This window comes from Vidua macroura, chromosome 17, assembly GCF_024509145.1.
Source record: "Vidua macroura isolate BioBank_ID:100142 chromosome 17, ASM2450914v1, whole genome shotgun sequence".
NCBI lineage: Eukaryota > Metazoa > Chordata > Aves > Passeriformes > Viduidae > Vidua > Vidua macroura.
The window spans coordinates 13,225,713-13,367,927 of NC_071587.1; the positions used below are offsets into that span (position 1 = coordinate 13,225,713).

The 142,215-nt window shown below is 46.0% G+C and overlaps 2 protein-coding genes across 3 annotated transcripts; both read left to right on the top strand.

Moving 5' to 3' along the window:
- The first annotated feature begins 10,968 nt into the window (after positions 1–10,968).
- Positions 10,969–22,472, top strand: LOC128815864 (1,25-dihydroxyvitamin D(3) 24-hydroxylase, mitochondrial). The gene is made up of 12 exons (XM_053992936.1): positions 10,969–11,203; positions 11,317–11,507; positions 11,791–11,884; positions 12,526–12,622; positions 13,736–13,827; positions 14,890–15,001; positions 16,340–16,485; positions 18,015–18,181; positions 18,364–18,442; positions 20,128–20,322; positions 20,411–20,522; positions 21,304–22,472. The coding sequence occupies exons 1-12, from the start codon at positions 11,012–11,014 to the stop codon at positions 21,315–21,317; spliced, it is 1,491 nt and encodes a 496-aa protein (XP_053848911.1). The 5' UTR covers positions 10,969–11,011; the 3' UTR covers positions 21,318–22,472.
- A 25,641-nt stretch (positions 22,473–48,113) lies between these two features.
- Positions 48,114–84,353, top strand: BCAS1 (brain enriched myelin associated protein 1). Of its 2 annotated transcripts, XM_053993297.1 has the most exons (11): positions 48,114–48,197; positions 48,286–48,367; positions 55,859–56,376; positions 61,295–61,447; positions 61,943–61,987; positions 64,683–64,823; positions 67,772–67,807; positions 68,145–68,345; positions 72,693–72,860; positions 79,622–79,870; positions 83,251–84,353. In XM_053993297.1, the coding sequence occupies exons 1-11, from the start codon at positions 48,129–48,131 to the stop codon at positions 83,323–83,325; spliced, it is 1,737 nt and encodes a 578-aa protein (XP_053849272.1). In that variant the 5' UTR covers positions 48,114–48,128; the 3' UTR covers positions 83,326–84,353. The 2 variants fall into 2 exon arrangements, with proteins under 2 accessions (XP_053849272.1, XP_053849273.1); XM_053993298.1 differs by lacking the exon at positions 64,683–64,823.
- Positions 84,354–142,215: the final 57,862 nt, after the last annotated feature.

Below are 142,215 nucleotides of genomic sequence, written 5' to 3' on the forward strand. Positions count from 1 at the left end.
ATGGGAAATTGGGAAATTAATGGAAAATTGGGATAATGGGAAAATGGGAAATTGGGATAGATACTGGGATATTGGAGTATTGGGAAATTGGGAAATTGGGATAGATACTGGGATATTGGAGTATTGGGATATTGGGAAATTGGGATAGATACTGGGATATTGGGGTATCGGGATAATGGGATAGATACTGGGATAGATATTGGGATATTGGGATAGATATTGGGATATTGGGGTATCAGGATATTGGGATAGATACTGGGATATTGGGATAGATATTGGGATATTGGGATATTGGGATATTCGGATAGATACTGGGATATTGGGATATTGGGATATAGGGATAACGGGATAGATACTGGGATACTGGGATATTGGGATATTGGGATATTGGAATCCATGGGATAATGGGATATTGGGATAATGGGATCCATGGGATATTGGGATAGATACTGGGATATTGGGATAGATACTGGGATATTGGGATAGATATTGGGATAATGGGATATTGGGATATTGGGATGGGATATTAGAATAATGGGATAATGGGATGGGATGATGGGATGGGCTAATGGGATGTGGATGGGATCCATGGGATGGGATCCATGGGATGAGAGAATGGGATGGGATGGAGTAGGATGGGATACTTAATTCTATAATATTGCCTGAAATAAAATGATTTTTGTTTTGTTTTGTTTTTTTTTTTTCCCGTTCCGAATGGCTGCTCATCTCAAAACTCCTGTTCCAAACCAGCAGGAAAGACAGAATAACAGAAGATATTTTGGGTGGCCCTCAGGCTGATGTTGCGTTTTATTTTGGTGCATCATCATCATCACCAAGCCTTGCTTCCCACCGGGGAAAGAAGTGCATCACCAAATTTCTCCGCAGAGAACCACATTATTATTAGTTTCTATAAAAACACAATCCCAGCTCTAAACCTCTCTTTTCCTCAGAAAACAAACTCTCATCCCCCGGCCATCCTCCTGCTAGGAAAGGACACAGCCTGAGCCGTGGTTATTTCCCTGCCTGCATTAACTGCACAACACACGGAGCCAGTGCAATTTCCCTCAAGAGAAAAGGAGTGGATTTCACAAGAATTCGATGACTCCAAGGCTTTGAAAAGAAATCTTTTTTTTTCTCCCACATGCTCGGGCAAGCTCTGTGGTGTGAGCCTTGCCAAGAGTAACTCACTGCAGACCTTTCTTATGTAAATAAAAGTGAAAACAGCTCACGAGTGCAACCAGCCAGCGTGGAGTGAAGTGAGAGAAACCCGCTGAACCCAGTGCCCTCGTTCCTCTCCAGTTGCATAAAGGACTTGCTCCTTCTTGCTCTGCTCCCTGCTGCTGTTGTTTGGCTTCCCCTTGCTGGGATCCCTTCCACGCCCTGCCCTCATCTCACGGCTCCTCTGGGGCTCTTTGCACATTTTCCCCTTCCTTGCTCGAGCCTTCTGCAGCTCAGTGGGGAAGACCTCCAAAGGTCTCCTTTTGCTGCCTCAGGGAGAACTTTGGAGTTCCCCAGCTCTTCTCGCCTCCCCCTGAAGCTCCACAGACCTTTCTCAGGCCTTGGGGATCTTGAAACCCCCCAGACACCAACAGGGTTTGTGAATTCAGGGTGCACTGGAAGTGGGGTGAAGTGGTTGTTTCTCCAGGTTTAGCCTGGATGGAGGGGATCACTTTGAGCAAAAGCCACACGGACTTGTCCCATTTCAGTTGTGCTGCTGTGGTAAAGTCTTGGGGTCTGATGATTGAGGTGACCCCAAAGTGTAAAAGTCCTTTTGTTTCCCAGCCCGTGCAGCCAGAGAAGGAGTCTGGATGTGCAGGGTCGGCTTCTCAAGGGTGTTTATTTTCCCTTCTCTAGAACATTCTCTCTCTGCCCTGCTGAGCTCTGTCCAGCAGCTCGGCCATGGCATTCTGTCTGCCCTCAGGGCGGTGTTCACATTTTATACCCAAAATTATGTGTATTATATTTACAATAACGTGCCAATATCTGTCATTGATGTTGGGCAGTGTGTCTGTACCTGAAACCAACAGAAAAGTGTCACCAGCACAGCAAGACATGGAGGGCAAGGAGAAGGAGAAGAAGGTCAGGACAGGCCCAAATCCCTCCATCTTGTGCCCCTGAACCCCATTCTAAAAACCCCAAAATTCTACTTTTTCACCCTGTGTTAATTCAACTACCACACTACTCAAACCCTTGTGGTTTGTAATTCCTCACACAGAGTTGGCAGCTTTTCCCACGGGCTAAAGTCAAACCCACAGGTGTTTTTGACTTTGTGCCAGGGTCTCTGAGCCCCCTGCCAGGGTCTGGAGCCAGCCAGGGCAGCCAGAGGGGTGTCCTGGGTTCCCACAGTAAAGGAGGTGGCAGTGCTATGACATTCCCAATATTTGGGATTTACTGTGGAGTGCAGGTCCTTGTGTCTGCCCTCCTTGTACCAGCATTGCAGGGGGAATGGAGGTTGAAGGAAAAAAAAAAAAAAAATCCTTTTCTAAGGGTGTTCATCTTTTCCAAAAAAGATCTTAATGAGACAGCTCCTAATTATTTCTGTAGCAAATCCCCCAGTGAGGATTTTTCCATTCTTTTGTGATCTGAGGGAAAGAAGGCAGGCTTTCTCACCTTTCTACCCTCATTCTTACAAAATACCTCGTGTTAGTCAAAAAGCAACCTCACCATTTCACCACTCCAGCCTCCTCTACATTCACACCTACCCAACATCAGTTACTAAATTTCACTCGGTTCTTTCTGTGAGGCACCCCAATAAACTTTATCCCTGCTGAGGGAAGGTTCTCCCTGCCCTGCCCAGGGTGCCTGGCCGGGGTTCTGCAGTGTCAGCTGGCCCCGAGGAGCTCCTGCTGCTGTTTGTGCCTCAGATGGCAGCTGGAGATTCCCCTCTGCTGGGAAACCCCTGGGGCTGAGCACATCCAGAGACCTTTACTCCACCTTGGAGAACAGCAGAGCAAACAGAGAGTTTTATAATCCTGCCATTCCCTTCTGGTGCCTTGTGCTTTCCAAATAAAAGGGATTTTTTTTTTAATTTTTTTTTTTTTTTCAAATAAAATGGAAAAATCTGCCTCTGCCACCCTGCCCTTCCTCACTGGCACTTGGCTTCTCAATTTCAACAGGGAATATTCCACACTCCAAAATATTAAACCCTCCCTGTACTTCCCTTACTCCACAATCCACCTTGTTCAATAAATATTTCTAGAGGTGGAACAGCTCTTCTGGAGGTTTTCCAGGAACTTTTTGTGGCCTGTGCTGGAAATCTCTCAATGGGGCCTGAGGCTGCAGCATCGTTCTTGCCTTTTTTTTTAACTTTTCTGCTTCATCTTCAATGAAAGCTGCTCCCAAAGTGCCTGAAATGAGGCCTGCAGTCACAGCCATGCAGGTAGAAATAATTTCCTTTCTAACAGCAGCACTGGCAGGGCCAGTTGCAAAAATCAGTTTGTATTCCTTGAAAAATACCAGCAGTGTTCCCTGCACAACCATCACCCTGCTGGATCCTCTCACCTCAAAGCACAACAGATTTTTTTGCTATTAATGCGAAGGTTCTGAACTCTCAGAGGTCTCTCGGGGATATGTCCTGCCTGTGGTGTTACTCAGCATTTTTTAATGTGTACAAATCTGCTTTTTTCCTGTTTTATCTCTTTTTTTTGTTGTTGTTGTTCTTTGGATGGGGAAGGTGTTGGCAGACCCACCAAGGGCCTGGAGAAGACTTTTCCTCGGGGACACATCAGAGGAGCTCATGTGCTGCTTCCCCAACCAAAAACCATTTTCCCAAGGGCAGCTCATTCAGCACTCAGAGACCTGGAACCAAAGGCAGGAGAGGGCTGGGCTGGAATCCAGGCAGGATTTCAGGTGTTTTATCTGATGAACCAGCTCTAATCCCTGCAGGAGCAGCAACAGGAGGAGCCAGGCCGTGGCCCAGAGGGGACTGAGTTCAGCCCAGCAGTGCCTCGTGCCTGACTAATGGCAAAGGCAGGCAGAGCCTGGGTATTTTCTGCTGGCTCTGAGGGACACAAGTAATTTAAATAAACAACAGAAACTACTCGACTAAAAAAGTCAATCAAATCAACTTTCTAAACTCAAAAACATTCAGCTAACCCTATGTTACTAAACCCAAGTAACCCCTGAAGATTGCTAAAAAAAAAAAAAACAACCAAAACTCCACCTCTACACTAATTCATAAATAATTCATATAATGACCAATACTCTATAAACTCAATAACCAATACTCTGTAAAGATAATTTTAAAAGTAAAAAAAAAAAAAAAGCTAATTAACAACATCTGGGAGCCAAATGCACTCAGCTCACAGCAATCCAGTGCTTAAAAATCCAAACTCATCCCTTTGGGGTTTGCCAGAATGGATTCATGGGGTATTTTGCACATCTAATAGAGCTTTCAGCAGAAAATACTCCAGAGCCACAGAGTTGTTCCACTCTCCCTCTTCCCTGGCACAAAACAGCAGTGCTCCTTAATAGTAAAAAACATTAAAAATCTCCAGCTTATTTGCTATTTTTTGGTATTTTATTTGCTATTTTTTGGTATTTTATTTGCTATTTTTCACTATTTTATTTGCTATTTATTTGCTATTTTATTTGCTATTTATTTGCTATTTTATTTGCTATTTTTTGCTATTTTATTTGCTTTCTTTTCTATTTTATTTGCTATTTTTTTCTATTTTATTTGCTTTTTTTCTATTTTATTTGCTATTTTTTTCTATTTTATTTGCTTTTTTTTTTCTATTTTATTTGCTATTTTTTCTATTTTATTTGCTATTTTTTGCTATTTTATTTGCTTTTTTTTTTTTTTTTTTTGCAATTTAGAGACCAGGTATTAATAGCAAATAGTACCTGTGGGCGAGGTGATGCTAATCAATAACCAGAGCCCTCCTCAGCAGCTGGGGCTCAGGTTTTGTCACCAGCTTCACCTCCTAAACCACCTTCCTCACTTCCTGGCAGGAAATCCAGGTGCTGACCTCAGCAGAGCATCAGCTTGGAATTCCAGGGGAATTCAGAGACCAGATCTGAACATCTGTGAAACTCCAGAAAGGCAACACAGTGTAATGCAAAAAAAAAAAAAAAAAAAAAAGAAGAAATTCTATATTCACACAGTGGAGACTTTGCAACATGTCAGCACAGGAACAAGAAATGTGTATTTTTTTGTGAGAAAAATGTCAGCAAATATCCCAAACCCACCATTATTGCTTTGACAAACTGAACAGCAGCACCTTGTTGGAACAGAACCCTCAAACCCTGAGCACGTGAGAGGAATTTGCTTTCCAAGCCCTGCTCTGGGGTCGGTTTTACCTCAGCACAAAGACATCCATCAGAGGGACAGTGAGGGGATCTCTGCAAGCCCAAATCCAGTACCGGGCATCAGCTCCTGAGCGACTCAGGGCTGGCAGAAGCAGCCAGAGTAAATTCCTTCAGGGAGGCAGGCAGCTGCTCCTTTCACAGGCAATTAGACACTCAGCAATTAAAACCTTCCGTTTCTAAGCTCGATTTCAGACAGAGAATTTTATTTCAAATTTCGAGTGCCGATGCTCAGCGTCCGCTGCATTTCAGAGCTTGCCTTGCTTTTGGCAAACAGGTTTTGGTCACCTGCTCACGTTGTCCAGTCATGAATCCCACTACAACTGGGAATACTCAGAATTTTTCAGTGCCATCACACAAAAGTGCTGCTTTGGCTGTCAACTACGTGTGGGCAAGGCATGGGAATGTCATGGCAGAGGGTTAAATGTGTAATTGCACATAAAGAATGATGTAAATGATTGTTCTTCAGCAGAGTTTTTTCTGTGAGAAGTGTTAAATTAGGATTAATTACCCCATGGGTAAAAAAATCACCAAGATTTTATATATTCATAGAATTACAGAGTGGTTTGAGTTGAAAGGGACTCCAAAAATCAACATATTTCACCCCCACCATGGGCAGGGACACCTTCCACTATCCCAGGCTGCTCCAAACCCTTCCAACCTGGCCTGGGACACTTCCAGGGATTCCTAAATGCTGCTGCTTTTAAAAAGAAATAAATGTGCCTTCCACAGCTCTGAGTGGAAGGTGACAAAAGCTTCCAGATTTCTGTTCAAAGAGAAATATTCAGCCTGGGACACAAACCCTTCGCCTCCCTTCCCTGCTCAGGCAGGGCAATATTGCTAAAAGAGACAAGAAACTGTAACATCCCAGTGAGTGATTCTAATTTCCAGAAAAAAAAAAAAAAAATGCAAAACCTGCCAAGTCCTGGGTAATTCCAAGCTGACTGTCAGAGCATCCTGTCCTGGCCCTCGTTTTCCTGGTCTGCTCTCACCATTTTCTCCCTGATTATCCCCTGCAAGCTCCTCTCTGGAGGATGCAGTGCGTGAAGCATTGCTTGCTCATCTAAAGCAGATAATAAATGTTTCTTCACAAAAAAAAAAAAAAAAAGGTCCAATTTTTATTTTTAAAGCAACCTTTGCTGGATTTAAGTCAAGAAACCTCTTCATTTTCTTGATTTAGAGGCTCCTTCAGGAGTGGAGTGTGGCAATGCTTATGGCTGAGGTTGATACCTCCACACGGGTCATGGCCAGCTGGAGGATTCCTGGGCTGGTGGAATTTGGGTTTTCATCCACTGCTACTGTCATCCTGGAGAGGAGTAATCATCCAGAATGGGAGATAAGAAGAGGGGTTTGGTGTTAAAAAGCAGTGTTTGAGTGAAAATAGAATAAAGGTTTCTTTTGCTTTCATTTCACGGCAAACGTGGATAACTTGGGGATCTCAGTTTTCAAAACCATTTCAGTTTCTCTTCTGGAGAATGGGAATTGCTGTACTTTCCCATCAGTATTTACAAAGCTCGAAGATCCTCAGCTGGAAGGAGAATTAAAAGAATTAACACAGAATTAAAAGTGTATAAACAAACACGAGCAAACCCTGCAATAACAACCAGAGTTTGAAAGTTGCAATCAATTTGCCTTCCCCACATTGTGAAATACCTTTCTGTGACACTCTCCCTGTTAAACTTCTCCTGTGGCACTTCAGCATTTTGTATTAATTTAGAAAGATCAGAGATTTCACAAAAATTTTAAGGCCAAATTAGCAAAAAGCTTTTCCCAAGCAGGAGAAAGATCCGAGGCCAGGAGACAGGAATTGTGTAATAGGTCACAGAGCAAACCTCCTGGAGTTACAGGCACTAAGAGTGCAAATCCACTCCCAACATGAAGCTGTTTTCCCACTGAGGAGTTATTTTGGTGATATTTAATGCATTTGAAGTGACCTACATGAAAATCACTCAGGTCACTTTCCATGAGCTCCAAGGTTTTGATCTGGAAGTTCAGATGTTGTTTTTAATGAGCTTCCCAAGCACGTCTCAGTCCCTTAAATCCATGGCAGGAGCTCTGAGTTTGATGGGATTTCCAACCTTTATTCAAATATGTTACAATTATTTCCCAAAAAGTATGACTAGAAATTGAATCAGCTCAGAAAGCACCTCTAAAGCTTGGACTAATTAAATATTTAGTGGTGAAAAAATCTGTGTGTACCTGCACAGCAGACCTTCCACAGAAGCATCCCACTGGCACATGGTTTTTCAAGCAATATTCTCTCCTGACATCCAAGAGAACAGAAACCAAACCAAGAGCAAAAGAGAAGCACAGGAAAGTCAGCCCTTTAGTTTTGATCTTCAGCTATTTCCTGGTCTTTGACCCAAAAATCCTCCTTGCCACAGTGGAGAAGTGAAGAGGGATTTTCATTTTCCACTCCCAGCTGTCATTTGCTGTCATATTGGAAAATATTGGGAAGTCTTGTGGATGGATATCTGTGGGATGGTGGTGACACCTTCACAGTTCAGCTGCCTCAGTGGAGGGATGCACCCAAAATTCAGCTCAAGGACACTGAACTGGTCCAGCTTTTCTCTTGGAACTGCTGCCTTGTGCAGGCTGAGCTGGAGCAGAGGCTGGGCAGAGCTACAGAATAAAGCAGGGATTCATTCCAAGCATCTCCTCCATGGATCCACCTTGGGCAGCACCAGAGCCCAGCCAGGGCTGCAGCCAAGAGGAACCAAAATGGTCCCAAAATGCACGAGCGCTCCCGGGGGCTCTCACTGGGATCAGCTCTGCTCCATTTGCACCTTGCAGTTCATTGTCCCATTCCAGCTTTAGCCCAGGCACTCCCATCCTGCTTGTTTTTCTCTCTCCAGCCCACGCTGTTTGTGCTCCTGGGCCTGAGCTTTGGATCATTTGTCCTTGGTGCCCAGCTGGAGCAGGAATTGTTTTGTCTCCCTGCTCTGTGCAGAGAGCTCAGCATCCCATAATATGGAGCCCAGACCCACCCACTAAAGCAGCACAGAACCTGAAAAATAGAAAAGCCAAAACCTGAGGCTGCAAACACCCTTGGACTTGCACTTGAGCAGGAACTGAGGAATCATTTTCTGTCCCAGCTCCCAGCACTCCAACTTCCCTGCCAGGGACTTACAACTCGGCCACGGGAGTTAAACACAATCTTTTCCATTCTGTCATTTAAAAACAGCTTCAGAGAGAGAGAGGATTTCACATTAACAGGGTGGTTTCCTCCCCGTAGCTGTGAAGAACATGGAAAAATTGACCTCTGTGCCCAGTTTAGTCTTGACTTGCCTGTTCCAAACTCTTCAGAGACATCGTTTCACAGGCACGAAGCTGTGACCCTTCAAATGAGTTCATTCTCATTCCTTAAATAGGCAGAACACACAAATTGTCTCTTCTGGTCTGGTTTCTCCAAACTCATCAGTGAATGGAGCCCTGAGCTGCCTACAAGGACAGGGAGATGTGTTTCAGTAGCACTGCTTCAAAGCAAACCAAATCACAGAATGTCAACTTGTGGTGTTCCACCCCCCCCCCCCCCCAAAAAAAAAATATACAAACCTTTGAACCAACTTTAACTTTGACTTAAAGCCTGCCTGGGAAGTGCTCTGACCTTGTGGCCCACAGAGGATGATCCCATTGCAGAAAATCACTTGGGAAGGATGAACAAAAACTCCCAGTAAAATTCTGCATTTTCTTTTCTTTTGTACGTTTTCTCTCTGCTGATCACTGCTGCCTTGGTATTTTTGTCATTATTAATTTGACTTTGAGACATGTGCCTCTATGTGCCAAATCCATCTTCTGGTCATGCTCTGTCCAACACACCCAGAGTGTCTGCACACTCTGCTTCTGTCAAACCCTCACATGAAGGGATTAGAGCTGAGTCACAAAAGGTACTTGGGAAAAAAGGGAAAAGGTGGCGTGGGGGTGCAAGAAAATCAAATCCCTATTGCAGCCAAGCTGTCTTTCCTGGAAATCCTCCTGGATTACAGGTAGCTCTGACTTGCAGCAGGATCCAACTCTCTCTTCTCTTCTCTTCTCTTCTTCTCTTCTCTTCTCTTCTCTTCTCTCTCTCCTCTCTCTCTCTTCTCTTCTCTCTCTCTCTTCTCTTCTCTTCTCTTTCTCTTCTCTTCTCTTCTCTTCTCTTCTCTTCTCTTCTCTTCTCTTCTCTTCTCTTCTCTTCTCTTCTCTTCTCTTCTCTTCTCTTCTCTTCTCTTCTCTTCTCTTCTTTCTCTTCTCTTCTCTTCCCTTTCCCTTCCCTTCCCTTCCCTTCCCTTCCCTTCCCTTCCCTTCCCTTCCCTTCCCTTCCCTTCCCTTCCCTTCCCTTCCCTTCCCTTCCCTTCCTTCCCTTCCCCTTCCCTTCCCTTCCTCCCTTCCCTTCCCTTCCCTTCCCTTCCCTTCCCTTCCCTTCCCTCCTCTCCTCTCCTCTCCTCTCCTCTCCTCTCCTCTCTCCTCTCCTCTCCTCTCTCTCCTCTCCTCTCCTCTCCTCTCCTCTCCTCTCCTCTCCTCTCCTCTCCTCTCCTCTCCTCTCCTCTCCTCTCCTCTCCTCTCCTCTCCTCTCCTCTCCTCTCCTCTCCTCTCCTCTCCTCTCCTCTCCTTCCCCCTCCTTTCCCTGTTCTTGCTTCTCTCAGCCTCAAACTTTTCAAGCATTTCTGTGCAGTTTCTGATTTAAAAACTGAGATTCACTCATTTTTGTCAGGATTTAATGGCTAACAACACTCACAGTGAAGGGAATTTTGCCTTCTCCGATGATGCCCACGCGATCTTTTCTGGTTACTCAACCAGAGAGGATAAGGGCACTTCACACCCCCACAACTTCTTGTTCCTCAGCTCCCTGCGCTTTCTTATTCCGTCTTTTTAAAGGGCAAATGCTGCGGGAAAACGGAACTACTCTGCCACCTGCGCTCTGCAGGATGAACACCACCACCACAGCCCTCCGCGCTCATGCGGGTGCTCGGACAAAAACAGAAATTAAGGAAAAAAAAAAAAAAAATAAAAAAAAAAGGAAGAGAGAGAGCTACGAGTCCGCTCGCACGAACACCAGGCAAGGAGCGGAGCCGCTGCCTGCGGCGTGGCCGGCGTGGCGTCCTCTCCTCCCGGGTCCCACCCGCGCATCCCCGGATCCCGGGGGCTCCAACCCCCGCATCCCCGGATCCCGGGGGTTCCGACCCCCGCATCCCCGGATCCCAGCGGGTCCGACCCCCGCATCCCCGGATCCCGGGGGTTCCGACCCCCCGCATCCCCGGATCCCAGCGGGTCCGACCCCCCGCATCCCCGGATCCCAGGGGTTCCGACCCCCGCGTCCCCAGATCCCGGGGGTTCCCACCCGCGCATCCCTGGATCCCGGGGGTTCCGACCCCCCGCATCCCCGGATCCCAGGGGTTCCGACCCCCCGCGTCCCCGGATCCCGGGGGTTCCGACCCCCGCATCGCCGGATCCCAGCGGGTCCGACCCGCGCATCCCCCGCGTTCCCAGCGGGTCCCACCCGCGCATCCCCCGCGTTCACAGAGGGCGGAGGCGCTGGCGCGGTGCCTTTCCCTGCCTCGCCTGAACCCTTTCATGACCCGCCTGCCCCGCGGGCTCCGCGGGCAGGGCCGGGGCAGCCGCCCCACCTCACCCCACCCAGGGCTCCCATTGGCGCGGATGAAAGTCCAGCACCTCGGGCTGCTATAAATGCACCTATGCGCGGCCGGGGGCCGGCACCGCGGCCATGGGCGGCTGCAGCATCCTCCTCCTCCTCCTCCTCCGCCGGCTCCCCGGCCGCACCTGCGGCCGCGGCGCGTCCTCGCTGAGCGCTCTGCGGCCGGCGGAGACGCTGCCCGGGCCGCCCAGCTGGCCGCTGATGGGCAGCCTGCCCGACGTGCTCTGGAAAGGGGGGCTCAAGAGGCAGCACGAGACCCTGGTGAGGCGGCGGGGATGGGATGGGGATGGGGATGAGGATGGGGATAGGATGGGATGCGGATGCCGCGCCGGGGAGCGCCCCGCACTCACGGCGGGTGTTTCGCTGCTCCCCAGGCTCAGTACCACCGCAGGTTCGGGAAGATTTTCCGCATGAAGCTGGGCGCCTTCGACTCGGTGCACATCGCGGCGCCCTGCCTGCTGGAGGCTCTGTACCGCCGCGAGAGCGCCTGCCCCCAGCGCCTCGAGATCAAGCCCTGGAAAGCCTATCGCGACTATCGCGACGAGGCCTACGGGCTGCTCATCCTGTGAGTGGTACCCGCAGCATCCCGGGGAGGCGCCCGGAGCGGGTTCCGGTGCCCGGGGGATGCTGCGGACCGCGGCCGCCCCCAGCCCGGCTCCACGGGGAGCGGGGGTCCCGGGCTGCCCCCCGAGGGGGGCTGGGGCTCGTCCCCGCCCCGAGGAGCCCCCGGCTGTGCCGTCGGTGCGATGGAGCATCAGTGGCGCACACGCTGCGGGTTTGGGGTTTGTCTGCTTTCCTTCTTCTTGGGGCTTTTCGCTCTCCAACCTCGCTGTCGCTGTTTCATCCAGGGAGGGAAAGGACTGGCAGAGGGTAAGAAGTGCCTTTCAGAAGAAATTAATGAAGCCCCGCGAAGTTGTGAAATTGGACGCGACGATCAATGAGGTACCGTGCTCTGAGAAATCCTTTCTCTCTCTCCCGCTGCCCTGGAAGCCCGGGGAGTTACAGCAGATCCGGTTTATCTGGACAGCTTTATTTACTCCACAGTGATAAACCACGAGTTCAGACTCGGAACACTCAGAATAACGAGTACAAACTGATTGCCAGGGTCTGAGACAGCACAGAAACCTGGAGCTGAGACGGTCTCCACAGAAAAATAGGATTATTCCACAAGGATACAAGCTCCTGCAAAGAGCTTTTCCCTGTTTTTTCCCTGCATTCAGTAGTTTTTGCCTTTACCCCTTCATTCTTCTGCTCCTCCCCTCAGGGAACACCTCTGTCCTTAACCTCTGTGCTCCTGAGGGAGGCTGAGGAGCATCTGTGATAAACACCTTAATCCTCAGTTGTGAAAGCCCGGCTGTCCCGGGGTGAAGGATTGCATCCCTGTGAGGGAAGCACAGAGCTGCGGCAAATCCAAACACTTGTTCACACACGGGGAAGCTGAATCGTGCTCAAAGAACAGGGAACAAAAGGATTCCTCTCATGCAAGATTGTTATCTGCTTAAAAGGCAGCTGAAATGCTGAATGACGCCGGATTTTTATTAGTTGATGTCATTTCATCCCCTTCTTTTCTCTCCACCATTTAGGTCCTGGAGGACTTTATGTACAGAATAGATGAAGTTTGTGACCACAATGGACAGATGGAAGATGTCTATTCAGAATTCAACAAATGGTCTTTTGAGAGTGAGTGGGGTTTTGGCTGAGCGTGGTGCACCTGCCAGGGCATTGCAGTTAAAATGTGATCAGGGATGAATGTGTTGGCAGATTATTTCCAAACTCTCAGCTATAATATCACGGAAAGAGAGTTGCAGAACAGCCAGGGGCTGTCAGTGCAAAATTCATCAGCACAAATATAAATTTCTGCCTAGCTACCTGCGTGGCTTATTAAAATTGAAATATTCCAATGGTTTATTAAGCAAAAAAAATCGGTGGGGGGGTTATGGTTCATTTATCTAGAGTGGGATCAGATAACACACAGCCTTTTTTGTCCATCTGATATTTGTTAATTATCAGCAGGATCAATGAAATATTCCAATAACCGAGTGCTGGCTGTAGGCAAAGATTGGAAAATCCCATTTCCAATGTTTACACTGGGATTGAGAAGGGCTGGAATGAGTTACCAAGACAGAGCCTCATCCTTAGAAACCTCTCAGAGCACTCTGAGGAATGTGCCAGGGATGACACAGGGCAGAAAGTGGCTCAGTGATTCCCAAAAAAAAGGGGTGGTTGGGTGCAGTGACTGAACCAGCCCTGCCAGACCCAACTGCCCTTGGCTGGCTCCTCTGGGCTGAGCTCCTCAAAGTGTTGGGTTTTTTTGTTTTTTTTCCCAGTGTCAGTGGTGATGGCTGCTTTTGGAAAGGGAGAAATAGGAAGTGACAGTTTGAAAAGGAAGAGGGGCAAAAAAGACAAGTGGAAAAGGTGGGGAGGGGGATGCTGCCAGTGGTTTGTGGCTGTGGGGATTGCTGTGGGAGATGGCTCCTCAAGCCCTGCTCTCCTGCCACTCAATTTTCCTCTGTAAAGTCACCAAATATGAGCCAAATGTGCAGTTGTGCTGCTCCTGAGGGGATCAGTGGCACTCCTAATTGGTGCAGAAATGTTGCTGCAAGGGCCCCAAAGCTGGAAACCCTCGCTGGGGCCGAGGCAAACAAGCAGGAGGTGTTTTACAAGCCCTGCTCTGACAGGTCTGTATCAAGGAACGCTTTCAGAAGGCTCACCCAAGCCATTCCTTGCTGATAAATGATGCATCCCACACGCCCTTTTGTTTATAAATTTAATTATAATATTGCCTCACAACAGGTATCTGTCTGGTGCTGTATGGAAAGAGGTTTGGCCTCCTGCAGCAGGACGTAGAAGAAGAAAGTCTGAACTTCATCAAGGCTGTAAAAACGGTAGGGAAGGGTCTCTCCTGGGGCTGTGGTGATTTTTTTACCCCTGCTATTAATGAGAGGCAGCAGTTTAAAGGAGTCAGCTGGAAAAAGCAGCTCGGGCTTCTGTGCTCAAAAGGTGCCCAGCCAATCCTGAACTTCTGCCTCTTTTATGCAATGCCTCAGTCTGTTGTAATAAAGCAGACAGGACTCAGCTTCTCCATGCAGGAAAAGCCCCTTTTTATTCACATTTTTATACAGTTTTCACAGACCTCATGTGCAACTTTAATTGGCTAATAGCTTCTTGCCAATTACTCTATTGCTTAGTAAAAGGTATTTTACTTGTCCATCAAATCTCTCCATTCTTGAATTGTTTACATATTTTCTTCACTGATTCTCATGAGGCAGATCCCTGGTTATTACAGGTGCACTTGTTTTCCTCCCCAAGAACAGTTAATTGTTGTGTTAATGAACTCTCCTTTCTCAAGCTGTTCCCACATGGGAACATTGCTTAGCTGAAGCAGCTAATCCGTGTTTTCCAAGATTTTTGTTTCTGACACCTTTTAGCTGTCTGCAGCATCGGTGTGGCAGGGAGAATGCAGAGTGGCCATCAGGGCAAGCCTGGCAGGAGAATTGTCAGCCTGGCTGGAGGCTCTGCTCCTCTCTGTGCTGCACCCTGCGGGGTGGGGCTGTGCCTTGCTCGGGGGTCACGCAGACCCGCGGGGTTTGGGGCTCATCCAGAGCCCAAACCTGCCTCATTTCAGTCACCAAGCACGGGCAGCCAGCCCTGCCTCGGTTTTCAGCCCATCTGTTGTCAAGGGATAGAGAGAGGCACTGCCAAAAAATACCTTGTCCCGCTCTCAACAGGTGCCCAAAATCAATAGGATGCATCCCTACTGAGGAAGCTCCTGGCTGCCCCTAATTTTATGCCCTAACTAGACTGAGACCCATCCTCTCTGTCCAGGATGGAAAATCCACCGGAATTTTGCCTTCCTGAGAGTTTCCCTCTACTCCCCAGCCTGGTATTGTTCAGGGATGGCAAGGAGATGGATCCCAAGAGATTAAAGAGAGCTTTTCCCCCCACAGATGATGGCCACTTTCGGGATGATGATGGTGACCCCTGTGGAGCTGCACAAGGGGCTCAACACCAAAGTCTGGCAAGCTCACACCAAAGCATGGGATGATATATTTAAAACAGGTCATTATTTAACCCCAATTTATCTCCTTTCCCTTTATCTCTGTCTCCTCCTTGCTGGAATTGATTTTTTCACTCTTGCTGCTGTTAATCCCCACCTTCAGCACGGATTAAAATGCATTTGCTGTACCTAAACATGGATTTATTCCCATGTGGGAGCAGTTTTTAGTGACTAACAGCCAGGCTGTGGGGCAATATCCAATTCCCAGGGAAATCCCAGGATTCTGGGAGCCAGCAGTGTCATGGCACCACTTTAATCTGTCCTAAAAGGAAATTAAAAATGTACAATCTCTTTAAAGGTAAGGGTATAAATGAAAAGGGACATCCCTCAAAGAAGTTTTGAGAAACAAGAATTGTGCATGCAGCAAAAACCTGTTTGCTAAAAAGAAAAAAAAAAAAAAAAGAAATTATAGCTTTATTGAACAACCTGTAACATAGTTGTAAATCTTAAACCCAGAAGTAACTTAAATAATAAGGTGCAGTTTGGCTTTTTGCAACATTTTCTGACTATTTAAAATGAGTTGGCCTTCCAAGTTTAAAAATTACTCAAACTCCAGACGTGAAGTTAAATTTGCACGTTTAATATTTTGAAATTTCATTTATTGAAACAGTGAGAGGCATAACTAAAGGTTGAGAAAGCTTTTGGAAGGTTGTAACACTGAGATATTTCCCTTGGGTATTTGAATCCCAAGGCTTTTTATCCTGCCAGCCACACACTCACTTATTTTATTGCTTCTTAGTTTATGGGCTTTAGGAAAGACACTTTAAACCAGTTTTGCTCAGAAAAACCATTTTGACACCTTCACTCAAAATGAATAATTCTGTACAGGAACTGCTTTTAACAGCTGGGATACTCACGAGCAAAACCTGTTTCTTTTTACTTAAAAAAAAAAAAAACCCAGCATGTCAAAATTTGGCATCTCTGTGTGCCTTCCCCTGGCAAATCCAAGGTTTGCATTTCCCCTCGGGGGTTCTGGGTGCTAAATCCCTTTGATTTTTTAACACCTTGCTCCCCTTTGAAAACCCCAGGTATTAAATTTTACACACTCCTGTTTCTGTTTGCTGAATATTTCCCTCAACGTGTCACCGACTTCCTCCCCTAATTTAAGAGAGTAGAATTCCTAAGAGCTCCTCTGTTGAAAAGCGGTTTTTGGGGCTGAGTTTATTGTTTGAAAAGTGAAAGCACCATTCTTTATTCACCATAAATACACTCATTATTTACCCACTGCTTGAAAACAGAGCACAGCTTGGCACTTCTTTAAAACCCTGCGTGAGAAACGTGGGCTCGCTGGTATTTCTGTGGGATTTTGAGCCATTTTCCATCAATCCTGCCCTCCTCAGCCAAGCACTCCATCGACAGCCGGCTGCAGAAGCACTCGGCCAACCCCCAGGGGGATTTTCTGTGTGACATCTACTCGGGGGGACACCTGTCCAGGAAGGAGCTCTACGCTGCCATCGCTGAGCTGCAGATCGCCGGCGTGGAGACGGTAAAGATGAATTCCCAAGGGCTTAAATCCCCCCAGTTCCCTCCTTTGCTGCAGGTCACCAGGGTGGTGACAGTAAAGATGATTTTCCAAGGGTTTAAACCCCCCAGTTCCCTCCTTAGCTGCAGATTGCTGGGGTGGAGATGGTAAAGATGATTTTCCAAGAGTTTAAATCCCCCCAGTTCCCTCCTTTGCTGCAGGTCACCAGGGTGGTGACAGTAAAGATGATTTTCCAAGGGTTCAAATTCCCCCCAGTTCCCTCCTTAGCTGCAGATTGCTGGGGTGGAGACGGTAAAGATGATTTTCCAAGAGTTTAAATTCCCCCAGTTCTCTCCTTAGCTGCAGATCATGGATTGGACATGGCAAAGCTGATTTTCCAAGGGTTCAAATTCCCCCAATCCCCAATTCCCTCCTTTGCTGCAGATCACCAGGGTGGTGACAGTAAAGCTGATTTTCCAAGGGTTCAAATTCCCCCCAGTTCCCTCCTTAGCTGCAGATTGCTGGGGTGGAGATGGTAAATATGATTTTTCAAGACTTTAAATTCCCCCAGTTCCCTCCTTAGCGTTTGAATTCCCCCAATTCTCTCCTTAACTGCAGATCACCAGGGTGGACATGGCAAAGCTGATTTTCCAAGGGTTCAAATTCCCCCAGTTCCCTCCTTAGGGTTTAAATTCCCCCAATTCTCTCCTTAGCTGCAGATCATGGGTTGGACATGGCAAAGCTGATTTTCCAAGGGTTCAAATTCCCCCAGTTCCCTCCTTTGCTGCAGATCACCAGGGTGGTGACAGTAAAGATGATTTTCCAAGGGTTCAAATTCCCCCAGTTCCCTCCTTAACTGCAGATCACCAGGGTGGACATGGCAAAGCTGATTTTCCAAGGGTTCAAATTCCCCCAGTTCCCTCCTTAGCTGCAGATTACCAGCATGGCAATGGTAAAGCTGATTTTCCTAGGATTCAAATTCCCCCAGTTCTCTCCTTAGCTGCAAATTGCTGGGGTGAGGATGGCAAAGATGATTTTCCAAGGGTTCAAATTCCCCCAGTTCCCACCTTAGCTGCAGATCATGGGTTGGAGATGGTAAAGATGATTTTCCAAGGGTTCAAATTCCCCCAATTTCCTCCTTAGCTGCAGATCACCAGCATGGCAATGGTAAAGCTGATTTTCCAAGGGTTTAAATTCCCCCTAGTTCCCTCCTGAGCTGCAGATCATCAAGGAGGAGATGGTAAAGCTGATTTTCCAAGGGTTTAAATTCTCCCCATTCCTCCCCTTCCTTCCACAACCTGACCACCAGCTCACCTGGAAGTGAGCCTCAGTGGCCCAAGTGTAAATGGATTTTTACCTGAAATCCCTGGATTTTTACCTGAAATCCCTGGATTTTTAATTCTGCAGGACAACTGGGACTGTTCATAATCCCTCAGGCTGTCAAAATTCCATAAAGCTGTGCCCAGGCAGAAACGTGGCTTTGAACTTTGGGCAAATTCTTCCTTCTGTACCTCCAAAAGGAGAGCTTCACCTTTCTTTTTGCTTTGTTGCAGACAGCCAACAGTTTGCTGTGGGCTCTCTACAACCTTTCCCGCAACCCACACGTCCAGCAGAAGCTTTTCCAGGAAATCCAGCGAGTTTTGGCTGCTCAGGAGAGCCCGAGTGCTGAGAGCCTGAGGAATATGCCCTACCTAAAAGCCTGTCTGAAAGAATCCATGAGGTAAAAATCCCCAAATCCCCCCAGCAAAGCTATCACCAAGTGTTTTACCAGCTTCTTCCTCCAAGGGACAAAGAATTTTCCAGCACATGGAATTTTGCTCATCTTGCTGTTTGGGGGAAAATAGGAGAGACAAAAGAAGGGAAATTGCTGGGAATTTAACCCATTGTTCTCTTTCCCTGCAGATTAACCCCATCAGTGCCTTTCACCACCCGCACCATCGACACAGAAATGGTTCTGGGAAATTACATGCTGCCCAAAGGGGTAAGGCAATTAATTCTGTTTATTGGGATGTTTTTTCCCATTTATTAATTGTGCCCTTTAAACCACAGAAGTTGTTCATATTTCAGTTTCAAACTGGCTTTGCCAAAGTACCAGCCCCAGGACAAGGAATGAGGGATTCACCCCAAGGATTCCCACAAACTCAAACCCACACCTGCCTGCCCTGCAGTAGGACTTAGACAGAAATATTTGCCTGAAATAATTCTCATGTGCTATTCCAACTTTTTTTTTTTTTTTTTCCAATTTTCCCATGATTTTCTGAGGAAACCACAACCTTTTCTACGATCCAATTGATTTTTTGGGAATTCCGTGACCTCTCCTGAGGAAGCTGCTGTGCTGTGCAAAACACATTCGCTTTCTTGTGAAAATGTAAAAAGTTTAATGAAGGACAATAGGGGACAAGGACTATAGAACAAAGGTTATTATGGTCGGGTGTATTTTGGTACTTAGCTAAGAGTACACTTGTTACTTTGGAAACACTTTTTATATACTATTTCTATTACATTCGTTTGTTACATATTCATAAACAATCCTGCATAGTAAACCTTTTCTTTAAACTAGTTTACATATTTTAAGAACTGTTTACTATGGCTCTTGTTTGGTTTTGCTTTTTTAGAGCGTGCATATTATTTGGTTGTGGTTTTTAGCCCATTTTTATCACTTATTTTATTACATTTAGGGTTTTTTTTTACACTATTTTCAGATGTGAGATTGATAGTTGGTATATCTGTGTGTCTTCTTCATGTGTTCATTGGCTGTTATCTCAGTAGGTGTTTAACACAAGCACACTTATATCAGCTATTTCTCTACTATGCCTAAGCTTAATTAACAACAGAGATAAAAACGCTATCTTTATAACAAACTCACATTAACATCACACCTATAGAATCCCTTTCAACACTTGCCAAAAGCCAATATTATGCTAAGTCTCTGTGACGTGTGCCGCGGTTTTCCATCGATGTCTCTGTGACGTGTGCCATGATTTTCCATCAGTATCTCCGAGACATGTGCCATGATTTTCCATCGGTGTCTGTGACGTGTGCCATGATTTTCCATCCATGTCTCTGAGATGTGTGCCATGATTTTCCATCCATGTCTCTGAGACGTGTGCCATGATTTTCCATCCATGTCTCTGAGACGTGTGCCATGATTTTCCATCAATGTCTCTGAGATGTGTGCCATGATTTTCCATCGGTGTCTGTGACGTGTGCCATGATTTTCCATCCATGTCTCTGAGACGTGTGCCGTGATTTTCCATCGGTGTCTCTGAGATGTGTGCCATGATTTTCCATCGGTGTCTCTGAGACGTGTGCCATGATTTTCCATCCATGTCTCTGAGACGTGTGCCATGATTTTCCATCGGTGTCTCTGAGATGTGTGCCATGATTTTCCATCCATGTCTCTGAGACATGTGCCATGATTTTCCATCCATGTCTCTGAGACGTGTGCCATGATTTTCCATCGGTGTCTCTGAGATGTGTGCCATGATTTTCCATCCATGTCTCTGAGACGTGTGCCATGATTTTCCATCGGTGTCTCTGAGACGTGTGCCATGATTTTCCATCGGTGTCTCTGAGACGCGTGCCGCGATTTTCCATCGCGGAGCCGATTCCCTGGTGAGCTCGGGGTGGGTTTGTGACCCGGTTCTCTGTCCTGCTTTGCTGCAGACGGTGCTGATGATCAACAGCCACGCCCTGGGCTGCAGCGAGGACTATTTCAGGGGCTGGGCTGAGTTCAGGCCCGAGCGCTGGCTGCACAAGGGCTCCATCCATCCCTTCTCCCACGTCCCCTTCGGCATCGGCAGGAGGATGTGCGTGGGGCGCCGCGTGGCCGAGCTGCAGCTGCACCTGGCCCTCTGCTGGGTAAACACCCCAAAAAAGGGAATCTGCGGGGGGGGTTTGTCCTCCAGCTGAGCAGAGCCCGGCACGCTGATGGGATGTCTCGTTGCAGCTGATCCGCAAGTATCGGCTCGTGGCCACGGACCGGGCGCCGGTGGAGACGCTGCACTCGGGAATCCTCGTCCCCAGCCGCGCGCTGCCCGTCGCCTTCCAGCCGCGAGGAGGTTTGTGCACGCGGCTCCCTGCACCCTGCAGCCTCTCCTGGGACCTGGGTGGGCATTTCCGTGCCAGTGGGAGCCTGAACAGCCGATGTGCGTCTGCTCTTTGTTCTCACGGGGCCGTCCCCAGTCTTCATTTTAACAAATGAACGCTGTCCCAGCTCGTGTTTTCGCAGGGAATATCCCGTGTTTCGCGCGGCTCCTGGCTCTGGAGTTGATTTTGTGGCCACACTTTCTGTGCGTGATGCAGCTCAGAAAGGGGGAAATCAGCACACACCCTCTGCTGCAGAAAACAACAGCCAGGGTTTTGTTAGAACTTCTCCACTGCGTTCCCAGAAAGTATTTCCTGGAAAAAGCCATTTGATCTGGGGCATCAGTTTGCAGATTTAAAGGAACTGCTCACTGCAGAGTTTAGATAACAAAACTTCATTTGAGGCAGAAGAACAGAGAAGAATCTGCTTGTAAATCGTTATGCAGTGTTGCAACTTAAATATTTTGAATGTAAAATTTTCTCTCTCACAAGTTTATGCAAATGAGCTAACAAAATAACTTATTTGTGCAACAACCTAAACGGAGAAAACAAGTCTCTGATCTATATTTAAATCCTCCAATTAGAAATCCAGGACATTTCAATACTGGGGAAGCTATTTTTTTGCCAGCCAACACCACAGAAAAAAAAATATCTCCCAGTATAATCTGAATATTCACTCCTTTAACTGAAGTTTGTTCAGTGCTGTTTGCTTTGACATAATCATGATAAAAATTCTTTTTTTTTTGCTCAATACAGGCTGCAAAAAATAAAGGACAGCCCTGCTGCTGCCTCCTCTTGAGAGAGAGACATCAGCTGTGGGAGCTCTGGAGCACCCAGGGAAGAATGCACCACATCCCTTGAACAACTGCTGAGCCAGGAATAGCACCAGGAAAAGCTCCCAGACTGTTTCATTGGGGAAAATGTGCTTAAAAGGAGAGAAAAACACCAACTGCTTTCACATAGCTGTGGAAATCCAGGGATTTAGTGCAGCTGAGGGACTGTGCAGGATGATGAGCCCTGGGGGTTGTTGAACAGCCCAGTTTGGGGAGAGCTGCCTCCAGTTTGGGACCAGTCAGGGCTGGACTGGCCCTGGGAGCTCGGAGTGGGAGAGGAAACTGCCTCAGTGCTTCTCCAATTACCAGAGAAGGGAGTTGGGAGTCTGAAAAAAGGCTGAAACAGGGCTGGCAAATTGAGATAACAAAAGAAATACATTTCCTTGGCATTCTTCACTGCCTGGGTAGGAGGGAAATAGGGACAGAGGCACCTGGCAGGATTTATTGCTTTGCTTTGAGCAGTTGCAAGCTTGTGCCTGACACACCCTCTGCTCTTCCCCGTGGATTTCCATCCCTCCAGCTCCTGCACAACCCATTTTATCCCACTTTCATTGTAAAAGCTTCTGTGGTCTTTCATTGCAAAAACTTTTGTGGTCTTTCATTGCATGAAAAGAAATGGAACCACTGGAATCCTATGGGTTCTGCCTCTGCAGAATGACGATGATCCTCTCAGGATAGTTACATGAGATTAAGAACATAAAATTATGCTTCCAAGAACAATTCCACAGGAAATGAGGACCCTAAACATTTCCAGGGGGTCTATTTCTCGTGGAGACTGCAATATCTAAAGGTTCAAATTGTCACTGCCCTCCATGCAATACTGGATTTTGGTCGCTGGTTTTACACTTTTGCAGTTTCAAGTACAGCTTTATTTCTATACATAACCCTGAATTTATTTTTTTTACATGCTGAAATGCTGCAAGTTCTTAGTACTTGTTGGTCTGTCCCTTGTTTTTCATTTGTTTGGTCTCCTCTGTTATGCTCAGACATGTAAATGTACCCCCATAACAATGTATAAAACAATTTGTGCATTATCTGGATATTTCTAGGCAGTTTTCTAAGAAAATAAAGAGTTCTATTTTTTCTCTAGAATTAGTCTTCCATTATTTATTTTAAAGCCTTTGCAGCTTTGCAAAAGAGGCTTCTGCATCGTTGGCACAGCCTGAACACATTTCTGCCTGGCATGGAGGTTCCAGGGAGGGGATTTGGACATTTCCCTGCCATGAGGACAAGATAAAATCCGAGAAAGTTCTGAGGAAAGATGAAAATAGCTGGAATTTTTGCAGAATCAGAGGAAATGATGCATATTTTAAAAAATACCATTCCTGTCAGGGTGAGGGTGACACTGGGAGCAAAGAGGATGGGAAATCAATCTGCAGGGAGCTCGTGCTGAGGTGCAGGTCCCTGGGGGGGATCTACCCAAAACCCCGGGACAAAAACCCACACAAAGCCTCTTCTTACAGCATCATAAATGAATATTGCTGCACTAGAGCCAACGGAGCTGTGCCAGAATGGAACAAGTGCTAAGAGAAAGAGTTCGTTCAACTCCAGGCATCTCTCACTGCTCACAAATGTCCTGATGATTTAACTTTCGGAGAGAGGTGCTGTTATCTCGTTGAACTGACCTTGACAGCCTCGTTAGCGGCTGTTTCGAAACCCTCGATTGCTCCTGGGCAGTAAATCCCAGGTGGATATTTACTGAACCGCTGGGGATTTTTTGCTATTTTAAATGTGGTGGACTCAAAGATCCACACAGGTGGATATTTACTGAACCGCTGGGGATTTTTTGCTATTTTAAATGTAGTGGACTCAAAGATCCACACAGGTGGATATTTACTGAACCGCTGGGGATTTTTTGCTATTTTAAATGTAGTGGACTCAAAGATGCACACGGGTGTTGCTGTGAGGGAGGTTTGGATCCATTCTGTGCGAGCTCAGGTACAAATCTGTGCTCTCTGCTGGGTGACCAACAGCCACTGACCTGGAAAATGGAGTTCCGGAATCTTTGGAGTTTTTTCAGGTTCCTGAAGTTTGCAGAGAACTTCATTAATCTCCTACCCCCCGAGTAAATGTCCAAAGCAATTTACTTAGGAAACAGGTAATTATCAAACTGCACAGATAATGAATGACCAAGCCAGGCTTCCACATTCAGACACCAGCAGAGCTTTCCTCTCCCTCCTGTTTCCGGAGCAGGACCCCAGCAGGATGCCCTGGGATTAATAAATATCTGAGAACCCTTTTGCCCAGCAGGATAAATCCAGTGCAGCCCTTTGCTGCTTTGGAGCGAGTCCCTCATTCAGAATTTCCATTTCAACACCACTTCCCTGTGATCATTTCCTGCAGTCTCTCCTCGCAGCAAGGCAGCGGGATCACAACTTTAATGGAATTAATTCTCCTCCACATTCCCTGTCCCAACAGGGAAGGGAGTGAGGTTTACCTGTCCAAAAGGAAGTGAATTCTGTTCAGGCTCTGGGCGTGTTGGAATTGGAAAGGCAAAGCTGGAGCCAATAATCCATGCTTTTTTATGGATAAGAATGCCAGTCTTCAGGCCTGGCAGTCTGGAATTTTTGATCTGTGCTCTGTTCCTGACAAGCTGATGTGCCACAGCTCTGAGTCAGTCCCTGCAGGGGGATTTAGAGACCTTTCCCTGCTCTCATCAGTGACAGACAATGCTCAGGTTCGTCCCCTCCAGCCTGACAAGGACCTTTGTGCTCAACAGCCAGAGGCAGAACTCACATCTCTGTCAATACTTCAATCAGTGGTGCGAAATAACTCAACATCTAAAAAATTAATCCTGCTAATTGTTCCCAGCTGAAGTTCGTTTCAGGACAAATGTTCAGGGAATTCATCCCATGCCTCATTTTAAAGATGTGAAACTTCATTTTTAATTCACTGGCACTGCCCGTGGGTGGGTGGGTTTTTAATGCATGATCACTTAGAAAAGGAGAAAGTTGGACGGTTTTCAGTCCTTAGTGGCACATTTCTCGAAAATTCAGGGAAGAGTTGTAGCTTTAGCAGAAAAAGGTGGGTTTGGCTTCAGATAATTGAAACGAGGTTTATTGAGATTGAAGCTACCAGCAGCTCATTGATCCCTTCTGTGAATGTGTGAACTCCCTGAGAACCTGAGCATTGATAGCTCAAGGTGTGGGTGGCTGCATTCAAATTTATTTTAATGTCTCCTTTCAGGCAAGGCTTGGAGAAAAGTGTGAATATTATATAATGCAATTGAGCATTGTGCTTATTCACTTATATTTATTATTGGCTATTTTTGAGTATCAGAGTTGAAGAGAGTGAAAACCAGAGTTTTTCTTTCCTGTCTGTCTGTTCACCCAGAACTTCATTAATGCCTCATTCAATCCCTGCATGGATTTTATCTCCTATATTCCCATACTCCTTGCTAGCAGAGGACAGACTACATCAAATTTCAACTCTTGTCCACAGATTTTATCTCAGTTCTGTGATCTTTGAGGCTTTGGAACAGCCTAACAAGTTAAACTTCAGCTGTAGGACTTGGATCCAGAAGGAATTTTAAAGAACTTTGCATTGTAGGGTTTGGATGGAGCTGATGATTTTTGCTTCTGGAGCAAAAATTTCTGACAGGAAAAGCAACAACGAGGCCTCTCCATAAAACAAAATATTTTTTCTCCGAGGGACAGTGTCAAAACAAGTGTGGAATGGAATGCATTTAATAATCAGGGAAAATGATCCTGTGCTTTCCTGGGCATGTTCCTCTCAACAAGTTCAAACTCTTTGCCTCTAATTTTCCAAGTGTTGGGTGAACTCCAGGCAGTGGGAAGGGAAGGCAGAAGGGAAGGGAAGGCACTGCAGTCAGCTGCTGGCAGGGACAACAGCAGGGCAATAAAGGGGAGCCAGGAGTGCAAAAATTACCCCAAATTGGAATCTGCACGTCCATGGCACTTTACCCTCCACTATCAACTCAGGTGTCCCGAAAGTGGAGTGGAAATCAGAGTCTCATCTGATTCATGCTGTGGTGAACTGTGCTCCACAGAAAAACAGGAGATAGGAGAGGAGCAGGGAATGCTCCAGGTCCTGTTTGCCTCACTGCAGGTGGAATTCCAGCAGCACGGGGCTGGCTCAAGGTGAAGGAAGGAAAAAAGTTCTCCAGATTTAATGGAAATAATGGAAGGAAATGTTTGAGGAGCCTCAGGCAGAATGGGTTGCACTTGTCCAGGCTTCCAAGCTCCCTCAAAAATCCCTTCCTGTTATCTCAGTTCCACCAAGGGGAGCCACGGGCAATTCTGCAGGTGAGGTCAACGCCTGAACCAGGCTCTGTCCCATTTTTCTCCAGGGCAAAGGTACCCAGATATCTGCTCAGGGGTCAGCCAGGAGCCAGCTCAGCCACGGGCAAAGGCCACCCCTGCCCAGAGCTGCTCTGGTGGCTGGGCAGGGACAGCCAGCCTCAGCCTGCAGACACCAAACACACCCCTCAGACTGCTGGGCTGAATGTCTGTGCCACCACCGAGCACGGGAGAAAACCCCAGCTGGGGCCCAAACTTTGGTCATCTTGAATGGGAGCAGAAGGAGAACAAGGAGGAGTTTGGGAGCAAGATTCTGGGCAGAGTAACAGGATGACAGGTGGGATCATCCCCACCTTCTGCTCTGTTCAGTTTTTGGTGCTCTGCAAGAGTCCTGTCTTCCCTCTGGCTGTGGTTGAAAGAGCAATGGGAAGGAAAAGCTTTAATGCACGTCGCTCCTTGTGACATTCAGTACTTCAACACAAGTGGAAAGCTTCAAAGCACACTCCACTAAAATAAAATAAGCACAGAGGAAAGCCAGGAGATATTTTATATGCAGTCAATGATATAAAGTTCTCAAGTAGTTGGACACCCTGGACATTCTCATTCTCATTCTCATTCTCATTCTCATTCTCATTCTCATTCTCATTCTCATTCTCATTCTCATTCTCATTCATTCCACTGCCACTGGGGTGGCACTCAGTGCTCTGGTTTAGGTGACAAGGAGGAGATTGGGCAGAGGTTGGACCCGTGGAGACCTTTTCTGATCTAAATTATTCTGTGATTCAAGACATACGAAGGGAAGCTGGCTCCATAAGAGATCAGGCATTTGGTTTTCCTGCAAAAATTTAATATTTCAAAGTTCACCTCTAAGTGTTCCTGGAAGGGCTGATAAGAAGTGCAAGCTGAGGGAAATATTTGCAGGGTAGTGAAATATCATTTTATCAGATTTATTAGTTCCAGAATGAATGGTGCATCCTACCTGTCTGTTAAATACCTATTTGTGTGCAGATCAAAAAGGATTTTTGGGGACAGAAGGAGCCATAGAGTTGCAAGAAGAATTCAAGCCCATAATTGTAAGGATGATTTACTTATTGATCTGTTTATAGATGATGCTTTCATTTAGACACCACGGGCAGCAGTTAATGGGAGTCACTGGGAGTGAAATTCTCCTGAAATGGAGGGAACTGGTCCCTGGGAGCTGCTCACACCAATCCCAAAGGACAGGGTAGCTGGGGGAATTTTTCAGGTGTGGTTTCCTCGCCTGCAATAAAAGCCCTGTGGAGATTGCACCTCCACAGGGAAGGTGCACCTCCACAAAAGGAACTTTGTGGTTCACAGACTGATTATGAGCCCTTGTCCTTCACCCCCTTTCGTGAGCAGGGATCCTGGGACTTTGATCCAGACAAAAAACCTTTTTGTGCAGCCTTGGTTTTAGCAGGGTCACAGGGCTGCTCTGACTCACCTCCTGGCTGCAGGATTGCTGGAGTCAACAGCAGGAATGTGGCACCAATTTGTGTCTGGGGATGAGACCTTGGGGCTGGAAAGGGCAAAACTGCTCCCATGTGTAGCCAAAGGAACCAAGAAGATCCCCAAGGTCTCTCTTAAGAGAACTGCAGGTGCTGAATCATTTCCTTTAGGATGCAGTCCCTCGGGTTCTTAAAGATCAAAGTGAAGTGAAGCCACCTAAAACCAGCAGGACTTCAGGTTTTTGTTCTAAACACTAAAATTTCACTTTGGATACGTGAGAACCTCTCGGGGACTTCCCTTCTGGCTGGAAGGAGAAAAGAACCAATTGCAAAAGGTATTTTTGTTGCTGAACAGTGGCAAAACAACTTCCCAGCACAGGGCCAGGCTCTGAGGGAAGCCTGGCAAGGAAGACAAGGGAAGGTGTGCCCCAAGACATGTTCCAGACAGGACAGAAGCTCCAAATGCAGTTGATTCATAACTCCTCAAAGCTCTTCTTGCCCAAAGGCAGAATTGAAAGGGAAACTCATTGCTTAAAGAATCGGAGTCAGCTGTGAGGCAACAGATAACCACTGCAGTGGGGGAAGTTTTATTTGTGTGTGGATACAGATGAATGGAATAAAGGTTTAAAAATAGCACATTATGCTGCCTGCAGGAGGAGTTGCTCAGGGAGGGACGTGGCTGGTGCCAAATGTTTGATCTGTGCTTTGATCCAGCAGCTCTGGCAGGTGCCCTCACAAACACAGAGCACTGAGGGATTTTTTTTTTTTTTTTTTGCATATTCAACATCCCCTGGGGGAGCTGCTGTTTCCTCTGAGCCTCTCTGGGGTTGTGCTTGGCACCCAGAGCGGTGCCAGACTGGAAAACATTTATTTTTTGTCAAAACATTTGTCAAAAAGGATTTGTGACATGGAGGGAGAGGAGTGTGCTATTTATAGAAGTCAATGGCATCCAGGGGAAAAAAAAAAAACCAATAGCAGGAGCAACTGGAATTTCTGGGGGAATCAGAGCCCCTGGGCAAACAGAGCTGTGGAAATAACATTTTGGGGGTCACACAGTGTCAGTGTGAGCCACGTGCCCCACACTGGCAGTGCTGAAGGACAATGGGAACCAGGTTTGCTATTTTTCTAGACAATCCTGAAATTTAAAGTTCTTCTGTGCTTGAAAATCTGATTGAAGGTGTTTTTTTAGCAAAAGTTCGGGAGAGAGAAAACACATCAGCTGGATGCAGATCTTATGGGAAGGAAACTTCTGGAGAACTTGGAATTGTTTTAAAGATTAGCAGGGCTGTTACAAGAGCTTCCTCCAGGACAAAGATTTTTCTTCCAAACCCGTAGTTTCCAACATCATTCTGACAACAACTCTTCATTTTCATTTTGAAAGGGCATTTCATGCAAACCACCTCAGTCTCTTGGCGTGTTTTGATTTTTAGAAAGCAGCTCCTCCCAAACACCTTCAGGCACAGCACCTGCAGGCCCAAGTCAGCACCACTGAATCGAAATTGGACAGTCTTGGTCTGAGCAGGAGAACTTTGCTTCTGCCAAAAGTTGAACCTTTTTGGTGCATGGATAACACTTAAATTTTCAGAAATATGCAGCCATTTCTACCTTGCTGCTCTTGTGTTGCAGGCAGAGGCAGCTGGTTTATTTTCAGTGGTTAATCCAGAGGTAGAGCTTGGCTTACCTGGCAGGAGAGCCAGACTGTAATTTAGGCAGTGTTGGTCCTGGGGAAAAGCTGCTCCTGAGCCACTTCCAGCAGCCTGTGCAGGACTTCTTCATCTCCTCAGTTCGCACAGAAATCATAAATTTGACATTAGTAGTGAAAGTTTTAAAAGCTCAGGTAGCAGCATGTAACTCAAAGTTAATTCTGTCATTATCAAAAGGAGGTGGACTCCTCCTCCTCTCCTTCCTCTCAGAGTTCTCTCCTCTCATTTTGTGCTGCACTTTCCAGATTTACCTGGTACCACTGGTGAGGAGTTGAGGATCCATCGATTCTCACCCTCAGGGCTCGTCTCAGCCTGTCAGAATCGTCCCCCTTCCCTCCTGGAATCCCCCACCCACCCAAATTCTCTCCTTCCCGGGGCTGTTTTCTCAGCCTGCCCCAAGCCGTGGTTTGGGCAGGGCAGGCACTGCAGATATCACCTGCAGCTCATGTCCATCACCAGCCCATCACCCATCACAGTCAATAAAACACATCGAAACATCCCGGAGCTTCATTTCACCTCATCAGCTGGGAAGCAGGAAAAGAAATGTATTCATTTGGAAATACAGCCAAAAGATGCACTGTAAATATAAACAAATATGTTGTAAATACAGTGCAAATATAAACAATAAGTATAAACAGATGATGGGTTTTTTATCACATTTCTTGCACAGCTTCTGAGGAATTCGGACGTGAGTGTCAGGGATCAGTTAGTTAGTATAGTATGTGGGTTTTTTAACTAAGAACAGTTAAAGTTTCATCAGGGTTGGACTTTTGTGTCTATTTTTGGCATGCCTCAGTAGGAGAACGCACTGGCTGAACCCACACTCCCACCCTGTGCTCTGCTATTAATAGCAGGGGGTTTAATGAGTAACCAGTGCCAGGCCATGGGGTGAGGGGGAAACCTTCAGCCAGAGACCTTTTCAAGCAGCCCCACACAAAAACCAGCCCAGGGCCCGCCGGGATGAGGGCAAGAGGGACACGGCCCGGGCTGGGAAATGTCCCCAGCTGGGGACAGAGCAGCCCCAGCCCGAGGGTCAGAGCTGTGACAATTGTACCCCCCAGCTGTGAGGGAAAGTTGGGAAAATTGGGATTGTTCACCTTTGGGGTGACCTCATTGTGGCCTGAAGGAGCTGCAGGAAAGATGGAGAGAATTTATAGGGATGGAGGGACAGGACACAGGGAATGGCTTCAAAATGCCAGAGAGGAGGGTTAGATGGGATATTGGGATGGAATTCCTCCCTGGGAGGGTGAGGAGGGGCTGGGATGGAATTCCCAGAGCAGCCGTGGCTGTTCTGATCCCTGGCAGTGCCCAAGGCCAGGCTGGACAGGGCTGGGAGCACCTGGGACAGTGGGAGGTGTCCCTGCCATGGCAGGGGTGGGATGGGATCAGCTTAAAGTTTCCTTCAACCCAAACCATTCCGGGATGAAGTGTGGCCAAAGTGCCCCAGATTCCTCCCTCCAGCCTCCAGGGGATGGAGGGAAGGGCAGCACAGGGCTGTGCTCAGGGCAGCCCCCGGGAGCAGGGATGCAGGCTCAGCTGGGATGCAGCTCGCAGCTCTCAGCTGCACTTTTGCCCAGATTTCCCAAATATTGCCACGTTAGGAGCTGCTCTGAGTCTGAAAAGCAGGGCAGAATGATGGTGTCAGAAGAAATAAAAGAGCCAGGTAATTTTAAGATACTTTGTAAAGATAATGAGGGTCAGGATGAGACCCAAAACTGCAGCAAGTGGGAGTCAGTGCCAGAGTGTGGGCACACATTGCAGCCGTGTGACCTCGGGATAGAGCAGGAAAAACAGCAGGAAAAGCAGAGCTGCAGAGCAGTGTGAGACACTCTCATGAGTAACGGGACCTTTCCTTGAAAGGTTAAGTGAGAAACAGAACGGAGTGGCCGTGGCTCTGTTCCAAGGATAATATTTGAATAATGCAGCAGCTTTGATCATCCCACTACACATCATGTTTATTGGTGAAAAACGCCAGCATTTCTCTAAGCTCGTGTGGATTTCCCCTCTTTTTGATCCCGCAGCACCCTCAGCTTTCCTGTAAGGTTTGAAGGATTAATCCATATTTATGATAACTTGAGAAATAAAGTGTTCTTTTTTTTTACATTTTCCAGAGTGGACGGGATTGAGACAAATCATAAAATCGAGCAGAATGACTGGTTGCTCTTCCCTGCCCTCCCAAGTTAAATGTTCTTTGTCACAGGCACACTCAGAGCAGGATTTCCAGCAGCTCTGTCAGTTCAGAGCACAACAACATTTCCTGGTTTGGCAGTGATGGTTAAAATGGCAGAGTAATGGCTGGCTGTGCTGGAAGTGACCATTTCCATTTTCTAAAGCAATCATTAAAGCTCCATTGGCCTTTACCTCGAGGAGTTTGTTCTAGCAGGGAAGCTGGCATTAATTTTGTGTGTTAGTTGCTGGTTTTTTCAGCCAGAACTGTCAATAAGGAAAACTGTGGACATTTTATCCAGCAGGGCTTGAGTCAAGACCACTTTGTTTGTACAGAGGATACCGAAAATATTCAGAGATGTGAAAATCTTTGTAGCCACTGTTTTTCTTTTGCTGTGAAAATGTTTCGAGAAATTCTCTCCCAAACCCATTTCTTCTCTACAATTCCAGCTAGAATTTTCAGCTAGAACTGCTTCTGTGATGAATTTCTTTTTCTTTTACTCTCCCTCTCTATCTCACCCAAAGCAGAAGGATCCTAAATCCCACACCCTAAACCCTGAGTTTGCTTTTGCATTTTCAGTTATTCCCCCACCCACCCATCCCATCTCCACATTGCACAAACTTTCAAGCCCGGGTTTGTTGCTACCAACAAAAACATTGGGTAGTCAGTGGTGTGAAAAAGTCTGACTGAACTTTCTTTATTATTCTTGGGCAACCTGGTAGGAAGAAGCCAGCAGCAAAGGAGGGTTGGCTGGGAGGAACATATTGCAAAAGGTTGTTCCTCCTTCTTACCAGCAATGAACTGCGTGATCTGGGCTGGAATAAATTCCTCTTGGAGGATGGATGAGTGAGTTTGCTGGGATTATCAGGCTTGCTCATGAGTAAGAGCACTGCCCTGGCTTTCAGCAATTGCTGATCTGAAGGAAAACAGTTCCCAACTTTTATCTTTTATTGGACACTATTAAGGGTGGAAAAAAAAACCCCACTGGAATCTGAGGTCTCTGAGTCTCTGAGCTACTTCCTTGGTAGAGTTACAGCTCATTTCAGCAGCTGGGGGATCCACCAGAGCTGCAGAAAGTTCACAAGGAAGTATAAATTTATATATTTTATCATGGTGTGGCTTCTCTAAACACTGTTTTCAGCAGAATTCACTTTGGTCATGCCTTGTGCAGGCTGAGCTGGAGCAGAGGCTGGGCAGAGCTACAGAATAAAGCAGGGATTTATTCCAAGGATCTCCTCCATGGATCCACCTTGGGCAGCACCAGAGCCCAGCCAGGGCTGCACCCAAGAGGAACCAAAATGGTCCCAAAATGCACGAGCGCTCCCGGGGGCTCTCACTGGGATCAGCTCTGCTCCATTTGCACCTTGCAGTTCATTGTCCCATTCCAGCTTTAGCCCATGCACTCCCATCCTGCTTGTTTTTCTCTCTCCAGCCCACGCTGTTTGTGCTCCTGGGCCTGAGCTTTGGATCATTTGTCCTTGGTGCCCAGCTGGAGCAGGAATTGTTTTGTCTCCCTGCTCTGTGCACAGAGCTCACCATCCCATAATGTGAAGCTCAGAAGTGCACACCAAAGCAGCTCAGAATGTGAAAAATAGAAAAGCCAAAACCTGAGGCATCTTTGGGACCAGCTCAGCCCCCAGGAATGCAACCAGGCAGTTCCTGGAGCATCAGGGCAGCCTTGGCAATGGGAGCAGGCTGGGAATGCACAGGGAGCCATGCAGACAGGCCAGACCCAGGCCTGGCTGTGCCTCCTCCAGCCTTTCCCCACTCCTCAAGGATTTGCTGAGCGAATGAACTGTGCTTCCAAAAAAAAACCCCAGCTTTGGGGGAAACACGGAATGCAGCCAGGCTGCGTGTGCACAGCAAACCCAGCTCACCCCGAGCACGCCCAGCAAACCTCCAGCAGGAATCCCTCCTGTGATAAGGGAGAGGCCAACGAGGGCAGCCCATCCCAGCCCTGGCAGTACGTGACCCACTCTGCCCCACCAGAAAATCCCTGGCCTTCAAACGCCCCTGCTCTCCCCCCGTGAGCTCCAACACCAGCCAGCAGCCACAGGAAAACTCCATCTCCCACGGTTTTCCTTTAATTGGAAATTTGGAGAAGAATATATATAATAGAGGGTTGTTTTTTTTTTTTTTTTCTCCTCTGAGAGTGGCCTCGAACTGTGTAAACTTTCAGGTTAAGTGCTCAATTAAAAGGTCAAATTATCCAAATAGAAAACTGAAGTGTCAGGCAATAATTGTCCACTGGACTCCGTTACCTGAGGAGTTCATTGCACACTGACCCCCATTAAACATTTCCCAAACTGGTGGGACGTGTAGTGCTTCCTGGCAGTTCTTTATAACTCCTCAAATCCGGAGTCAGGGAAGTGCCAGGCTCGCCCTTCGGAAGTGGTTGCATGTGAAATTTCCAGGACACACAAATACAATAAAGATGCTTTCAGAATTCCCAGCCAATTTTTTTTTTTCCTGGGGGAAAAAAAGTAGTCCCTATCTCTCACCAGCCTTACAAAAAGTGACATTTATGTAGCAGAATACTTAAGCTGTTACTAATACTCGCTGAAGAAGTCTCATTTTATGGAATGCGCCCACAATTTTCCTATGGGATTTCTGCTCTGAGTCAACACTTCAAGCTCATTTTTGACCTTAAAACCCTCAGCTTCTGTTGGTGCTGCGTCTGCCTCTACAGAGGGGACAGTGACACGTGGAAATCGTTCCCTCTGTGATCCCTGCTCAGCACACTGGGATGGAATTCCTCTCTGTGAGAGTGGAATTGGGGCTGGCATGGAATTCCCAGAGCAGCTGTGGCTGCCCCACCCCTGGAAGTGTCCAGGGCCAGGCTGGAGCAGCCTGGACAGTGGAAGGTGTCCCTGCCCGTGGATGGATGAGCTTTAATGTCCCTCCCAGCCCTGGTTCTGTGCCTGTGCACAAGGTGCCCGTTGTTCATCTCTGTGCACATTAAAGGTGGTTTCCAGAGCTGACTAAAATGGGTGGGAGCCCTTCCCTGGGGTTGGACGTGTTCAGATGAGACCTGGAATGCTTCTGCCTCTTGCACTCAGCAACCCCGAGGGTGCCACATGATGCAGAGCTCCCCTGTCCCTCGGGTGTCCCCTCTGGAAGTCACATGCCAGATGCAAAAACATTAACCACGGTGTCCTCTGTAAACCCAGCCCTGCAGCAGCTGCAGGAGCCCAGGACCTGCTGTTTTCTGGGACATGTGGGCCAGATAAGCTATCTAAGGGCTATCTAATCCCCTCACAGAGCTACAAACAGTTAGTAGGAACACAAAAAAAAAAAAAAAAAACCTGCTAAAATATCTGTTATTCCTCTTTCTTTTAGAATTCCATGAGCACACATCATCTCAACACAATGATAAAAAACCTTCCTGAGTCACTGCTGGGTTTGTTGTGAAGCCTGAGTGAGTGAGCCCTGACATATGAGTCACCTTAAATCATTAACCACACCTGAAAACACCAGCACGGACTCCCTGACCCCAGGGAACAAATTTAACAACACAAAAACTTGATCTGAGAGAAAAAAACCACCAAAGCTAACTTTAGAATGAGCCTGGCTCAGAGCAAACAGGGGCAGTTGTGTGGCTGGAGACACAGCCCGAGTCCTGGGGTGGCATTTATCTCCCCCTCCACCTCTGCCTGCACAAGAGGCATCTTCAGAAGGTTTCTCATGCCTAAATTGGGTTTTTTGTTCAAAATGGGAACAAAAGGGTGAAGCTGGAGTAGGAGTAAATCATAACAGCTGGTTCATTAATGCTAGAGAGAGAAATTTGATAGTTAAAGAAATGCTTAAGTTACTCCTAATTACCCAAACATCAATGTTCAAATCAACTTCTCTTGGTTGTATTTATTTAAAAGACAATCACCATGATAACCTAATTTTTTTAAGGATGCATGAGTATGTCCTTGACCTGTTGACACCCACATGTTATTTTCACAGCTGGGACCTAGGATTTTGCTCAAGATGCTAAAAGCAAACTTGCCCATGAGTCTGTCATGACAAGAACAGCTCTTGTGCAGCCAAACTCTCCCCTCAGTCACCACAGTCTGTCTATTTTAACAACACAAGGACAACAGTTGGTGTTGTAGCAGCATGGAGGAAACACAGAGGGCTTGAAAAGATGATTTTTTTTTTTTCCAGAGCAGTCAATTAAAGAGTAGAAATCTCACTTCCAGTTTGAGCTGCACAAACGTGCACAGACAGGCGCAGCTCATCAGCCAGGTTTGTCCTTGGCTGAAGGCAGAAGAGAACAGACAGAAAATTCCTTTGCAGGAGGGGGAAATGGATGGAAGTACCTGGAAAGGGTTGGAAGGCACAAGGCTGCTTGAGAGCACCTCACATTGAGTCCCAAATGCTCAGAAACTTAAAACTGAGGTTGGTTCTCTTGTGGCACCTTCTCCCAGGGAGGAAAAGGGTTTGGAAACCCAAAACTGAGGTTGGTTCTCTTGTGGCACCTTCTCCCAGGGAGGAAAATCCAAGGCAGGGAGTGTTTTCCAGCCCTGGAAGTTGCAGGACACAGATGCCAGAAGGAGTTGTGTAAATAATTTCCAGAACCTCAGCCCCTGCTGAGCCTTGGATTTGAGGACAGGTGAGGCAAAATCAGCTCCAAACTCCCCTGCAGCAGTTGCCAAGGGGGTCGGGATCCTATGGCAAGGTGTGAAGTCCCAGAGGGATTTTGGCCAGCCCAAACCCGTGTTTCCAATAATCCTAAATCTGATACTGCAGTTGGCCTTTGGTGTGGGGACAGCACATGGGCTGAGAGGAGTTTCTGCTGGGAAATGATGCAAATCCCACGGTTCAGAGAAATCTGCTGGGCTTAACCAGACTTCCCTGGAGCTCTCTCTTAATCCCGAATTCATAAACAGAACGCAGAGCAATTGCACAAAGATAAACACAGGGACAGCTCTGAGCCAGAGCAAACCCATTTGGAAAGACAAACTCCCAAAGCCATGCCCCCAGGATGAGCTGGAAGGCTGGAATCCCTCGTGCTCAGACTGGGATCACTGTCACATCCTCCAGGAACCTCAGCGTGCGTTAGAAGGAAAGACCAAACCATGGACACAATTGCTGCTTGCTGCAATAATGGAAATTTTGGTGGATACAATAATCTCATTTGGTAGAAATAACGTGGAGGAATGTAGCTGGTTGCTAGGAATCTTCTTTCCTACAGTTACCTGGATGCCATCTAAATGATTGAACAGGCAGGGGAATTGCTGTTCCAGGTGAGACCTGGGTGAGCCAAGGATCCTGCTGGCTCCAGGAGTGATCCAAGACTTTCAAAGCAAGGCAGGAGAAGGGTGGTTTCAGCAGATACCAAACCCATTTCTCCTTATTAGGGGTCTCTGAATCTCTACTAAAAGATTTTCTTAAGTGCCAAAATGTTTTATTTAATGTTATTTCAAAAGCATATCAGCAGTAACTGTTGTTATGCCAGTTTTATGTTTTTTTCCAGGTGAAGGCGTCTGAAATATTTGATTTGTTAATGTTCTGTGGCTCAGGCTTTGTCACTGTGTTCACCAACATTTGAAAGAAGAATTTGAAAAGCAGCATTTGAGAAAAGGAAATGTCAAGCCTGAAAGTACGAGGTGTAAAGTCGTAAAGGAGACAGGTGTGGCAGGAGGAGCAGCAGTGAGCAAAGTGACAAACCTCCAGTTCATCAGGGAGATAAAGCGGGGGGAATGAGGTCACAGCTGGATCTGGAGAGAGTTCCAACGATTAAATCCCAAAACCCCGAGTCCACGAGCAGTGCTGGAGGTGATTCCTGGCCCCGTGACCTGTGAGGGTGACTTTGCTAACCAGGGAAAGTGAAATGCCAGGCAGGCAGTGAGTCACTGCAGCAGCAGTGGGAAATGCTGATCAGCCCTTCTCCACCCTTTCCCTTCCTTTGCATCACCCAGCACAAAGCCCTGAGCTCTGAGCAGCCTCTCTCCCTGAGGGGGCTGACAGCAGTGCCAGCCTGGCCCCCAAATCCTCATTTTATTGCAGAGAGCCCCAGCTCCCTCCAGCTCTCCCCTGTAGTGAGCCAGACACGTCTCCTCCCAAATCCATGTGCAGAATTCCCAGACAGAATTCCCTCTGACCGGGGGCATTCCTTCTGTCAGGACAAGTGCAGGAGCTCTGTGCTGTCACCATGGCAGTGGTGACACTGAGCGGCCTCAAATGCTCCAGTCTTGGGATGGAAACCGTGGGCTCAAAAAATCGTAAATAGACCAGTGCAAAGTGAGAATTGTAAATAGATAATGGGAAGGGAGAAGGGAAAAAAAAAGGGAAAAGGGAAAAAAAAAAGGAAAGGGGAAAGGGAAAAAAAAGGGGGAAAGGGAAAAAAGGAGAAAAAGGGGAAAGGGGAAAAAGGGGAAAAAAGGGGAAAAAGGGGGAAAGGAAAGGAAGGGAAAGGAAGGGAAAGGAAAGGAAAGGAAAGGAAAGGAAAGGAAAGGAAAGGAAAGGAAAGGAAAGGAAAGGAAAGGAAAGGAAAGGAAAGGAAAGGAAAGGAAAGGAAAGGAAAGGAAAGGAAAGGAAAGGAAAGGAAAGGAAAGGAAAGGAAAGGAAAGGAAAGGAAAGGAAAGGAAAGGAAAGGAAAGGAAAGGAAAGGAAAGGAAAGGAAAGGAAAGGAAAGGAAAGGAAAGGAAAGGAAAGGAAAGGAAAGGAAAGGAAAGGAAAGGAAAGGAAAGGAAAAGAAAGGAAAGGAAAAGAAAGGAAAAGAAAGGAAAAGAAAGGAAAAGAAAGGAAAAGAAAGGAAAGGAATTCATTGCCCGTTTTGGGCAAAACGCTGGCCTCCGCTGAGCGCACTGAGCATCTCCTCGCTGAGCGCGGCTTAACGCCGCCACCTGCTGACAGGCTGCCCGGCATTCCGGAACTTCCATGGGTATCCCTGAGCTCCCCTGAGCATCCCTGAGCTCCCCTGAGCATCCCGGATCTTCCCCGAGCATCCCGGAACTTCCATGGGTATCCCTGAGCTCCCCTGAGCATCCCTGAGCTCCCCTGAGCATCCCGGAACTTCCCCGAGCATCCCGGAACGTCCCTGAATTTCCCTGAGCACCCCTCGGCATCCCTGGCCATCTCTGCCAGCTGATGCTGAGAATGTGGTCAGATTTAAAGCTCTAATTGCTTTTTACAAGTGGGTAAAATAAAGGGAAAAGTTAAATGTTATATGGGAAGTGTCATTCCTGAGCCTTGGCCATGGAGGACAGGGCAGGTCCTGCTCAGGAGTGTCACTGCTGGAGAGCTGCACTCAAATGAGGTGAAACTTCTGCATTTAAAGTTCAAAAAGTGATATTTGGGGTTGAATCCAGGAGCAACTGCTCCAAGCTGCACCAGCACTAAAAATCTTCTAATAGTTTAAAATTTTTTAACCAATTTTGAGGTCAGATGTGACAAGATGAGTTTTTTTAGCTCCTCACCTTCGAATGCACAGCTCCCACCTCTGCTTTTGAGGATTTACACGTTTATTGAGCCACGAGGTTCCTACCTGGCAATATTATCCCCTCCAAAACTGTAGAATATTGCTGGATTTGGGATTATTGATTTGACTGCCAGTGAGTTAAGTCAGGCTGGAGATCCTCAAATTGCACTATGAATTCTGAATATCTGATATCTCCTCTTTGCCTCTTTTTGCAACATTGACAATTTTCCCACCCTGCTAATTACTTTTTTTAACCCAAACCTATCAAAACAATTCTAAATGCATTCAAAGCCAGGCACCACTGAATCAATAAAACAACAAAATCCCAGGTGCATAATTTTTTTTTTACATGAAACGAGTGGTTTCACGAACCAGGAGGATTCCCAAGTCTCCCTGTGCTGCCTGAAATTCCTGTTTTGTTTCTCCCATGCTGGTGTCACCTTGATGCCTCAGGTTTTGGCTTTTATGTTTTTCACATTCTGTGCTGCTTTAGTGGGTGGGTCTGGGCTTCATATTATGGGATGGTGAGCTCTGTGCACAGAGCAGGGAGACAAAACAATTCCTGCTCCAGCTGGGCACCAAGGACAAATGATCCAAAGCTCAGGCCCAGGAGCACAAACAGCGTGGGCTGGAGAGAGAAAAACAAGCAGGATGGGAGTGCCTGGGCTAAAGCTGGAATGGGACAATGAACTGCAAGGTGCAAATGGAGCAGAGCTGATCCCAGTGAGAGCCCCCGGGAGCGCTCGTGCATTTTGGGACCATTTTGGTTCCTCTTGGGTGCAGCCCTGGCTGGGCTCTGGTGCTGCCCAAGGTGGATCCATGGAGGAGATCCTTGGAATAAATCCCTGCTTTATTCTGTAGCTCTGCCCAGCCTCTGCTCCAGCTCAGCCTGCACAAGGCAGCAGTGAGGATGTGCTGCTGCAGTGTCCCTGCCTGCCAGGGAGCTGTGCTGGAGGACAGGGCTGCTCAGGGAGCCCTGGAATGCTCCTGGAATAAAGCTTTGGCTCTCAGCAGTGCTGAGTAATCCGGCGGGGTCACGGAGCTCACACGAGTTCAGAAAGGGAAAGGGACAGCCCAGGGCTGGCACAGCTCCTGTCTGATATCCCAGTGGCAGCAATAAAATTCTATCAAATTCTTATCCCTCACTAAGATTAATGTTTCCTCGCGTAGCTTTAAAGCTTTTATCCCTTCAGTGGACTGCATCAGGGATATCCATCCTTGCGCTTCCGCTCAGCAAATGTTTAACAAATCATATTTTTCCAGGGAAAAAAAATTGTCTCCAGCTGCCCTAATCCTGCAGTGACCTGAGAGGGCTCTCCTGTGCTGAAGAGGAGCTTTAACCCCGTGCTGCAGGGCAGCTGCAGGAATTCACAGCTGGAATTGCGGGGAGAGCTCTCCCAGGTGATCCCGGTGAGCAGGAAGCACCAGGACAAGGTACCCGAGGCCATCAATGTTTTTTTTTTTTTTGGGAGAAGCCCAAAGAAAATGGAAGAAAATTTGGACTTTCCCCTCAGCTCAAAGCCACATGGTTGGGGAAACAAATGTTTCACAGCAGCACCTGACAGAAGGGCAGGAGTGTGGCCATCACCTCACCCGTGTCCAGCTGGCAGCAGGAATTTGCCAGGACAGACCTGGCTCTGGGCACTCTGCTATTCCCAGCTCTGCACATCCCATCAGAGCAGGCTCAGCTCGTGCCTGGCCCCTCCTCAGGACAGGAGAACATCCTAGACCTGACCCACGTGGGTCAAACACCCCCCAAAACCCATCACTTCTCTGCCCCTGCTGCGGGTCCATGCTCATGTGCCTGCTGCTTCCTCACTAAAGGCAAGAATTAAATACAGGGTTTACAAGAGGAATTTTTACACTTATTTTTCTTTTTAGTAGCTGCAGCTCCTCAAATTTTCCATATTTCAGGCTTGGGAAGGGGAAGCACTGACAGGGGAAAGCAGAGCCTGCTGGGGAAAGTGGTGACCCAGGCTGTGCAGAAGCTGCATGAAGGAAGTGAATATTTGACATAGTATTGTTATCATCACTGCATATTTGATAGAGACTTGAAGTGCTCCTACAGGAGAGTAATTGTGGTTCAAATGCCTGTTCCACCCACTGAGGCACCACGTCTACAATAACTCTCTGTCTCAATCCTGACACAGGAACCTTTTATCTGTTCTAGAAGCTCCCACGTGGAGAAATAGCTGGTGTAGAGTCTGTAATCCTCCCTCTTTAAAAACAGAATAGTGGCAGCAGGAACCTGGGGGATTTTTATGATGGGGGAAGAAGAGACAATCAGATCAGCAGCTCCCTTCCTACATCAACACTGACTCACAGTCTGCAGAAACTCCAGGCTGAAATATCATCCAAAAACGCTGCTCAGGCATCTCTGGGAAGCAGAATGAGGGAATGTTTCCCATTGAGCTCCAGCTGGAGTGTGTGAGCCAGAGGCTGCTCCCAGCCCAGTGTGGCTCTGCAGGGATTCCTCCGGGTTTGGTGGAGCTGCTGCAGAGCCAGACCACAGAACGGGCTGCAGCCTCACCCGGGGCGCGCTGAGAGGCACGGGGAGCGTGGTAATAATTAGGGATGGTGCTGCTTCCCAGAGCTCCTGCACTGCAGCAATCATCCTCTCCTTTTCATTACCCAGGCAGGCCACAGTGGTGAAACACAAGACAGAGCCGACCACTGATGGGAACTCCGTAGGAGACAGCGGGGAAACCCGACTTGAAAACACAACTGGGGGCAACCACCAGCTGTAAAGGAGCCAGATCCAGTCAAGCTTGGAACTTCAGCAGAACTTAAGCAGGAGCAGCTTTCCCTGGAGCTCCGAGCCAGGAGCACGAGGAGGTTTGCAGGAGCACGAGTTCAGATGTGCTTTCCTTTTTCAGTTCAAAGCAGCACCTGCTCCCCCAGGGAGGAGGCTGTTTGTGCTGATGGGGATGGCTTCACCTCTGCACCAGCTTCCAGCTCACGTCTGTCCCAAGCATTATGGACTTTGTAATGGACAGCAGGAATTTCGGAGTGCCAGCACCTTATTGTGGGGTCTGTCAGATATGGAAGCCCCAGCATCAGTCACTGCACTGCCTCGGGGTTTTTGGAAACCTTCTCTAAGCAGGTTGAACTGACACTGTGTCCCTCAGAGGTGTCACTCATGGCATGCAGGCTCCAGGTGAAGAACCACAGCCTGTGGATCTCAGAGGCCCAGGGGCTGGGCTGGATCTGGGATTCAGGGGGTTCCCACAGCTCTCTCTGCCCGGGATCCAGGATCCATCAATCCACGCAAATGTTGTGCTCTCTCATCTGAAGGAATCCCTGATTCCCTCCATCCATCCTCTTCTGAGTGAAACATCAAAGCTGAGTCAAAACCTCATTTATATTTTGTTCCAAACTGTCAGAATTCCACTGGAGTTATGCCTAACTTTGCTTTTTGCTCAGCTGTTCTCCTGCAGGTTCCTTCTGCCCTCCCTTTCTCGCGCTGCCAGGGGGGGTCTTGCTGCTCATCCCTCGTGCTCCGCTGAATAAACCTTGACAGCAGCAGCCAGATGGAAACCCTCACCTTAAACCCACACATCAGCCCCTCTCCAGACCACGTGTGGCAAAAGCAGATGCAAACACAGACCAGGAGTCATCTGCTCCTCGACTGTCAATATTTGAATGCTCTTGGCTCTCGTTCTGGACAGTAATAAAAGAAGCTGGTTAATCATTGATAATTGTTGGGAGCTCTGTGCCATTAACAAACAGGAAGTTTTATGCAGCTGTCAGAGGCACGAGCTGAGCATTTCCTGCAGCGGAGGAAGATTTATTTGGTGACAGCTTCGCTGGAGATTTTTAGAAAGAAAAAATAGCATTTTGAGCGCTGAAAAATCATGAAAGCAGCACAGTTTGCTGTGCTTTGCAGAAGGTTTTCTGTGGCTGCCACCCACCTAAATAATTCCCAGTTTGGCAAAACAAAACTCACCGTGTGCCCCTCTGGTCTGTCCTTGATGAAAACATGGGATGGCTCTGAAATTACTGGGAAAGAACATTAAAGAGTTGAAAGACACCTCAAAGAATGGATGGTTCATTGTCCACACAACTGGGAAAAATTAATCAGGATAAAGCTCACCGTGATGGCTCAGTTCAAGGAAAAGCCTTTTTTTGAGGAAAAGGAGCACTGCAATTCTTATATTCACAGGTGAAGGACATGATAACCCAAATTACTTCCTTCATGATGAATATTAAGGTTTTAAAGCTGAATTTGAAGACGTTTTAGGAGCAAAGAGATCCATGGAAGGCAAAATATGGTGCAAACTTATAGTGAATGTAATGACCTTCTCTTACAGAAATGAAGCATTTCCAGAATTAAATTTTTACATCTTGCATTTCAAAATCACTTCACGATAATATTTTAACCAGGGGAGAAAGACCAAAAAATAAAAAAGACAATTAGTGCAGCATTATTGCATGGGTGAGTGGTTTCACAGCCAGGCTGGGATTTTGTGCCTCAGCTTACCCCCAGGGATAATTTCTGTTCCCAGCACCACATGAACAACCCAGAGACCATTCCTAAATCATATCCTGTCTGGGGATGGAATTTCGAGAGCTTGTAGCAGGCAGGGATTTACACCAAGCAGAAAATGAGAAAGATGCTTGACTCAGTGCTGGAAGAAAAGAGGAACCAGGATGTCTCCTCCCTTCCCACGCCCTGCTGAGGTGCTGGATGCAGGTTCCTGCTCTGTTTCCACCCTTGCAGGTTCCTCATCACCCCTGAAACACCTGACACCCTCCACAGCCAGCACAACCCTCCTGACAAATCCGTTTTCCTCTCTTTGTCGTGATTAGCAACAGAATTATACCCAAACCCATAAAGCAACTCTGAAATAAAAGTGCCAGCTGGATGATGCAAGCAAGTCAATCGGGAAACAGATCCCAGGGATTGTGATGGTGTTCCTTTCAAACCATTCAATTGGCACTTTTTTCTTGCTATTTTGCCTGCCTGTGGAAACCTCACTTTGCAAAGCCCGGCTTTTTTTGGCTGAGGTGCTGCGAAAACGGAGAACAAAAAGCTCTCCCTGCTGCAGACACCCCCAGTGTGAGTGTGGGCTCCGTGTGACTCACCTGAGGGAGCAGCAAATCCTGACGAGGGCTTGAAAATAGCAGCACTTAGTCAGCCTGCACACTGTGCAGGGGGATTTGGGACCCCTCAGCCTGCACACTCTGCAGGGGGATTCGGGACCCCTCAGCCTGCACACTGTGCAGGGGGATTTGGGACCCCTCAGCCTGCACACTCTGCAGGGGGATTTGGGACCCCTCAGCCTGCACACTCTGCAGGGGGATTTGGGTCACTCAGCCTGCACACTCTGCAGGGGGATTAGGATCACATTGACAGCAGCAAACAGTCGTGCCAGTAAAAGAACTTTGGGGTTTTTCTGCATTTTGGGAAAAGTCCACGTTGGGAAGGGGTTTGTGGGTGTCCAGCACAAGGCCACCATTCCCAAAGCAGGGTGGTGAGGGCTGCCCCAGGGCCAGGGATGCACAAGTGCCTCGGAGCAGGTTTGGGTGGCCAGAGAGAACAGAAAACACCTGGGGAGGGCTGGGGAGGGGCACGGGGCTGCTCCACCCTGGCTGTGTTTGCACCCAGTGTTTGTGAGCACTCCCTGGGCTGACTGTGGGGCAGAGCAAGGACAGGGGCAGAGCAGTTGGGGCTGGGTGAGCAGCACCTCACCTGGACCAGCTCCAGCTCCCAGAGGCTGTCCTGACCCCTCTCCCCCAGGTAACTCCTCCAGATCCTTCATCTCCTTCCCATCCTTCCTTCCCTAATGTGCAGCTCTGCTGTGCTGGTTTGGCTTTTCCTGGGTTTTGCTCTCACAGAAGCATTTTTTGCATTTGCTTTTTGCTGCTCTGCTCCAGCTGTCCTGCCTGTGCTCTCCTGCTCAGGGATCTTGGGAGCTCCTGCAAGTCTCGTTTTCTGTATTTGGGCTTTAAAGCACCTGCTCTGCCTTTTCCCCCCGCAGCGCCCTGGCCTTCCCTGCGGAATGGGAGCACAGCTTTGTGCAGAGCCTTTCCCCAGCCAGACTGGGACTGGTTGTTCACCTGGTGGCATTGTGGAGCTGTCCCTTCCCCGAGAGCCCAGGGCGTGAATATTTGAACTATTTTGCTTTTCCCACTTGGCTCCAGCCTGGAGTGGCTGAAAGAATTGTATAAAACTGTCCCAAGAGCTTTAAGGAGTGTAAGTCCTGCATGCCCACCCCTGCCAGGCTGGATCTGAGGTGTTCCTGGGTGTTCCTTGTTTGCTGTAGGTGACTCATCCCAGCCCTTCCTCCTCCTGTCCCTTTGCTGTCCCTTGTGTGCCCACTGCTCTGCCAGGGCTCGGAGCCACCTGGCCCTGCTGCCACCACGGCTCCGAGGCGCCTCTCCCTGCAGGACAAGGCAGAGCTGCTCTCAAGGTAAGCAGAATTCCTGAACTCTGTCCTTTTATCAGCCCTTTCTTCCCTCCACATCAGTCAGAGCTGAAAATTCTGCTTTTCCACCTGGACATGGCCGTGTCCTCAAGCTCACCTGGGTTCCAAGGGCAGGGATTCTTTTCTATGATGCTTAAATACAACATATGGTAAGTTTTAGTGAGGAATTCATTGTGGACTTCTGGCACTGATAGATATGGGGGATTGCAGTATTTCAGGCTGGTCAATACGTCAGGAAGGTGAGGCTTGGCTGCCTTCAGGAGTACACAGCAGATCATAGATTTTGCTCTAATTTTCTCTCATATTTTCAAAGCTTTTACCATTCTGCCAGGACTAAACCAACAATTTCTGAGAGAGAGAGAGAGTGAAAAAGGAGGATTTTCCCAAGCCTTGAACCTGGCACACTATGGTTCACATAACATTAAAACCAATTAAAAATACATTTATTTTCCTTTTGAATTATTTTCTGCATTACAATGGAAGCAGTGAAGCATAATTTGGGAAAGGGATTGTTTCAGAGCTGTAGAAGCTGGTAGTTCATGTTCCTTTTGGAACCAGTCAGGCTGGATTCCAGCTGGCCTGAGAGAAACCCCCACAAGGACAATATCCTTGGAACTTGGTGAAAAACCTGTACCTAGAAAGGAAGCCTCAGGACAGGAATTACTGCAGCTCCTCCTGACTTTTAAGGGCTTTCCTCTCATTTTGAAGAATGTTCTTGTAGTAGAATCATCACTTTTCCCCTCCCAGTCCTCCAAATTCATCTTCTCCTGTAAAAGCTGTCAAATTTTCTCTCACAAAGTGGGGAAGTTCTTCCCGCAGAGCCCTGGCACAGCTCCAGGGAGGGTGTGGATCTCCCTCTCTGGAGACACCCCAAACCCACCTGGCTGAGTTGCTGTGTCACCTGCTCCAGGTGGCCCTGCCCGGGCAGGGTGAGCTCCAAAGGGCCCTTCCAAGCAGATCCTGCTGCAATCCTGTGATTATCAAATCCACAAACACATCGTGGGAGCTCCTTTATTTTCCAGAAAACCTCTTTGCCTTCACACTGAGTAACTCCAGCTTCAAGCCACGGTGTATCAAGTGAGAGAAAAATGGATCTGACCACATAAACAGAGGCCTGAGCACTCTGGGAAAAGCAAAACCATTGCATGGGAACGCCAGGGCTGGAGCTGCTGGTGTGCTCAGCTCTGGAGCCACACACGGGGACAATCAGCTGCAAGAGCTGTGCTGGCACAAGGGCAGAGCTGTGACATCAGCTGGCAAGTTTGGTTCCATTTCCTGAGTTTGGATCATCACTGCTGCTGCTCACATTTGTCTATAGGTGGCAGTGACCTGTTATTTTTCTTTAAAATAGGGCAGAAGTAGCACACCGGGATATTTTCTATATCATCGAGTGGTTTGGGGCAGAAGGGACCTTAAAGCTCATCCTGTGCCACCCCTGCCACGGCAGGGACACCTTCCTCTGTCCCAGGCTGTCCCTTGGGCACTTCCAGGGATGGAGCAGCTGCTCCGTGTGCACAGCAGAGAACAGAGTTTGGTGTTTTGGGATCCCATTTGGGATTGTGTAGCAAGTTTTCCCATTTTTAGTAAAAAGCACCTCCTATTCATCTTCATCTTTCCTTGAGAGAGTTCCCGTGAGTGAAAATGTTTTGAAATTCCACATGGCTGCTGTGTGTGTTTTATTTCAGTGAGAATTATAAACTGGATTTTAGGAAATGGCTGAGCTCCCCTGGAGCAAAGTCTGCCAGAGATCAGAGCCTGTGGTCCCTGCTCTGCATCAGCTCCAGACAACTCACCTGGTGTGAGGAAATCTGCATCAACAGGAAGCTGCAGGGGCTGAGAATCAACTACAAATCGTTGAAATTAAAAAAAAAAAAAAAAAAAAAAAAAAAAAAAAAAGAAAGAAAAAAAAGAGGAATTTGCTTCTCTCTCACACCCAGATTTTACAGCACGTGTGAGAAAGGAAGCAAACCTGCAAATATTCCATCCTGTGCCCGAGATGTGTCCTGGCACAAACCAGGCCTTGGGAGAGCAGGACAAAAGCAAATCCTCCAGATTGAAGCAGACACTGAATTTACCATCGAGCCCTGGTTCAGATCTCGTTTTCTTCTCCTGCCATGGGTTAACCCTGGAAGCTGCCAGGAAACAGCCACAGAGCAGGACAAGAGCTCTTTGTGCATCCACAGGGAGGCACTGGCTGTTTCCCGCCCCAAATCAGGACTTCTGATTTATCCTGGGAATATCAGCTGAGGAATAAAACCCCTGTGGAACCCTCAGCAATCAGAGCAGACCCTGGGGTTGGGGCTGAGAGCTGACCCTGCTCTCCCATTCCAATCCTAGGCAATGTCATCTCCTAAAACCACTGCTTTCCTTCTTTCCTCTGGTTTAATTAACACTCCATCTGATTTATTTTAAGGCGGTCTTCTCCTCCATTCATTGTTTTTTCTCCAGCTTCACTGATTCCCACAGGCAGGAAGCAGAGCAATAATAACTTTGGTAGCCTGGTGGCTGTGAGGACATCCCAAAGGGTGAGCACAGCTCCAGCCTCCTCTCCTCGGGCACCTCCCTCTCTCCAGGTGTGGCTCGGGAGATTTTCTCCTCATTGTTTATTTGGGTACTTGAACAGCAAACACACATTTATATCCTAAGTCAACAGGAACTCCCCTCTTGACTTGGGTCTGCTTTGCTCTTCCTCCACTTTTCAGGGAGGGTTTGGCCCCAAAGAATTTACAGAGCAAGATCAGAGGGTACATAAATGTATTTTAAATTAAAGGGACAAGAAAAGAAGGGACAAGAAAAGAAAATCCCCCAAATGTATTTGAAATTAAGAGGAAAAGAAAAACAAAACAATCGCCCAGAAGATTTATGTGAATTCGTACACAGGCTGCAGTTCAGAGTTTCCAAGTGTGATGCCTTTCCATGCTGCCTCTTTTCCTTCCCTCTGCTTGTTATGAAATAAAAACCGAACCAAAATACACAAGCTGCTGTAATTTCTGCACAGGTTTTAGCCTTGCTCTGCTGCTAACTGCACGCTGCTCTCTCCTGAGCCCCGAGGAGCGCTGCAGGCGGGACTGCAGCCAGTTTGCCTCCACAAACAAGAAAAGTTTGTTGCCTTGTGCCATTTCTGGGGAGCAGCTGCGAGCCCTGAGCACGATGGGGTTGAGGCAGGTGCCCTGGGCAGGCAGGTGGGATTTTAGGGATTTTAACAGCCTGTCCCCATTGGCTGTCTCTTAGCGAGAATTAGGTGGTGCATTCATGTTAATGACAGAGAAAGGGTTATTTGGGGTTTTTCTCTCCTCCACCTCACAGGAGCTATGGGGAACAACCTGAGTGTGCCAGAGGAAGCTGAGGATGACAACACCTGCACAGTGAAGAGCTACCAGGTGAGCAACCCCACTCCCACCTCCCCTGGCTGCTGCCAGTGCAATTTTCACCCCTTTGATGTCCTAAACCCCCTGTTTGTTATCTCAGCCTCTCTCGGAGTCTCCTGACAGTATTACAAATGGATCTGTGGTGTTTGTTCAGACCCCTCCCCTGGCAGTGAACGGTGAAGGTATGGACTGGGAAGGGGGGTTGGAAGTGCCCTGGGGGAGGTTTGGACTGAAGGAACAATAAATATTCATGCATGGCTTTGCATGAGGGGATGAACCCATGTTCCAGGCTCTGACTTGGAAATGTGGCTCTACAGAAGCCGCAAAGTTTAAATACAGCAAAAAGAAAAATAAGGAATTATTTCCAACGTTCTCTGGGTGCTGGTTAATAGTTCTGGGGATTTGGTTCTGCCCTGGGCCCCAAAAAGTGGATTTACAGGGGGAGGGGGTTTGTGTGGAGCATCACCAGCCAGGGGTGCTTTGGTGCTGGTCCCTGCCAGGTTTGTGGCAAACTCTGCCCAGGCTCTGGGGGAATTCCTGGTGCAGTTTGTGTCTCCAACAAGCCCTGGGGGAATTGTTGCTGTAAGGAACCCAGATTTAGGCTCTTGGAAAGGACAAAATGAAGCAGTGGCACCAGGGCAGGGGGAACACGGACTCTTGGAGAGGTTTGGGGTTTCTGGGGGACACCAGGAAATGTTTTACAAGTAGAGAACAGTTCATGTGTTGGGAGGGGATAAAAAAATTCCATGTCCTGGCTATGTGTTCCTATCCACAGGATGATAAAGTCTTAGAAACCACCTCTGCATTTTTAAATATGCACCCATATTTCTGATCTTTTCAGCAGCCATTTCCAACAACTGGAACTGTAGAAAAGCCTTATTCTTGATAGAATCCTTATCCATTTGAACATTTCCATCTTGTTCTCTCTTTTCTGGTCCTGTGTTCTCAAGCAGGGGCATTGCTTTGACTTGACATACACTGAGCAGTTATTTATTAACAATTAAATATATAGAGAGAATTTTTTTTTCTGTCTTGCTTTTAATTTTAAAATAGTGATTGGCTGGGATAAGCACCAGAAAGGGACAGGCATTAAAGCTGCAGTGAAGTTGTTAAATCAGAATTACATTTGGCCTCTTCTGCTCCTGAGCTGGGCCTTAGTGAGTATTTAAGGTACAGAAACCATCCTTGCTCTCATTTTGGAGGTTGCAGCCCTTCCTGAAGAGAGCACAGTCCATCTAAAATCTCCAGTGAGAACTTCATAACAAAATCTAGCTGTTTAACAAAATGCAGCTCCCGAGCTTGAATTCTAGAGAATTTAGACTGAAGCTCAGTAATTTATTCTTTCCCTGCACACTAATTAAATAAACTCTGTCCCCTTTATGGGTGAACTGTGGGTGTAGAACAGTTGCTGGGGTGTGAGTTAATCCCATTTCAGCCCAGTTTGGGTTTGCAGGTGAGCACCTCAGGGTGCAGCTGGACCCTGAGCCCCACTCCCAGTGCTGCCACCTCAAAATCCTGCCGTGAGCTACAAGGCCTGAGCATTAAAAAGTCGTTTCCAAGTGGTTTTGAGAAGTTATCTCCTCACATCCAAGGGCAGTCCCTCTCATCCACAGGCACGTGGCTCTTCTTGCTTTTCACACCTCATAAATTCCTCCTTCCACCCCTTGCTGGCTTTGGAGCAGCGGCACCACCCCGTCCACAGCTCTGAAATTCAGCCGCGCTCCTTTCTTTTCTTTCCAGAATAAATCAAACCCAACATTTCCTCTTCAATCTTATCAGCAAAGAAAATGCTTTATAACCCCATGCTGAGAAAAATACTTTACGATTTGTTGTTAAGAGAACCCGCTCAGTCTGTCACAGGCACTTGAAAAATCTAAATTTCGGTAAAAATAATCAAAGGCTGGTTTGGGGATATGCAGATGACAGCCCAGAATCTCTGCTCCATGGCCCAAATTTCCCAGTGCCATCCCACCATAAGTCACTTTAAGCAGTTGCCTACCAGCAAAGCCTCTCTCTTTGTGTTTTTTTTTTTTTTTTCTTGTGTAAACCAGAAAAATTCTGAGAAGGAAATAAAAGCCAGATGATTTTCACTGCCTGAAGACCTAGAAAATACATGTACATTTTATTCCTCATACGTAAGATGAAGTATATGGGACTGCTTTACTTAAATGGATTACCTAATTAATGTAACTGCTAAATCAGCTTAAGTAGCAAGTTGAAAAATTAGACGTTGCTATGTTGATGTTTCTTGTACTTTGACTTTTTTCCTGTTTGTAAAGCAGTTTAAAATCATTGAGATACCATTGAAATCTCCGTGTTTGTGCAATGTAATCAAGATTTTGGAGAAGTACAAGTGATAGAAGTTATTGCTGTGAAAACATAGTCGGCTGTGTTTCTAAAATGAAATACTGCAATAAATAGCAGTTTTGGGGTGTAAAGTGAGGAAACTGGGGGGAGCCAGAGCTGAAGAAAGGGAACCTTGTTGTACTTATAATAAATAGCAATAAAATAAATAGTAATAATTACTATATATAATAATATAATAATATATAATAATTATTATAATAAATAGTAATAAAAGCACTTGGTGAGCAACAGGTGAAGGGGGGAAGGTTGGAACTGGAGTTTTCTGTCTCTGATTTGCACTACACAGAGCAGAAATGGAGCAGGAGGACAGAACTGGAACAATTCCTGCGGGCTTGGCTGGTAATTCCATGCAGACTGAAACAGCGACCTGCTCCTAAAATGAATTACAAAGGACTTACAAAGATTACAAAGGAGAAAGGTTGAGTGGAGATGCAGCTCCTTTATCCCGGGGGGTAAATCCCATTCAGCAAATCCTGCTAGCAGCCAGAACCCACCAGAAATCCCCATTGCAGCAGCTCCTGTGCCTGTAAGGCCTGAAATGTGAAGGATTTCAGGGATGCTTTTAGAAAATGAGCATTGCTATTTGCACTGCTGACTCCTCTGCCCCTATTTCCATTCATTTCTGGAAATCTGCAGGTAAATAACAATGCAAATTAAATTAGTGAAACCAGATGATTCTTGGAGCAAGAATTAATTTGCATGGAATGGCAGAGCAAGATGGCAAAAGGACATTAGTGTGTTCCTTCTGTTTTTAAGGAAGGATGAATGTTTTATTTTGGATTTGTATTTGCTGCAGAAATTCATTCAGGGCTGTTGTACCCTGTGCTGGCCTGCCCTGCTGGAATTCCTGGTGCCAAATGTTGCCTTGTAGCCCTTAATGGTTTCTTCATGGCCATTGAAATATTTTCTCCACGATTATCTGAACACCAGAGGAGGAAAAAGTGCTGTGTGGCTCTAGTTCCATGGCTAAGCAAAATATTTGCTTGTGGCTGGCTTGTACTCAAAAGAGAGGAATGAGATGAGCTTTAAGGTCCCTTCCAACCCAAATCATTCCATGATTCTGTGATATGGCATTAACCATTGATGTTCTCTATTTTTTTGCTAAGTCAAGGAAAAAATGTTGGTGTAATTTGCCAAATTCCAGGGGGGAAAAAAAGTGTTCCTACAGAAGAGGGACTTTGTGTAGCCACAGAATTTCCTTTTTAACACACCCTGATGAAGGGAAGGGGAAAGAGAGACAAATCTTCTGGAGTGTGACTGCCTTTTGTTAAAGAGTTGAAAGGCAAGTGCCCGAGCAGGAGTCTGAAATGCAAAATGCAGTCTGTAAATTGTGTATTGATTTTCATCTCAGAGCAGCTTTTAATCTCAGCCACAATGAGCAGCTTTGATCTGCTCAAAGACCTGGCCTAGAATTTGGGGGGTTTTGCTTATCTTTGTGAGTCTGCCTCTGGATTGAGGAATAAATCTGGAAAAAAATGGCACTTGTGTGTCTTTAAAAACAAAAATAGGACACACTTTTCACCCAAATACTGGAATTTCAAGGCTTTTGTCTTCACTTTGCTGTGGCTGTTCAGTGCAGCCCAGCCCAGCGCTGGTGGGATCTGCTCTGCCTCTGTCTGAGCAGAATTTCCTTGGAGCAGCTGGAGCTCTCCTGACACAACACACACACAGCAGAGCCCATGGCAGTGACATTTTCCAGGGCTTCCATTCCTTCCATGATAATTTGAGATAAAAGGAGCTCCACAGGTTCCTGAGCTGCTGCTTGCTTAGCTGGTTTTCTCAGTGCTGAGCTTATATCCCTATTTTTGAGCCAAAGCCAGTTTTCCTGTGGTTCATTTGTTATCTGTTACATAAAGCAGAAGTTCAGCATCTCTTACAATTATTTTCCAATGGATGTTGTTTCTCCTTTCTTTAGCTGGGGAAGGGTTTTTGATTTTTTGCTTCCTTCCCAAGTTTCCAACTATAATTAGAAGTTCTTTTTCAAACATTACTACAGGAGGCTCAGGAAACTACGTCTGATCCTTAGTGGCCCCAGCTGAGTATCTAAATAGGTGCTGGAGTAGCTGTAATTTGCACTTTTGCTGTGCCTGTCAGGACACTGAAATTGAAACTGCTGCTCATGAAATATCACAGGAGGATATTGCTGCCCAAGGATTTCTGCCAGTGGAGCTGCTTCCTTACAGGAGCAGCAGCAGAAGAATCCAGGAAAAAAAAAAGTTTTCATGTGTACCCAGAAGCTGGAAATGTCTTTGCCTGGCCAGAGCAGGCTGTGCTGAGGAGCTCTGGCCACTCTGCCCAAAACACCCAAAAAAGAGGGAGCAGAAGGCTCATTTGATCCAAGGGGAGGAGTTGGGAGCCAGGTCCTGGCAGCTGTGGGGTGCTGGGGGCAGCTGTGGCTGCTGTCACCACTGCCCTGGAGGTGTCAGCTGTGCCTCTGCTGCTGGCAGATGTTTGGGTGAAGTCCCTTGAGGTGATGCTGGAATGTTCCAGCACTGCCCCACTGCAGCCCCAGCACGGGCAGGACCTGCAGCTGCTGGAGAAGGCAGCAGGATGGGCAGAGGGATGGAGCAGCTCTGCTGGCACAGCTGGGGTTGCTCACCTGGGCAGGAGAAGCTTTGGGGTGAGCTCAGTGTGGCCTTGCAGGGCCTGAAGGAGCTGCAGGAAAGGTGGAGAGAGAGGATTTCCAAGGGATGGAGGGACAGGACACAGGGAATGGCTTCAAACTGCCAGAGAACAGGTTTAGGTCGGATATTAGGAAAAAATCCTCCCTTGTGAGGGTGGGCAGGCCCTGGATCCCTGGCAGTGCCCAGGGCTGGGCTGGGAGCTCCTGGCACAGTGGGAGGTGTCCCTGCCATGGCAGGGTGGGGTGAGACGGTCCCCAAGGTCCCTCCTGACCCAAAACATTCCCTGATCCTGGGGTTTATGGAAAAGCCCACTTCCTGCTCATCAGGGCAGCCTGGGCTGTGGTGCAGGGGGAACACTCAGCCATGGAATTAAAGCTGTGGGAAGAGGAATCTCCAGGCTGGGCCCCGGGCTCTGCCCTGCTGCTGGCTGTGCCCAGGATCCCTGGCTGCTGCCAGGCAGGACCGAGTCTGATGGATACAGACCCATCAGCCCAGGACCTGCTGATGTTCTGGGGGGTTATCCACAATCCCTGGGGAGCTGGGAAGCTTGGGGGAATTTTGCTGTGAAAAGCCAAGGGGTAGCTTTGAAAACTGGCGTCTAAAATTGTCCTGTTTTCCTGATCTCAAAGGATTTCCCACTGAAGATCTGGGCTGTGTGGAAGATGTGTTTCAGTCAGGTTTTTTTTTTTTTTTGGTATCTGGGGTCTTCTTTCTCTTAAAGTAAAATGTGAAAGGCATAATATTGACTAGACTATTACAATTATAATTTGAAATAATTTCAATTTTATATTGAAACTGACAATTTTCCTGTTCTAATTCAGCGAGTCAGTTTGAGCCTGTCAGTTTTCCACAGTTATAATTAAATACATTGAAATTCATCCTTGAAATGTGGTGATGACTGACAGGGAAATCAGATCCATATTCCAGTCCAAGTAGGGAAGAGAAGCTGAAGCTCAGGGGGAGCTGTAAGATTTACCTCTGACAAGACCCTTTTTTTATTGGGGTTTCACACCACATCATCTCTGGTTCTGCCTCCCAGCCACAAAACAGATCCAAACAAGATTATTTTTCTTTTGTCTCTTGTTTCTTTTGTCTTGTGTAAAGCAGGAGCTGCCTTTTCCTGCCTGTGAATCCCATACCAGGGATTTTCACCTCAACTGTCCTATCAAAGCACCATTGTTTTATAAAATCATAAAATACACCTTTGAATCAAAAGGGTTTTTGCATCTAAGGTGTGATGGCCACATGTGCACACATGGAATGATTTGTGTGAGGTTTGGGGGAGGAAATGTGATTCTGAGCCACAGTTTGTGGGTGAAGAAATGTAAAGAGAAATGCAGGGATAAGAAACCTGGCTCGGATGTGATTTATCAGTATCCAAACCAGGCTCAAAAATAACCCACAGGCAAAGGAGAAGTGCAGGTAGGAGCTGCACTGAGGAGGGCAGGCAGCAGGGCGAGGAAAAATGAACAAAATCAGTTCTGACTGCACAGCCCTGCTGGGAATTTGGCCAGCCAGGAAATGGGATCAGTCCTGGTGCTTCCCGTTCCTTTTGTTTCTTTAGCTTTGACAGAGGAGCAGGTGATACATTGACATAGAACTGTCTTGAGTTTTACTGGCTTTTGGGGTTTGTTTTTTTTTTTGCATATCACAGATTTTAATTTGCTGTCCACCAAACAGGGCTGGTATCTGACTTTGGCACTGCCAGGGGCTTGTGCAGGGGGGAAATTCACACTGATTTCAGTGAGGGGTGGCAAAAATCAGCTCTGGGGCATGAGCAGAGGGTAAAATTTGCACTGATTTCAGTGAGGAATGGCAAAAATCAGCTCTGGGGGATGAGCAGAGGGTAAAATTCACAGTTATTTCAGTGAGGGGTGGCAAAAATCAGCTCTGGAGCATGAGCAGAGGGTAAAATTCGCACTGATTTCAGTGAGGGCAGGGGAGCAAAAATCAGCTCTGGGAGATGAGCAGAGGGTAAAATCTGCAGTGATTTCAGTGAGGGCAGGGGAGCAAAAATCAGCTCTGGCATAAAATTCACACTGATTCAGTGAGGGCAGGGGAGCAAAAATCAGCTCTGAGGTAAAATTCGCACTGATTTCAGCGAGGGGTGGCAGAAATCAGCTCTGGGGTAAAATTCGCACTGATTTCAGTGAGGGGTGGCAGAAATCAGCTCTGGGGTAAAATTCGCACTGATTTCAGTGAGGGCAGGGGGGAAAAAATCAGCTTTGGGGTAAAACTCGCACTGATTTCAGTGAGGGGTGGCAGAAATCAGCTCTGGGATAAAATTCGCACTGATTTCAGTGAGGGGTGGCAGAAATCGGCTCTGGGATAAAATTCGCACTGATTTCAGTGAGGGGTGGCAGAAATCGGCTCTGGGATAAAATTCGCACTGATTTCAGTGAGGGGTGGCAGAAATCGGCTCTGGGATAAAATTCGCACTGATTTCAGTGAGGGGTGGCAGAAATCGGCTCTGGGATAAAATTCGCACTGATTTCAGTGAGGGCGGGGGGGGGGGAAATCAGCTTTGGGGTAAAACTCGCACTGAATTCAGTGAGGGGTGGCAGAAATCGCCTCTGAGGGCTGAGCAGCAGCACCGGGGTCCCCGGAGTGCTCTCCCCCCTCGGACCCAGCTCACCCCGGTGCCGGTGCCCGTGGGTAATTCCCTCTCTCCCTGTGTTGCAGCGGATGCCGGCGCGGCCGCGGGCCGGGACAGCGCGGCCGTTCCTTCGGCGGAGCCGGGCCCCGGCGCCCGGGCGGGCGAGCAGAGCGGCGGGAGCGCTGCCAGCGGGGCCCTGCCAGCTGCCAGGCCCCGCTCCCCGCTGGCCTTCCCCTGGGCTGTGCCACGGCGCTCTGAGGAGCCGGCGGCGGCTCCAGCCCCCCGAGAGGCCGCCCTCGATGCCGCCGGGCTGAGCAAAGCCCCGGGTGAGGGCGCGGAGGGGCGCGGGGCGGCTGCGCCCCACCAGGGAACCCGTCCAAACCCCGGCCAGGCCCCGCTGCAGGACGTCGAGCTCGCGGGGACACCTGAGGGACAGGATGTGGCGGCCCCAAAGGGCGAACGAGTGACGCTCTTCGACAGGATCTTCAGGCTGGAGAAGGGCAAGGGAAGGACAAGAGGTGACCCTGAGGAGGGAAGGCAGGGGCTGGACGTTCCCGACGGGAGCATCGCGGCCGGCGCGCCCAACGGGGTCCCGCTGGGCAAGGCAAGTGCTTCCGTAAAAATAGGCATTAATTTCGTTTTCACTGATGAAACCTCTTGGGAACGTTGGCAGAGTGGGATGACTCTGTGTGGGGTGGGAATGAACCAGTGTTGCCCTTAAAATGGCCACAGGTAACACCTCAGGGTGGAGGTGTGGAAGATGAGCCTGTGGCCACGAGTGGAGCTCTGTCTCATGACTAAATCCTGGCCTCCAGTTTAATTCAGTTTATAATTCTCCGAAAGCTCCAGCTGCCAGGAGGAACAGCTGCCAGCTGCAAATGAAAGCAAAAATACCTGAAACTAAACCAGCTTCTTGTGCTTTAGGATGTTGGAGTTTGACACTGGATGGTTTTCTAAAACCATCCAGTTTTGTGCCATTTTTAAAATAGTCCTACTTCTCAAGCAATAGGTGCTGGATACCCTATGCATCAAAATAAGGAATATAATGCAGCAAGGATTTTTGTACTCCAGCTTATTGTGATGTTTTAGTCAAGGAAAAGTGGTTCATTAGAAATGATTTTACAGGATCAAAACGTGATATAAGAAACTGTGGATCTTAACTGAAAGAGCACGCTGGTCAAAGGAGCTGGAAGTTAATACGAGTTTAGATTTTACACTTCCTGCCAGATCTGATGTCAGCAAAGGTATAATTTTCAGATAATTAACTGCAGAAAAAGCCCATCCTCTGAAAGGGAATAATGGTGTAAATCTGAGTTCTGCTGGAGAAGTGGAACGCAGGAATTGGTGATCAAATTGAAACCCTGTCTAATGTCAGGAACAGGAGGGAAAATCCAATGTGTAATTACCACTTTAATAACTGCTTTTATTGGCCAGTTCAGGCTTACAAATAAGATGGTGATCACTGATGCTTTGGGTAGTGCTGAGCTTAACTCATGGGATTCTCACTGCTTACACTGCCAGCAATGCAAGTTGCCCCAAAATTCTTTTATTTTTAATCTTTGTCTTCTTTATTGTAGACCTTCTCAAATTTGAAGATCACATTTCTTGTATAAATTTACACATTGCAGTGCTTTTCTGAGGGCTCATTTTTGAGCAGGAACAGTTGCATTTGTCACCCCTGCCCCTCAGGAGTGCTCCCATCACTGGCGTTTCAGGCAGCTCGGGATGCACATTTAAAGAATCCTTAAAGGCATTCAGCACCTAAGCAGAACAGGGTGGATCATTTGAAATGAATCCTCTGTTCAGGGCACACTGGCACTTCTGTGTTCAGCCTCTTAGAATGAAGCTTTTCAACACCCCGAATTCCTGCAGATATTTTTGACTGTCACACACAGCGAGTCCTCCCCGTGGCTTGCAGGAGTTGTCTCTTGTCGCACCAAATGCCAAATTCTCATTTCCTATTTTGCTGTCACTGCAGCGACACTGCTTTCATTTACAGAGTGGGGAAGGTCACAGCTGGTGCTGCTGAAGGAATGCTGTGAAAGTCTAAGGAAAGGACACTTTGGAGCAGTTTTAACTAAAATTCAGAGTTAAACGTTGCTGGGAGCAAACAGTCCTGTTGAAAGCTCAGGTGAGGCAGAGCTTGATCAGGGACAGAAGGGAATCGAAATCGTTCTCCCAGTTCAAACAGGGAAGCACTGCTCATCCAGATCAAGCTTTCTTCTATCAATAACACCTGGATTTCTTATGAATTCCTACTGATGGGCAGTTCTGCCCCAGTCCCCTCGTGCCCATCTCCATCCTGGAGGTGCCTGATGGGAATAACCTGGAAATCCCAGGCACTGCTGAGCTGAGGGTGGTGCTGGGTCTGGCTGGGAGTGCCTGCAGGATCCCAGCAGCTTTTTGGAACCCAGGAACGTTCCTGAGGACAGGTCTGGTTATCAAAAATGCCTCTACACCTCCTAGGTGTGTGCTTAAAGCTGCACCACGGACATCTTTGAGGAGTCACAAAATTGGGCTTCACTGTGTAAATAAATGACAGATCTGGATCACAGGGAGAGGGATTTTAAACTTCTGCTTGAATTTTTGGGCTATAATTTTGTCTTTGGTTCTTTCAGATATGAAAAGAAGGGGCAGAGAGGAGTTAAGCACCTTTTCTGGGGAAAATACTGCAGCTAAACAGTGCAACGTGTTGCCAAATTTAACTCAATCCCTAAAACAAAGGCTGTGGCTCTGCCTTGCAGCACAGTTGCCTTCTGTTCCCTCTGAAGTTCCAATTCTCCTGCAGGATGAGAGAATGACCAAGCCTAATTTAATTACTGTTACTGTAGTGACTACAAACTGTTACTAAATAATCATACTAGAAATCAAGATATCCCTGCCAACAGCTCCTCTTTTCTCTCTCTCTCTCTCTTTTTTTTCTTTGTGGATTATGACTTGTAGTATCTGTAAATGCTAAAAGCAAAGTTTCCCTGCACGGAGTGCCAAGACAAAACAAACAGCGTTGCTGGTGAGTAAGAGAGAGGCTCCACAGTTGTAGCTTAAGAGCTGCACAAACATTCTGTGTTTGCTGAGCCACTCTTTATTTTTGTGGTCTACAAAACTACATTCAGAGCGCAGCATAATTAAAACAAGGGCAGAATTCATGAATTCATGAAGCATTTACTATGTAAGCCAAAGAAAAGATAAATTATATGCCTGAAATGTTTCACTGAGCCATGATTCATGCAAACAAAAAGTGCTGGCAGGAATACATTCTTTTGATATGTTTGGGTTTTTTTTTTCCTGATGACTGAACTGAAACTACAGTACATTTAAGGTGTTTATTACCCCCAAATTTAGCTTCTCAAAGACACGAATTGAACATTTACATAGCATCTATTAACTCCTAATACTGATCTTCTGTTATTCCCGGGGTTTCTTTCATTATTTACCCCCAGGGCTTTGAGCAGGGAGCTGCCACAGAGGCTTTTGTGGTGATTTTGTGGCTCTGCAGACGTGATCCTGCAGGGCTGTGTGTTCTCTGTGCCTGATTTCTGTGCTGATGGCCCCAGCCTGTGCTCTTCCTGCAGGAATATTCCCGTGGGAGCACAGGATGGATCACAGCCCCTCTCCGAGGCAAGATTGAAGTGATTCTCTGTAGCCAAGGGCAGCCTCGGCTTGGGAGTCACAGAGAGGGATCCTCCAGCAGGGCAGGGTCTTTTTTTAGTGGGAAAAATTAGAATAAAAGCGTTCTAAAGAAGCTTTCCCTGTGCTGGGTGATTAAATACCACAATAATTGTATAATATGGATTACTTTATGTCACCAGTGGAAGGAATAGCCTTTAAATGCTTTAAAACCTCAGAGGGATCAGGACAGCTGGGTGTGGGGTGGGCAGTGCCAGCAGAACACAGGGAGTTCAAATGGGCACATCAAATGGGGCACATCTGAGCTGTGAGGTTGGAGTTCAGGGATTTTGGGATGGCCCCAATCCTCAGGGTCTGCAGTGGCTTTTTCTCCAGTGTGACTTTGTCAGGGAGATGTCCTGGATCAGCCAGAGGTGCTGGAAACAGCTGTGTGCAGCTCCCTCCTGAAATGCATCCCAAGGGCAGGGCTTGGGCTTGTCTAGAATTCCAAAAAGTTATTAAATCTGTTGATTTTTTTTTCTTGATAGCATCCAGCTCTAAAGAGTTTGATGGCACCAAGCACTTGGGCTGTGAAGCTGGTTTTGTTTAGCAACACATCAGCCTCCTCCTCCTCCTCCTGCCTCAGTTGTCCCTTGAGCACCTGGAGCAGAGCCAGCATTTTCCATGGCACCAGAGCTCTGTGTGTGCCACCCTGGGCTGGCGTGGCCACGCGTGTCCTGCATGGGACAGATTGTTCCTGGGGCCACTCTGGGGCTGGCAGCTGCACAGAGTGGTGTGTGAGACCCTTCAGTGGCCTGCTGAGCCTTCCAGCAGTGCTCTGCTGCTTCCTGGGCCAGCTTGCAAAACTGGGTGGGTGGGGAATGACACACGAATCCCTTCTGGCATTTCAGTGTCTGCTTTAACTCCCTGTGTTCTGCTGGCACTGCCCACCCCACACCCAGCTGTCCTCCTGATCCCTCTGAGCTTTTAAAGCATTTAAAGTCTATTCCTTCCACTGGTGACATAAAGTAATCCATATTATACAAATTATTGTGGTATTTAATCACCCAGCACAAGGAAAAGTTCTTTAGAATGCTTTTAATCTAATTTTTCCCACTAAAAAAAGCACTGAGCTATAATGGGCTAGTTAGGGAAAAATACCTTTGATGCCACTTAGGCACCCTTTGCTGTCACTCTCTCCTGCACAACACTTTTGTTGAGCTTTCCTGTGCAGGCTCAAGGCAAAGCTGGCCAAAATGGAAGGTAAGTTCAGTGTGAGAGGTGCCAAACTCTCCAAAACTGGTTCAAGAAGTGGTTTTTTAGAACCTGACCCTTGTCCAGGTGTCTAAACAGAAAACAAGTACCTTAATATTGCCTTCTTGTGAGTGCTTGAGCACTGGAAAACCTTTTGGGGCTCTGGGAATTGTAATTCCACGAAGAGAAGAGGCAGCTCCATCTGGCTAAGAGGAATTACTTTGATTTGTTGCCTTTTTCCTTCTTTTAATGTGTGTCACGTTTGTGTTTGATAGATAAAAATGATTCCTGGCGTGGCAAAATAGAGAATCAGAAGCCATCTTTGTATGGTGCACTCAGACACGGAGCTGGCAGGGCCAAAATCTCACCATTTGCTCCCATTTTTCACGAGTTCAGCCCTGAAAAGAGAAAAGTGGAGTTTGGGACTCGCTCTGTGCTTGTTGTGGCTGAGAACAACGTTCCCCCGAGCAGCAGCATTGCTGAATGTGTGAGCAGAGAGGGGAAGGAGAGGGATAAATGCTGGATTGTTCTGCCCGTGGGCTGGGCAGGAATGGTTGGAATTGCTGTTGTGACTCCCAGCAAGTCACAAAAGCCACTTTTGCATTCCACTGGGAATCAGGCAAGCTGGCACTGAGCAATCTGTGCCCCCTTTTATTTTTTAGGAGCTAGATGAGTGCAGCCAAGGGGAGCTTGGGCAGGACTCTGCAGGTGAACAGGGCCCGGCTGCTGCAGCACCTGGGAGGGCACAGGCAGAGCAGGACAGTGCCCAGGCAGCTGCAGGACAGGGCTCAGTCATGAGCTTCCTCAGAACACTGGTAAGTTCTCCCTTTCCTTTCCCTCTCTTTGGGTTTCAGTTGCTTCCAAAAATCCCCCGTGGGATTGGAAAATTGGTATAAATGATGTAAAAATGGATAAATAAATGTAAAATGTTCTCTGTCTTGGGGGGATGAGGAGGGGTGTGGGGGGGACAGTGAAATGATCAAGTGAGTGCCACCTGCTCTGCAAACTTCCACTTCTACACAGATCTTTAACTGTCTCAAAGACTTTCTGCTTGATATTCCTTTTGTACCACCTCTAAAAGTTCATTTTTATTAACTGATTGTAAGCTTGAATAGTAAATATTCAGGTATTTTTCATCATAGCCATTACATTGTTCTCAAGGAATATTTGCATTATCAATTTTCCCACTTGAGGGAAAGCAATATTTGTATTTTCCCTCTGTGCAAATAAAACCTGCTGATTTCAAACTTATTTTTTTGATCCTTTGAAAGGCTGGGTTGAGTGACTGTTTCTTCTCAAATTCTTTTAAGGTCTCCCCAGGCAAAGCTGAAGCCAAAAGTGATTCTGAAGATAAGGTAGGCAATTCCTTGTTCATTGGTGGTTAGGTGTTTTTCACACAGGGATTTCCTCTTCATTTTGTTGGGTTGTTTTCCCAACTGATGTCATCATTTGAAGTAATTTCAAATATTTTTCCCCTGGATAAATTGAAAAGGAAGAGACTAAGCAGTGCAGTTCTTAATATTGTATGTTACAATCAAAATCTGTTGTGTTTTCTGCAAGCTTGGTGATGACTGGTGACACTTTCGGTTGTTTCTCTGACTTGTCCTCGATCTAAAATTTCAGTGAAAACTTTGAGTCCACAAAAAAAAATTACGTTTGCTCGTAGAACAGTTTTCCTTGTGACTTGGAAAAAACTTTATTAAGAAACAAGCAATAAAACCCTAAAAACTGAAGTGTTTTCCCCATGCAGATATTAGCCAAAATCCCAACATTTTTGAGTTTTCTCCTGTTTGTTTATTCTTTTGTGCTATTCAGTGTTCAGTCTTTGCAGCAAGCTTGGTGACTACATGGGGGATTTAATTCTGAATAACTCTGAAAATTATTCTCAACAATTCTGAATAACTCTGAAAATCATCAAATAGGGTGAAGTTCTTCTAAGTGATGCAGAAAATGCAGTTATTCAAGTGCTCTGGCTCAGGGAGACTGGCAGCTCTTCCCAGAGGTGGTGAACAATCTGCTTTGGATGGAAACAATCCAGCTTGGAGGGAAACAACCCCATTCCCTTCCCTGACTCTGTCAGCTGCCCCTGTGCCAGGTGACTGCTGGTGCTGCTGTCATTTGGGCACGAATATTCTGCGTGGGTTTGGTTTGCCTGGCACACCTGGCAGGGCAAACAAACCCAGGGGACTTGCAGGATGTGCAAACTCCTTACAGGAGATTAAGTGGGAGTTCTCTTTTACTGGGAATTCCTTTATCTGATATGGCATTTGTACTTTAATAAAGGGGAAATATGTCGAGGAGAGTAATTTATCAGCTCCCAGGTAGAAAAGCTGCAGATTTTTTAGCTGATAGGAAATAATGTGGGGTTTTTTTTGTCCCCAACAAACAAGTGAAGTGTGTTAAAGGTAAAGCTTTGCTAAGTGAAGTTTTTCCGAGTGCCATGGGGCTGTTGGGTGCCTGCTGTGCTTTCAAATCAGAGAATCATGGAATGTCCTGGAGCTGGAAGGGACCCAAAGGTTCATCCAGCTCTGGCCCAGCACAGACCCCCAACAATCCCACCCAGAGCGTTGTCTAAACACTTCTGGAGCTCTGGAAGGTTTGGAGCAGGGAGCAATCTCTGGGGAGCCTGGGCAGTGCCCAGCACCCTCTGTGGGGGAAAAACCTCCTGTTTCTGTAGGGTCAGGCTCTTACCAGTGCTGGCTGCAGCTCTGTCAGCTGCTGGGCCACGTGTGCTGCCAGCAGCCAGGCACACCCTCCGTGGCCACCCCTCTGCTGCCTTGTGCAGGCTGAGCTGGAGCAGAGGCTGGGCAGAGCTACAGAATAAAGCAGGGATTTATTCCAAGGATCTCCTCCATGGATCCACCTTGGGCAGCACCAGAGCCCAGCCAGGGCTGCAGCCAAGAGGAACCAAAATGGTCCCAAAATGCACGAGCGCTCCCGGGGGCTCTCACTGGGATCAGCTCTGCTCCATTTGCACCTTGCAGTTCATTGTCCCATTCCAGCTTTAGCCCAGGCACTCCCATCCTGCTTGTTTTTCTCTCTCCAGCCCACGCTGTTTGTGCTCCTGGGCCTGAGCTTTGGGTCATTTGTCCTTGGTGCCCAGCTGGAGCAGGAATTGTTTTGTCTCCCTGCTCTGTGCACAGAGCTCACCATCCCCTGGTATGAAGCCCAGACCCACCCACTAAAGCAGCACAGAATGTGAAAAATAGAAAAGCCAAAACCTGAGGCATCACCTCAAGGGCCATCCCTCGGTGGCTGTCCCTTCCTCTGTGCCCACACCAGTTCAGAGCCCAGTCACACCTGCTTGGGCAATTCCTACAAGCCAAGAGGCTGTTTGGATGAGGTCTGCCCCAAATCACTGACCTGACCCTGCTGTGGCAGACCCTGAGCTGATCCTGGGTCACTCTGTGTTCAGGAATTGTAAGAATTTTGCAGGAAAAAGGGTCAGTTTTGCTGTGAGAATTAGTAAGGAATAATCCTTCCTCCTCCTTCATGCCAGGTAATCCAAGGCATCTTCCTGCTTTAAAGCCTGAGACCTTGAACAATTAATTAATTAATTTCAAGGACATTAATGCAAGCTTGAAATATTTTAGGCAGTGTATATCATGAATATTCACACTGCCCTTTTCCTAAATAATGCATTATATAAGACATTTTAAAGTCCCTATTATGCTGCAATAAAAAGACTGAGGGATCCTCCAAAGATTTATATATTTCCCTGTTTTAAAATTATAAATCCTAAACTGCCTCTTCATGACTTGAAAAGGCAGATGTTTGTGGGATTTAGGTTTCAATTTAGTGGAGATTTTAGAGGGAAAGTTGTGGTTTAATTTGGAATCAGGTGGATTGCCTTGGCTTTTATTTTGCTGCTCGTGTGAAAGAAACTTTGAGGAGAGCTGAGAAATCACTCAGGAAAAAAAACCCACAACTTGTCCAGGGCTAAGAGGGAATATTTTCCTTTAATCCCACATGTGTGAGCGATGGAATAGTGCCTTTGATAAAGCAAATATCTGCACTAAACACTCACCTGCACCTGCTGTTGTGCACAAGGGCTCCAAGGCGGAGAAGGGCCCTGGGGGACAGCCTGGCCCGAAGGCAGCGGCAGGATCCCCCTCCAAAGGAGCCAAGAAAAAGAAGGCAGAGAGCCCCAGGCTGGGCCACAGCACCTTTAGCAAACTCTTTAGGCACAAGGTTGGTATGGAGCTCCAGGAGCAGCAGAACCCTGAGAAATCACAGCTGGCTCCTGGCACAGAGAGAGAGGAGTTCTTTCCCAACATCTGGCCAGATGTGCAGAGCTCTGGAAGTCCTTGGGAGAGCATTTCTGTGCCGGGGGATGGGAACCATCCTGAGCTGCACCTTCCTCTCATTGGGCCCTCTGTGAGCTCGGGGTTCTGGAGCAATTCCTGGAACAATTCCTATAACAATTCCTATAACAATTCCTGGAACAATTCCTGCCAGTTACTAACATGGACTAAACACCCCCATGCCACTAAAAACCAAAATCAGAGGTGCTGACAAACAATGAATTGTGTAGAGGTGAACAAAGCCTGAAATCAGAGAGGCTTTGGAGCTCAGCCCAGCCACAGTTCAGGTTTTATGTCATTAATGTTACACCAGAACTTGGCTAAAATTGGCATTTTGGGGCATCTGATACAGCACAGAGGAGGCTGGAACTTGGAATTTCCTGCAGAAATAGGGATTTCTCTCTGCAACCAAGAAAATTAATTTATTTTAGTCCTGCTTTAGTTTGGAGTAGAAAAAAAATCTGTGTTTGATTGGGTACTTTAAAGGGCTTAAAATTACAGTCAAGCAAATGGCTGTTTCAGAGGACATGAGCTTTTTTTATATTAAAAACCAGAAATCACTGAAAACTTGTGGTCTCAAGCTCTGTATTTGAAGATTTCTGCACTCTCTGGAGATAACCGTGGCAGGGAAGCAGAGAATTGCAGCTTTTTAACCCAGAGAATGCAGAAGCAGAGACCCTTCCAGTGGGGGAGGAACATAATTAATATTTAATTCTCCCTCCAGACACCCACGTGGAATTTCTGGTGAGTAGGGGGCTTTATAATCAAGGGCATAGGCCATCCTTTAATACATTTTAAAACCAAAAATGTTCTTTCCACTATCTCATTTCTGAGAAAAAAAAAAGCCATTTGCATATTACTGAAGGAATAATAATATTCAAGTGTGCAGTTCTTGCCAAAACCTTAAATTTGAGATCTCTGCTTCATTTCTTAATAAAATTAAAATATTATTTACTTGTTAATAATGAATTAAGGCTTCCTGGTAAAAAAACAAAACCTGGCTGGCATTTTTTAAGATGCAGTTCCAATAATTAATCTTGCAATAAATTGTAGTGAGAAAATTCCCCAGAATATTTCATGGAAGTTTAAAGAGTTTTTTGTCTGGAGTGACAACACTTATCTTGAAGGAATGCAAAAGCAGTAAGTTTTTACACCAGTAAAATCTTTCTTATAAAATATCACTTTTAAAGTAGCTTTTTCTTGTTTCTATGTTTATTTTCATGGTTTTCTTTCCACATCCAAAATACAGAAGCAGGAGCTGAGATATCATTTATGACTTATTAGGAATCAAGGAGAGGGATTAAAATGGTGCCAAATAATTTGCTTGTAAAGGCTGATTAAAAGTGGGAATTCAACTCAGAGCAGGGATGTGACAGGCAGGCCCTGGAGTAACCACTTCTAGTAAAAAAAAAATTAAAATATAGTTTATATCTTTAAATTCTCTCTGCTTTCCATGCTGTATGAATTAGATGAATAGATAACCAATTCCTTTATTTGAAACAATGATTTTAATAGATATATTTGTGTTTAAACACTTCACTGTCTCCTCTGACAGTGCTTTCTCTGCATGTCCAAAATACATTTCTCTACCTGAATCCAGCTTAGATTGGCTGTGAGTTAACAGCAACATTGTTTTTCAGGCTCCTGTGTTACAAAATCCTAACTCTAAAGCAGCTTGTGATGCTCTTCCCATCCATGCATATTTGCCCTTCATTCCATGCTAATTTTGCATATAACTGTGCTGCTTTATGGAGTTTTCCCTTGGAGGAGAAGGGTGAATCCCTCACTTGCAGCACTAAATGCTGAAGGCAGCTGTGGCATCCTCCCCCTTGTTCTCACCTCCCGTTCTGGATGTTGTTTGTCAGAGCTGACCACAAAAAAAAAGTTCTTGGCTCCTGCAAAATATCTCACCTGCAAAATATCTCACCTGCCCTGCAAAATATCTCACCTGCCCTGCAAAATATCTCACCTGCCCTGCAAAATGTCTCTCCTGTTCTGTGGAGAACTTCCCAAAGCCTGCCCAGGCTGCTGGAGCCTGGCCCCAGGCTGTGGCTGGGTGGGTTTTTGTACAGCTCAGGTCATTCTTCAGTGTGAGCTCTGCTGGTGAGGGGTAAGAGATGCAGGTAATGTCCCTGGCCAAGGAGGGATTTAACTGGCTCCTCCTGGGTTTGTGTATTCTGCTGAAATCTGGAGCCCCATCGCTGAATGTTTGTACTAAAGGAAATCCCACCTCATGCCCAAAAATAGGAGAGAGGCTGGGTGGAACCAGCCCCCAGCACCTGCAGAGCTGCAGCTCCTGCCCCTGTTCCAGAGCCAGGGCTGTTCCGTGCCCTGGGTTTCCAGGATTTTGAGTTCTGCCCGTGTTTTGGATCCCAGAAATCCAAGCCTCCTGCTGGAAGGTGATGGGAGCACATCCCTGATGATGGTGTGGGATTCCCATGGAGAACACCCAGCTCTGTCTGTGAGCACTGGAAGCTGCAGACACAGAAAAGTCTGTAATACCTTTAAGTTCTCTGTAATGATTTACCTGAGCTGAATGGGGATGTGAATATGGGAATATGTATATAAATATACATATTTTTAAAGAACAAGTTGAGAACTACAGGCACAAAGAGTGCAGCACCAGGCTGGTGCAGGTAAGAGGATGGCACCTGGCATTCCCTCCAGCAGCCTCCACTCTTCCAGGGATCAGTTTCCATGGCTGCAGGAGCCAGGACTTGCACACACAATCACTAAAAATAAAATAATTGGTGACACAGACAGTTGCTGGCCTGTGGAACTGCAGTGCTGCCGTTGCCTCAGACAGACTCATCTTTGTGTTTTGTTTCCCTTCAGGCTGCAAAAGAACCCCAGCAGACAACCAACACCAAAGTGAGTAGGAGGGGTTGAATTATCTGTGCAATGCAGGAGAAGGGGAATTCTCGCTGGCATGTTCAGTCTTTAAGGGTTTTAGTTTCTTTATCTGTGTTCTGGGTTTGCTGTGTCTGCAGCAGAGAGGCAGGGATGGAAGGGACGGGTGGAAGGGCAGGGGTGGAAGGGACGGATGGAAGGGCAGGGGTGGAAGGGATGGATGGAAGGGCAGGGATGGAAGGGATGGGTGGAAGGGCAGGGTGCAGCTGAGCAGGGAAAGGTGGTGCTCACCTGCCCCAGGTGATGGCTGAGCGTGCTGGATTTGTTCCCCACAATATCCATGTCCTTTCACTCCCAGAGCCCTGAGCAGCCTCCTGTCACCTGTGTAAAAGCAGACAGAAATGTCCCTCCCTCCCAAGAGCCGCCGGCCAAGCAGAACCCGAAAGCGCCGGAGGCCGCGGCCCCTCCGCAGGGAGTGACCCCTGAACCCCCCCGGGAGGCCACCAAGGACAAGGGCTCGGCCACTCCTCTGCCCCTGAGCAAGCTCTTCTGGAAAAAGGTACTGGGGCTGGGAGCTGGGCAGCTCCGTGCTGCCACTGGAGTTCATTCCTGCCAAACCCAGCGCGGGCAGCAGCTGCCACGTGTTCAGCATCAGGGCATGAATTTATCCGTGGGAGTTTTCTTGGTTTTATGGAATCAGGAATGTTATTCTCTCTCAATTCAATGCTTCTGTTAAATATCCCCCAGAGGTCGCAGTGTTCTTTACTAAAATGTATCATTAATAGAGATAAAGCTCTAAAACCTTGTTTCATTTCTTTGCTTTAAGTGTCTGAAAGGCTGGGATCAGGGAGACTATTCTTACTCAGCAGGAAATATTCTGTGATAGAGAAGATCAGGCTTTAATTTGGGGTCTCAATTGCTTAGGAAGACACATTGTTCCTCAGGTTAAATAATGATTTTAACTTCATTTAGGGCTAACTCTAAAAACACGATCCTTATGGTTTATAAGCTGAAGTTTATTCATTTTTAATGTTACTTCATAGAAGGGCTGTATGAAACTTCACTGAGTCACTGGATGTTAAATAACTGCTTTTCTGAGCTTCTGCTCAAGCTCAAATCCCAGAAATTTGCTGCTTCCAAACACCCAGATGCCCCTGAGTGGCTGCTGCTCCTGCAGCTTCTTTAGCTGAGTTTTCCCACTGGAGATGCAGTTTGGATATTTTATTTATGTTTAAAAAAAAACCAACAAAGGTGTTTAGATATTTACAGAGTAAACATGCTTGAAAATAATAATAGCTTCAAACATTTGCCACTTGGGATTGATTACCTGGGGAACTGAGGGAATCAGGGGCTTGGAATGAGAGGAAAGCTGGGAAGAAGAGGGAGAGGGAGGTTTTTCTGTAGTTGTTATTGCTACAGAAACCTCCTCCTCTGAGTAGTCTGGCTTATTTGAAAACAGAGCTGGGCAGCAGGATGTGTGCTGAGCATCAGGATGAAATAAGGGAAAGAAGAGGTTGCTGTGTGTAGTTTCAGTGTAAAACAGCAATAAATCCAGTCTGAATTCAGTCATTTCTTAATGAAGTATCAAGGCCTTTTAAAAAAAGGAAAAAACCATGCAAGAAGGGAAAATTTTCTTGCAGAAAAATAGTGAAAATCACTCCTATGAGGGAGAAATCAGTAGTGATGGTTGGTTTAAAATATTAGTCTGATAAGCTTTTGGTAATTTTTCAGCATCTGATTTTGAAATTTTAACCCAAATTAATTACAGATTTTTTACTGCTGTAAAACGTAGGCTCTGCCCACACCAGCTCCCCAAACCTCAGAGCTAAAATAGGGCTTGGTACCTGCCCTGAGCACCTCTAACCCCGGAAAAATCTTCAGTTCTGGGGTCTCAAACACCTCAGGTGTAAACCTTGGACCAAAATTGTCTTTCACTGCTGTTAGTTGGTAATGCTGGGTTTAATTTCTCCTACACCACCCTCAGCTCTTTATATCAGGGAATAGAAACTTTTTTAGGGAATTCTCTACCACTCCAAGCAGATTTTGTTGCATCCAAAAATATTAAGGGCTGGTTAAAGCATTTACACAAATGCACCGAGTTACAATAGCCTGGGAAATCTGAACTTTGTCAGATGAGCTCCTTTCTGCTTGGTTAGAACTTCTTGGGTCTGGGATCATGCTGAGACCAAATGTTTTTGCAGAAATCCCCTCCAGAAAACTGCAGTAAAAAACTGAATTTGGTCCTAAGAATTAAAAATGCCTGTTTGAGCATTGACTCCTTTACCTGTAAAAGGCTGATGTGGCTTTGCTGAGTTTTCTTGGAAGAGAATAATATTTTATATTTCCTTTGGTGAAAGACCCTGGAGACCCAGCTTGGAACTAAATAAAATTAGGAGAGATGTACAAAAAACCAAAAGGCAACAGGTTGGTCTCAAACTCAGCTTGGTTTGAAGACTCTGTGGGGTGTTCTGCAGTGAATTTCTCTTTTTCTGGCACATTTAATGCACTGTCCTTTTGCTAGGACAGAGAATCCAAGCTCAGATAGGTGGAGAATTCAGAGTCAGGAGTAGCTTTGCTTTTGAAGTCACAAACAGCAACCACAACACTCAATAGATGCAGGATTCAGCTCCAGCTTCTCTTTCCAGGCACTCTCTTAAATATCCATCTTCTGATGAGCTTTCACTTCAAAGTGCAGCTAATGAAGTGCCTGTCAACACGTGGCAGTTAATGCTGCTGCTCTGCCTGCAGATGAATAAATATGGAAAGGCAAAATGAAAAATTCCTTATTCAGCTTCTCAGCTGGGAGCCACTTTGTATTTGCCCCATTTCCTGATCAGTCTTCACGAGGATTTTCAGAACTGTTACTCAAATATTTGCTGTGCCAGCATTTTTCCTTTTTTTTTTTTTTTTTTTTTTTTTTTTTTTTTTTTTTTTTTTTTTCAGAAGGAATACTAATAGGGAGTTACAGTGGGCAATTTCCAATATTTGTGTTGGAAAGCTGCTTTCAAGGCCTCGCAGATATCTGATCAGGGCAGGGAAACATGATGCTTCACATTTATCTGATCAAAGCAGGCCAGGCCAGGGTGGAAGGTGATCAAGGCAGCATTATTTACACTGCTCTGGGATCTGTCTTTAAAAGCAGATGTGTTTGCTTTAAAAACTTGAATTTTAAGCAACTCTTGCCATGCAACTGCAGGAAAATCATGCTCTTTTACTGATGTGCAAAGAGCAAACTGGTTAATTAGTGGGTGAAGCAGAGCATGGAATCCTAGAATGGTTTGGGTTGGAGGGACCTTAAAGTGGCCCACCCAGTGCCACCCCTGCCATGGCAGGGACACCTTCCTCTGTCCCAGGGGCTCCCAGCCCTGTCCAGCCTGGCCTTGGGCACTGCCAGGGATCCAGAACAGCCCCAGCTGCTCTGGGAATCTGTGCCAGGGCCTCAGCACCCTCCCAGGGAGGAATTTCCTCTGTATAGCCAACCTAAATTTCCCTTCTTTCATAGCAAAGCCATTCCTGCAGAAGAATTTCCTAAAGAAATGTGTAAAAAATCCCTGATTCTTGAAACAACTCAATCCCTGGATATCTGACTAACCCTAATTTAACTGGGCAGTGCTTTTTGCAGGTTGGCATTTGGTCCCAGGGTGCTTTTGTTGGTTTTGCCACCAATTCCAGTGCAGAGCCAGAGCTGCAGAGACAAAACTCCTTTGGGGTACAGCAGAGTGATCCCAACCTGCTCCCTTGGAGTGATGAGATCCCAGGAGCTGAGCTCTGCTTTACTGAGCCACTGCTTTCACTCTGCTCTGAATCATTTCCTTCCAGCAAATAGATGGGGAGTTGATGGTATGGATGTGTGAGTAGGCAGAGATCCAGAGTAAAATTATTATAGATTGATTATCTCAAAGCTGTTCATAAATATAAATTAAATCTAAATTCCACGGGGAAGTGGGATGTGCTGCAGCCATCTCAGGCAGCAGGGATAAGGAATATTTATTCCCTCATCATTCTTCTCCCTGTTGCCTCACCCCCAAAATGTTGTTTCTTCCACAAAAGAGGAGTCAGGAACAAAGCAAAAATCTCTCCTGCTGCTGTAGGAGTGCATGGTGAGTCCCCTTCCTGAATTTGGAGTTCCCTGCAACTTAAAAATATGACAGAACTAAAAGGAGTGATGGAATACTGTGTAAATACATTGGATGGCTCCTGTATGAAGGACTAAATAAACCGGGATTTCATTGCTTAGAGAGAGAGATGACAACAGCACACAGGAAAACTGCTGTAAAGGGGAACAGGAAATATCATTGTTCACAATAAAAGTGGCAGAGTCCAAATAAAAGAATGTGGTGACAACTAAGAATAAATGAAATAAAGGACTGGGGGAATGGCTTCAAACTGGCACAGAGGAGGTTTAGATGGGATATTGGGAAGGAATTATTCTGTCCTGACACAGATTCCCAAAGGAGCTGTGGCTGCCCCATCCCTGGAAATGTCCAAGGCCAGGTTTCAGCAATTAATAGTGTCCAAATAATCTTAATTCTGCTTTTGAGTGCAAATTCCTGAGTATGATTTACTCATATTTACTGGATTTACTTTAGCCTCTTCTCCTCAGTTCATGCATTGCTGTGTGTAATTTCATTTTCATTCTTTTTGCATTGTAATCAAAGCTAGATTCTTGTGATTGGGAACCAGCAACTCAAGAAAGGTTATTTCTTTTGTTTATATAAACTGGTGTGATTTTAACACTTATTTGCTTCTTTTCAATTGGGATTAATCAAATTCCTGAAGCAACACGAAGAGCACAGTGAAGCTGAGGATGTTTTTATGCCCTGTTTGATGGTAAAATTTTAAGAACTCAACCAACTCCTCATGGATTGAGTCAGAATGTTTCTTCCACTGTCTTTCCCAACCCTAGAACTCCTCGGAAGAAGCAGAGGCCGTGAGCAATGAGAAGGCAGAGGTGGCTCTCGAGGCAGTGGCTCCCGACAGGGACGAGAGCAAGAGCACAGCAAGCGCCGAGGTGAAACCGCGAGGGGCGGAGAGCAAAACGCCCAAGGCAAACCTGAGGAAGTTCTTTAAGCTGGTAAGAGCAGCTTTTCCCTTCGGGGCTCAGAGGGCTGGGGAGAGGCTTGGAAAACACTTTGCCTTTGTCTGGGAGGGCGCAGGGGTGCTCAGGGATGGGCAGGGATGAGGGATGAGGGATGCTCAGGAATGGGTGGTGCTGAGGATGCTCAGGGATGAGGGATGGTCAGAGATGAGGGATGCTCAGGGATGGGCAGTGCTCAGGGATGGACAGTGCTGAGGATGCTCAGGGATGAGGGATGCTCAGGGATGAGGGGTGCTCAGGGATGGACAGTGCTGAGGGATGAGGGATGCTCAGGAGTGGGTGGTGCTGAGGATGCTCAGGGATGAGGGATGCTCAGGAATGGGCGGTGCTGAGGATGCTCAGGGATGAGGGGTCCTCAGAAATGGACAGTGCTGAGGGATGAGGGGTGCTCAGGGATGAGGGATGTTCAAGAATGGGTGGTGCTCAGGGATGAGGGGTGCTCAGGGATGAGGGATGCTCAGGAATGGGTGGAGCTCAGGGATGAGGGGTGCTCAGGAATGGGTGGAGCTCAGGGATGAGGGATGCTCAGGGATGAGGGATGCTCAGGGATGAGGGATGCTCAGGAATGGGTGGTGCTCAGGGATGAGGGATGCTCAGGAATGGGTGGAGCTCAGGGATGAGGGATGCTCAGGGATGAGGGATGCTCAGGGATGAGGGATGCTCAGGAATGGGCAGAGCTCAGGGATGAGGGATGCTCAGGAATGGGCGGAGCTCAGGGATGAGGGATGCTCAGGGATGAAGGATGCTCAGGGATGAGGGATGCTCAGGAATGGGTGGAGCTCAGGGATGAGGGATGCTCAGGGATGAGGGATGCTCAGGGATGAGGGATGCTCAGGGATGGGCGGAGCTCAGGGATGAGGGATGCTGAGGGATGAGGGATGCTCAGGGATGAGGGATGCTCAGGGATGGGCGGAGCTCAGGGATGCGCGGCTGGGACTCCTCCCCGCATCCCCCCGCGTATTCCCCGTCCTGCATCTCCCTCTCGCGGCTCCTCCCGGAACGTCCCGAGAGCTCTGGTGGCCCTTTCCCCGCCGAGGTGGCCCAGGGAGCTCCAGGGGTCGCTCCGAGGATGCTCTGCTTCACAAACCGCATCCCCCAGTGGGAAGCTCCTGGAGGAACCGTCTCCAACCCCGCCTCCAAATCCATCTCCCGCTGGCCAGGGCACTGTCAGTGCTCCTGTGCCGTGTCCTGTCCTGCACTGGGGAGTTGCATTTTGAGCAGCACGACTTTTTTTTGGCAGTTTATGTAGGTTAGGTAAACTGGCACGTGAAAGGAAAGGAGGCAGTCACTCCTGCAAAGGTCCCTCAGGTGGGAAAGAGGAAAGGCAGAAAGTAGAATCTAATCCTGCTTCCCGGAAGAAAATTGTTCCCAAACCATCTGCAGTCCCTGTGCTTCCCCACATAAGCAAACTTAGGCAATAAATAGCATTTAGAATTGAGAATAACTCTTCTATGTTGTCACAACTATTGATGAAAATGTAGCAGGGTATTGGCTGTCCCCACCCTCCTCCATTTGAAAGCATCCCAACCCACCCTGCTCGCTGCAGAAAACTTTGTGGGCAGCCTTGGCCAGCAGCAAGCCCAGGTGACCAGAGGCAAGGATAAGGGGTCAGCAGTGCTCTGGAGAGAAATCCTTGGGATTGTTATGTCCTCGTCTCACTGGCAGCAAAAGAGGGAGCTTTGTCTAGACCTCAAGGTCTTTATTCTGTTATTTTTGGTTAAAAATAATAATAACAATGAAAATATGAGGTGGATTAGAGAGGTTGGCTAAAGCAGAGCTATTTTTATCTGGGTTTGGGGTAAAGGGGAACAGGTAACACTGATTGCTGTTAGAGCAGATTTTTTTTTTTTTCTAAAAAAGGCATTTAAACAGAAATGCAGAGCAGATCTTGTCACAGCCCATCTTCATGCTCTCTGGACCGGGTTTGTCCCCTGCACAGACCACACTGTGCTTCCTCCCCTGCAGCCTCCTGCACAGATAAAGCTCCCGAGCACAAACCCGTGCCAGGCTCGGCAGTGGCACCTTCCAGGGACAGGGTTTTCCCCACAGAAGCCATGAATTGTCATGGAGTGGTTTAATTTTCTCTCCTGCTGCTGCCATGTATTGATTTCTGTGGTTTTGTAGGAAAGTCAGGGTTGCAGTAACCCCATCTGTGGGGTTGGTGCTGCTGTGCTTCACGTTACAAACGTAGAGCTGCAGCAAACCACAATTCCGCCTGAGATAAATTTAGAACAAAAGTCACATCCTTTCATTGTTTTCATTGAACTTCTGCAATTTAAAATGACATTTAAGTTTGGGCACTCTGAAATCCTGCAGTTTATTTTATGCTTTGCTGCTGAGCTCTCTGCATTCTGTGGCACCCAGGAGAACACACTGAACCCTCCAACACGTTTTTAAACACAAATGCTCATTCCTGTCGTCCCTTTTGTAGCACTAATTGTAACTTAAGCTTAACCTAATTCTCACAAAGCTTGTACTATTTTCTCAGTTTGGTCAAACGGGGGTTTCTCACTTTTAAATCTAGATGGAAATGGGTTTTTACCTTAAAAAGATATTTCAGAGCCAAGGTTTGCTCTGAGTGACCTTCCAGTGCTGCAGCCTCAGGCTCTGCTTGGATTGTCCTGGCTGGGAAGTGTGGGAACCAAGGAGGATTATTATTTAGAGATTTAAGGACTACAGGAATAAACTAGAAAGCAAAAATCAGGATTAAATGAATGCTGATGACAAAACATGGAAACATCCCTCTAAAGCTGAGTGGGCTTTAATTATTCACAACAGATGCACTTAGTAGGGTGGATAAATAGAGAGCAAGTCCCACTAGGTCTTGTAGGACAGATCTGGCTCTGGAAAGCAAAGAAAAGCTCTTTCCTAGAAAATTCCAGCAGCAGGGCTGACAGCAGGTTCTTGTTTAGTGGCTGAAATGATCCCTGCTCAGGCCTTGATGGGAAGCCTGACTGGCAAGAGACAATCCCACAGAACAGAAGCAGCAAAGCCCACCCTGGAGAAGGGGGGTACTTCCAAAGGGGAGTTGCTGAAGTGCCTTCAAGCCTTGATTCCTGGGAGTTTTCATCCTGAATGAAGGCCTCAAACAGGACCCTTTGTTGTTTTAGTCAGGCAAGGGTGATGGAGGGACCCCCCGTTCAGAAGAGGGAGACGGTCCCAGCCCCAGACACCACGTAAGTGGACTTTGTATTTTTGGCCTGGACTTCTTCATCCTCTGGTGATGGGTTCTTGTCACCTGCTTCCACACAGCTCTGCCTCTTGAACTGTAAAAGTCACTGAAAGGAAAGTGCTACGCTCCCTGAGCTTCGTGTATTTACACATAACTTTTCTGTTTCTTTGATCTATTCATAATATTAAACAAGATTTTCAAGAGTCAACATTTTTTTTTTTTTAAAAAATGCTTTTTCCGGGTGTGTTCCTTCTCTTAAAATAATCAGTGGGTTTGTGTTCAGTCTTCTTCCTCTCTCTTGCTGCCTTTTGACTTTCTGCAAGAACCTTGGCTCAAGCAGTGGAACTAAACACACACAGAATTATTTTTACTTTGTTGATTTACTTGTCTTCTGAGGAAAGGATCATTTAGGTGGAAACTCTACAAAAGAGAACTGAAAATGAGAATGAAAACTGTCCATTGCAATGTAACAAAAGCCATGAAAATATTTGTTTCTTGTTCTGTTTTTGTTTCTTTCGTTCTGTGTTCATAAAATCTAAACCCAACCTTTGGGTGTGGTATTTGCATTCTATTCTTCATGGCTTTCAAAATGCTGCAGAAAAATCTTATTTTCATTAGAAATACAAATTCTGTTAATTTGAGAGTCAAACCCTCACCTGCTGCAAGTGAAGATATCCAGAAGAATTCATCTCTCAGTAATGAGAACTAAAACAAGGTTCTGTCTATAGACAGTTTCCTTTAAGAGGAAAACTGAAGTTGCATTCAAAGCTGACATTTCAGAATTCCCTTTTCTAAATAGCTGTGAAATTATATCTCTCTCCTCATGTTTTCACAATGTCTGATGACACCAAGGTTAATTTTTATGAATTATGTCTCTAAAAGCATCCTAAATATAGAAAGGTCTTGTCTTGTGACACTTAATCCTTATTTCATGCAAGAGCTTTGTGAAGTGATCTGGGTAAGACACCAAAAGTTTCAGCCCTGGATCCATTTTATTATTTTAATGGGCAGCCAGCTTCCTTCCATTTTTGTAAATCAGTTTATTGTTCTTCCTCCTTCTCTCCCCTGCCCTGGTGTAAAGTAGAACAATTTCATTCCTCAGAGGAGCCCAAGGAAAACTGGATCTGCTGTTGACTTCTTCCTTTTTTGGGGATTTCTTTGAAAGGGTTTCCTTAAATTATGCCATAGTGTCTCTGGAATGCTGGGATTTTTCTCCCCTTCTCATCCCTGCTACTCTGCACCCTCCAGAAATTGCTCCAAAACCACAGAAATCCTGGGCTTAAAAATCAGCCTTGGCCCAAGGTCTCCTGTAAGATAACGAGGAAAATGCTATCCATTTTTCTTTTTTTTTTTTATTTCAGTGGCACTGCTAATGTTGAGGGAGGCAAAGCAAACTGCCAGGAGCAGCTCCCCTTTGGAATAAGGAGCATTAACATCTTTCATTATTCATTGGCCTCACTCCGCATTTCCTGAGCTGCTCCCATCAATATCAAATCTGCCCATTTCCTGCCTTTCAAGGTTAATATGAAACACCTCAAAGAGATTATCTGATAGGGTTTGAGTTGGGTATTTTTTGCCTGGAAAATGTATTATGAATATTTTTTTTTTAAAGTGTTTTGTCTGCCTGACATCAAAGCCCCACCTGCTCTCAGCCATGGGGACGGTTCTGCTTTGGCTGCAGCGCTGTCTCAGGCACGTGTGGGGAGGAAAGCTCTAATTTTACACCCACAGAGCAAAGCCACAGATTTCACAGAGTGTTTCTGAGGGTTCCAGGCTCCTCTGGCCCCTTTGAACTCGGCTGTGTCTGGGCTCAGTCTTGTTGCTGTGCTTGCTGCTGCAGCGAAGGTGAACAGTTGCAGTCTCACCAGGGAATCATTCCAAAGGTGAGCTGAGGCCACTTCCAGTGAGAAGGATTTTGGGAAGCAGCTGCTGGGGCAGCAGCTCGGAGCTCCCAGAGTAAACTGAGCCAGAGAGAACTTGAAATGTGCTTGGTGTCCATCCTTGTGCTGGGCGAGCTCCTGCATCCCCTGGGCACTGCAAAGTGTCACTTCCCAGGTGAGGTGACCCAGGTGGGGTGTGTGTGGTGTCTGTGAGCCCAGAGCACAGCTCTGCTCTCCTCTGACCCCACTGAACCTGCTTTAAAAATTGATAAATCTACTGATCCCCTCCTTCACCTTCTCCTGCACAAAGACAAGCTGCTGACTGGATTCTTTTAAGAGCAGAGCAATCCAGGTGTGAGGAAATATTTACCCACTCAATCTCTGGAAGAAGAAATCACTCCAAAAGCTCGTACGGAGTGGAGGAGTTGAGTCCCCTGGTCAAGTCTGACTGTATTAAATGGGTTCTGTGATTTAAACATGGAACTTTTTAAAGATTGGGTAGCGAGAAGCTGAATTGAGTGAAAAAGGCAAGCAGCAGGATTGTTGTCCCCTCTCATTCTTGTTTCCCCAGAATTAGACAGGCTTGAACATTTTTCATTTTTAAATACAAGAGGTGTATTTGTATTCTGTTTCTCTAGAGTTTCTGCTTTCAGGGTTTTCTCTGAAATCATGATATCTAAAAATGTTTTTGTTTTGAATGAAAGCTAAGCCTGGCGTGTGAGCACATAACCCCAGGCCTTCAGAAAAACACCAAATATTTCAAGACTAATGATAAAATTCCCAAAGCTGGAAAAATACACAGCATTAAGCTTGGGCCATGGCCTGAGGGCAGATGTGAGATTTCCAGCTTTTCAACATGGCAAATTTGTGCTGTTTTAGTGATGGCAATAAATAAAGCCATATGGGTTTGGGAGGGTTTTTTTTGCATAAGAAAAAAGAAAATCCTATTTGCAGACAGATTTCCTGGCAAAAACACCCTCATTTACTGCTTTCCAAACAGTGACAACTTCATTGTCCGATCCTTTGTTTGCCAGATAAGATTTTTCTTGTGTGAACTTCAAATATATCCTGAACTTCTCTGAGTTCCAGAATCTGCCCCTTTACTCTAGACAGGTGCTTTGTGATTGTGGTCTTTTGGAAAATTTCCTGTCTCTTCTTTTGCACTTGTACATGAAATTTTCTATGATATTCTGGCTTTCCACAGGCAAACCCTGTGTTGTTAATTTTTGCTTGGAGTGTTGCTCCTTCACAGGGAATTTGTTTTCATCCTTTGCTTTATGTGGTCTTTTGACTTTTGTCCTCTCTCAGATCTTTTCCTTGCCCTCTTCGGGTGCTTTCCCTGCTTGGGGTGCAAACTCTGGGGTATTGCAGTGGGCAGTGACTGTGCATGTTCTCTGCCTCCTCGAGCAACACATCAGTGAAGTTGTTCCAGGCAGGGATGGTTTGATCCTGCAGTCTTTGCTCATGGAATTCCATCAGCTCCCTGGGAGCCCTTCCCTGAGCCAACCCTGCAGGAGTTCATCCCAGCCTCTGGAAATGCAAACCTGCTGGGCAGCAGGATTCCTCCTGCCAGGTGGCCTTTCATTTTTTAAATTTTTTATTTTTTTCCCTAACATATTTATGGATCTCCTCCTGAACTCTTTCTATTCCCCACTAAAAATAACCCCTGTTTGAAACCGCTGCAGACTCTAAACGCCACGGAGAAGCCTCTGATCCCATCTGAGAGCGACCCTGGGGGCCCAAGGAGCAAAGAGGGCTCCAAAGACAAGAAGTCCACGGTGGAGCTGGGCAAGCAGAAGGGCAAGGAGCAGCCTGAGCCCCGGGAGCAGCCAGCAGCTGAGCCTGACTCCATCCACAACGGCGGCGATGCCAAGGAACCCTCCTACAAGAAGACAGAGAAGAGGCAGTCCCTGGGAGGGTTTTTTAAAGGCCTTGTACGTTCATTTATCTTCCTTTTTTTTTTTTTTTTGCTGTTTTCCAGCTGGTTTAGGCACGCAGGTTCTGATCCATGTGGGATTTGTGCTTCAACTTCACCAGCAGGACTTGGGCCAAGGAACAGCAAGGTTTTGGGAAAGGAAGGGAAATTCAGGCCTCGGGTGCTGATTGAGGCAGGGGTGGTTTGCCCGGGGGAGCTGGAATTGTTGGCACAGCGCTGGGTTTGGGGTTCGTGCCTTGGCTATGGGGACGACTCAATGTTCCTACAAATTACAGGGTGTTCATCAGGGGAAAGTGGAGGTGGGGCTGGTTTACCAGAGGAACCTGCCTGCCCCCGTGGGGGTGCAGCTGGGACATCCCTGCCAAAGAAAATCCCTGCAAAACAAAACCCCCCTGCAAGTTCAAAATCAAAACTCCTTCGTGGAGTTTAACAAGAGACACACATTTAGAATTCTTCCCAAAAGCGAGGTCTGAAGGAGTGAGGAAACACCTTCAAAATCCATGAAAGACACAGAGAGAGGCAGGAAAGGTGGCTCAGATTGAAAGGGCAAGAAAAGCTTTTAGATCAAGGGAGGAGATTGTGAGAGGTAAAAAGACCATTTGAGGAATAAAACAGAATCAGTGTAGAGGAAGCAGAAATGTTCTGTAGGATTTATTTTCTCAGTTTGGCTGTGCAGTCCCTTATCTTCTGCTGCAATTACAGAGAGTGCTCCTGCAGCTTCCCTCTCCCATTAACTCGAAAAAAAGAGACATTTTTGACAACAGTAAAGTTGATTTGGTCACTTTATTGTGCTTCAAAGTGGCAGCAAACCACATAACAATGAGGTCTGTGTATGGGAAAACTCTCATGAAATATTATTATGGATTATTATTATTACCTCACTTAGAATATCCTCAAGGTTACCAAGAACTAAGCAACTCATTCTGCAATCTAAAAAAATAATCTCCTCATCTCCTTGGTGATCAGAAGGTGTAATCATTGATCTAAAAGTATTAGATCACACACACCAACCAATACCAGCATTGCCATTTCAAGATAATTCAATCAAGCTCGATTGTCTGGGAGCAACTCAGCAGAGAAATTCAGCTTTTTGTTGATAAAATGGGGGCAGGAGACGTTGAAGAGGGGATCCAGCAGCTCACCCAACAACTCCTGTTCTGGATTTTAACACCATCCTCTCCTGGACCCTGAGTCCCCTGGGGATGGCACAGGGCAGGAATGCAGATTAAACACTGCAGCTCCAGCCTCTGCTCCCAGCTGGGCTACAAATGCTGGAATTTTGGCTACAAATGCTGGAATTTTGGCTACAAATGCTGAAATTTTGGCTACAGCTGGAGCCATTTTTGCAAGCAAACAGCATCAGTGCCCGGCTGCAGGGTTTGAGCACAGATAAGGTTGTTCCTATGGTAAAAGAGATTAATTTATAAGCTGTAGCAAATATATTTAGGGAGTCTTTGAAAGATTAGATTAGAAAGAAAAAGAAAGGGGGAAAAAAAAGATTAATAACATTGTTTCCTGAGCTGGAATAACTCATAGGCCAGTTGTCAGGAGCTTGGAGTGCTCAGCACGTGGAAAGTATTTGGATTTTTTCTGATCAGAGTATGTGCTGCACTGACCCAGGCTTCTCCTGAGCAAAATCTGGGGGGAAAAGTACTCCAGCACCACGATTTTGCTATGTGTGCACTTTAAAATGCTCTGCCCAAATGTTCCAGCCTCACTGCCACAAAGCCATGAGCTGGTGGTACCTGAGGTCCTGAATCCCAGGGCAGAGCTGGAATTTCTCCCTTAAAAAAGGCAGAACAAATTTCTTTCTTTCACGAGAAATTTCCAGTTCAACAGGAATCATCAGCCAGTCTGGTCTTCCTGCTTTAATCAGCAACCACCTTGAAAATGGGTGCAGCAGGAGACTGCAGCAAAGTGAGTGCTAAATGAGGCAAAAATGGAGATTATCTCCAAGGAGCCTCCTCTCCTGTCTCCTCCCTCCACCCTTTCCTAGGATGAAAGGCAAATTGTATCATCTTATTCCCTAATCAGTTTAGAAGTGACTTCATGGTGCTCAGACAGGAGCTGGAGCTGGCAGACCCCATTACTCCTGTGATGTGGGAAATCCTTACCTCATGTGGAGGTTTTTAGATTTCCTGGGTAAATTTGGAATGAAGAGCTCACTTAGTATTGGTTGCTGGATAAATGATGGATTTGCTGCTATCTGTAAGTGGCCAAACCCATTTATTCTGCTCTAGAGCATCCTCCAAACTCAACATCAGGGGAAGCAGAAGCAAAGCCACTGCAGCCAGCTGAGCTGCACAAGGTTACCATCAGTTTTAGATGGGATTTTTCAGTCCATTGGGATTTTTGGCTGCTCTTTTTCATTCTTAGATCCTCCAAGGTGAAAAATTAAAGGAAGATCAGTGAGGTGGAGCTTTACCAGTGTAAAAACCTTGCTGGTTTTACTTCCCTGAAGGGGGTGAAGAAGTCGAGACCTTTCACTCTCCACGTGTAACACAGAAGCCTCCTGAAGTGGTGACTCAGGTTTGCAGGAAGGGACAATTCACACATTATTCTGCCTGGTTCCTGTCCTAGGGAAAGCACAGAGTCACCTTTAGCTTTGTCATGCTGGATTTTCTGCTTAGCAAGGCATGATTTGGGTTACAAACAGCACTGACACCCCACAGTGGTAACAGTGACCTCAAACACTGTTTGTGGGTCCGTTTTGCTGAAGTTTTGGCAGCTTCAAGGCCAGCAAAATTAGGTCAAGCACCTTAAACCAGAGCCAAGTTTTTATCAGTTAGTGAAAAATGTAGTTGGTATAGTTAGAGCTATACATTTCCTTCATCTAAGCTGGATTAGTGTCTTGGAGCAGTTCCAAACACAGAATTATGTTTGCAGTGTAAAAAAAAAAAAGCTTTATCACTCGAACATTGTCGAATACCTGTCATGCATAAAAGTATTTAATGTTCCTTTAACCTAGAGCAGAGCAGGGCTGGCTTAGAATACACCATTCATCATGCTTGAAGGACTCTTAGCAGGGTTGCAGTGAAGCATTTAGGGCAGGGAAATGTTAGAGAAAGTTATGCCAAAACTCCAATACTACAGACACACAGCAGCCTGGCTCTGGAATGTGAGGCCAGTTCCTGAAAACAATTGTTTCTATGCCAGTTGAGACAATTATATTAAGATAACCCCCACATTTAGGCAGGAACTTCGTGTGGTTCTCATGATGCAGATGGCGCTCATATATTTGTGCATATTAAATGAAGAGAAGCAGGGAGATTAAATCAGTGGGAAATACCTGGCAACAAAAGTCTAGGACACAATTCCAGACCTGACCGTTCAGAAATACTTGGAAATGTTTCTAAAGGTGTCTCTCTTGTTCCACAGGGCTCCAAAAGGATGTCGGATGCAGAAGTGCAGACAGATCCCGTGTCCATCCTCCCTGCTGGGAAATCCAAGTAGTGCCCAGCCGTGGCTGCTGAGGGGAGGCTCAGCAGCTCTCTGGGAGCTCCTGGCAGCAGAAATGACTCCTTTCTGGCAGCAGAAATGACTCCTTTCTGGCAGCAGAAATGACTCCTTTTCCTCCCCACGGCTGTCAGCAAACGCCCGAGGCTGAAGCAAACACCGGGGTATCGCTGCGGGTTGTCACTGGCAGGGTTTGTTCCTCACCTGTAGAAAGCAGCTCTAAAGATCCCCGTGAAATGTGTTGAAGGTAAGGTGCTGTGCGTGGTTTCAGTGTGCAGAGGGGAGGGTAAGTCAGGTCCGAGGGTGGCAGAGAATTCAATAAAGGGCAGAAAAAGCAAAGCACGTGACAGAGGAGGGCAGCGAGGCACGGGCAGAGAATGCTCCGCTTCAGAGAGCTTGAAAGCAGCCAGGAAAGCACAAATCCCCCTGAGAAATGTTCTGCTTCAACCTAACAGCAGCCGAGTCACTTCTGGTGGGGTTTCCACAGAGCTGGTGTCAGAGCTGAGCCCTTCAGCCTGGCAGAGCCCGCGGTGATCAAGTCCTGCTTCCTGTTGGTTATTAATGTAAATTAAAACGCTAAAATGCAAAGGCTTGACGTGATTGAGGCAGCTCTCTTGGCCGGGCGGGGTGGGATAACAAATTAAAAGCTATTTAAGGTTCTAATAGGACACAAGAGGGCAGCCACGTCCCCTAACGCCGGGCTGTGCCTGCCAGCCCGGAATTAATGTTCCTTAGCTCGTAGGAAACTTAGTTGTTCATCCTGATGTTTGTTTATATCCATGCTTGTAATTAATCCTAATAAAAACCAAAATCAAAGCTGCCCAGGCAGCTCTCTGCTTCACAAGACTCCTGTAATAACTGTAGTTAATAAATTTTACAGAAAATTAAGATTTCTGTTTGTTCAGTCCTAGCCTGTACAGGGAGCCAGGGGCCTGACGTTTTAATCCACACTGATCTTAATGATGCAATACTGTATATTTTGACATCCTTATCTTTAAATAAACTAATACTTATCCTTTGAAACAAAAAATCAGTTGCTGCTTCAATTTTCCAATCAAGTTTGTTATTTACATCCCTGTGGTCTGATGATTGATGTGACATTAAGGCATAAATCAGCACAGACAAACCTCGCCTGTGGAGGGAATAGTTGTTATTCTCTCTTTATCTGGGTGAAGATTACACCTGGAAAGCAAGGGAGAATTCTGTAAATTCTGCACAATTATGTTTTAATCAGAGAGGACAGAGGTGAAAAGCCCCTGCAGTTCAGCGGGGGTTTGGCTCTGGGTTCTGCAAAGCTGCAGGTTTGGGGTGCCCAGCCAAAACTTGCAGCTGGTTCTGTGCACAGAGAGCACAGAGCAAAGGTTCTGTAGTCACAAAGGCCCTTTCTGCTCCCCCCCCCGGCACTTTGATGCTGTACAAAGGGATATCCAGCCATGGAGATTGCTCCCAGGTTTCCAGCCTGACTCACAGCCCCTCCTTGTCCTTCTGGGCAGGACCAGTGGCTCCTGTGCAGCCCCAGCGTGACAGAATTGGGGTTGTTCTACCCAGCTCTGCTCCACAAAAAGAAATAAATAAAATTAGGCTTTGTCTCCATGAAATGAGGTGGAATTGAATAAAGCACAGCCAGGGAGACAATCCCCGTGGTCACACAGGGCTGTGGGGGTGCCAGGTGTGAGACAGGGGCTCTTGTCAGAGCACAGGGAATAAATGATGTGATCACACTACTGTGATTACCTCAGTAATAGTATTTCAGCAATTTTCAAATAAAATACTTGATTTTGATCAATTATATTAGCATAGAATCACGGAGGGGTTTGGGTGGGAAGGGGCATTAAGGCCCATCCAGTGCCATGGCAGGGACACCTCCCACTGTCCCAGGCTGCTCCCAGCCCTGTCCAGCCTGGCCTTGGGCACTGCCAGGGATCCAGGACAGCCCCAGCTGCTCTGGGAATTCCATCCCAGGGCCTCCCCACCCTCACAGCCAGGAATTCCTCCCCAGTATCCCACCTAAACCTCCCCTCTGGCAGTCTGAAGCCATTCCCTGTGTCGTGTCCCTCCATCCCTTGGAAATCCTCTCCATCTTTCCTGCTGCTCCTTCAGGCAGTGGAAGGAAAAAAAGCTTTTCTTTTCCAGGCTGAAAATATAGAATATCCATATATATAAAACTATATTATAGACTGTGTGGATATGAATTATATTTTGGCTAGAGCAGGCCTTCTCTGGAGGAGAAGAGCTCTCCCCCTCTGGGAGCTGGCCTGTGCTGAGGGCACTCTGTGCTCCCAGGAACTGGGGCTGCTGCCCACGTGCCCTCACCCCATAAAGGGGCTGATTTGAGGAGTCAGGAAACGCCCTTGGCACAGAAACAAGTGCCAAGAGTGGCTGTGGGTGCCCTCCATGGCACGGGGAAATAAAATAATGGCACATGAAATAAAACAACTCTGAGGGCTGGCACGGGCTCCACGCAGAAGCTGCCTGGTTTTGTCCAATTCCTCCTGCCAAGAGCAGCACCAGCAGCTTTGGAGAAGGCACCGAGCCTCCCCATCACGCAGCCACACGTGGAACCAAGAGGAAGAAAGGTCTTAGGGGAAGCATCCCCAGCTCGGCGGAGTTTCCGCATTCCGCGCGGATTTGAGGAACATTAAAGTGCAGCTTTCATGTCCCGGCCCAGCAAAGCTTAACAAGTCGTTTGGAAATCAAAGCTGTGGAAAGGGCTGCAGCCCAGCACTAAGGAGAAGAGCAGCCAAGGCCAAACATTGCCTTTGGAGCCCGTTGTCAACAATAAGCTCTGGTTTTATGCTTTGGAGCACAAGTGGAGCAGATCACACTGATCAAGGGTCTCAGGGTGTGTTTCATGGGGGCATTTTGGAAGGGTTTTAAGCATCTGATAAATATAAAAGGGCATGGATCCACATTGCAAGTTTTTGTGCAAGAAATGCTGGCTTACAGCACACAGAGGTTTATTTGCCCCTCAGGAGGAGCAGGTTCCCAGTGGGGTTCTCTGTGTCCACCCCTGGAGCTGAGCTCAGCTCCCTCTCTGCGTTCCCAGGGAGGGCTGCAGAGCCACAAACTCCTCTGAGAGGGCCAAGAAAGCACCAACTCCCTCCCTGCTGACCATGCCAGACCCATCTACCCTCAGAGCAGGGAATCTGACCAGGATCTTGCCCCTTGGGACTTTAAGATCCTTCACTTTAGGGGCTGAGTCTGCCCACACTGAGGCAGGCCCTGACTTCCAGGTTTGTGTTTCAGAGCTCTGCACCCACAACACGTTTGAAGAGCGCCTGATACCTTTTGGGATGAAAATGTCTGCAGCCACTCGTGCAGCAAACCTGCAGGGAAGGATGGTGTGACAGGAGATTAACACAGAGGGGTTGTGGCTGTGGGACTGACCCCATGGGGGCTGGAGGTGGAATGGCTCTGGATTCTGTTCAGGCACACAATCTCTGCGAATATCAGTGAGGAATCTGGATTTGTTATAGACTCCACCTCTTCTGGATAGCACACCCTGGGCTTTACTGGCAATTTCAGCAGCTCAGCAGTTCTGAAAACACAAAAACAGGAAATTCTGCAGCAGCCCTGACGAGGCTGAAGATGCTTACAAATTCCTTAAAGAAGTGTCATTTTCTGGAAGCAAATTATCAAAAGCCTCGAAGAAGAATAAACCTCTTATCACCACTCTCTGCTTTTACTTCATCATTTCCTATTAAATCTGTCACCTGCTGAAGGGCAGAGGAAAGAACCTCCTGCACAGGAAGCAGCAGAGATTTGACTTTAAACCGGAAAGGGACAAAGTCCAAATTCCTCCTTTATCACACCCCAGAGTGAGCAGGTGATGCAGAATCCAGCAGTGCCCCTTCACCTGCCTTTACACACAGCAAGGCCCTTTCTTCTGGTCACAGGGGATGAGAAGGACAGGCCCTCAACACGATGGCACTTAAAACACAATTAGAATTCTGCAGACTCATCTTTGTGCACCACTTTCAGGGATGGGTGTGATTACCTCACTGGAGTTATCTGGAAAACAGAGGGGAAGTGGGGATTAAGCTGCAGAGGTTTCACTTTTTTTTGCTGTCAGCAGTTTCAAGTCCATTGGAGAAATAGATTCTGAGCTGGTTTAGGTTGAAATTTCATTACTTTGGTAAATGAAACTGAAGTAGCCCAGAATGTTGGGACCCCATCATCACAGGAAGTTTTTCTCTCTGCAGCTTGTGAGCCTGGCAATGGCTGCCATGAGTGAAGGAAAAGAATTGCTTGTGAAAAATTTGCTTGTGAAATTGAGCTGAAGCAATCTTTTTTCCCTATTTTTAAATTTTTTTAAAATTTTTTTTTAGCCACTGCTTTACATATTGAAAAGGCACATGGTTCCCAAATTCCCTGTTCAGGAACCCTTCATCAAATTCAGTAATCAGGGCTAGATAACTTTATTACTCCCTGTTTATTGCCACAAAATGTTCTATCAACATTCACAACCCCAGCTATGGAGCCAAACCAATCTTAGATATTACAGAAAAAATTCTCTTTACCCCAAGAACCCAGGATTTGGGCCACACCAGAAGGATTTTGGTGCTTCCAGCAGTGAGAGGAGCAGCCCTGCCAGAGACACAACCACACAAATTTCATTCCAGCGAGACTAAATCCATGCAAAGGCTTTTATTGCCATTGTGACTACACTTGAAAATATTTTTTTGGCTCTCTTCTCCCACTTTGCTGCCTCCACGCAGTCCTCCCACAGTAAAACTGCTGAGTAAAAACGGGGTTTTGCCCAGGTCCATCTGCTGAGGGGGTCTGCAGGTGCCACGGGGCCCAGAAGGGGTTAAGGGCTGCCCTGGGCTCAGCCCAGTTGGGTTCATCTGGGAGGTGATGAGAAGCTTTAATCCCCTGGAAGGGCTGGGGAAGGGAGGCAGAGCTCCCAGGGGAAGGGCTGGCTTTTCACAGGAGCAGGTAAGAGCCGTGCCCAGCCAGCTCTGGGGCGGGTTTGTGGGTTTTGGTGCCTTTTCACTCTTTCTGGGGCTTCCCAAGGAGACAGCAGTGCTTGGTAAGGTTTTATGGTTCCAGCTTTCTCTGGAGTTTGTGGAGTTGTTCCCCTGTGGTTTGTGGGGTGGTTCCCCCGTGGTCTGGGCTGATTCCCCTGGAACTTATGGGGTGGTTCCCCCTGGAGTTTGTGGAGTGGTTCCCCCTGGAGTTTGTGGGCTGGCTCCTCTGTGGTTTGGGCTGGTTCCTCTGGATTTTGTGGGGTGATTCCCCCTGGATTTTGTGGGGTGGTTCCCCTGGGCTGATTTCCCTGGAGCTTGTGGGGTGATTCCCCCTGGAGTTTATGGGGTGGTTCCCCTGGATTTTGTGGGGTGGCTCCCCCTGGATTTTGTGGGCTGATTCCCCGGGGTTTGGGCTGATTCCCCGGGGTTTGGGCTGATTCCCCTGGATTTTGTGGGCTGATTCCCCGGGGTTTGGGCTGATTCCCCTGGATTTTGTGGGGTGGTTCCCCCGTGGTTTGTGGGGTGGCTCCCCTGGCAGTGCCCTTGGCTCCATCCCCACCAAACCCCACCCTTTGGGAAGTGCTGCCCACCTGGAGCCCAGCACATCCCTCTGCTCTCCCTCCTCTTTGTTGGAAGCCAAAATGTGGCCTTGGCCACCTAATTAAACCCTGAGAGCATAAATAACTCTGACCTCCTTAAATATCTATTTAAAGGTGAATGGCAATGCCAAAATGTGAATTTAGTGGAGCCTGGAAGTACAGGGGAACATTTATCACAGAAATAACAAGTTTTTGAAGTTGTCTTTCCCTGTAAAATGTGCTGGGAAGGAGGGAATGTGACACTAAAGCCTCTGAGAGACCCAAACAGGGCTGGTATTGAGAGTTTTGATGTGAAAAAATGATGGATTTTGGTGCATCAGCATCAGAAAAGCTTTCTTGGTGAAAGAAATTGTGAAAAACTCTTCCTTGGGTTAATCTTGGTGGGGGATTTTTTCTGTTTTATTAATTCTCAACAAACAAAATTACCAACATCTCTCAAGTTTGCAGCTGCCTTGATTAGTGCAGGGAGATTAAGAAATGGTGTAAAAGGAACCTGAATTCCAGCATCAGAAAAGCTTTCTTGGTAAAAGAAGTTGTGAAATACTCTTTCTCGGGTTAATCTGGGTGGGAAATTGTTTCTGTTTTATTAATTCTCAACAAACAAAATTACCAGCATCTCTCAAGTTTGCAGCTGCCTTGATTAGTGCAGGGAGATTAAGAGATGGTGTAAAAGGAACCTGAATTCTGCCTTCAGAGCACCCGGGGGCCGTGGCAAGGTGAGGGTTAAGGGAAATCTCCTTTTTTTTTTTTGCCTGGTCCTGTGTGTCAGTCACAGAGCTGACCTGCAGTGATGTAACACAATATGGACACCGAGGCTTTTACCAAATGTCACTTTGAAGCAAAGCATGTGCTCTTAGGGAAAGTTGTTTGTTTTAACTGAGCCCAAAATTAAGCATTCGTCATCTTGTCTCCTGTACAGCACATTGTTCTAGCCCGGAGAAAACTGAAACTGAGCCACATGCTGAAAGGGGAAGAATTCAGAAAAATTTCCTCACTTTCCATCCAGTCTGTGCCTCGTTTTTTTGAGCTTCAAGGGGAGGAAAAATGTAATTGCTGTAGACAGGGTAAAGATGGTAGTTGCTATTCCCAGTCCTTTACACAGAGTAGGTGCTTTCAAGAACTTGGAAACAAACATTGCACTGAAATTACTGCTGGTTACTGGCAGAATTGCTTGTAAATGTCTGTATTCGAGGCTGGAAATAGAATTTGGGGGTTTGCAGAACGTGTTCCTCAGGCTTGTTGTTCACAGATGTAGCTTTGTTCTGATGGGCACGCGGCTGCCAAGAATTTCCTAAGCAACTACTGATTATGCAGACTTCAGATTTGGGGGGTTCTGCTTGTAATTTCAGCAAGAAGTGAAGATTTTATAAATGCTGGTTCTTTGGCAGTGAGGTGTTGTGGTGGTCACCCCAAATTGACATTGTCAGCTCGTCTTCAGCTTCTCCTTTACCTTGAATTTACTCCTAACTGACTCTTCATGAGGTTGTACTGTTAGTTCCTATAAAAGGTGAAAAATATGATGTTAGTTTGGAAGTGGATTTGGAACTTTGGGGACAAATCACTCTTTGTGTGGAATATTGTCTATTTTCAATTTATTGTTGGACTCCACCTCTCGACCACATTTATCTAAGCACTTCTTTATATCTGACTTCTTAACACTTCTTTAGCTGAACTCTGCCCTGCCAATATGAGAACACAAAGTACTCCTGAAAAATCTCAATTTGCAATCTGAGACAGTTAAAACTAATGTAGCAGCCTAGTTGTTATCACCTACAGCCATCTCAGATATTTAAAGTGAGGTTTTTATTCCAGTTGTTAGCCTGAATTTAGATTTTGCTGTTAACTGTCTGTAGAAAAAAAAAAAAATTAAAATTAACCATCAGTTTTTGCAAGTTAATGCAGTGTTGACTTCAAATCAGACACCTCCAGGAGGAGAATGCTTTATTCTTCCTACATTTGTTTACACTTCTTGGATGTTTTTGGGGTTTTTTACATTCAAGGCAGAGAACACACAATGAGGGAGCTCCATCCATTGTTTAATTTCCCTTTTCCCAGCGTTTATTACACCTGAGCTGTTTCTGCACAAGCCAGGTTTGGTACCAGAGCCCTGACTGCCCTGTGGCCATTCAGGCAGGACAGGCTTCTCCTTTTTGGCCTTTTCTTTTCTTTTTTTTTTTTTTTTTTTTTTTCTTGTTGCACATTTAACTCCCATCATCAGAAGCAGTCCTGAGCTGTTTCTGATTTAAAATCCGGCCCACGAGGGGGTTTAGGCTGGGCCCAGGTGATGAGCAGGTGAGAAGCTGAAGGTGCTGCCCTGCAGAAAAGCTCAGCTCAGGTGGGAGAGCAAAGGTGCCAAAGGGGAGGCGTCCACCCTGGACTGGACTGCACACAAGCTGCTGCAGAACCATCTGCAGGGCCTGTGGAAATATTCAAGATGGAGCAGAGAAAACAATCCTGGCTATTGAAAATCAGATTACTGCTGTCGTGTGTGTGCCTTGGCAGGGCAGCCCCGGCACAGATGGACGCTATTAAAGGCAGAAATCAAACACCAACATGTGTTCCAGGCAGAAAGAGAGCCTGAGCTCCCTGCTCAGCAGGGGAACTCTTGCATTTGTCTTTATATCGGAAAGGTGAGCAAGATTTGGAGCTTTTTTTAGGCTGCTCCAGTGCTGGTTACCTGGAATTGTGTGTGGTTCTCACAAATTCAAGTTCAACAAATGCAAAAGGTTTACCTGGAATTCTGTGTGATTCTAACAAATTCCAATCCAACAAATGCAAAAGGTTTACCTGGAATTCTGTGTGATTCTAACAAATTCCAATCCAACAAATGAAAAATGTTTATCTGGAATTCTGTGTGATTCTCACAAATTCCAATCCAACAAATGCAAAATGTTTACCTGGAATTCTGTGTGATTCTAACAAATTCTAATCAAAAAATGCAAAATGTTTATCTGGAATTCTGTGTGATTCTAACAAATTCCAATCCAACAAATGCAAAATGTTTACCTGGAATTCTGTGTGATTCTCACAAATTCCAATCCAACAAATGCTAAAGGTTTACCTGGAATTGTGTGTGACTCTCACAAATTCCAATCCAACAAACACAAAAGGTTTACCTGGAATTGTGTGTGATTCTCACAAATTCCAATCCAACAAATGAAAAAGGTTTACCTGGAATTCTGTGTGACTCTCACAAATTCTGATCAAAAAATGCAAAATGTTTACCTGGAATTCTGTGTGATTCTCACAAATTCCAATCCAACAAACGCTAAAGGTTTACCTGGAATTCTGTGTGATTCTCACAAATTCCAATTCAACAAATGAAAAATGTTTACCTCTCACAAATTCCAATCCAACAAATGCAAAAGGTTTACCTGGAATTCTGTGTGACTCTCCCAAAATTTCAGTCTCACAAATGCAAAATACAGTTGTCTCTTTTTTTTTTCTTTTTTTTTTTTTTTTTTTTTAAATGAAAAAGTCTGAGGCATGAACGTGGGCTCGCACAAAGTCTTGTCACCCTTTCAGGCAGGTTTCAGTGCGTGGCAGGATAATTTAGATGTCAAAAAGTGCCTTGCATTAAATGGGTGAAGGCGAGAAGTGCCCGGAGTGGGCTCAGCAGAGCAGGAGCAGCGCTGCGCTGATGATAAATACCGCAGGTACTCCCGGAATTACTCGGGCTGTGACAATTCGGGGCAGAGCAGGGACAAGGACGCAGTGCCAGGTGTCCCCGCAGGACGAAGCCCGGCGACATCGGCACCTCCAGCTCAATCCCATCCCCGGCCAGCCCTCCGGGCACTGCCCCGCCGCCTTTGTCTTGGCAGCGCTCGGGCTCCATCCCCGGCACAAACCCTCGAAAACATCACTGCTGGTACTACGCGGCTGGGAAATTATTCCCCCAGAATTACAGATATTTTTAACCACCCGTTTGTCAAAGTTTACTGGTGGTTTTTGTTTATTTTATTTTTTCTTATTTATTTTTTAATTTTTCTTATTATTTTTTCTTATTATTTTCCTCTTTTTCTTCTTATTTTTTCTCCTTTTTCTTTTTATTTTTTCTCCTTTTTCTTCTTATTTTTTCTCTTTTTTCTTATTATTTTTCTCTTTTTTTCTTGTTATTTTTCTCTTTTTTTCTCCTTATTTTTCTCTTTTTTTCTTGTTATTTTTTCTTCTTATTTTTTCTCCTTTTTCTTTTTATTTTTTCTCCTTTTTCTTCTTATTTTTTCTCCTTTTTCTTATTATTTTTGTCTCTTTTTTCTTATTATTTTTCTCTTTTTTTCTCCTTATTTTTCTCTTTTTTTCTCCTTTTTCTTATTATTTTTTCTCTTTTTTCTTATTATTTTTTCTCTCTTTTTTCTTATTATTTTTTCTCTCTTTTTTCTTATTTTCTCTCTCTTTCTCTCTCTCTCTTTCTCTCTCTCTCTCTTTTTCTTTTCTTATTTTATTTTTTCTTACCGTAGCCCTGCTGTTGGCACTGCAGTTCATCTATAGCAATGTCAGTTTGTTTTAAGTTTTATGAAGGCAGTTGAGAGCATCCTGTGGATTACTGAGCTCAGTAAAATCTCAGTGCCCTACAATTCTGTTTGACACAGAACTTCCTCCTTCAAACCCAATGTCAGCAATAAAATCAGAGATGCTGCTTTTCCAACAGGGCAGTTCTGTGGGTTGTTCTGTGCAGAAACGTCTGCCTGAAACAGATTTTCCATGAAGTGTTTTGTCAGTGCGTGCACACTCTCACCACCCCGGCATTCCTGGGACCTCAGGGATTAAGTTCCCATAAGTATGGATGATATAATTTCTTCCAGGACCAGATTCACGTGGTAATGTCATTGTTACACAGCTCAGCTTTAAAATAACGACATGAAGTGCTAATTAATCAAAAAGGTTTCTTCTTCCTTGCCTCCGCCACGAATTTTTCCAATGAGAAACCGAAAATGTGATTTTTTTTTTTTTTTTAATGTAAAAAAAGATAGAGTGCTATTCTGTCCTAACAGAGACATGACATCAAAAAGAGTTTTATCTCCCTTCCCTGCCCCCGAACCAGAAGCAGTTTTCTCACCCTGCCTGGTTCTGCTCTCACACAGAAAAATGTTCTTTGGCATTTATTGTAACTGCAGGTGAAGCTGGGAGGAAATGCTGATGTGTGACTCCAGCTCAGAAGGATGAATGATTTCTTTATTATAACTGTGCTATAATACATTAATATACTATTTAAAGGAGATACTAAAACTACAAACCTACTTGTTCTGACTGCCAAATCTAACTCCTCACAACTCGTGCCCCTCTCTGAGAGCCCAGCCACAGGTGGGTTGGATTGGATTGGATTGGATTGGATTGGATTGGATTGGATTGGATTGGGTTGGGTTGGATTGGGTTGGATTGGGTTGGGTTGGATTGGGTTGGGTTGGGTTGGATTGGGTTGGGTTGGATTGGATTGGATTGGGCTGGATTGGATTGGATTGGATTGGATTGGATTGGATTGGGTTGGGTTGGATTGGATTGGGTTGGATTGGATTGGGTTGGATTGGATTGGGTTGGGTTGGGTTGGATTGGGTTGGATTGGGTTGGATTGGCCACCAGGCTCAAACAATCCTCACCAGAATCCAACCAAGCAATCACCCCAGGTAAACAATTCTCCAAACATATTCCACACGGGGAAAACAAGGAGCAGAAATAGAAATTGTTTTCTCTTTCCTCTCTCTGTGCTCCTCTATGAAAAATCCTGAGAGAGAGGGAGAAGAATGTGCCTGCCACAGACACGTTCTTTTGCATGTTCTTTCGCATGTTCTTTCACATGTTCTTTCGCATGTTCTTTCGCATGTTCTTTCACATGTTCTTTCACATGTTCTTTCGCATGTCCCGAGCCTGACAGCCGCAGCCCAGGCTCTCTCAGCCCTGCTGGCTGATCGGTTTTCAGCCATCCCCGCTTTCCTGGCACAGTTTCCTTTGAATGTTGCCTCACATCGCTTCCCTCCTCTCTGCACCCTCCTCCCTTTCCCCTTCTCTCTCTCTCCAATGCCAGCAGAGGGCACTTGGATTTAATTTCTTGGATGGTTCGGGCTCTAAAACTATTCAGCAGTAGTGCTTACAGGTTTTTTTGGGGTTTTTCCCTGAGAAACCCTAAACAAGCCCATAATCCCAAACTGCGTGATCCCAGTTTAGGATCCCGGATGGAGCCCGGGGAGGAGCTGGGGGTGGCACTGCAGGGTTCCCCACTGTGCTGAATTCCAGCTCCTCTGTTCTTGAGGAGGATTTTTCTCATCCTGGGGGGAGGATCATGAGATGTTTTCGGAGCAATTTCTGCACAGCTCTGGGTAAATAAACTTCTGCAGCCTCAGCAAAACCAGGGCTTATCCCAGCTACAGCTCAGCACCCCCCAGCTTCCCTGCTCCTCCCGTGTTTGCTCTTTTGGGGTATTTTGATGTTTTCCAGGATTTACAGCTCAGGCTGGAGGTTGTGCCTGGTGATCTCTGCTCAGGTTTCCTGCTGTCCTCCCCTCCCTCGTGGGGAATAAAGCAATGGCCCTGCATGGTTTAATCTCAATTCCTGGCCCAGAGAGCTCCTGTCTGGCACTGGTGGGGCCTCTCTGGGGTTTCATTTGGTGCCTTTGTTGGGATCCCAGTGGTTAAAAGCTGATGTGGGGCAAACAAAAGCCAAGGAGTGCCGGGAAAGGGGTGATGCTAAAGGGGAAATGAGAGACTGATCCTGCAAAAACTGATGTGCTTAGGGCAGAAAAAAAAAATAATGCAGCTAAAACTAAAAATGTAACTCTGCACAGTGTGAGGAGAATGCTGAGCAAGCACCACAGAAGTGCCTTTAAATTAAAAAGAGAGAGGATAAATGAGAATGAGTGCTTGATGTATATGAAAAGATATATTCCCTGCTCCGTTCTCCCTTTGTCTTTCAAATGCAGAAGAAAGAAAAAGGTCAGGAGAGATTTGGTCATACCATAACGCGGAAGTCACTTTTTGTGCTGCTGTGAATGTGGTATTGTTCTTCTCTTACTGTCCCACTCAGAGTCAGAATGAAATTAAAACAATGCTGCTGAGCAGAGGGACCAAGCCCGTGGTGGAGAGGAAACGTGCTTACCTGAGAGCCTCACCACAGTGCTTTGAAGAAAAACTGCTGCTTGTTCTCAGCAGAAGCTCCTCAGGAAGCAGCTTGCACTCTGAGATCTCGGTGTAAAAACTCTGAGATTCCCTCCAGCACTGCCACCCCCTGGGAAAGCTGGAACCCCTGGAAATGGCTGAAGGGTGTCTTGTGCAAAATGGAAATGCTGTCGATGGCTGGCAATGGCACAGGGTGAAGCAAAGACAGCTATTTGTGATTTGACGTGGTTTGCAGGCCGTACATGTATTTATTTCCACCTGTACAGGCAGGTGTGTGCCAGGGAGCTGCCTGCCTGCTCTGAGAGACCCACAGCTGCCTGGCTCTGGCCATAATTCACGGGGTTCTGGTGCAGTCAGCTGCCTGAGTAAAGCAGGGGTGCAGGCACAGCTGTCAGCATCAGCTGAGTTATAAATGTGGGGAGCCTTGAGTCATGAATGTGGGGTACACTGGGAGCCTTGAGTCATGAATGTGGGGTAACTGGGGTAACTGGGATCCTTGAGTCATGAATGTGGGGTAACTGGGAGCCTTGAGTCATTAATGTGGGGTAATTGGGATCCTTGAGTCATGAATGTGGGGTACACTGGGGTAACTGGGATCCTTGAGTTGGTAATGTGGGGTACACTGGGATCCTTGTGTTGTTAATGTGGGGTAACTGGGAGCCTTGAGTGATTAATGTGGGGTAATTGGGATCCTTGAGTTATTAATGAGGGGTACACTGGGGTAACTGGGATCCTTGAGTCATGAATGTGGGGTACACTGGGATCCTTGAGTCATTAATGTGGGGTACACTGAAATAATTGGGATCTTTGAGTCATTAATGAGGGGTAACTGGGGTAACTGGGAGCCGTACCCTGTTGCCTGTAACCTCAGCAGAACAACTCATGTGGAACCAGTAGCTTTTAAAAAGAAGTTTTCTTCCCCTTCAGGCTGCACTGGACCAAAGTCTTGATAGTCCTGCCCTAAACTGCAGCTGAGAAATCATCCCAGCATTATTCCCAGTGCAATCCCAGCTGGGTTTCAAGAGCACACTCTGCTTTAGCAGGTACGTGCTCCCAGCACAAAGCAGAGCTGTTACTCTCCCACATTCACCATAAGTTGGAGAAGGAATTTCTTGCTGAAGTATTTTCTGCCCGGTTCACAGGTCAGGGCTGTCGTCTGAAGCTGTGGTTTGGAGGATCTCTGAGATTTCCTGAGACGCTGAAATGGTGAAACGCTTCTAAAGCTGACTAATTTCTATTTCAGTTTATTCGTGGGAAATGTGTATCTGGAACTGCCCCTTCAGAGGTGAGGGGTGTTCCTACTGCACTGCTGGGAGCCGGTGTCAGCACTCTGGGTCAGGCAGAGATGAGGCAGGGATCCAGATCAAATTTTGTGTAAGAGAGGAAGTCTGCAGGTTCTTTACTGGTTCTGACAGGCACGGGACTGCTCCGAGATTTCTCTGGTGATAAGAACAGGTATCCAGGCCTGCTGGCTGAAGCAATTAGCAGTTTACCCTTTAATCACAATTTACCTAAAAGGGAAGTTATTGTAGGGGGCAGATACTCAAATAAAACCTCTAAATTTAGGGAAAAAACCCCTAAATTTAATTTGAGGTCCTTGTGCTTACAACTGACCTCTGGATATCACCTCTGGATAATTTGGTTTATATTTCTGACTCTCCACGAATTTAAATCCTGTGATGGACAAAGGCCACGTTACCAGAGCCAGAATGATTTTTATTTACATTTTTTAATGGAAATGCAGTCTGGAAATGAAGAGAAGAAAAATAATTTGTCAGGTGGCCTAGTAAAGAGCATTCCACGTCCTGTGGCTTTGCCTGCCCTAGCAAAGGTGGGATAACCTGCTGGGGCTGTATTTCTGTCAGGAAATCATCATCCCTGCTATTCCTGGGAGCCAGCCAGCCCCCTGGAAGGGGAGGGTGGCACAGGCTGGAGTTTTGGGGTGGTGGATCCAGGCTCCCAGTGCCACCCCTGGGTGCTGTGGAGCCCCTGCCCAGCCTGGGGACCGTGGGATGGTCCCAACCCCAGCATGGCAAGAGGAGCCAGGCTGGCAGGAACCTCCCCACTTTTTCTCCAAGTTCACTGAGCTCAGGCCAGATGAGCCAGAGGGGGCCATAAAAAGCAGTTTTTAGAGCAAATTCTGAGCAGACAGCAGTCAGCAGCTGAGTGGGGATGGGGAAACTGCTCTAGATTTGGTGATAAGCTGCTTCCAGCTTTTCTTCCACGCTGGGGTATTGATTTATTATCAGAATTTATTGCCAGAATAAATCCAGTTTAGGTGCTTCTCCTCACTGGTGATGTACCTGCACAATGGAAGGAGACAGAATAAAAGTTGTGGTTCTCAGGACAGTGAGGAGCACAGTGAAAAATTGGCAATTTCCAGGCAGTTCTTTTCTTACCACAACCTCATTACAATGAATGGAATCTTGAAATAAGAAGCCAAATCAAATGCATGTTGGACACTGGTACAAAATGTTTGTTTGCAGGGCTGTCAGGAGTGAAAAACAACCCAAAAAAAGCCCTGACACATCTGCCTGACAAACTCCATGGTGTTTCCTTGGTCCCAATAAAGAGCAGCCAGCAGCTCCTGCTCTCTCAAAGCCCAAACACCAAATAAATGCAGCACTGCCAGGGCCAGTGCCCTGCTTTTATTGGTGTAAAAACAAAGGGGCTCGGGAGGAGAAATGAGAAATGCAACTTCCCACATGCAGCAGGGCTTTTTCTTGCTGCAGGTTTGCTTTAAAAATACCTGTTCTTAGAAAGAGCTCTGAGAAATCGCTTCTTTTAGGCTCCAGAGAAAACTCCAGGGGCACAGAGAGAAAAAGAAGGAGAATTTCCCAAGTGCAGCCCCAGTTTGCAGGGGTTTGCTGGGACCAAACAATCCGTATTGTGCAGGGTGATTTACTCTGTGAAGCAACAGCAGCGCTTCCTTCTTCAAAGCCTATCAAGTGGCAACAGAATCGAGGCACAGACCCCAAATCTGGAATTGACCCGGAATATCTGGGGGCCTCTCCCCAGCCTGAGTGCAGGGATTGATAATCCTTGAGTTCCTGCCTGTCTGGGCCAGAGGCTGTTGGTGTTTTCTGTGTCAGAGGGAGTTACAGAAAGGGAAATTGCTGATTTTGGTTCCACACGGGAGATGGTTGGAGATTGGTGTGCTCAGAAAGAAAACAAAACAAAACAAAACAAAACAAAAAAAACAAAAAACAAAAGAAAATACACAAAAAAACAACCAAACAAACAAAAAACAAAATAGAGACAAATAAAAACCCAAAACAAACAACCCAAAAAACCCTCATGGTATTGGAGTAGGGAAATGACATTTTCAATGTCAGTGAGAGTCAGGTTTGGGTTTGGAATGAGCAGACTGGGCTGATTAAAATAAGTGACCCCAATCTGAATTGCAAGAGGCTCAAAACTTTGTTCTTCTTCACTTAAAATCTCACTCGGTGTGTGTCTCACTTTGCCATTTAATACTTAAATGAGTTTAACTTAGGCACTGGGTAGTTTAGATGAAAAATAGTGTTTTGTGGAGTAAGACAAGATAAAGCACTTAGAATTGACCACAGTCATCATGAATAATCTAATTTAACCCTTTTTTCATTTACAATCACCTGATTCAAATCGATTTATTCACAATGATTTGTCAGATAATTTGTGCAATCAAGCCCTGTCCTGTGATTTTTCCGTAGACGCTCCAGGAGCAGCTTCACATTGTTCAGTTTTTTGTCACACGATGGGCCACAAGTCACAGTCTGTTATTTCTGTTTCCTGTTTGGTGACAGAAATAAGAGATTTGCAGGTCGTGCATATTATCTGATCTATTATGCAAATAATCCCCGGCTTCTGAGAACTGACCCCAGAGCACTTTCCCTGCCTTCAGTTTGCCTGCTGGAGCTGCTGTTCCTCAGCGTGCTGGAGAACAGCAATGCACAAATCCTCCTTCTTTGTGTTTATACACCTCTGGTTTGGAACGCCATCGGAGTGCTTTATTGGGTTTATCACGTTCATTTCATGTACCATGGGCCAGTTTCTTTTGTCTCCCTGTGTTACAGGTTCATCTTTCTCTCTCTCAGGATTTTTTCATAGAGCAGCACAGAGAGAGAGGAAAGAGAAAACCATTTCTGTTTCTGCTCCTTGTTTTCCCCGTGTGGAATGTGTTTGGAGAATTGTTTACCTGGGGTCATTGCTTGGTTGGATGCTGGTGAGGATTGTTTGAGCCTGGTGGCCAATCCAACCCAATCCAACCCAATCCAATCCAATCCAACCCAATCCAACCCAATCCAATCCAATCCAACCCAACCCAATCCAATCCAACCCAATCCAACCCAATCCAACCCAATCCAACCCAACCCAACCCAATCCAACCCAATCCAACCCAATCCAACCCAACCCAATCCAATCCAACCCAATCCAATCCAATCCAATCCAATCCAATCCAATCCAATCCAACCCAATCCAACCCAATCCAATCCAACCCACCTGTGGCTGGGCTCTCAGAGAGGGGCACGAGTTGTGAGGAGTTAGATTTGGCAGTCAGAACAAGTAGGTTTGTAGTTTTAGTGTCTCCTTTAAATAGTATATTAATGTATTATAGCACAGTTATAATAAAGAAATCATTCAGCCTCCTGAACTGGAGTCACACATCAGCATTTCCCAGCAGCTTCACCTGCAGTTACAATATCCCCGTGCAGAAGCAGTTTGAGGAATCCATGGAAAGCAGCTCCATGTACACCTGGGGGTGTTTTGTCACTGAACTCGGGCACCAGAGCGGAATCATGGAATGGGTTGGGTTGGGAGGGACCTTGAAGATCTTCTCATCCCACCCCTGCCGTGGCAGGGACACCTCCCTCTGCCCCAGGTGCTCCCAGCCCTGCCCAACCTGGCCTTGGGCACTGCCAGGGATCAGAACAGCCACGGCTGCTCTGGGAATTCCATCCCAGCCCCTCCTCACCCCCCAGTAAAGATTCCAGCAGCTCCCAGAGCTGGGTGCAGGATTCCAGGTGGGGCAGTTTCAGCTGGTGCAGAGGCCCCAGGAGCATCTCATGCCAGAGTGGCACCTTTCATTTACAGGCTGCTGTGGCCCTGCCATTGTTGGCCATTAGAAATTGAGCAAAAATGAGACAAGAGTAGCACAAATGGGTGATGGTTGAGGGAGAGATTCATCCCCTGGAACTCACAGAACCCTGCTTTTAATGAGCTCAGCCACAGCATTTACCATCACCTCAAAAGTGAAACAGCAGAGATCACACTAAAAAGGAAGGGCACTAAACTAATTCAGTGCCAGCTCATAAAAGACATTTTTATAAAGGATGTTTAGCAATAAGCAAATGTTCAAGCAGTGTCTGACATCTGACCAAACTGGACTTGCTGATTTTTGCCCACTTTCGGGTGCCTCTGGAAATTCAGGGGGTGAGGGAGACACAAAGCAAAACCCATCGTGGAGAAGGGATGTCAGCAATGAGGATCACACAAAATACCCCCCACACTCGTGCTTTAAGCCATCAGCAGTGAGCAAGGACTGGCAGGGTGCTCTGTGCCAGCCCTCAGCAGCAAGGGCTGCTCCTGGAGGGGGCAGAGCCACCAGGAACCCCAAACTGGGTCATTCACCCCGAGGAAAGCAGGAGCTGATTATCTGCAGGACTCTTGGAGGTGAATGCTTTATGAAATCACACCACTGTAACCAGAATTCTGCTCAGGACAAGCCCACAAAGGTTTGACGAGGTTGCATTAAAGGGAATTTTAAAACCCCCATGGTATTTGGTTTTGTCTTTTTTTTTTTTTTTTTTTTTTTTTAGTTTAGACTACAGTGCTATCAATTCTAAAAAGAAAAATAGAGTTTTCAAGTCTAGATATGTGAGACTTTTTTAACATTTGGAGTAGATCCAGCAATTCAGTGTCTTAATCCAAAGTCAAGCTTTCTGCAAAACTGTAGTTTTATTTTTGTGGTTTAGGTGTATCTGGGAAAGGGGGGGAGAACAAACTGAATTTTGTTGTATTTCAGTTAGAACAAAATACAACCTCTTAAAACTGCAGTGCCTAAAATAAATATATCTGACCAGGCTGGATTTATGCGACATTAATATAACAAAACAGTGCCAGCAAACTTTGATTTTGTGACATAAACACAGACTTGGTGTAAATCAGTTGCCTCAGTTCACGTTCATTCAATACCCTGATTTTAAATAGCATTTCTAAATAGACTGTAGGTGTAATTTTAAATTTTTGTTGTTAAATTTCAAAAAAGTTAGGAAAACGGTCCAGTCAGTCCCCTGTCGTTTCAGGGTTCTTCTGTGCTCTGAGCCTGTGACATTGCTTATGTGTGACAGTAAACTCCTGGGGAAGATTTATGTACTGATGCTGCAGGAGCAGCTCCTCTTCGGGAGTGAGGAGCGGAGCTCCGAGCTCAGCGTGTGCAGCACAGAGCCTGCAGTGCATTTCCCAGGATCAAAGCTGGGCTCAGCTCTCTGCCTGTGGAGGAGCTGCCTCGGTGATGTGCTGGCTGCTCTTTTCTTCATCCTCTCCCTCTCTGTGGCACTTGGGGGGGCAGAAGGAGCTGCCAGCATCTCCCCCATCTCCTGCTGGAGCCGCTCTGGGGCTGTGCTGTCACCCAGCCTTATTTCCTTCTGTGCCACTCTCTAAAGCTGACACACATCCATTGTTTTAGGCTGTTGTCATATCCTCCCTTAGTCGTAATTTGGTCCAATCGCACTCATTCAACCTTTATCTTGTTCTCTTCTTTTTGCTTTTTTAATAGATTAATTTACTTAATTTACTTTCTGTTCCCTGAATTATTAGTAGGGCTCTATAAACAGGTGGGCATAAAGGGGGAGGAAAGGGGAATTTTAAACTGAGTTCGTATAGAAATATTAGAAGTATTTTAAATTGAAAGGATTAAGAATGGGGGTTTAAATGCTGGCTAGAGATTGCGACGGTCATGCAAATTAATCCTGGGATGGGGTTTTTTGTGTGATTTTGTTTGTTAAAAAAAAAAAAAAAAACCACAAAACAAACAATCCTGTCCCCGCCAGCTCAGAGCTCCTGAACGGTTCTAAAATTAGTCAGTACTTGTGTTAATTTTTTCCCTGGGCTCTCCAATGGTGATTTAATTTGAGCACACTTATGATTTATGTCAGACAATAAATTGCCCCTTCCAAACAATAGCCTGGCTTTGGGAGAGGAGCGGGCAGATAATGCTGGAGAGGAATTTTAACCTGAATTTGGGATGGCTTTGGGGCAGGTGGGGAGGCTGCCCTGCCTTTCCTCCGAGGGGAGCACCAAGTGTCCGGGTGCAGGGATGGGGTTTCCTGTCGCTGGGAATTGTTTAGCAGCTGATGGCTCCCGAAATAGCCGGGAATAGGAAATTCCTGCCGCAGGGAGAAGCAAAACTCACTTGGAGAGGCCTCCAAGTGAGGGAGATGGAGCTGCGGTGGCTTCTGTCACTCTGCAGGGATTTGGGGCTGTCCCCGCTGGGAGGGATGCGGGTCCCGCTCCCCATCACACGTCCAGCAACAGCAACAACAACAAAAAAAAAACCCCAAAAAACAACCCCGACTCATCCTTTCTCCCACAAAATCTGCCTTTCCTCCCCCCTTCCCGTCTCTGTGTCAGACATCCAATTGCCAATTACAAACTGGGTTTCTCCCAGTGCTTGGGGAAATGCTGATTTCCAGGGGGATGCGAGAGGCAAACTTTACGGGCTGGGGGAGGGGAGCAACAACAAAGCATTTATTCTTCCCCGTCCCCTCCCCCAGGAGAGGGAGGAAGCAGAGGAGTGGTGGCAGAAGTAGGAAGAAGAAAGGAATTAAAAAGTAAAGACAACTTGAAAGTGGAGTAAGGAAAGGAATTTAAAGGGGAACGGTACAATTTTAGCAAGAGGGCAGAATTCCGGGAGACAATGACAGCTCTGCCTTTAGCGCGCCAGTAACTTCAACCTTAATCGACTTTAATTTAATGTGCGTTGTGCTGCTGGCAGCAGCTTGGTCCCCGCGATTGATTCCGAGGCGAGGCGTGGCCCGAAGGTTTGGGATGATGAGGGGATGGTTTGTGTAACATCCCCTGCTGCTCGCACATGGCGGGGTTTCATAACCTTGCAGCTGGGTGTGTGCTGATTGCGAGCGGCAGCAGCAGAGTCGGGACCAGCCCGGCTTTGTGTGCTGCGGGCTGCTTTGGAGGATTAACCCAACCACCTGCTACTAAAACACGAAACTCGGCGGCAAAACGCCGCCGGTACCTTCCCAGAGGCGCTCCTCGGGGGAAGGATGGAGGAGCGTTTTTGTCGGGAAAAAAAAAAACAACAACTTTTGTTTTTCAGCGTGGAACTTCTCCAGCGCTGTCCCCAGCTGCCAGCTCTGCCTTTCTGTGATTTTTGTACCCTGCCTTGGTGCACACACACGTGTGAGGACACCTGAGCACACACACTTGGGCTGAGCCCGCTGCTGCTCCCTGGATCCTCTGTCTGAGCACATTTCTGCTGCTCGGGCTGTTGATAAGCAAAGTTTGTGTTCCACGCCTGAACGCACGTGCTTTTCCAGTTGTGGATGTTATAAGTGCAGCCTAGGAAAAATATATATTATATTGACCAGTGTGCTGAGCTGGGGCAGAATCTCTGCTGACTGATTTTCCTCTTAAATCCTGGTTTTAAACGCAGAGCTCTTGTTCTGTTTGGTTGTCGTTACTCCTGAGCACAGCTGCCTAGAAAAGCAGGGTTTGCAATTCACAAATTTTCCTTTTTTCGTTTGCTTGCTCACTTCCAAGTTGCTTTGTGTCCCGGGAAGATGAAGTTTTCTCGTTTGGCTGCCAAGCAGCTCCGCAGCTCTCCAGGAATATTGACAAGGACAGCAGGGAAAAGCCAGGAACTGGAGTGGCCCAGCAGCTGCCCCAGCCCTGGGCTGGACCTGCCCCAGCCTCGGTGCCTGCTCGTCAAACCCAGGATGTTTTAAATAACATATCCCAGGCTTGGCAAATTGGGATTGCCCAACAAAACCTTGCTTTGTCAGAAACTCTCTGCCCAGCTTTACTTTTGAGTATCGTGCTCCATCTGGCCCAAGAGAGTAAAATCCTCTTCCTTGGGGCAGGGAGCGTAGGAATAACTGATAATGCACGCCCAAAGTTCTCCCACTTTAAGTAGTCCATAAATGTTTCCTTGGATTAGATCTGGAGCCATCATTCCGTTTTGAACAGAATCAAACCTGCTTCTACCCCATTTGTGTCTGGGCCTGAATTTCTGCTCTGGGAGCTCTGAAAGCAGAGGCTCAGTGAGGACACTGCTGGAAACTAAAACCGGGAGGGTTCCTCATTCCTTGCTCCTCCCTGCAGGGCAGAACACCTCGTTTTTGACAATGACCTATACCAGCCTGTTTACTAGCTGTTGGAAACCGGTTGTAGAGCCTTTGTAGGTGGACTTAGCAGCTGTAACAAGAGCTAGGGGTGTGTGGAAGCTCAGCCTCCTCTTCCTCATTCCCTGGCAAAGCTGTACCAGGACACACTTGGCAGCACCGAGTTGTTCCTGCCTGTGCAGCCTCAGGCTGGCTTTCCCCCATTTCCTTAGCAGCCAGGTTTTGGGTTAAAAGAGGAAATAAAAATGTGCAGCTATTCCTATCTGAAAACCAGACCTTAGCTCCCGGTGGTTCTTTTCCTTTCAAAACACGAGCAAGATTAAAAATAAAGAAGTGTCAGTGTGCTAATGTTTCAGTTTCTAATCAGTTCACAAATGGCAGGAAATTAACTGGCTTTTCATGAACATCTGTTCCACTTCTGGCTTGAAAGGTTGGAGGCAAATGCTATCTGTCAAATCTCATAGTGAGAACCAGCAATAAATACACTTTTCATTTTCCACCCCCATTTCTCTATTAGCCATTCAAAATAGTACATTGTAGCCAAATGCACTGGTTTCTTTTCCTCTTGTGTTTTTTTTTTTAGGGGGTGGTTGGTGATGGAGAGGATGATGAGCTGCCTCAGAATAAGGATCAGGAAGAAGGTGATGATTACAGCCCTGCAGTGCTGTACACCTGCTGGATGTGTACAACACTCATCCCGAGTCCTTCTCAGGTGAAATGTGCTTTTTTTGGACATTTCACAAGGGCTTGGGAAGCAGAATCTCTTTTTCCTGGTATTATTTATCTTTAAGTGACTTGAGGAACTAAAGGTCTTGTTGCTGCAGCAACAGTCTCTATGGGGATGTCACATCCAAGTGACTTCATTTAATCACCTTGCCATGCCTTGTGTGCCCAGGTTCTCCAGGTGTAACTCACTTTGTGCTGAGCTTATTTTCTTCAGGTTCTGGGGAATTAAAGAATATCCAACCACTCTGGGAGTGGCTTTGTCCCCCAGGAGAGGCTCTGCTGCCACGCTGCCTCACACTGGGACTGGAATCTGGCACACTGTGCTCTTTTCTGTGCTGTGCACTGGGTGCTGTCTCCTCCTTTTAAAACTGGACGAACATCTGAGATTTCCTGTTCGCTGCTACGAGGTTGATAGGGAATTGACAAGCCCAAATTATCTGGAATTTGTAACAGCTGTGCTTTTCTTGGTTCCCTGCACATACAGGGCTTGAAATCCTTGGCTGAAGAGACATTGGGATATCTCCATTAAACTCTTGTAGCAGCTGATTATTCCTGAAATTGGTTTCAGTAGCAATTCAAAGAAAAGCTGCTCTGGAGAACAGAGAAAAGCTGAGCAAAACCTTAAGCAATGCATAGACCACTGGGTTTTGAGCAATCCAGAGCTGAAATAGAGAATGACAGCCCAGATAATGCAACAAATGGCCTAAAAAGCACCAAAAGCTTCCCAGATTCCCTCGTGGGGTCCAGAGAGGAGGACATTAATCAGGCCAGACAGAGAAATCTGTAACCAAACAGGTTTGGCCATTACACAAGAATAGCAGGCAAACATGAAACTGGAGGAAAAGATCTTTATCAGCCCCTCGCATGCAAAACCATACAGGGGAAACTCGGCGTGTTCTGTGCACTGATCAGCTGCAGAGGGAGGTGGGACCTTGTTTTCTCTCCTTCCTGGCAGCAAATCCTGGTCCCACATGGAGCACTCAGTAGAAGTTCCCCTTTTTTCCTGCTCAGCATCAGCACTGCTCTTCCCACCACCCTGGTTGCTTGAGCTGAAAAAGGACTGGGGCTTTATGGGGCAGGCAGGTTCAAAGGGCTTCAGAAGTGAAAATTTGTCTCAAGTAGAATGATAAGGTTTTAGAAAAATGGGTGCACCCTGTCTTCCATCACAGGATGAAGTTACTGCTGATCTGCAGAGCTCAGACGAGGGGCCAGGCTGGTTTGGTATTTCAGGGTGCAGCAGGTGCCCTGAACTCCCTCTGTAGCTGATGCTGTGTCTGTCACCCACGGCAGCACCTCCCTGATTTGCCCTTTTCCTTTTTTTGGACAGGGCTCTCCTCAGCCTTGTCCAAACCTGGCATCACCCAGCAGGAGTGTGGCTGTGGTGGGGTGAAACATTTCACTGGTGCTGCCATCCTCCCAAATCCATGCAGGAGCTGCTGCTGGCTTCCAGCTGGAAAGGCTTCTCGAAGAAGTCCTGTGGTGGAAAGGGGTGCCACTGGCAAAAGACACCCCAAAATGACGGCCACTGCCACAGCTCTTCCCCTCCTGGGACCAAAAACCACAGAGGCACCCATCCCTCTGGCCTTATCACCGTGTCTTATCACTGCTCCCTCCTGCCTGGCAGGCGTTTAAAAAGAGTATTAGTAATTTATTATTGCTCAGCTCTGAATTCTCAGCGCTCCCTGCAAGGCTGGGGAATAATTGTCCTTGCCTGGCTGGTGGGAAAGTGAAGTGGAGCAGATGTGCTGAGAGATAGAGATTTGCTCACGCCACCAGGGTCAGGTTTCCTCCATTTATTGAAGAGTGCCAGGCTCGTATTGTTCCTTCCTTACCAGTTAAATAATAATATAAACTTCGTGCTGCATGGCTGCTGATTTATATATTCCTATTCAAACAGATGCACAGATCTGCTTTAATGAAAGAACAAGAAATATTGTCTATTAATGAACTCTGAATAATTATATCATGCTCTAAGCATTGAGTACAACAGTGCTCACTAGGGGAGGAAGAATCATTGGGCAAGGAAAATAATTGTCTCACTAGCAATTACCATTAAAGTATTAAAGAAACTGATGTACTTCTCATTAAATAATCTCTCTGGAAGCTTTTGTTCCCTAATAAAGTGCTCATCTCATGAAGTGCCATCAGGAGCACAGTAATTTGATTTGATGATGAGCCTTTACCTGCTTACAGGAGAATTGCTGGTAAATATTAATAATGGATTCTCACCAGGGGAAAAGGAGGTACAGGAGACATTCAGAAATTAGGAAAATAAATCATTAGGTGCCCTCCTCATCCTCTGTTCTTGATGTCTTCATGACATTAAAACCACAGTTGTTACAACACAGTTTTTCCTTGATTGCACAGTTTATCCCTCTGAAATGGTGCTTTTTGATCTGCTTTTTCTTATCAAGATGGATTGTCTGCAGTTTAGTGCTCACACTGGGTTTTTCCACCCACTCGTTACCTGCAGGTGGAGAATCTCCCACTGTGCTAGCCAGAACCTCCCAGACAAGGCTGGGTGGATGGGAAAAAGAGGTTTGCTCTGGCCAAAAATGCATCACAGATCTGCCATTTCCACCATTTCAACAATCCTGAAGCACTTCAAGCCAGAGGACAAACACATTTATGCAAATCAAAGTGCCAGGAGGTTTCTGCAGCCGCTCACCAAAATGCCAAGGCACTTGCTCCACTTCCTCAGTCTCCTGTGAACACAACCTGAGAAGCTCAGAGCTCGACAGATTTGGTCTCGAGTTTCTGTTGTGTCCCAGAGCAACCTGTGAGTTCTTGAAAAACAGCCCCAGAAATAGCATGAATTTTGTCGTTTCATTTTTCAGTGCTGTAGATCTGCAGAACGAGAATGCCTTAACAGGAAGCCACAGAAGGAGAATTAAATGTTTTTTTTTTTGTTTTTTTTTTTTTTAATATTAAGTGGTTTTAATGTATTAAAAGCTTTGTCTAGAAGGCAGATGACACATCCCCATCCCTGCACACCCTGGGCTGAGCTTTCTTTGGACTCTGCTTTCTTTGGACTCTATCTAACACTCAGGTGTTGATATGATCAGCTCCACCAGGAGCCTTTCATCCCTCCCACTTATCTTTATTTTATTGCAGTTGGTGGCAATAAATGTGGGATAAGATGCTACATTTGTCCCTAAATGATATCAATTTATGATTTCATGCTGTGGGGTCAAAGTTTCCTGGCTGGCTCTGTACTGAGCGTGGCCTTGTGGGGCCCTGAATGGCTCCTTTGTGCTGCACTGGGAAAACTTTACCTGGGACCTCATGGAACAGCAATCAAAGAGACACTCTTGGGTGCTGCTGGTGATTATTCTTATTTCAGTCATTTAAAAAGCTCTTTACAGAAGGGAGAAAAAAAAAAAAAAAAAGCTTATTGAAAAATAGGCAAAAAAAACAGGAATGTTTGTCTGGTTTTGTGTGGGTGAGGATTTGTAATGAAAGTTCCAGGAATTTTTTGTGTCTTTTATTTCAATTTTATTTCCTTATCACTTACAGGTATTTTTTGACTATTAACACTAACCTTTGTATCACCCACATCCTGGTATGCATCACCACATTTTGTGTATGAAACAGAAGACAATCTTTATTTATTGGCAGAAACACACAGGACAATCATTTCTATTTTCTTCCTTTTTTTTCCACTGAAAAGGGAGGGGTGAGAGACCTGTCCTGGAAAAGTCCTACACAAAACTTCTCTGAACAAGAACTATCTGTGGCACATGGGATGTTCCTCAGCCCATTTAGCGTGGGGGGACTTTCCAGATCAAATTCTTCTTTAAAAACCGCCTTTCTCAGCAGGGTTGGTGTTCTCTGCCCCCACCTCAGCTGGGAGATTTTGGCAATACTGGGAATTATGGAGTGGTTTGAGTTGGGAGGGACCTTAAAGCACATCCCATCCCACCCCTGCCACGGCAGGGACACCTCCCTCTGCCCCAGGCTGCTCCCAGCCCTGTCCAGCCTGGCCTTGGGCACTGCCAGGGCTGCTCTGGGAATTCCATCCCAGCCAGGAATTCCTTCCCAAAATCCCACCTAAACCTCCCCTCTGGCAGTCTGAATCCATTCCCCCTTTCCGTGCCACCACAACCCCCTGTAAATAGGAACAGTTCATTTCCTTGGGTTTCCTCATTGGCCTATGGGCTTTGTCCTGTTTGGATCACTTTGGGCCAAGATAATCAGGATTTTAACTGTAAACTTAATCTGCACTTAGGCCAGAGTGAGGGAAGAATAGTATTATGGGATGTAGCGCCTGCTGCCGGGTTTAGTTCAGGTAACACAGGTAAAATGATATTAATGTGAAGAGTCAGCAGGAAGAAAAGCCCTCTGTGTTCAGGATATTCTGAGGCATTGTTCCTTCTCCTTGGCACCTCCTCCTCCTCCGTGTCCTTGGAGTTGTGCCTCCAGACCCAGGGAAAGAGGCAGGTGAGGCCAGGAGGAGGGGATGAGCTCAGGGAGGTTTTCCTGCCCACTCCCAGCACAGGGCTGGGATGCAGTGGAAAGATAAATCTCCAGGTGCCTTGCAGGGGGCTGTGCTGGAGTTTTCCAGCTGTAAAATGAAGGCTGTGGCACTTCTTTAGCACTAACCCTTATGCAGAAGATGTGTGAAAGCACTTCATGGAATTGCACTTCTGTAATTACAGCTACTCTGTAAAGAGCATTAAAAAAAAAAAAAAAAAAAAAATATGTAAAAACCCTAAGTTACTAAACATGAACGTCCTACAGAATGTTACAACCCACCATGGAATTTCAGAAATTTCATTTTATCCAGAAAACAAACAGAGAGAGGAGGGAGTGGGGCAAAAAGCACACCACTTTTATCTCCACGCTCCTCATTTCTGTAAGGGGGAGGTGTGCAGCAAGAAACAAAGCCAGGCCCTTCACCCTCACAAATGAGAACCTTAAACTCTCATTTGTAAAGCTTTGAATGTTTTGGGAAAAGGGTGTCCCAAAAGGGTGTCCCGGCAGCGTTTTCACACTGAATTCTGGGTCTGACCACAAACCAGATGCACACAAAGAGCACCCAGGATATTTCATGAAGTCACTCTGTCTGGAGCTGGGAGAAGTCCTTGGGGTGTTGCAGCTCTTCTGAGAACCCCAAAGCTTTTTGTCAGTAATTCAGCACATACCTGACAAAAGACAAAAAAAAAAAAAAAAAAAAAGAAAAAAAAAAAAGAAAGAAAAAGAAAAAAAAAGTTGCCTGACTGGTTTTGTTGTTTCAGCTGCGCTGAAGGGGGAAGCAAACAAAGCTTCAGCATTTAATTAACTTTCTACTCTGACGATATTTTCAAGTAAATATTTATCAGTGTTGATGCCCCCCCCCCCCCCCCAGTAGCTCAGCTTCAGCACTTTATATTTAACAAATTCTTTGCTGCTATCAGAGACCATATTCCTCTCAAGGAGGAAATATGTCACTCCATCCTTCCCGAGCTCTGGATTTCTTGTCTCCTCTGCTGGAATCTGTCCAGCAGGGGAGGTCTCACATCTCTTTTTTAGCACTTGACCAGATGAATGAGTGGTGATATCAGAGCTGGCCGATCTCAACACAACCTGCAGAAAATGTAGGTTATTTTTTCTGCTCTCAGGAAGTGGCTGCCAGGCCCTGAGCTCCTTTCTGCTCCAATGGCAGCAACAAACGCCAAAGGATGGCAGGTCAAACCCTCATCTCTCCCTTTCTACTCCACGCTGGCCTGAAGAATAAAGTTTTGCACTCCTGTTTCCAGCTGATTTTAGCAGAAATCTATCCCAATGCATCTCAGTGTTTTCAGTATTTTCAGAGGATCTCCCAATTAACTGGTAATAATCCCAAATGCAGCGCTCAGAGCTGTGGGGTTTATTGGGACTTGGCAACTTCAAAGCAGCAGCAGCCCCGAGATTATCCAATTGCAGTTCCTGGCAGCAGCTGTTAAATCTTAAATTGCTGAAACATTATCTCCCGTGCAGGATGATAGAGCCAGGCAGAATCGTGAGTGAGTGTACAGGGACAAATCTGAAACTTGCATCCTTTCATACTTCAGGAAAATGAAAAGTTAACTCAAGGGGGGAAAGGCCTTAGGAAAGTGATCAGCAGACAGCATGGAGACAGCTTATCTCTTTGATCAGAAGATACTGGTTTTAAATCACAGGTAAACAGGCTTTTGAAGTATTGCAGACTATTTAATCTCTAACCACCAACATAATTTTTTTTTTTTTTTGTACCCGTTTTAATCAGGAAAAGTGACTATTTCAGCTTGGAGGGAAAGTGTCTTCAGCAAGGTGACCCGGTTGTGCTGCAGGGTGAGTGTTTTACCACACCCACAGCAGCGAGGCACTGAACGCTGGTAAATAACTCCAAAAATACTGGCTGCAGAGAAAACCTTTTATAGATGTGCCTGCAAGAGCTAGGAGTGCCTTTATTGGTATTTATTCAGCCCAGCTATTCAGTGGCTATGATTAAAACACATGCTCATAATTCTGTATTTCCCTACAGCAGTTTAAAATCTGCATTTCTCATGGTGAAAGACTGGCCTGCAGAACTGGGCGTCAGTGTGTGATCTTTCCTAGCTCTCGGAGTAAATTTGCCTCCTGATATCCCTCCCCTTGCATTCTTTTTGAGAGTGTGGTTGTTAAAATCAGGGAGCAATCTCTGGAAGAGAGAAAAGCTAAATGTGATTAAAGTTTGAACCGGCCTTTGATTTACATGCAGATAGCACCATTGAAACCTCTCTTTCTTACAGATTTTTTTTTTTGTTTGTTTGTTTGTTTCCTGCTCTAAATCTGCATCTATCGAAGTTCTAACAGCTCAGGGGAGGTGAAGTTGATTTATTGGAGGCTTAGGGCTGTTATAAATGCAGTTCTCTCATTCAGTCACTCAGGCTTGAGGTCAAATTGGATGGGCTGCAGTTACAATTTGTCTGTAGTGATGAACTTTCATTATCTTAATATCCCAGGCAAGGTACCTCCTAGCAAAAAACCACTTCCTTTGTATCACTGGGTTAAAAAAAAAAAACAAAAAAAAACCAACCCTGGGTCTGTGTATTATTATCTGCCAGAGCTTAAAATCTGCACTTCCTGAAGCAAAAGTAGCAGAAAATGAGCTCGGTGCTCAGCTGGGCAGGGGGTTCCATATTTCATAGGTTAATCTCACATTCTGTTTGGTAAAACGCTCAAAGGTGAAATCATTTTTGTGTGGCTTTAGTGGGCAAAACTTCAGCAGGTGGAGGGAAAGAGCAAAAAGTAAATAGAAGAAATTGTCAGGCAGCAGCTTGAGCTGAAGATTGCTCTGATGTGAGAAGCTCTTTGGGGAAGAGGTTCAGGTCTGACACGTGTCTAATCATTGCAAAACTTCTTCTTCTCACCGTGAATTGAAATAATTTCATCCCAACCTTCTAAATTCAAGAGCAGGCAAAAGGTATTTTTGCCTCAGGACATTTTTGCATCCCTAAAAGCGCTCTTTGATTCATTTAAAGGACATTTTATGACTATGATGCTGAGGTAAAAGGAGGAACAACAACCATTCTTTTGGCTCTGTGTTAAGATCTTTGTGGTTCTGTTTTGACTACAGCAATTAAATCCAGCGGTGCTCAGACTGAAAATGTTATTTAGGATAAGAACTGGGGACAAAGTGAGAGATTCTTTTCAAGGTTAACCATAAAAGCTCTATCTAAAGGCATAACACAGCGAAATTATTCCGGAATATCTGATTCCCTGCTCACTTGTGCAAGGGCTGAGCAGCAGAAGGCGAATTTGGAGGTAAAGAACAGGAGCTGAGGACTTTGCCCTGCAGCTTCAGGTGTTTCTGAGAGCAGCAGGAGCCACAGAGCCGGGGTGCAGCAGGGCTTTTCTGCCCACACATGAGGTGTGCACTGCCAAGTGCTCTGTAAAGCAATTAAAAGCGTTTTGTTCTAGCTCAGAGCGAGGAAGTTTCTCCATGTATTTTTAATGTGGGAATAGATCCGTTCCACCCCCGATGTGGACAGGCACTAACATCCAGTGGTGTCTCCGCATTGATTAAACATCAAAGCAGTGATTATTCGTGGCTGATCTCACTCGAGGAGCACAAAACATTTTGGTGAGACAGCTCTCAGGAGCGACGTTTTGATGGATAAAAATGCCGGTACAACGTGTGTGCCATGAGATGTTGTAACACACGCATCTCCCAAGGATTTCAATCCAAATTATGAACACCACCCCCTTAGAGCTGCACCGTTCCTTTTTTTTTTTTTTTTTTTTTTTCCTTTCTTTTTTTCTCTGAGCTGTACAAATACAGAAGTAAAATATTAAAATAACAGCTTGGTAAACACGTGCCTGCACTTCTGCAAACGCCGCAGCTCGGGGCGTGTGGAAATATGTGCACAGGGGTGTTTTATGCACTTTTATTTAATTTGTGCACGCGTGCATCCCATGGAGCTGGAGGAGCTGTGATTTAAACGCGCTCCGCTGGGGGAAAAGAGTGGAAATCTTCAAACGGGGTCGTGGGTGGCGTCTGAAAGGAGAGTAAATGTCTTGCGAGGTTTCATTGTGCAGCCACTCGTCTCTTTCCCGGGATGTTTTGGATTATTTTGACTAGATTAGCTCGCACAATGCCATGAAAAGCACCTGGCCAAGTGTTCTTTTCCTGCTTTTCCCTCCTGCTCCCCCGGCCCCGTGTGTCCCGGCCAGGGCCAGGAGCAAGGGGGCACGGCAGAGCTTCATTAGGCTGCTGCAATTAAACCCTTGCAGCACTTTTAGAGAAGAAAAATACTAATAATACTAATATTAATACTAATAATAATAATAATAACCTATAAATAATCTCTCTCTCTCTCTCTCTATATATATATATATGTATATATATGTGTTTATATATGTATATATATATATGTGTATATATATATGTGTGTGTGTATATATATATGTGTATACGTATATGTACATATATATAAGCAGGATTATTCTTATTACTGGGCCCATTCCACGCTGTAGATTTCACTTTATTCTTCTAGGAGATGCTCAGCATCTCTCCTTGTCATATTGAAGCATTTCAAGGGGATGGAAAAATAGGGAATTTCTAAACATCCCACTCAGGGCCTGTCTGCATCTTGTAGTGCAGGGTGTAAAGATTCTGTTCTGCAGTAAAAATGTGGTGATTTTGGATGTGGGGAAGAAATGATGATGTTTGGCTCTAGATTAGAAGGTTGAAGGATAGTATTATTAAAACTATATTATATTACATTAATATGCTATTTAAAGTTATATTATTTTATATATTTATCTTTTATTTACTTATTTAATTAGCTAACAAACTTGTGACTCTGTTGAGAGTCTGAGACGCATTTGGATTTGATTGGTTATTTATAAACAACTTTTACTAGAATTTAATTAAGTAATCACTTCAGGCAAACAATTTCTATACTACATTCTGCATGGGGAAAACAAAGGAGCAGAGATAAAGATTGTTTTATCTTCTTCTCTCTGTGCTTCTCTAGAAAATCTTGAGAGACAGAATTATGTCTTTCTGTCTAGAGAATGGGAATGTAACACAGCTGAGCTTCCCACAGCCCCTGAGGGAAACGGATCCCAAATGGATCCCAGAAGGGTTTGGGATGGAAGGAGCTCATCCCGTCCCAGCCCACGCAGGGACACCTTTCACTACCCCAGTTCAGAGTTCAGAGAGAGAAGTGCCAAACACCTCTTGCACACAGTGACAGCCCAGATGTTTCTTGATGTTTTTTTTTTTTTTCTTTTTATTTAATAATAAACTCTCCTTGCTAATAACAAGAAGATTTTATGAAGAGTTGTCCCCGAAGCCACTCATAACTGACTCGTTAGCTGAGTAATTTCAAATCAAATCATTGTTTTTCTCATGCAACAAGGCTTTCACTCGGGTCTAAATCTCAAACTGTACCAGAACTGGGAGAGAAGGGGCAAAGTTTCTCCTCCTTGCCAACACCAGCTCAGTCTCAAATGCTCAGGAAAAGGAGCATAAAGCAGCTGGACCAGCTCACCTGTACACCGAAGGGGGAATTGCTTAAGTGCAGACAGTTCCTTGGGTCTCACTTGGATAAAAAAAAAACAAGAAATGAACCCAAATTTGAGCTGTGAACAGCTTTGCACGTGGAGAATTTGATAAAGCCTGAGTGCTGGCACAGGTACAGGTGATACAATCCATGGGTGGCAGTGCTCAGGTGGGCACTGCAGAGACCCTGCCCATCCTCACCTGTGCCTCAGTGCTCCCCAGGAAGGTGGAAAGTGCTGCTGGGTTGGGGCTGCCTTAGCAGCCTCCCCGTGGCCCAGGTTTTAATCTGTAAGCACAGGGAAAAAACACAACTTTCTAGTCATGAACCACTGCTTGAAAATGGCGCTTACTGGTTGATTGGGAATAACAAATATATTTGGAGTCATTCCGATTTTTTTTGTGATGACTTGGAGCAGACAGGAGGATAAACCACGTGCCTGGAATTGTTCAGCTCTGAGAATCGCCACTGTATCTAAAAAATATAAATGTTGTGCTGTGTGATTGAGACATATTTTTTTTTAAGCAATCAATCAACTGTAACTAAAACAAAAAGCAACAAAACAAACCCCAAAACCTCCAAATGCTGGGCTTTTTTTTGTTGCAATTCTAGTTGGTTGCCATTGTTGATAATAATGGGAATATTACCCATTTTGTTGAAGAAAAGTGAATTCTTTATAATGAAGAGCACCCAAAAAAGGAACAATTTCAGGGCTGATCTCTAATCCTGCTCTTTGCTGCTTTGTCTTCTATCACTAAAATTCGAATTAAAAGCATGAAAAGCCAAATTAAGCGTGTTTTGTAGGTTATCTGAGTGATTCATTTGTTCAGCCTCCATGTTTGCAGAGTGTTTGCTTCCTGCTGGCCCTGCCCATCTCCCTCTCCCTGCAGGATCAGACACTTTTTATCTGCACTGCTGTCTCTGAGTTTCAAAGCTCCAGCCCAACGATAATTTTACAACTCTTGGCACTTTCAGACTTGCTCAAGCAAAGAACACAATCTTTAAATCCAGCTGAATTCAACACTTGTATTTATTAACGAAGTGGCACCCGGCCAGAATTCCCAACACAGAACCTGTTTGGTCATAATGCTGCCTTTGTGAGGATATCTGAATTTCTGGAATTCAGACCCACCAATTTGCTCAATGAACCAGAAAGCATTTCTATTTCGTGGCAGGAGGAATTAGGAAAAATTACCAGCCTTGCAGTTTTGTTTTTTTTTTTTTCCCTGAGCTGTGTAATAAAATTAGTTTTGAACTTTATTCTTCTGAGTATTGGGGTGTTCCTGTACATTCCAGTCATCTCAGGATGACCACATGAGGAGAAGGAGGAAACCAAAAAAAAAAAAAAACCAAACCAGTACTGAAACAACAGCAAATATTGTAATTTCCTAGTTTCTTTTTCCTAGAAATTACCTCAGAAATGCTTCCTAAGTAAAGATGTTGGGTAATGAAGGAGATTTGTTCAGGAGATTTGGACAATATAACTGCAAATGCTCTGAAAAGATCAGCAAAGGCTGTAATTTTATAATTAGAAAGAATAATTTTTTAAAAGTGGCAAAAGGAGGGTTGTTGAGCTTTAGCTGGTGTCTCTTTTGAGAAACAGCCACTTCTAAAAAGCATTTTGCCTTTAATTGTTCCTCTTTTGTGTTTTTGTTTTGATTTTCTTTTGAACAGCAACAGGAATTTTATCCTCTCTGAAGAAGTGTGAAAACTTTTCCTGTAATTTCTTGCATCACTCGAAGAGGCAGGAAAGTTTGGACGGTGCCAGAATGTCCCACCATTAACATGTAAGTTGATGACATTTTTTTTTTTTAACGTTTCACCAAAAAAAGCACCATTTGTTGTTTGTTGCTTAGGGGAAAATCCCTTCTTGACTTCAAATTTTGGTTATTGTGACACTGTTATTTCACTAAGGCTGAGTCTGTCAGTGTTTGTGTTTGGGAGTTGCATTTGTAAATAAAATTAGAGGAGCCCTTGACATAAATATAAATATTTATCTGAATGTAACTTTTTTGATAAAAAGCCCGTGTATCTTGCATGTACCCATGAAAATTCAGGAAAAGTCACTGGTTTATTTCATAACAAGTTTCATAACTTGTTTATTTCATTTCTTTCTTCATATTTTATTTCATAACTTGTTTCTTTCAAACAATAACTTGTTTATGTCATAATCCTCATCGTTTTGTTCTTGAGCTTTGTAGATAGATTTAGAGGTGCTTAGCAAAGATCAGGGACCTGGTAACCCAAATGACTCAGGCTGAGCTGAGGAGATGTTTTGCTGATGAACTGAGAAGAATTCCCCACACATCTGAATTTTCCCTCCAAGCCCTTTACCTGGGCTGTGATTTGGGATGCCTTGGACTGTGTTCACCCAAGGTCAGGGTTTCTGGGGGCTCTTATAGCCAAAGCTGTGAGTTCCTAAGCACCAGGCCAGGTGTCCTGGTGACGCCCAAGCCTTCTCCAAGTGCTGCTCCCAGGAATTCCTGGATCCTGCTGTCTTCTCCCCAGTGGAGATGTGGATGGCCACACACTGGGTACCACCACTGAAACTGCACCATTTCCATCTGGATGTCTCAGCAAATACTGCCAGAGACCAATGCCATGTCTTATTTTTATTTTTTTAAGCCTTTCACTTCCTCTTTTGGTTTCCTCCTTGGGCCCACTTGCCCTAATACCGTTTTGTTCCTGTGTATTTCACATGCTTCTAAACGTGAATGAAAAGCCAAGGATGAGGAGGTGAGGAGCAGGTGAGGAGCTGGCTCTGGAGCAGGGGCAAAGGTGCTGGGAGATCAGCTCCTTCACTCTTCTGCTTAAATCCATGGTCACAAGCCAGGAAAACCCTGTTGGAGGTGCTGCCCCCGCCCAGCAGTCCCTGTCCTCCCGTCCTTGTCACCCTCTCACCTTCTGCCTGTAAATGTGAGTGCTCCAGACGCTGTGATGACCACACAGAACCAGAACAGATCAGATTCACTTCAGATCTGAGTAGCAGGCAGAGAACCTTCAGGGGATTTTGTTTTATTTTGGGGTTTTTTTTGCTATTCCTTGTCTCTGTTTCTGTACCACTTCACTTCTCCACGTGCTGGTTGTGCCTTGTTTGGGTGTTGCTCTCCAGTGCTGATCCAGCTCTCCCCGTGGCCCTCGTGCACAGGGGAGGGAACTTTGTCACCCAGGTGTGGCACACCTGGTGTTGTGGCTTCTCTGAGCAGCTCAGGCAGTGCTGGCAGTGTACACTCCCCTCAGCAGGGACTGAGCAGGGAGCTCTGGGTAAGGGACAATTGTCCCTCAGCTGTCACCACATCACCTGTATTTACAGCTCTGCTGTGCCCAGGTGGCTGTTCCATGTCAGAGTGACAGACAGGGGCTGCTGGCCTGACTGTTTGGAACCATTATTTTGTGACTCTTCAGCACAGGTGGCACAAAGCTGGTTTAACACTGGTGTCCCTTATTTCCATTTTAATGACAAAGTAAGGAGGGGGCTGTGTGACATTCCCATTCTCTGGACAGAGAGACACAATTCTGTCTCTCAGGAGAAGCACAGAGAGAAGAAGAGAAAAGAATCTTTATCTCTGCTCCTTTGTTTTCCCCGTGTGGAATGTGGTGTGGAGATTGTTCACGTGAAGTGATTGCTTAATTAAATTTGAGTTCAATAACCAACTGGATCCAGCTGTGTCTCGGACTCTCAACAATCAGTCACAAATTTGCTAAAAGTTAGATAAATAAGTAAGAAATATGTATGTAGAATAGGATAGTATATTTCAAATGTTTAATATTAATGTAATGCAGTATAGTTTTAATAGGGCTGCCCTAAAGTTCTGGTCCCTGGATGTGGAGCAGATCAGAGCAGAAATGTGCCATGAAAGGCAGGATGAGGGATGCCAGAAGAGTGAGGAGCAGGAAATGGTGCCCTACTTACCTGGCAAGAGGGATCTGAAGGAAATCATTGCTTTTTCCTTCCCCCCCCCAGACTGATCCCTGACAATTGGTCATTTCATGGAGCCTGGGTGTCAAAGAAAATGGTTTGGGTTTGGTTTCAGTGCCCTGAACCAGGTCCCTGTGGTTGGGGGCTGGCACGGGAAGGGGAGGGGAGCAGAGAGGGGAGATCCCCTGGACTGGCTCAGCTTTAACTGCAGCGTTTGTTGATTTTTGTAGTTTAATATGACAGGCCCTCCCTGGAAAGCTAAATTTGTATTGTTGGGTTGTTTGGCACAGTTCCAGCTGTGCTGATTGTCCTTTATTGGGCATCACAGATTTGAGCTGTACTTGATTAGAGCACCAGTTTGATTTCTTTGCCTGATGCTTCCAGCTCTCACATGTTTTTCTCTGCCAGCTCAGCCAGCAGCAGCAGGACACCGAGTGGCTGCATTTGTTCTTCCAGAGTAGCAATTTTCAAAGCAAAAACCATCTTTGAAGCAAGCTTCTCTTGCCTAGCCTCATTTCTTGACTGTATCCTTCTGAAGGATAAACCAAAATCTGTATCTCAGTGTGGCAGGAGGAGGCAAAGTAAATAAACAGAGTGGGACTCACAGCCTTGGGTTTGAAGTTCAGCCAGGCATAAAGGTGCTAAAGGAGAACCTTGTCCTGCCCTGTCATGGCCAGGGATCCCTGGGAGGCCTTCAGGGATCTGTTCTTAGGGATTCCATGGTCAATAATATAATTGAAAGCAACACTTAGGCCATCTAAAGTCTTTTTAATGCAACGCTACAAGGAGCAGTTGTTGGCTCCCACCATGGCCATAGAGCAGAGGTCAGGAGAGAGCTGAGTTTCTGGTTTTGATTTCATATGAAAATGTTTTATTATGGCTTCATTTCATGTCCAGGGATCCACAGTTGAATCACACATCATTCAGCCTCTTAATTTCCTGTAATAAAAATATAAGTGTTCAGATAAAGAAGTTCAAAGACCTTCACTTGAAAATCATGGGGTTGAGCGAGAGAAAAATCTTCTCTGTGCTTCTTCCAGCTCTTAAGCAGGTCTGCACTGCCAGCCTGTGTTTGCTTGGTGTCCTTTGTCACCACCTTCCCATCAGGGATTTTGTAGTTTGTGCTTTAATGTAGTTACTAATCTGCCAGGTTCCATGTGCTGGGCTGGCTGTGAGGGGAGCTCCCTGCTCCAGGGGGATCGGGATTGGGATTGGGATTGGGATTGGGATTGGGATTGGGAACTGCCCCTCCCAGCCATGCTGGAGGTCTGCAACCTGCTGGGAAAGCTCTCAGCCCTTCCTCGGGCAGCACGTGGACACGGGGAAATGGGAGATTCATCCCAAATGGGAGATTCATCCCAAAGTGGATTTATCCCAAACAGGAGAGTCATCCCAAAGTGGATTCATCCCAAATGGGAGATTCATCCCAAAGTGGATTCATCCCAAATGGGAGATTCATCCCAAAGTGGATTCATCCCAAATGGGAGATTCATCCCAAATGGCAGATTCATCCCAAACTGGATTTACCCCAAACAGGAGATTCATCCCAAACTGGATTCATCCCAAATGGGAGAGTCATCCCAAAGTGGATTTATCCCAAATGGGAGAGTAATCCTAAAGTAGATTTACCCCAAACAGGAGAGTCATCCCAAAGTGGATTAATCCCAAACGGGAGACTCATCCCAAGTGCAGCACGCCGGCACTGAGGGATGCTCTGGGCAGGCCTCGCTCTGTTCACCTTCAGTTCCTCCCCCCAGAACTGCCCGGTTCTCCCCCAGCAGCCAGTCCTTCCTGGGCTCTGCTGGATCCAGAGATGAGCAGGATTTTGGAAGGCTCGGGCAGAGCTTTTTGCCACTCAGGGCTGCCTTGGTGACTCTCAGGCAGAAATTCGTGATTCCCAACAGCATCACGGAGGCCGCGGAGCCTCTCAGCAGATCAGTCCCAGGGTTTGTGATGCAGGAATGACAAACAAATCACCCAGCCTGTGTTTCTGCAGCGTTTTCTGCCTCTGTTAAATCCCACCGAGGCCCCAGAAGCACCAGCCCAGCAGCAAGGGAGAGACAGAGCAGGAATAAAGGGAATGTGAAAGCTGGGCCGCACAACCCTGCTTGATGTGCGGTCTCCTCTGATATCACAAACTTTTCCTATTAGGAAAAAGAAGCCAGAAGCCTTTGCCTACCAAAAGAGAATCTTTGATCTAAGTCTTTTATGTTGCTCTCCCCCTGGCCCCCCTCACTCCTCCTGGAGGAGCCATGCCAGCGTTATAGAAATAGCATCTGCAAAACAATTTGCAAAGCTGGCGTTGAACACATCTTGCTTTTCAAAAAGCAAATCTTTCACATCATGTCATGTGGTGATTTTTGTGATGTTGCATTTTTTTTTTTTCCGTGGCCTATGTGTAGAAGATGGATGTCAAAGACATCAACGCAACAAACAACTGTAAATATTTGCCTTGAGAAAGCATGTGGTATATCCTGTAATTCTTGGCTCGGCCCCTTAATCTGGAGGCAGCTTAATTAGTTGTTAGTGGACTAAAGCAAAGAAAATCTTTTAAAAATAAATTGAATAAACAACATGGGGCCTGATTTTTATAAAGTGCTATAGTCCAGTGGCTTTTGTAGAAGCTAAGTGTGCTCATCACTCTGAGAACTGGGCCCTGAACTCATGCTTTGAAAGTTAAAATTTTAGCTGCACTTGGCACTACATAAAATCACCCAATTAAGGGATTTCAGAAACCACTGGCAATACACAGTCCCTTAATTCTATATTTATTTTCCTGAATTTGTGGCCATAACTTCAGAAATGCTGAATTTCCTCCAGCTGCCGTTGCTTTTTGGTCGTAAGGAGGGGATCACGATTTGGAAGGCAAAGGCGCTACAGAAATCAGTTCCCTTTTGTGAAAAACTCTGATTTTTGTTTTCATTCTCACAACATCTTTAAATATAACTAGTGATAGCAAATATGTTAACAATTCCACCGACATGTGGTTCCACAGGAAAGGTCTCTTTATTTTTTTTCCAGTGAGCTCTTAAGTGTGAAAAAACATGTGAGCATTATTGAGGGCAGTTTAATGGCATCTGTGTTCAGCAGTCAGGACTTCAATTTCTTCTTTAAAGTGTATAGATTGTATCTAGATTGTGCTGGAAAATAAAATATAAAATGGTGATGCTGTGATGTCAGCTGGAATACCGGGTTCAGTCCTATTTCAGTGAGAAATACTCCATAAATAAAACTGGCTAAGAGAAGAGCGGCGTGTTTAAAAGGGCTAAAAGGAATTTGTTTTTGTAGTGCAACACAAATATTCCACGGGACTCATTATCACGAGATGTTCTGGAAGCCAAAGAGAAAAAGTTAGATGTGTATCAGAAATAGCCATGGGGCAAGAGAAGGAATTACAGCTTCTCAAGAGCTATGAACAGATGTGGGTTAGGAAACAACTCTGCTATAGATGGGATCTTTCTTTTACAAGATCCTCGAGGTCCCAGCCTTTGAAGGGGCCAGCATGAGGGCGATGTTTATCTGCTGAGGTTTATTCAGGATGCTGACTCCTGGCCCGCTATGAAATAGGAATTTCTTCAATAATATAATGAATTTCGTGCATTTTGAGCATTTTACTCCCGTTCTGCCGCCTCGTTCCCCTCTGGAAGCCCGCGAGGATTGCAAGGGGACAGCTCTGGAAATGTTTTCTATCCCAGGAGTTTGTTCTCTGCCCAGCCAAAAGGGGTTCAGGTCTTCCCTGGTGATTTACGGTGATATTTACACAAACGCAGCCACTCCTGAGCACATGGGGTTTGTGGTGGCTTTTTGTTTCTCTTTTGCAAACACAGACCATCACATTAAACCCTAATTTAAGAATTTTCACTGGCGGTTTTGCCTGTGCTGTTAACAAACTGTAGATGCAAATATTGTTCCCGTTGCCTGACTCCTGAGGAGAGTGTTCCATTGATATGGAAATATCTCCTTTTCTCTCCTTTCCATCACCCAAGATCTAAACAGCCACAGTATTAGATACAGTACTGGCAGGAAAAAAAAGTAATGGATCACTCCAAGTTCGAAAATGAACTTTTTCCATCAATATTTTCTGGAGGCGCAGTTGGGCTAAGAAATATTTTCATGTGTGGGAGTTTTTTGGGCAATCATAAATAACGTTTTTATGCAAAGAAATGTAAAATTTACAGCTGTCATGTGGCTATTTCTCTATTTCCATTCTTACCGCTATTGCAATAAAATAGATATAATATAAATCAGGGCATAAATGTTAATTTTAGCTAGAAGTTACATTACTTTGAAGTGGTAGTATGTGGGGGGAAAAATAATTAGTCAGAAAATAGGGTGGTTACAAGTGCAGAAAATTTGGGTGTTCTAATAAAGAAATAGGGTGGATATTTAGAAAAGGAGCAGATCTGAGCAGAAATGTGGATTTTAGGAAAATGTGCCCGGAGCGTGACAAAACATTCAGCTGGAATTTGGGAGAACACCTTATTCAGAATATAACAACGGCACTTGCAATATACCAAATAAAAGAGAATTAGAAACACGCTGCTCCACAGAGTTTGTAATTAGAGTCGGGAAGTCTTTATCCCGCTCGGTGACACTGAATTAAGCCGTGAGGTTGAGAAAATCGCATTTTCTGTGGTGTTTGTGGGGCAGAGGTGCCTTCCTGGGCACAAATGCTTCCCAAGCCAAGAGCACAGCACCTTTTGGGGACCTGCTGCGGTCAGGGCAGCTGATGTAGAATAAAACCGCTGCAATCCAGCGGAGCTCTGGCCAAACAAAACTCCCACAGCTGAACGAATTGGAACATCGGTGGGAATGACGAGATTTCCCTTCCGCGGGAAGATGCAGGGGATGATAACACGCTTCAAATTTTCCCAGTGAAAACGCCCCCAAATATTTCAGCCAGTAGCAAGTATTCCTCAGTCACAAATCTTGCCCAGACTCTTCTAACCAATCTTAATGCGCCCATTCTGCAGTCGTTGACACATGCTCCAAACATTTTTACTGTAAATCGTGGCTCGAGGGGGTTTTGTGTGCAAGCCCTCCAAATGAGTCATTAGGATGCTGATTGGGGGGGGGTTTAAAAGGAAAAAAAAATTAAAAAAAAAAAGTTTTGAATGTCTGAAAGGTTTCAGACAATGCGTGGCCGAAATCTGCATGAATCAAAGGCAGGAGCACTCACCTGTTTCGGGCTCCACGAGAGCCCAACAAGTGGAGACTTTGGTATGAAAGAATTTCAAACTATGCAGGGCAAGAGATTCTGTGTCACATGCTCCGCCTCGAAATCACAGGGAGACGTTTCTGCCTTAGATGTGGTTCTGCTTGGGCAAGAGATCTCATAGCTGAGTTTTAATATAATTTTCATAATCGATTTCCACAGTTTTCACTGTCTGAGCCTCACGTGGTGGCTGCGTGAGCACTTCTGTGTTTCTGGGAGCATATGAATGCACTTAAATAAAGTTGTCCCTTTGGGGAACCAGTAAAAAAAAAAGTGTGTTTTGATTGAGACAGAGCTGCTGGGGACAGCACTGCAGGAGCAAGAATATTGGGGGATTTCATCCCTGGATTGTGGAAGTTTCCTGGGCTGGGGTGGCAGCAGCACTGCCCCCTCAAAGCACCGTGTCACAGCTGTCCCAGCAGGCTCTGATGTAGCTCAAGGGTTTTTTTTTAAATAGTAAAAAACAGCCCAGGACAAATTTGAGGATGTTGGGGTGGTGTATTGTGTATCCAAGTGGAGCTTCCCGGCATTTCAGCACCAGTGGGAGAGTTGACGTGGATCCCCCCAGTGCCAGGTTTACCTGCGCTGTAATTTCTTTGGTTTCATCAAATGTGTTGTCATGGCTTGAGACACACTCCTGGGTGTCTGGAGTCTTTATTGCATGTCTTAATTATTCCCAGTTTCATTCCCGATATCCCAGCTCGGAAGTTGTGTATCCCAAAACAAAGTTATCCTTCTTAAAATTAAGAATATCCTTCTCGAGATCACTTTATTTATGGAGTGGGCTTTTTCTCTAGGGAAAGCGTTCCTGAAAACAAGTGTTTGTTCTTTCCAGACTCGTGACAAAATAAAATCCCAGCAAAGTGGGAGCCCTGGACTCCCAGATCTGGGAACGTGGGAGCAGGAGCTTTGTGAGTGTTTGTGTGAGTGCTCTCCTGCTCAACCCCTGGAGCTCCACCAGCTCTGGAATCCACCCCGGCCTGGGCATCTCTCAAAGCCACCCTTGGAAAAAGATTGGGATTTTCTTGGATCTGAGCATTCCAGCCCCGAGCAGGGAAGCCCTCCCGGCAGGAGCCAGGACCCACTCAAGGAGGGAATATTAATGCCTTCCTCCCAGCCTGCTTTTGTTTCACTTTTGCCTTTTCTAGCTCACCTTTCTCACTGCTTATAAATAAAAGCCGAGCCCAAGTCCTCGCTGCTCTTTAAAAAAACTCCCCATCCCTTTAAATTTAAAACGCTGGTGTAAAATGATTGGATTTGTGAATAAATTGCCAGAGGTTTGAGGGTTTGCTTTGCATTTATCTTCCTGAGGAATGGCGTTTATCAACTCCTTGTGAGCTGTCATCACCTTATAGGATCTGCTAAATACACCATGTTCAGGCTGCTGTTCCAGCAGAGCGCAGGAGCCTTGGCCTTTGGAATGAACATTTAAACATTTAAACATTTAAACATTTAAACATCAGCACTGGAAACCTTTAACGCTGTCCTGCTGCCCAGGAGGGGCTGTCTGGGATGAGTGCCATAGGGAAATAATAATAATAATCATAGTAATAATCATAGTAATAATAATAATAATAATAATAATAATAATAATAATAATAATAATAATATATAATATTGTATATAATATATAAATATATTTTATATAAAATATAATATAATTTTTTATTATTATTATTATTATTATTATTATTATTATTATTATTACAAACAACAACAATCAGCTCTACTGTCTTCAAGGAAATTAGAAACAGTTTCTTTAACTCTGCTTGTTTATTTCTTTGTTTGTTTCATACCATTCTTTCCTTGAGGAGAAGAGGCTGCTTGGAAGGAGGTTTTATTCAAATCTCCCAATCAAACCTGGGCACTTCATCATCCGCCCTTGGCTGGGTCTGAAGTGAGAGGAAGAACCCTCGGGACAAAGGGACAGAACAAAACAAGGCATTTGGAGAATCATTAAACCACAATCCAGCCTAATTGCTTCGTATTGGTTGGAAAAAATCCAACTTATTTAACTTTACCAGAGAGCTGATATGTGGAACTGGCAAACGGTCTTCAAGAGGGTTGGGGTTTATTTTCTTTTATTTATTTTCTTTTATTTTATATTTTATTTTATTTTTATTTTATTTTATTTCTATTTTATTTTGTTTTGTCTTTATTTTATTTTATTTTATTTTATTTTATTTTATTTTATTTTATTTTAATTTTTAATTAATTTCATTTCATGTTATTTTACGTTATTCATTTTTACTTCAATTATTGTTTAATTGCATCTATTATTTAATTAATAATATCTTTTATTAATTTATTCCATTTATTATTATATTCCATTTATTATTTCATTTAATTTTTACCACACCTGAGAATGAGTATTTTAAAACTTCTGGAGCACATGTCTACTCTCAGCAACAGCACAATCAATCTGTAGTGAGTGCATCACAAACTCCTCTAGTTTGGGGTTGTGGCTTTCCACTTCTGTCTGGGGACTTTGTGTGCAGCTAATAAATAGCAGAGGGATGACATTTTGCCTGAAATGTGTATTTAAATGAGTCACCTGGAGGGAGGAGGGAACATTGGAGATGTTTTGGAGAGAGGCTGGGGCGAGGCTCCCCTGCCTGCAGGGCAATTGGTGGGCGCAGATTTCAGCGCTGGACCAGGGGATTTCTGCATTACAGGAAAGTGGTCTGCAAGAGCAGGATGAGAACGGGTGCTGGGGGCAGAGGAAGTGCCAATATTTTACATTTTAAAATCCTTCCCCTTTTTCTGAAAAAAAAAAAAAAGGCACTTGTGAAATAGATTTTGATAAAAGGAGATTTTTATAAAAATTTCATCATTGCTCATGCCAACCCGTGAGCAGCTCTCCCCCATCTCACCAGCCTTTGCTTCCCACTAAAACTAAACTTGTTTCCATGAATTTGGCTGTCTGGGCCCAAGGTACCGCTCCAGAGTCTCTGAAATGTTGTTATTGAATAATAACAATGGAATTATTGGGGTGGAATTGCGACAGATGAGACTTCTTCATGCTTCACCCCTGGTGCTCTGGGTTGGCACAGCACAGGTGGGCTGAGCCGTGCCCACAGAAAGAGAGAAGGTTATTTTTAATTCTGTATTCTGGTAGTAAAAACCAGATTATCAGGAAGCTGTTGTAGGGATTCTGTTCCCCTCTCCTTTCCCCACCACCTTGCTGCAGCAGAAGGGATCCCAGCTGGGAGATTTCCCTGCTGCCACAGCCACCATTTCACAGCAGCCCCGTGCACAAACCAAATGGTGGCACAAAGGGCTCTGCTCATCATTCATCCCCCAGCTGTCTTTCTGCCTCTGCCACCCTCCTTGTTCTCCTCCACCAATAAAACCTTTCACTTAGAGAAATTCAGGAAAGGAAAGGGAAAAAAAAAAAAAAAAAAAGTCCTTAATCCCCCTGTCCCTGCAACATCAGCCCCACAGGTTAAGGCACACTTCAGTAGTTAAAATCAAAGAAACGGGGCCTTCTGACAATGGGGCCTTTTAAAAAAACCTCCATGCATCTATTTATAAACCACCTAATCTCAAAAATCCTTATTACCTATCGTGTTACTTTAAGTCATGGACATGAAGGAAAGGGAGGCTCGGCATTCAATTATCCTGCTTGCTTTAACAAGGTGTGTATAATAAATGAGCAGTTCTTAATTGACTTCAATGCAATTTGACACTGCTGGAGTGGGAGGAAGAGGGAGCCAGAAAGGAAGAAGACATGCAGCTTAAAGATGTTAGACAACACAGTTATTTAGAGCATGAATTTTATGACATTAAATTAATTAACCAGTGTTTAAATTAACAATATTTAGTGTAAAAATGATCGCAAGCAATGCTGTGCCCGTAATTATATTTTACATGGCTTTGTGTTGTCGGAGAGAATGGATCATTGGTTAAAAGGTAAAATTCTCCAGGTTTTAACAGCCCTTGCTAAAGGAGTGTGCTTAAAAATGTAATTTCCTATTTTATGGGCGGCTTTCTTCAAATTAGGCCTTATAAAAACAGATAATGCAATAATAAAATCCCCGCTCATAAATATTTGATCTGGGCAATGAGTGATGCAGACACACAATCTCCAGATTTAGATGAATTTAGCTAATTTACATTTGGTGTTTACGAGGTCTGGAGCAGGGCTTCAGAAGGGACATTCGTCCAGGCAGGTGGGGACGTTTTTGGGTGGCATTGCCAACACTCAGGTGAGGCTCTGGGCTGTGGTTTGGCCTGGCACAAAGCCGTGTTCATCCTCAAATCCCTGGTGGCCTCGGTGCCAGGAGGGACAGGTACCCCCATTCCCAGCGCCGGGATCTCCCCTGGGAGCAGCAGCTGCTGGGATCCCTCCAGGTGAGCCTCGCTCTGCTCTGGGGGTGCCAGGAATCTGGCAGAGCTGAACTCCACAGCCAGGGCTGAGGAACTGCCTGGAAAACTCGTGTGAGCCTCAGCAGCTCTGGACAAAATCCCTGCCAGGGCTGCAGGCGGGATAAATCCAGGGAGTCAGGGCTGCCCCATCCCCACCTCCCCCAAGCCCCTTTCCTCCAGGGCAGCGCACAGCTGGAATTGTAGCACTGGTGCAGCTCCCTGAGAAATCCAGGGGTTTCTCTGGAAAGCAGCTCCCTCCTCCTCGCTGTGCCAGGCAGGGATGTGCTCCTGTGTGCTCACTTCAAGCTGTTCCCTCTTTCTGGCACAGCAAGCACTGAGCCAAACCCCTCCTGGGGGAGGCCCTTTGCCCACATTGATCTGCTTTCAAACGGATTTTGGTAGCTGGTGTTGCCACAGATATTTTTGGCACCATTTTCAGGTAGAGCAGGCAGTTCCACCATCCTCCTCCACCTGCCACTGATCTTCTACCATTGCAAGTCCAAGTGTGTCTTTCAGCCTCTGCCCTGGCAGGGCTGGGACAGCAGCCAGGGTGCAGTAATTCTTATCAGAGGATCACTCTCCAACCTTAACCACAGCAATAAGGTGTTACAGATTCTGAGATCTGATGAAGAATGCACTTCCAGCCCTGAACTTGAGCAAAGGCAGGCTTGTGAGAAATGAAATGCCATGAGAGAGCAGAGGATTCATCGCGGGCTCTGTCAGCCCTTCCAATCACTTAGGTATGATTTGCATCACCATTTCCAGCTGCTGACTATTTACAGTTGCACAGCTCGTGGCTCTCCCCTCAGCTGCTGGATGAACAGGTGTTTGCCATTGTAGGGGCTGCAGGAGGGAGGGAGTGATGGATGGAAACCAACAGCCCTCCGAGAGCAGAACTGTTCCCTTAAGGCAGCAGCCCAGTGCTGGGGATGGAAATAAATTTAGCTAAGTTGCCTAACAACCTCTACTTTTATTACTGACTTTTCTTTGGGCTGGCAGGAGAGGAGGGCTGGGGTTGTGGACAAATGTGCTGCTCTGGCTGGGGCTGAGCTGGTGGATTCCTTGCCAGGGTCTGCTATTCCCTCTTTTGTGGCCACAAAAAAAGCTCCAGTGGCCACTCCCAACCTTGTTCTTTCCTTAGGTGGGGGCAGTTTGGGATACTGGGGCAGGGAATTTGAAGAACTCCCCAAAATGCCCTGCTGAGCTCAGACATCCCAGCAGGGAAGCCCAGGATGTGCTGGAAGGTCTCACTTCTGCTTTGGAAGGACAGTTAGGGACACAGGACAGCTTGGTCTGGATCAGTGGCTTCTCCTTTTACTGCTCTTTTGGGGGAACCTCTTTTAAAGGTTGGATTCGATGGCCTTGGGGGTCTTTTCCAACCTTAATGATCCTGTGATCCCTGTTCCCTCATTTTGTGTGTTCCTCCCCACTCCCCACTGTGCTGTCCCTCGGGAATGTGCCACACAGGCTGCAGTGCAGAAAATAATCTGGGACAGGCTGCAGCTTCCCAGTTAATAATGCTCTTAGGGGTGGAATTATTAATATTAATTAATCCATGCATCACAGATCAGGAGCTTTTGAGTTAGACACTGCAAAATGCTAAAGGAAAGGACAAGTCCTTTCCCCAGGAAGTGTTTGCCAATGCTGTGACCACTCGGATTTGCCTACATGGGCAATTTTTCTGCTTTACTGAATTCTATTACACAACTGTCCTGAGCTGACTGTGTTCCAAAGTGAGGAGTCATCAATGACTCTTCAATATTGATGTAACTGGAGTGGTTTAAAGCCACCACTTGCTCTGTACCAAGAATGTCACAACCACATAAATTAAATGCTACGACTTGTTTTCAGAAGAGCAGGCAGAAATGGTAAAAGGGCACAGTTAACATTCTGGAGGAAATTTATGTCATAAAAATCCAGTTTGCTTGTTACAAAGCCAGGAGTCTTTGGTGTAGACAAAGATTGTATTGTAGCTGGTTTGAGTTTAAGAACTTTTTTGAAGTTTTCAGTCCATTTCTGTGTCAGGTCTGTGGTAACACTGCAATCTGTCTTATCAGCTCTGCCCCTCCAAAGACGTGCACTAAGCCAGTCCTATTTCCTTGAGCACTTGAAACACGTGCTTAACTTCAAGCACATGGTTCCCTGGGTTTTATTAAATAAAATAAAATTAAAAAAAAAAAAAAAGAATAATTGGCACAGTCTCCCCACTCAGCTCCCAGTGCAAGCCCTGATGACAGTGTAATGACGATCCAGAGCGTGCTCTCAGCTCTGGGCTGGGCTCTCTGTGGGGAGCACACACAGCCCTGCTAGAAGTGGAAATTTATATCCTTGAGACTCCTTCCTGCTGCCAGATTTGCAGGGGCCCAAGCAATGGCAGCCCAGAAATCAGGAACAATTTCAGCAACAAATGTAATGAAAAGTCGTGATCCCGTTTGGGTTGTATGCCTTTCAAAGCAGGTCTAAGTTAATTTCTGAAATAATTTCAGAGTTATTTAACTCCGTTCACCTTTTTGTGCAGTTAAATGAACTTTTAAATTCTCTTCTGACAGCCAGGAGTGAGCTTCACAGGAAGAACATTTTCCTTAATTATTGTGCAAGAGCTGCAGGGTGTCACTGCCTCCCCCAGGATGTTCTGGAAAGGCTGGGCCCCACCTTGGCTGGATCCCACCTCTGTGGGAGGGAGCGAGGGACACCCTTGGTGTCCCAGCAGGGCACAGGGAATGGGGGCGTTGCTGGCAGGGGCAGGAGGGGCTGACAGCGACCCCAGACCCTGCTGCTCCAGCCCTGACCTTCTGCAGGTTATTCATTTCACCTTAGCAGGGTTTGCTCTCTCTGCTCTCTCTCCTTAGTGCAGGTGGTTTTTTTACTGGTGAAATCCTCTGCTCTGAGAGCCTGGCTCCTCACAGCACCTCGGGTTGTTCTGCCAGGCTGAGGGGCACTGCTGGAAAATCAGGGATGAGACCCTGGGGCATGGGCCCCCGGAGTGCCCTGCACACTCACTTTTGTTTTATTTTTTAATTTTCTGCCAGACTGGCTGCAGAGCAGTCACACCCAAGGTATGCTGGCATACCTGGCAGCTTAGTCAGGCTGCACCAGCCCATGCACTCAGTTTCAGTTGTGCAAATTTAAAGAAAGGAAAAAAAAAAAAAACAAAAAAACAAACAAATCCACTGAATAGAAGTCACCAAATCATCTTCCAGAGGGGTAAAGAATCACCTAGAGCAACCTCAGTAGAACAAAAAAATTTTTATTCTGTTTTTAATACAAAAACTAGGAGTAACAATGAGGCAACAAATTAATTAGAATGAAGAAGTCCCTTGGTGTAACAATTAGGATTCAGATATTGAATGAACAATGGCATATCTGAAATATCTCCATTTCTTCATGCAAAGCTATATTCCAAGAACTACTTTCATGCATGTGATGAAACCAGCCCACACTGGCACCTCCTCTTTCTGCTTGTGCACCACTAAAATCATGTCATCAGCTGCAGCAACAGACATTCATTTAGAAATTTGGTTTTCTACATTTACAAACAGAAGGCCAAGGCCTGACAGGAAATAAGGAGTTTTTTCAGTATCCTCAGTTTCTTCAGGCTTTTATCTGACTTTAAAGAATTGGGGGATATCATTGACTATTATTCATTATAGTTTGGGGTGAAGTGTCCTTATGTAAACAGCTTGCTTTACAATTAAGCTCACTAATTAGCCCCACAATAGACTTACTACCTGTTTGGCCTGAAAGTAAATCAGGAGTGTGTCAGAACATCCTGTTGAGGGATGATGTTGAAACCTTCCTGGGGTGTATTCATGAAAATTAAGAGCAACTACCAGTATGTATAGCTACAAAATGAGATCTTTTATTTCCTTCTGATAACATCCTGTTAAAAAAACAAAAAAAAAAACAAAAAAAAATTTTGATTTCCTGCTCTGAGCTTTGGCTGCTCCACGCAGCAGTGGTGCTTTGGTAAATAGGTAGCAGACATAAACTCAGGGGTTTCTGACCATTTTGTTGACATATTCCTCCAATTCCAGCCCGAGCCCAGCTCTGATGTTTGCCCATGGTCTGCAGCCCTGGCTGGGCTCTCCCCTTTGCCCGTGCTCGGTGTCATTGTCTGTGTTGTTTGTGAAGTTCAGGATTGCACAAACAGTGCACCAGGGTGTGAGTAAGGGATGTGTTAGCCCTGATTATCCTTGCAGGGTGTATTTACCCTGCTCCTCAGCATCACAGCTTCCTCCAGCATGGAGCTGTGATCTGTGGGGTAGAAAGGACACGTGTTTGTCTTGTAGGAACTGTTTTCTTCTCTGTCTCCTAAAGAAAGCACACCCCAATAAGCAGTTTTGTGTTTAGAGCCTTGTAAACTGTGCTGCCTCTTGGCCAGGAGCTGTTGAATCTGTGTTAGGATTCTCACAAGGACTGTCAAACTGGAAAAGGGAAATTTAGGTTGGATAACAGGAAGAAATCCTTCCCCGGGAGGGTGGCAGGCCCTGGCACAGATTCCCAGAGCAGCTGTGGCTCTTCTGGATCCCTGGCAGTGCCCAAGGCCAGGCTGGAGCAGCCTGGCACAGTGGAAGGGCCATGGCAGGGATGGCACGGGATTATTTTAAAGTCCCTTCCAACCCAAAGCCATCTGTAATTCACCTCTGGGACTCCTCTGTACTACCCAGACCATGTAAGATATCAGCACTATTATTTGATTTCATTTTCCAGGCTGATTCCATGGGATGGCTCATGGCAGCTCCATGTCATTTACTATCATTTTCTTTGATCCCTTTTTGGTGAAGGAAATTTTAAAAAAATCCCTGTTTCTTGATCTATGAAGCAGAGTGCAGCTCTGAGCACTTGATTACAGAGTACAGTATGAATACTTGATTAATAGTTACTGTAAGCATTTGTAAGGAATTTGATGCATCTGGTTTGAATAAATATCACACATGTCTGAATTCAGTCGAAATTTCATCATCCTGGAAATACAGCCCTGAGGATGGAACCTGGCAACTCTGGGGGTTGGGCTTTGGTGGGAATATTCTCCCTGTCCTCTTGAAATTAATGGGTTTTGCTACTGATGCCGAAGGAGTCTGGATTTCCCCAGAATTTCCCATATAAAATAGCAAAAGTCAGGAGATGTGAAATCAGGAATTAACCCGTGGGAATCCCTGGTGTGTGGTTTGGGGCCTCTGCAGTTCACACCCCATTTTAACCCCAGTTTCAATCCCACACTCCTGCTGCAATTCTGCTGCATGGGGGGGTGGGGGGGCAAAATGAAAATGCAAATTGTATTTTAAATTTGATTTTAAAGTGATCTGTGTGTTCTGCTGGCTGTGGCTCCGTCGTTGCTCATTCCTGGTGGGGTCTGGGTGCCCTGAGCACATTTCCAGGCTGGGAATTTGCACGTCTGTGCAGTTGTGCCTTTAGATCAGGACATCACTGATCATTTGAGATGCTGCACCTGTAAACCCCAGCTTGGTGTCTCTCCTGATTCCTTCCAGCAAATAGAAGTTTTTCTGTTGAATGTTAAGAATTACATCAGTTCAACTTGTAGCAGACTAATAATTTTATTTTTTTCCTATGCTGGGGGCAGTAAAGCCTCAGTACCTACAGAAATGAGTCCAGATCTTAATCTTAGTGAAAGAAATCATGTTTCTATTTCCTGAGTGGAAGCAGGCTTTCTTTTATGATTTCCACCTCAGACCCGATGAGAGATTTTCTGAGAAGGGAAGGGTTTCTTCCTACTACTTTTTCTTGCCTGACTTCCCTCCACCCTCTTTTGCAAGCACAAAGTCCCTAACGAGGGTTCAGTTTGCTTCTAGGATCAATTATTTCACGGATCTGCTTTGCCTTTTCTTAGGCATGGCCACAAACTGAGGATCTGACCCTTCAAAAGTTCTGCTTTTGGTTTGAGAGCTCTTTTCCTTTTTTCTCTTTTCCGGATTATGTTTTGTTTGCTGTTTTCCCTTGTTCTGTTTGTCTATTAATACCCCAGACAGTTCTAGCTCACTTTTAATATGACATGCAACTTCCTTTTTATGGCTGCCAGCTCCTCCTGCTTTGCCAGAACAACTTAAAGACTTTCTGCTGTCTGTAAAACCGTGGGGTATTTGAAACCCTCCACGGAAGAATTAGAATAAAAGACGAAATAAAATCCACGCCTGTATTTTTCCGTTGGCCTTATCATCGAATCTCCTTGAACATATAGAAATAATGTTTTTATCGGAGTTTTCCCCGCCGTCCCTCTCGCTGCAGACAGTGAGAGCAGACACAGGATCTGCTCACCACGCTGCCGAGACGAAAGGTCACGATCTAATTTCTTTGCATCAGGGCGCAAGAGGAATATGCGAGCGAGAATTACTCAGTCGCCAGCGCTGCCTTTGAATAAACGGGTCCGGGATGTTCCACGGAGCTTCTGGAGAACGCTCGGGTTTCGCACAGCATCGGTTCTGGCGAAGAGGCAGAAAGATTAAAAACACAGCAAGGCCTCAGGGAGGGCGATGAGCGGGGACATTGCTGCTCTGATGGGCTCACTGCAGTATGCGAAAAGTCGCCTTCAAAACGCTTAATTCAGTCAGGCCCTAGTGAATAGATAAAAGCGGTCTAAGGACAGGTGCCAGCCCATCAGTCCCCTTTCAGCAGCTGAGGGTTTCAAAGGGTAAGTCACTTGCAAATGTTGCTTTCAATAGGTGAGAAATCCCTGACTAGAATAGGTGCTCGCTGGGCTCGGCCTGAACGGCACAAAGGGCGCTTAATGCCGGGCTCCTTTTGCGGAGAAATTCCGTTTATTTTGTTTGTTTATTAACCATCCCAGACGTGATCATTTACACACACACACCACCCCCCCCCCGGTTGTTTACTGAGCCGGTTCTGAGCTCGCATTTCTTTGTTCCAATCGTTCGGAGGAACGAAATCTCCCGTGCGGGGCTGGAAATGTAATTTTCGGAGAAGCCGTAAAACTGGCCCGGCTTGTTTAAAGCTAAGAGAGTTTAACTCTATTGACTTTCCTGCTTTGCTTTGCTGTTTAGTTGTACTTGAGTGACTTCATTAAAAAGGAGGGCAGTTACTTAATCGTACAATCCACCCCACTGGTGTCATTTGCAGTTTCCTGTTCTATTCTTACTCAGCCAGCTGAACGCCAATTCTTCTTCCAGCTCCTGGAGTTTTCATCTGGACCAATATCTCCTTCTTGTACTGCGAGATCTCCTTCCCACCCTTTTCTCGAGAAAAAAAAAAAAAAAAAAAAAAAAAAAAAAAAAAAAAAATAGATGCTTTGTGGGGAAAAGACGCTTTGTGTTTTGGTGTAAATGAGGTTCTGCTGTGCTCGATGCCACTTTGGGATCTCCCCGCGCTCTCTGCCATCCTTTGTCGGGCACAGCCTTGGCAGGAGCTGGGCACCTTTGCCCGGTGCCTGCCGTGCAGGAATTCCTGCCAGGAATTCTCCGAAAGGCTGGCATTGTGCTCCCAGGCTCCCGAAGGAGCCCAGCTCCCGGTGGAGGAGACATTTAGTGACTAAGGCAAGGGGAAGAGCAGCAGCGAGACTTTCAGGGTGCTGCTCGTGCCCTGGAACCGATGCTGTGCCCCCCAGCAGAGGTGGAACTTATGGAGGAACTGGGAGCATCTCGGCTGTTTCTTTTCTCCTTTTTTAATCTGGGGGTTCATTAATGCATCAGTGTTTATTTAGTGAGTAAGGGCTGGTCCTGGCATCACCCGGGCATGGGCACAGGCAGAAATCAGGGTGTTGGTGGCTGAAATTGGACTTTTACACAGGGACATGCCAAGCTCTGACCCTGCTTTTCAGGCACAAGCTTCAGTGCAAACCCTCGTTTAAGGAATTTATTTCCCGAGGAGAATTAATGAACCTCAGCTTTACATAAAAAAAAAAAAAAAAAAACACTTTTATCCCTCTATTCTGCCAACTTAACAGCAGACAGGATTCCAGTTCCCACTCTGGAATAAACCCCAATCCGCTGCAATCCCTGTTTGGTGCCTGCCCTTTTGCCACCTGGGCAGGGGCACCTGGAGGAGGCTGTGGGTAGGAAAATGCTGATTAATGGCTAAATAAAGATGGAATTTCACTTGCTTCTCCCTTGGTTTGGGTGCTCTCTCCCCTCTTCCAAGTCACCCATTTTACACAAAACCCCCAAAGAATTAATCATCGCTGTGGTGAATGAATCAAAAATTAATGAAGAAATTTCAGCAGCTCTGCCAAAAACGATCTGGGGGTTCTGGAGCTGTCAGTAAGGGATAGGAAGGTGTTAAACAGATTGGCTCATGAGCTGGAGGAGTTTGCCCCCCAAGTGTTGGGGCATTTGCAAAAAAAAAAAAAACAACACAGAGGCAGTTAGGGAGGGGAAAAGGCAGCACCTGATCACGTGGAAGAGTTTTTTGAGAGTAGAAAACGCACCTTTAGTTTCCTAAAGTTACACGTGTAAAAAGATAACAAATATAGTTACATAACATAACAATGTGCTTAAATACACAATTTTTTGGGGCCAGTGAAGCAAAAATGTGACTCTAAGTTGTCAAAAATATGGTTCTAAAACATCCCACCCACAAGCCCCGCCATGGGATCCCTCAGCCTGCTCTGAGCACCTGAGAGGAGCAGCGTTAAAAAACATAATTTCCATCTCCTGTTCTGTACAACTGCTTTCCACGTGCTGCTTTATTTTTAGGATTTAGTTAATGGCTCTGTAAGAAATCACACTTTGCATCTTCCCCAGCATCATCCGGTGGTGCTTTTCTGTTAGCTCTGCTCTGGCAATTAAAAAGTTGCACACAATTATCCCACGCACTTTTAGAGTGGCCTGGCAACAAAGGATGCTCAAGCCCTGTGAAAACAACTTTATTTCCATTTAAATATTGTAAATATCGTGTAAAAAAAAAAAAAGTTTGGGGTGCACGCGGGCTGCGAGAGTCCAGGACAGCCTCGTTTTTATTTAATTCATTTTTTTCTTCAAGCTTCGAAAAAAAAAAAACCACCTCAGCCAACACTTTTTGTTGATCACTGGAAATATTATTGCCTGGTCTGTAGGTGTTTAAATGTTATCAGGAATACCCGTAAATAGAAGGAGGAGGAGGGAGGGGGTATCTGTTTGTAAGATGAGAAAAGGAACCACTGCCTATTGTTTGACCTGAACGGCTCCCTGATTGACTGGGAGAAGGAATATCTCCATGGGAACAGATGAATGTCTGGTTTTCATGTGGTGAAATCCCCAATCGAGCTCACAGTGCCTTCACTAACGTGCCACTCTAAATTGGCTGTTTGCATGCTGCTTCCTACCTTTGGCTAAACTAAACCAGAATAGTTCTCCCGAAGTTCTCTCTCCCAAATGCTAATAATGAGATGAAACTACAGAACCAGCAACAGCCCGAATTGATGCGGTTGATCTGTCCTGTCGTTGGTTTTTTCATTTTATTTTGGTTTTTTTTTTTTTTTTTTTTTTGCTTTTTTGTTGTTGTTTTCTTTTTCTTTTTTTTTAAAGCAAAGCAGGCAAAATAATGAAATGGGATGAAGCATTTAGCACGGGCCAGTCTTTCCAGCTCCCTTTTTGCAGGTTTGGGTGATGGGGAGGCATTGTGATGTCTCCTCACCAAACAAGAGTGCTGCTGCTTTGGGGGGAACGTGGAGAACTCCTGAATCCATTGTGTCCCAGCTTGCTCCAGCCATTTCCAACGCTCTGCTCTCCCTCCTGAAATGTCAGTTGACTTCAACACAGCTGAATCCAAAAATAATTCATACGCAGATATTAGAGGTAACAAAAGAACCACAGTAACAACGAAAAAATCGCAGTCCAGGTTGGCTGAAGGAGTGATTCCTAAATATTAAAGCCCCCGTGGTCTTATCTGGACCAGCTGCTTATAATGTCTGTGAGGAATGTGGCACATCAAGTGTGTGAACACTGCAGCTATTGTATCCTAACAGGCTGATTGAACCCTGGATAATTGGCATGTAACCTTCTCTATTAATAGTGCAGACAGATATGTGAATTAGCTGAATGCCTCAGACATATGCCATGCATTAACCAAAAGGGCTTACAATTCTCATAACAACTTGGCTAACTATTACACCAGTAATTATTCTTTAGAACTTGATAATATTAGAGCAAAATCAAGGAATAATTTGTAGTTTCGGGCCCGATTATGAACAATCAGTTGCACTGTAACACGACGCCAAGGGCTGGGCTGGGAGGAAGACTCAGGGCTGATAGTGGGGCACTTTGATGTTTTTAAAGGGGTCAGAGTGTGATTCCCTGTCTTTGTTTAGCTCCTGTAACTTGAAGGATTCGATAGGCATGAGAAACATTTAGAATAATTCCAGGATTGCTGTTCTTTCTGTGGTACAGGACATGTACAGTCAGGGCCATTGTCTTTGGAGAGACAATAGATTATTTTCCTTTGTGAAATACGATGTAGAGGGGTAAATATGGCTTCTTAATTATTTTTTTTCATTACATTGTCATACTGTTCTGAACTTCCCGTCCTTCCATTGCAGTTGTTTGTGCAGAATGAAATGGCAAAGCCACCTTTTACTTTTTAATGAGGTTGTTCTTTTGCTAAAGTGATGGAGTGTATGATTCATCTCTGAGTGATCTCGAAAGAATGCAGCATTACAACACTTTGAAGGCAGAGAAATATCAACCATGGGCAGAGAATATTTAAATGTGGGAGCCCCTAGAGCTGCACAACCTGTCTGAGAGAGTGTGGAGTAACAAGCTGCTCCAACAGAGCTATGGAGCTTTTTGTTATTTGAGAACCTTTCCTTAGAAAATCTTTTTTTGCAATTTAATGGAAAATAATTGGATATTTTAGGATAGAAATTCAAGTCTAGATGTTCCAACAATTGTGCTGTTGTTTTGCAAATGCTTTAGTCATTTAAATGCTCCTCTTAGTAATCCACCTCCAGTCGGAATCAAACAAACACCGACATAAAAAGTGTTTTAACCAGCTACAAATACTACACAAATAGACACTTTCATTTCTCAGGAGGTTTTGTTTACATTTGCCCCTCTTCCACAGGGGCTGAGCTCAAAACAAAGTGTTTGGAAGGTGTTCTGGTGTAAAGGCCGGAACTCAAAGAGCCTCCCAATAAAGCACAATCTCACACCATTCCTTGGCAATGCAAAAACTAAAATCTTTATTGCCCTCGCAGTTGCCTCCTGAGCTCCCCACCCTCCAGCAGCTCCCAGAGGTAACACTTTCCTCCACCTGCTGCACCTCTTCTCCAATTCCCTGGCTGCTCCCTCAGGATCTGCTGGAATCCCTTTTTATGGGTTTCCAGCCGTCACTCAGCACCGAGGCCGCCTCGCACCATCACTCATCTTTCAGGTTTGAGATGAACTTTCTTCTCCCAGGCCCCCAGCAGCTCTCAAAGCCCTGCCCAGCCTCAGCTGCTGGCAGAGCCCCTGGATCAGGGATGTGCCCTCATGGGATGGGCTGATCCAGTGGGGCTGATCCACATCCATCCACCATCCAAACTCAACAGCAGATCCTTGCTCTGAACCCGGGTCTAGCTTTGGTTTTGCTCCTGCCAGTTCAGCCGTGTCTAGGAGGAAACTGAGGCAGCACAAACATTGTAAAACCACCTTGGCAGTGCTGGAAAAAAACAAGGAGCTGGCGTGGGAGAGGCTGGAATACTCTGTGTGCGTGGACTTGGCTTGGCATTCTTTCCCATCTTCCCAGTAGAAAGATATTTTTTAAAAAGACAATTAGCAGGGAGCCAGTGCCCACCCAGAGCTCAGGTCCCGCTGTGGGGAAGGATCAGCTTAGAACTGACCTTGCCAGGGGTCACTTAGCCCCATGAGGATCTGGGGACTCATCCCCATCCCCAGTGGGACCAGTCCCCAGACCCTCCTGGTGCAGGTGCTGCTCTGGGGACGCAGCAGGACAGAGCCACAGCAGCAGCCCAGGGCCTGCAGCCTCGGCTCTGGCAGCACAGGGGGTGCCCAGCCTCTGCAGGTGACTTGCCAGACATGGGAGTTGTGGCCCTAATGTCTCGTTCCCATTCAGTGGCTTGCCATCTGGTTCAAAAGGCATTTTGCTCTCAGTTGTTGGCAAGCCAGAACGATTTGGCGCAGTCTCCTTCACCAGCTCTTGTGGCCATAATAATAATTTATAGAATGATTTTTTTTTTTCTCTATATCCTGGCAGATTTGGGGGAGTGCATGTCTAAGAAGACTTTAAATTATGCTTGCTTAAACTCAAATAGTGGTGGTTTTTTTTTTATTATTTTTTATTTGATACCTCTCATGCTGTCATATGCCTGAACTGCGCCATCTATAAAACGTATATAAACTCATTTTGGGAGAAGCATATATCAAAATGTACATTCACTTCCATCCTGCCTACAGCAGGTACACTTCACCTGTCTCTGTGTACACAAAATATAACTCCATGAGCCTGGGTTTCTGCCTTTCTCTGGGAAGAGGCAGGAAGGCAGACTCCCAAGCTCTCTGGCTGCATCCATTTGTCAGGTTCCACGTGCCCCAGCCAGCAGCCAGGGACAGACCAGGAGAAGCTGGCAGAGAGATGACCTCAACTGGGATCAGTAGGAAAAGCTTCAGGGGCTTAGAAAATCAAGCACTTTGAAGTAAAATGCAAAACTGGACTTCACAAGCCTCTTTGTCCCTTTGGGGAGGGCAGAGAGGACTGGGTGCTGCATTTAAAGTG

Coding starts and splice junctions, on each gene's coding strand:
- BCAS1 (XM_053993297.1), top strand. CDS start 48,129: ATGGGGAACAACCTGAGTGTGCCAGAGGAAGCTGAGGATGACAACACC. Junction 48,368..55,858: donor CCTGGCAGTGAACGGTGAAG/GTATGGACTGGG, acceptor CCTGTGTTGCAG/CGGATGCCGGCGCGGCCGCG. Junction 68,346..72,692: donor GCAAGCTCTTCTGGAAAAAG/GTACTGGGGCTG, acceptor TCCCAACCCTAG/AACTCCTCGGAAGAAGCAGA.
- LOC128815864 (XM_053992936.1), top strand. CDS start 11,012: ATGGGCGGCTGCAGCATCCTCCTCCTCCTCCTCCTCCGCCGGCTCCCC. Junction 11,508..11,790: donor GCCTACGGGCTGCTCATCCT/GTGAGTGGTACC, acceptor TGTTTCATCCAG/GGAGGGAAAGGACTGGCAGA. Junction 18,182..18,363: donor TGTCTGAAAGAATCCATGAG/GTAAAAATCCCC, acceptor CTTTCCCTGCAG/ATTAACCCCATCAGTGCCTT.